At 42.6% G+C, this 120,725-nt stretch overlaps 1 protein-coding gene across 1 annotated transcript; it reads left to right on the top strand.

The window, feature by feature from the left end:
- Positions 1 to 17,904: 17,904 nt before the first annotated feature.
- Positions 17,905 to 98,224, top strand: mmel1 (membrane metalloendopeptidase like 1). Its single transcript, XM_080214976.1, has 23 exons — positions 17,905 to 18,080; positions 18,189 to 18,352; positions 32,328 to 32,387; positions 35,000 to 35,161; positions 36,415 to 36,495; positions 40,479 to 40,574; positions 43,979 to 44,097; positions 45,253 to 45,318; positions 46,557 to 46,691; positions 50,962 to 51,051; positions 51,613 to 51,749; positions 56,051 to 56,144; positions 72,626 to 72,754; positions 73,897 to 73,995; positions 74,904 to 74,987; positions 76,022 to 76,125; positions 78,264 to 78,322; positions 83,203 to 83,322; positions 86,406 to 86,539; positions 90,899 to 90,964; positions 91,894 to 91,989; positions 93,180 to 93,256; positions 97,231 to 98,224. The coding sequence occupies exons 1-23, from the start codon at positions 17,998 to 18,000 to the stop codon at positions 97,328 to 97,330; spliced, it is 2,355 nt and encodes a 784-aa protein (XP_080071102.1). The 5' UTR covers positions 17,905 to 17,997; the 3' UTR covers positions 97,331 to 98,224.
- The last annotated feature ends 22,501 nt before the right edge of the window (positions 98,225 to 120,725 follow it).

The following is a 120,725-nucleotide window of genomic DNA, read 5'->3' as shown; positions in this document are numbered from 1 at the left end:
ATTTCAAGCCATCAGCTGAGCCCACAGTCATTATATCCAGGGTTCATTTGGCATTCTGATCCACCTGTATGGAGTGAACAAATTCCCTCTCTCCTCACAGTGCCACTTGCTCAGGCAAGGTTGCCAGAGGATTTACCTTTCAAGACTTGTGTCTAATTCATCCCATCTGAGAGCAGCATCAAAGAGAACTGGATTGTTGTACTGAGCACTCGGAGAGCATTGTGCTGGGACACAAGTCTCTCTCCCCACCTGCGGACTCCTACGGGCAACACAACAGCAACCCTTGTGAGTACAAAAAAAATAAGTTTTTCTTCCTCTTGTGCTCTTCCCTCTCTCTCTCCCCCACTTCTCCCTTTTCCGACTCTTTGCTGTAAATCGTTGAACTGTCTGTGCCTTGTTTTCCAGGTTCCAGCAAGCCTGTATGATCTTATAAATTTTTTTCTCAAAGAATGTAGAAAACAACTCTCTGCGTAGGCTGAACTTGAAAGATGAATTATCAAGTCCCAGGAGCTGTGTAAAGAAATTGTTGCCATTATACAGGTGGCCCAGAGAGAGATTTAAATAAAGGAAAAAAACCATCAATAATAAGAATAGTACTAAAGAAGCGGTAACAGAAATCTGGCTAATGATGGCACACATCATTTTACAGCACAGTTACTCTGACAGTTGCAGTAATGAAGCTATGATACAGCAAGCAGAAATATATTTAGCATGAATATTATAGGATGGTCCATTTAAATTGTAGTCCCTATCTGTCATGGGTTGCAATTGCTCTCCGCAGCTGTAATTTTAAATCTACACAGAGGAATAAAAGTGCTCCATGAGTACAGGGTTCAGCAGAAAGGGGGCATTTTCTCATGTGTTGATTTATGTTGCACTTACTGCACTTGATCCACACAATTGCAATAACTGCAGGAGACACTGATAGCAAAGCAGAAGAGGAAAACTTGACTAATTTCATTCTGGTCTATCCCAGGGACATTGGAGTTAATTTCAGCAGTTTTTAAAGGGTAATCAGGATCGCCAGCCATGGGCTGAGCTAGTAGCACCTTCCTCTTTGAGGCAATAGCTTGTGATCTTAAGCCCCACACCAGAGACATGAGTACAAAATCACTCCAGTATTGTCAGGGGCACCATTTTGTTTCGGAGGAAATGTTAAACGAGACCCCATTTGCTCTTTCAGGTAAACATACAGGATCCTCCAAGAAATTTCCCATCCAATATTTATCCTTCGACCAACATCACTATAAAGAGATTATTTGTTCATCATCAGATTGCTGTTTCTTGAAACCTTCTGCGCAATTGGCTGATGCATTTCTTACAACAGTGACTACACTTCCAAAGTGCTTCATTTACCATAAAGTGCTTTGGGGGTCTGTGAAGTTATGAAAGTGCAACTTACTTTCTTTAGCTTTGTTTTACAATCAGAGCTCCAAAAACAAAGGGATCAGATTTTGGGAAAACTGGGCACCCAGCCTGTTGATGTCTGAAATATGTTTCAACTGGGTTCTCCCTGTTGGAATCCCTGTTGGATTCACCCCTTTACTGCTATCCGACTGGAGATCAGCTTACTTAGCATAGACCAAGGAGCTGGTCAGCAGAACTCAGTTCCATACAGAACTGTGAATTTATTTAGCTGTCAGGGAGCTCGCATCAAAATATTTCATTGAATAAAGTGGGAGTTCACTGGCTATTGGATAAGAAAATACTTTGATTATACTGTTCGAGGTGATGCAGATACTGGCTAATATCCATCCATGACTAAATGAGGCTTTATCATGCAGAAGAATTGCACACCAAAACATTATTATTTTGAACTAACATTTATTTCATTGACCTCAATGGAAAAGGTGCTTAAAAATGAAAGGGAAAATTTAAAAATATTACTGCAGTAATATGGTGCCTCTGACATGGTCATGTCCGAAAATTACTTACGGGAATACTGTCAAACAAAATCAAACCACATAGAAGTGAAATTTGGACATGTGACCAAAAGCTGGACCAGGGAATTAGCTTTTAAGAAGCGTTGCACAGATCGAGGGGGGGCAAAGATAAGCTGAGAGAATGGATGACCTTGCTTTGATGTTCCTTAAGGACAAACCTATATCCCACTGAATTAATGAAGACTCCAGTATGGTTACGCATTAAAAGGCAGTGGCAGGAGTTCTGTGCCATTGCTGTCATTAACTTTAACTCTATGGTATGGATAAAAATGAAAGAGCCAGAAGTAAGTATAACAATGTGCCCCAGTAACCAGAAGGTACAGGCTTCAATTCCTGGTCTATGCTGAATTTTCTGTCACAGCTCTTGAAGCTGTGCAATTGGACTCAGTGCCCCTTGCTTAGAAAGATGGAAAATCTCAAACAAGCATCTCACATAGTAACTATTCACTGACCTCTGATGGAAAATACACGTAGTGGTTATTAGATATAAAGAGATGTTATGGCAAAATGATAGCATTGTTACCTTTGGGCTATAAGCTCTGAGTTCAAGAGCCACTCCAGGACTTACTAACTGCAGAAGGAATGTTTAAGATGTGATTCAATCAACTAATAATCAGCCCAGAAATTCTTCCAACAGTAACTCCCCCACTATTCGTCAAAGGTAAACAAAGTGTGGGTGTAATGATGTGCTGTAAAAAAAAGGATAAAGGTAGCACTGGGATTTGGGTAACACTCCAAGGGCAATACTCTCTGAGTCAAAGCTTGTGATTTCAAGCTCCACTCCAAAGACTTCAGCACAAAATCCACACCACTACACAAGTGGAGCACTGAGGCAGTGTTGTACTATTCAGACTGGATGTTAAGCAGAGACTGCCTTCTCTGGTCATATAAAGGGTCCCTTGTATTATTTAAAGAAGAGTAAGATAGTTCTCTCTGGTGTTCAGGCTAATATTTATCACCTAAATAACATCAAAAATGATCTGATTATTATCACATTATTGTTCATGGGATCTTACTATGCACTAACCAGTTGCCACATTTCCCTTATTACAACAGTGACTGCACTTAAAAAAAACTTTAATGGTTGTAAAGTGCTTTGGGACATTCAAAGGCTATGAAAGGCATATTAAAGACAAATCTTGTTCCTACATCATGAACAAACTTAATTCTGTCCTTACTTGGAATCCTCATACGTATTCTCCATCAAGGGCACTTGGTATCATAAAAGATTAGGATCCCAACCATGTTGCTAAGATCAATGTCCCTATAGCCTGGCAGTTTTCTTTCTTTATGAAATGAATGCATAAATTAAATAGCTAGAAAATATTAACATCCAGGATATATATTGCATTTAGTTAATCATAGTTGCAGTTATCTTTTTTCTCAAAACACATTTCTAACATCTGTGGCACTGAAGTATTTTCATTTTTTTTTGATATGTATTAAGATTATAAGTAGACTTACATTAACACTGCAATGATGTTACAGTGAAAGTTCCCTAGTCACCACACTCTGGCACCTGTTCGGGTACACTGAGGGAGAATTTAGCATGGCCAATACACCCAACTAGCATGTCCTTTGGACTGTGGGAGGAAACCAGAGCACCAGGATAAAACCCATGCAGACAAGGGAAGAACATGCAGATTCCGCACAGACAGTGATCCAAGCCGGGAATCGAAACCAGCTCCCTGGTGCTGTGAGACAACAATGCTCAGCAGTGTGCCACTGTGCTGCCCTAATAACAATTAGTTATTTCAACAAATGAAAATGCTTGCATTTATATACAATTTTATCATATCTCCCTGAAAAATCCAAAAGAATTGCACTTAGATTATTTTGACATATATGACTGTTGTTGTGCAGACGAATGTGGTGACCATTTTGCTTCAAGAAAAATCCCATTAGTAGCATAGAGATGGATGAACAGTCAATATGTTTATGATGGTTTTGATCAATGAGAAAGCATTGGCTAGAACAGTTCTCTATGCACCAGCATTGTCATAGATTCCTATCATAATGTCCACCTGAACAGTCAGGAAATTGTGTTAATATTTAACATTTAGATCAACATATTTCTTTGGTCACAGACCTCCCTTTGTCCCTGTCCCACCATGTCCTTACTCAAAACGTATTATATCGCTAACACTTCCCAATTTTGGCAAAAGCTCATTGACCTGAAATGTTAACTCTCTCCACAAATGCTGCCAGAATCTGCAGGAAATTTCCAGTATTTTCTGTTCTATTCAACATATTTTGTGTTACGTAAGGTTATCGAGGAATATGAGATTGGGTTATGGTACATAGTATTGAATAACATTTACAATACCGAACCAGGTACAGGTCAGTCATGACTAGGTTGAATGGCAGAACTAGCTTGATGGACTGAATGGTCTACTTCAGGTCCTACACAAAACATACAAAAGTTGGTCATGTGATGATAGCCATCAATCAAAGCATCCATTTAGATTGCACAAAAATCTAGGTTGACGCCCCAGTGCAAAACAGAGGAAATACTGCACGGTCAGAGGTGCCATCTTTCAGATGGGACATTAAACAAAGGCCCTGGCTGCTCTCAGGCAGTGTAAAAGATCCCATATGCACTATTTTGAAGGAGGGGAGAGGAATTCTCCTGGGTATCTTTTGCTAATTGCACTATCTAACCAAGTTGGCTGGTCATCGCTGTTTCTTGGTTATTGTGTGTAAAATTGGCTGCCTCATTTGTTACATTACAACAGCAATTACATTTCAATTGTGATTCACTGGTCAGAAGTTGGCTTGGGACAGTTTTAGGAAATAAAAGGCGCTATATAAATGCAATTATTTATTTCTGTTTTCAATGCAGAACAGTGAAATTGAATTATAGCAGCACTAAAATGCCTCCAACCGTAAGCTTTCTACTCAATTAAAGAGCTCATCACAGGAGAATCTGTGCTCCTAATGAACTCCATTAGTAGTAATGATGGGTTATTAGGCATGAATATAGGATTAAGTTTTGTCCTTCTTGAAGCACCATTCCTTTTCGACTTTATTAGAAATACTAAACAGGAATAAAAATTCATGATTTTTTTTCCCATTAGCAGACTCTGGAAGGATATGATATTTGTTGCTTAAGATCTATAAATAAATAATATTATATTCCTCGAGTTAACAGGTTCTTAAAAGGATTCTGAACAAAATGACAAGTCATATTTCCAAATTATTATGCTAAGTGGATTGCCCAATAACTAACAGACAGTATCCCATAATTACTGGATTCTGGGAGGAAACATGAATCAATGCTGTGGTCCCTATTTTTTAAAGTTTGGGATAAACTCTGAACAGATTTAATATTGCACATTTACTGAGCTTTAGGAAGGGTCCTGAAAGCAGAACTGTACCAGTAATGAAGAACAAGTAAAGAAACCCCCCTTTTTGTGGGACACGTTACAGCACAAGGACCAGGCAGGAGTGTGTTGGCTGAAATGTAATCAGAACCCCAGTGTCATATGGGTGACCCCAAGGCGCAGCATTGGAACAAATGTGGCAGAATGTCAAGTGATGTACACCCAGCAAATATCACCCTGTGTTTTAATTAATTTTCAGTCAATCTCTGGCATCAAGTTGTGCCTCTTTTTGTGTCACAGCATTAATCCAGGACTGTTTTTGTTCAAGGACTTGAAAGCATTTACTGGAAATAATGCAGGCCCCACGGGAGCCGGTACACTGCTACATTTTAAGTTTACAGGAGGCAGTACTCTGCTAGCCAAGTCTGTGGGGGAGCTGTGCCATATATATCATGACTCACACCCTCCTCCCACCTCCTTGATATTTTGGATCCTATAGAAATTACTCAAAAGAAATTGGAAAACCAGTAAATTCAATAATGCAGTTTTAAGAATAATGAAGTAACCGCCAATCATACTTTGTCCAGAGGCAGGTCAAGGTTCACATGAAGTTTCAAATACAAAATCTTTGGGCTGCTCAAACCCAGAAGAAAATATGGGCACCTCCACCAAGAGCTGCTACCTTACGTTCTGGTTCTGTATCTAACACTGTCACTGGAGATGATCTGTAAAGCCTTTCTCTAGATGTTTTGCAGCAAATGGGATGAGTGAACAGGCTAATCTTGAGCAGCTGAAAAATTGTTTGCTGAAGGAATTCTCATTTATTCCTCTCTCTACAATGTGCTTTACGATCATTCTTGCAAATGCAAACTTCAGAGGAGTACGATGTACATTCGTTTTCCTTTAAAAAGTAAGGCACCATTTGGAGTATTGCATGCAGTTTTGGTTATCACACTGCCAAAAGGACATGGAAGCTTTGAGAGGGTGCAAAGAAGGTTCACCAGGATGTTGTCTGGTCTCAAGTGTGTTTACTATGAGGAGAGGTTGAATAAACAAGTTTTCACTGGAAAGAGGGAGGCTGAGGGGAGACCTGATAGAGGTCGACAAAATTATGAGAGATATTGACAGGGTGAATAGTCAGAGGCTCTTTTCCAGGGAGGAAGTGTCAATTACAAGGGGCCAGGTTCAAGATGAGAGGGGGAAAGTTTAAGGGAGATATGCAGGGGAAGTTTTTCACATAGAGGGTGGTGAATGCCTGGCATGCACTGCCAGAAGAGGTGGTGGAAGCAACATGTAAGAGGCATCTGGATGGATACATGAATACGGAGAGAATAGAGGGATACGAATCCAGTAAGGGCAGAAGATTTTGTTTTTAGGTTCATTAGGACATCATGAGGAGGCTGTGGAGGCCAGTTCATTGAGTGTCTTTAAGACAGAGATAGTTAGGTTCTTGATTAATAAGGGGATCAGGGGTTATGTGGAAAAGGCAGGATAATGGGAATGAGAAAATGCGGAGCAGACTCAATGGACTGAGTGGCTCCTATGCATTATGGTCTTACGGAAGGGGCTGTTCCTGTGCCGTACTTTTCTTTGTTCTTTAATTTTGCCAACTCTTTGGCTGTCATTTTACAAGCGGGACCACCATGTTCCACTTCTGTGCAAACGAAGCTGGTAAGTTATGTTTATCTGTGTTATGCAGCAACAAACATTTGCAATGAATTCTCCAAGTTTGCGTACCGAAACTGGTGACCTTAATCGCCGAAGACATTCAAATATGACTGCTTATGAATTTTTGGAACCTTCCATTAAAAAAATACATACGCATTCATATTAAAAAAAAAGCCCTTCATTCATATAATCAGCATTCACAGCCACAGGATGTCCCAAAGAACTTTATAGACAATTAAACAAAGTGTAGTCACTGCTGTAATGTAGAAAACACAACTGCTAATTTCCATACAGCAAGATCCCACAAATAGCAACATCTATTGATGTTAACAATGTTGAATGAGGGATAAGTGTTAGCCAGAACTGGGAAGAACTGCAAAGTTCTTTCAGATAGTGTCATGTGATCTTTTACACCCTAGAGGACAGTCAAGGCCTTAATTTAACATCTCATCTGAAAGACTGCATCTCTGACAGAGCACACCTTCATTCCTCACTAGTGGGTCCGCCTCCAATATATGTTCAAACCTATAGCATAATATTTGAATCCAAAACCTTCTTTCTCAGAGGCTTGTGCATTATCCACTGAGTTATAACTTACCATTACAGTAAGAAGCAGAATAAAACAAGGTAACAACATGTATGCACCGGCTGTCCAGTTTTAGTGTGGAAGCACCTCACAAGACAAAGTTCTACCCAGATAAAGGAGGAGGCAAAGGACACACAGACTGGCCTATGACCATTGAGTTATTCATCACTGTTAATTTCTTAGAACTACAACAAACTAGGTCAATTAAGCGAGAGAATGAGGACCTGGCAGATGGAGTACAATGTTAGCAAGTGTGAGGTTATCCACTTTGGCAGGAATAATAGTAATAATAATAATAACAATAATAATAATAGTAGGAAGGATTACTATTTAAAGGGCGAAAAGCTGCAGCATGCTACGATGCAGAGGGACCTGGGGGTCCTTGTGCACGAGTCGCAAAAACCCAGCCTGCAGGTGCAGCAGGTGATCAGGAAGGCAAATGGGATGCTGGCCTTTATAGCGAGGGGGGATTGAATATAAAAGCAGGGAGGTCTTACTGCAGCTGTACAGGGCACTGGTGAGGCTGCAGCTGGAGTACTGTGTGCAGTTTTGGTCGCCGCACTTGCGCAAGGATATTTTGGCCTTGGAGGGAGTGCAGAGGAGGTTCACTAGGCTGATACCGGAGATGAGGGGGTTGGACTATGAAGAGAGGCTGAATAGACTGGGTCTGTACTCGTTGGAGTTTAGAAGGATGAGGGGGGATCTTATAGAGACGTATAAGATAATGAAGGGGATGGATAGGGTAGAGGTAGAGAGATTCTTCCTGCTCAGAAAGGACAGCAGGACTAGAGGGCACAGCCTCAAGATAACAGGGGGGGGGGGAATTTAGAACGGAGTTGAGGAGGAACTTCTTCACTCAGAGGGTGGTGAATCTCTGGAATTCTCTGCCCGTTGATGCGGTGGAGGCTACCTCGCTAAATATATTTAAGACACGGGTAGATAGGTTTTTGGTAGGCAAGGGAATTAAGGGTTATGGGGTGAAAGCGGGAAAGTGGAACTGAGCCACTTCAGATCAGCCATGATGTTATTGAATGGTGGGGCAGGCTCGAAGGGTTAGATGGCCTACTCCAACTCCTATTTCTTATGTTCTTATGTCACTTATTAGTTCATTGACCAAATACATGACTTAGCATGGCAGAAAACTACACAGAGAAGAAGGACACCAGTTCAACTCTCAAATAATGTGAGTTTATTGATTGCATTTGGGACATTATGGGCAAGATTTTCTGGCCATGCACGTCCCGAAGCTGGAAAATCCCACCTGAGATCAACAGACCTTTCCATGGTCCACCCCTCGCCTGCTACAATGCCCATGGCAGGCAGAATGGGAAAATTTGCCCCACATATCCTTAAGCTTGAGAAGGTGAACTGACCAGTATGCAGTGACTCTTTGTCAGGAAGCTAAGTGAGGGTGCGATCAGGATAAATTGTGATGCCCCACACAGTCAAAGAGCCTGATACATTCATTGTCCGGCCTTACGCATAATATGCAGATGCAGCAAGCAATTAGGAAGGTAAATTGTGTGCTGACTTTTATTACAAGAGGAATTGAACAGAAGTAAAGATGCCTTGCTGCAGTTGTAAAGAGCCTTGGTGAACATACTTCGTACATTGTATACAGTTTTGGTCTCCTTACCCAAGGAAGGATATACCGCCTTCAGTGTATTAACAGGTTCGTTACCTCTCAATCCGTGAAATGCTGTTTACGAAGGCTCCTAACTGGTTAAAATGGTTTGAAAGCTTTTGAGTTAATTTGCAAAATATAGTCCATGAACCGCAGTCATTCTCCACTTTGCCACAGCCAATTTCTATTAATGACTTTTTAAATTACAGCATGATGTCTTTCTCGGAGCAAGATTGCAGTACCTTGAAAACCAATTTACCTTCTGTATATCTTCTTTAATGAGCTTGGCCAGCAAGCCTTGTGAGAACCCTGGAGGAGTTTTAGTGCATCAGGTGATCTAGAAGATTGTGGATTAATTATTGAACTAAAATGCTTTTTAATAGCAAATTAATTCAATTTGTATTTGTTTTGCCATCCTCTTAACAAACTTTCAGCTCTCTCCTGCTTTTAGCTGATGCACGGTCCCACGGTGGCTGACGGGGCCCATTTTCTTTCACATGTCGGCAGGGTATGGGCACCCCAGCCTGCCTACTTCTGTTCTCACCCCAATATTCACACACCAGTACTTTCCAGGAGGACATGCTGAATTGCAATAAGGAGTGGGACCCTCTAGGATCACTAAGTTCAATTTATAGTGGCCCAAATATGTTATTCAGGCCTGGATGAAATGCAGACCACAAGTTCTGGTCATCGGGCCTGGGCAACTTGCCCAAACAACCTCCTTTGCCCAAGCCAATTCCCCAGTTTTTATTTTATAAGCCAGCTATAGACTAATATGAGGCAGTCCTGCCACGTTCAGTCATGAATGGTGGTGGACAATCCAAAACTAACCGGAGGGGAGGAGGTTCCAAAGACATCTCAGTGATGTGCAGACCAGCAAAAGAAACGGTTGAAGCATTTGTGACCATCTTCAGCTAGAAGTGCTGAATGGATGATCCATCTTGGACTCTTTCTAACATCCCGTGTATCATCAATGCTGGTCCCAGGCAATTCAATTCACCCCTCATGATCTGAGAAACACCAGAAGGCACTGAATACAGTTAAAGCCATGGACTATGACAACATCCAGGCTATAGATTGAAGATTTGTGCTTCAAAACTTAGCCCAGCCACGAGACTGGCATCTCACCAACAATGTAGAAAATTGCCCAGGTATATCATGTACAAAAAAAACAAGACAAATCCCATCTGGAGAATTCCATCAATCTACTCTCAATTATCAGCAAAGTGAGGAAAGTGTTGTCGACAGTGCTAACAAGTGGCACTCACACAGCAACAACCTGCAGTTGTGTGGTACCAAGGAGCTGTAACAATATTTAAGTCAATGGGAATAGGGGGAGAATTCTACTCTAGTTGAGTCACAGAGAGAGTTCCTTGGGGTAGTATTCTAGACTCAAACATCTTCAGCTGCATTATCAATAACCTTCCCCCAACACAAGGTCAGAAACTGAGAAGTTTTCTGATGGATACACAGTGCTCAATACCATTTACAACTCCTCAGGTACTGAAGCAGTCTGTGCCTGCATACAGGCTTAGGCTGATAAGTGGTAAATAACATTTGTGTCACACAAATGCCAGGCCATGACTATTTCCAACAAGAGGAAATCTAATCATCCCCCTTGACATTCAATGGTATTGCTATCACAGAATCTCCCACCATCAATATTCTAGGGGTTCCCATTGACCCAGAAATTGATTGGACCAGACATATAAATACTGTGTCTACAAAAGCAGTAAGAAGTCTCACAACACCAGATTAAAGTCCAACGCCGGCATCTCCACATCATGTCTACAAAAGCAGGTCAAAGGTTAGGAATTCTGTGGCAAATAATTCACCATCTGACTTCCCAAAGCCTATCCATCACCTACAATGCAGAATTCAGGGGTATGATTGAATATTGTCCACTTGCTTAGATGAGTGCTGTTCCAGCAACACTCAAGAAACTTGACATCATCCAAGACAAGTGGGTCTCTTGATCAACAACCTATTAACCACCTTAAATAGTTACACCCCCCTCTATTGATGCACAGTGGCAGCAGCACATACAATATGCACTGCAGCAACTCACCAACACTCCTTTGACAGTATTGTCCAAGCCTGGGACGTCTACCACTTAGAAGGACAAAGACAGCAAACACATGAATGTTTCCCCCAGCTCACACACCATCCTGACTTGAAATGTTATCACCATTCCTTCACTGCCACAACGAGTGGAAAAATCCTGGATCTCCCTCCCAAACAGCACTGCAGGAGATCTGCTTAACATAGAATGCAACAATTGAAGAAGGCAGCTCACCGCCAACTTCTCACAGGCAATTAATTACGCAGGATTATTAATCTCACAGGATTTAATAAATATGGTCTTTCAAACAACACTTCCATCCCAAGAACAAGCCTTTTTTAAAAAAGTGGGTTGATAAATGCATGTGCTCAGTATGGGGCCACTGATCTAGTTGATCATAGCCAAGGTGTGGAACAGTATAACTGATTTCAAAATGCAGGAGTTGGGCAGGGAGCAAATCAGACCTCATTTCCAACTGAATGTTGTTCTGTAACTTCTGCCAAAAGGTGCAATTATTTGGAATTTTTCCAGGGATTCATTGGTTTTGGCTTACCAATAGTCAAATAATGTGTGGAGACACCAAGTTCACAAGTGAAGGATTGTTACCTGGGGAATATGCAAACTCCACACAGTTTGCACATTCTCCCTGTGCCTATGTGGGTTTCCTCCAGGTGTTCTAGTTTCCTTCCACACTCCAAAGATATGCCAGTTAGATTGATGGGCCATGCTAACTTGACACTTAGTGTCCCAAGATGTGTAGATTAGGGGGATTAGTGGAGTAAATATGTGTGTTGATAGACATAGAGCCTAGGTTGGTGCAGACTTGATCGGCCGAATGACCTCCTTCTGCACTGTGGGGCTTCTATGATTCTACCTAGCTGAGAACGGAAAGTGACTAGTGTTCATAAATCTGAGACTGATGAAAATATATAAATATTTAAGCATTCTAAAATTGCATTTTAGGCATAGCATAAAGACACTGAATTCACATATTAAATATTCTTTCCTCTGCAAGCATTAGTCAGGTTTCTATCAAGCTGACAAGTGTGGGACATGAGTATATAATTACCAACTCTCAAATACATCAATGTATATATAACAGAACCACTTCCTGAAATTAAAAATGGCCTAATGTATCTGGAAAACTAGTAAAAGAAAAATCTAAGATTATTCATAGGCTAATATCTCATCAAATAATTTGAAGACATAGACTTTCATGTTGATAAATATGATGAGATAGGATTGAATAAAAGCACTTAACAAGGTCAGGCAATATTCATCTGTTGAAATTTCATCATGTGCATTAATTAGTTTGTTTTCAATCTGCAACATTCTATTAAAATATCAAAGTGAGGTATGCCATTGGATCTTTATTCTAAACATTGGGCCTGGAGTTAAATAAGTAGCCTCAAAAATAGGGAAAGCCTTTAGCTCCAGGACAAATTCCCACCTTTTGGAATCCTTTGAATTTTAATATATCCATAATGGCAGCCTAAAACATGTCCAGGTAAGTTTTAAAACTGCAATGGGATTTTTCCCATCCCAGATGCAGATTTTTTTAATGTTTGCTAAGGTCATAAATCACCATGGTTACAAGCTAATTAGAAGAATCTATAAACATCCTCATTAAACTTTGAGGTTAAATGTTAGCTTCTGGAATGGTTTAACTGTCATTGTTTTAAGGCTGTTCCCCATTGAGTTTGTGTGGTCACCAAGAGCCTTGTGCAAACTCATGTAATGTTTGTGCCTGCCTGACTCCCATATATTTTCTTCCTGACCTGCCGTCTTCTCTATGGAAATAATAACCAAAGGTGTAGAATTGCTCCATTTATTATATGTGCCAGCATCCTAATTATATTCAAAATAGACATGTTTCTAATGTCACTACTTGCAGCAACTAGAAGATTTCCTCCCTCATTTGGCCCCCATCTCTTTTCAATACTTTCCATTGATTAATGAGCAGTGCAAAATCTGTAGTTAAACCAACTAACCAGGAATACCAATTTTTAGTTTTGCTCTTTTGACCCAGAGGCCCGTAACGGGTGTTCAGTCGTTGTTTCAATGATGTTTGTTACAAATTCGAGAATTCAAAAATCCGCTTGACAGGGTGGACTATAAGAAGGCTGTCATCATCCATCCTACCACTTCCATTTGACAAGATGCTGTAGCACACAGTTAAATAGCTTGTATCAGCAGCAATCTTGATCTCCCCACTCATAGGGACCTTGAAGAACTACCAACTCACCACATGGCTCCATAAAACCCCCTCTAGACACGAATGGAACATCTCCAACTCCATAATATGAATGAAATCTGGAAGAAAGGTTAGCCAGAGAACAAGCTTCCCAAATAAACACATTTGTAAATTTTCCAGTCCTGCCAATGCGGGAATTGTTGCAGGTGGGATAGAAAATTGGGATTTCCAGTTTCAGAGTATGCATGACCAGAAATTCCTGCCCAATGTGACACAACAGGCAGAATTTTCCCATCCCGTTCACCAGTAGAATCGTAGTGGGTGGGACACGGACCACACAAGGTCCATTGACCTTTGGCGGGATTTTCCAGCCTGGGGCAAGCACTTCAACCTCCCCTTCAGGCATGCAGGCAACCTTCAATAGAATACAGACTGGACATGGTCAATGTGGCTATCTGATGTATAAGTGGTACCTCCAAACCTCATCTGGTTGTGATTGTAGAAACCCTGACCAAACCATGAGATACTTAATAACTTGCCGCCTACTGAAGTTTGAGGGCAACATCTTGGAGTTACACTTGCTTTCCAGCAGGGCATTGGACTGGTTAGGGAACTTGATGTTGAAATTGTGACCACAGCTTCTGCTCCTACAGCCTTATGAAAGAAGACCTGAAAGACCCCGTACTCAATCCTCAATCTCCATGGGGTTATTGCTTTCAGCCGAAATGGGAGTTAATTTACAATTTGTTTCAGAACTAGGGAATGGAAGTATCAACTAAAGTATTCCTCCCCATCTCTAATCAATCACTGCTATTGGAAATATTTACAGGTAGACTTTAGGAATCAGTCTCTGCTGCAATACTCACAGCCAAAGTCAACTAGCCCACTGATACCTACTATCTAGCCTTCCATATGGAGAATGGCCAAGTGGATTAGGTATTGAAAAGCTGTTATCGCTTGTGGAATTCCAAACAGAGTACCTAAGCGAGAGGAGGAGAGAGGAAGAAAATATTCCAAATTATTATTGATCCAGTTGTGAAAATTGTTGGTTGAATCCCACTCCAAGACATGAACACATGATGAATTAATGCTTCAGTGCAATACTGGGGGACAGCTGCATTGTTGGAGGTGCTATCATTGAAGTGAAATGTTAAAACAAATCTCACTGCCCAAATAAATGTTAAATATGTAATGGCACCATTGGAAAAGGAGGAGTTTCCTCAAAACACTGGTCAACATTAACCAGCCCCTGCATAAACCTAAATTGTTTATTTTCTTCACTCACAGGATGTGATGTCATTGATAAGACCAGCCTTTATTGCCCTTGAGAAGGTAAGGTAAAGGTAAAGTTGCCATAGTCTCATCGGACATAGGCTACTCTAGAGGGGGAAAGCTGACTGGTGGTGATTTAACCTGAGGATCATCACACCTCAGGCGAGGGGCAAAGTTGATAAGGCGGGATCATCATGAATAATCTCAGCCAGAATGAGAATTAACCTACACTGTTAATATCGCTCTGTGTCAGGAACCAACTGTCCAACCAACTGAGTGAAACTGAAGATGGGGTAAATAACCTTCCTTAGTGCCAGTAAATGGCCTTCTGTACCATTCCAGAGGCTGTTAATAGTCACTTAGATCGCTGAGTCAGGAGTAATGTACAGACCAGACAGATACGGGTGGCATATTTCCTTCCTGAAATTATAATAGTGGTACAGATAGATTTTTATAATAATACAACAGTTTCATCAGTACCATTGCTGATACTACCTTTTCATTTTAAATTTACTTTTGGCTCATTGAATAAAAGGGAAAGTTGCAATATGAATAGAAAATCAGTAGCGTGACAGTAAACAGAGAGGATCTTAAAATTATAGAATTCCTATAGTGCATACAGAGGCATCAAGTCTGCACCGACTATCCAATAGAACATCCCACCCAGGCCCGAGCCCCGTATCTTCATCTATTTACCTCACTAATTCCCCCCTAATCTGCACATCTTTGGACACTAATGGACAATTTAGCACAGTCAATCCTCCAATTTATCTTCATAACTGAAATCCCTCATCCCTGCAACAATTCTTACGCACTCTCTCCAATATCTTCACATCTTTCCTAAACTGTGATGCTCCAGTTGAGGTTGAACTTGTGCACATCTTTGGACTGTGGGATGAAACTGAAGCATCCAGAGGAAACCCACATAGACATGGGGAGACTGTGCAAACTCCACACAGAAAGTTGCCCAAGGCTGGAATTGAACCTGTTTCCTTGGTGCTGTGAGGCAGTGATTAATTAATATTTTTCAGGTTGGAGGAAGGTTTGTAATAGAGTACCTGGGGTCAATGTTGAAACGTTTGCTCTTCCTGATATACAAATGACCTAGACTCTGGTATACAGTACACAATTTCAAACTTTGTAGATCATATGAAACTTAGAAACATTGTGAACTGTGAGGAGGATGGTCTAAAACTTCGAAAGGATTTAGACAAATTGGTGAAATGGGCGGACGAGGGGCAGATGAAGTTCAATGTGGAGAAATGTGAAGTGATTCATTTTGGTAGGATGAACACGGAGAGACAATAAAATAAAGGATTCAACTCCGAAGGAAGTTCAGGAGCAAAGGGATCTGGATGTATATGTGCATAAATCATTGAATTTGGCATGATAGCTTGAGAGTAATTAATAAAGCATACAGTATCTTAGGTTTTTTTGATAGCAGCAAGAGTACAAGAGAAAATAAATTATGGTGAACTTGTTTAACACATGAGTTCAGCCTCAACTGGAGCATCACAGTTTAGGAAAGATGTGAAGATATTGGAGAGAGTGCAGAAATGATTCATAAGAATTGTTGCAGGGATGAGGAATTTCAGTTACGAAGATAAATTGGAGGATTTGAGACTTTTTTTCCTTAGAGAAAAGAAGGCTGAGAGGAGATTTGATAAGAGATATTCAAAATGATGCAGTGTCTGGACAAAGAAGACGGGGAGAAACTATTCCCACTCATTGAAAGGATCAAGAACGAGAGGGCACAGATTTAAAGTAATTGCCAAAAGAAGCATCGGGACACAAGGAAAAACATTTCATGCACTGAGTGGTTAAGGTCTACAGTGCAGTGTGTGTGAGTATGGTGGAGACTGGCTCAACTGAAGCATTCAAAAGGGAATTAGACTGTTTTCTGAAAAGGCAGAATGTGAAAAGGCATTGATTGAATTGCTCATTCGGAGACAGCAGGTACCAGATATGATGGGCCAAGTGGCCTCTTTCTGAGTTGTAACAATTCAATGATTCTGCGAAGGAATTTAATTAAAGTTCCTCAGTTAACATGGTGAGATTTGAACTCTTGTCTCTAGACCATTTGCCCAGGTTTACGAGGCCAGTAACTTAATCACCATGCTACCACACACCTTGCTGCTCCCGAGATCCTCCTGCTGCCATACATAGCTGAAATGAGTGTCTATCAAACATAACTCCGTGATTGTAAAGCATTTTGGACAAACTGGGAAGTGTTATAGAAAAATAAGTTAACGCTTTCAAACTGTAAATTCATACGCAAGAAAATCTTTCTTCGCTCATTAGTCAAGTTTATAATCCAAATTTCACAATGCAGATAAATAAATGGAATTATTTTGAGAAATCACACCCAAACTGAACAGTAATATAATATTCCTTGATTTTCATGGTTTCTATCATATTTTACACTGTTCTTTGCGACCCGCTTCTTCCTGCTCAGACTCAGTTATAGTAGTCCAGTTGTCTCTTGAGTCAAGTGGTTGCGAAATGTTACTGGGACATTCTTTTAGCAACATTCAGTAAATTTGCCGATAATATTGCAGTGGCGTTTTCAGGTGTAATAAGTTCCTGCAAAATTGCTCCAGCCATTACTGGAGCGAGGGCGAAATCCTCGTTTACTTTAACTTACTTACAGCCTCACGACTGCATCGTGAACACACACACACTGCTCACAATGAAGCTCCCAGAGTAACAGAACCCGAACAACATTCAGAAGATGTCTAATCAATTTTGTCTTTAAGGAATGGCCCTTGCATAAAATGCCGCAGTTGAATGAGCTGCTGAATCTCACTGTTAAAAGTTACTGAAGCTGCATTGCAGTGATCCCTCTCTGAGAACACAGACTCCAGTGCAGCTTGTGTTTGTTGGAGGGGACAGACTGAACGAAACGGGACTGAAATCGATAAGTGCGGATGCTTGGGGCTCACGACTGGGTTGGGGGAGAGGTTCTTTTTTCTTCCTCTTGTCCCTTTCCTCCCCTAATCTTCTGCTACCTACTGCCCGAGAACTCCGGGTCATGAAGTCAGGAAGTAACTCCTGCCACTGTTGTTTCCATTTCTCTGTACCCACCCCCTTCTTGCGGGAATAATGTTACAAATGAACCAATCCTTTAGGGGGAAGTTGCCGTCACTAGGCAGATGAACGCTTGTTGGTCGAAGTTCTTGAACCCCCAATTGCCCTTTTCATTTCCCTCTTATCTTCGAACCAAAGACTTCATGACAAAGTTGCTCGGGCTGTCTCTCACTCGCTCACATTCCCAGTTCCAACATCCAATGTCATTTGCAGCCCCGCGGATCAATATATCGCTTTAATGAATACCCCGCCCATCGATAAGAGACTGGGGGATTTATCCATACAGGCAGGGGAGATGGAAGATCAGGCGAAAGTGCAAATGTAAAAGTGTTTTTATTTCTACTCGCTCGGTTTCTAGCCTGTTTTAGTAGAGTCGCTGTTTGCTGGGACGTTTCAGTAACCGGAGCCCGCCTTTCTTTTCCCATTTAGAGTCACTATAATGGGCAAATCGGAAAGCCAGATGGACATCGTGGAGAAGTCGACAAAATCAGTCAAGAAAAGTTGGACTTTCATTGAAATTGCACTCACTGTGCTGCTCCTTCTCATGACATGCGCAGTGGTAGCACTGGTTGTGTTGTATACAATCCAAAGAGGTAAGGTGACCCGTGATCAATGACTCTGGTTAATTAACCTTCTTCCTGAAAGGTTACCCTTTGGTGGTTCGCATGATAACTGCAGCCTTGCAGCTAAACCATTCCTCGTAATGTTATTCAGAATTCCTAGGGTGACTGACATTTATCACCTATCTCCAAATTCCCTGATGGTAGACTATCTTCTTAAGCTGCTGAGATCTTTGTAATGGTTTGATACAGCAGAGTAGTTTGTTAGGACTACTTCAGAGGGCAGTTGAAGAGTGTACTGGTGTGGCACAGGAGATTCCTCCAATGTTTCTTGTGTTATATTTGTGAATTAACCCAAATTGAATTCATTGCTACAGTTAGATTGTGACAGCATAGTGGCACAGTGGTTAGCACTGTTGCCTCGCAGTGCTAGAGATCTGGGTTCAATTCCTGGCTTGGGCCACTGCGTGGAGTCTGCATGTTCTCCTGTGTCTGCATAGGTTTCCTCCAGATGCTCTGGTTTTCTCTCACAGTCTGAAAGATGTCCTGGGTAGGTGCATTGGCCATGCTAAATTCTAAAAAAGGCTAGTGAAAGGAACATCAGTCAAATGTACTGTACTGTAAAGGGGGCATGGATGGAGTTTGAAGTGCATTAGCGTAGACTGTGCTGTTTCTTTTTGGAGGCTGCCCTTTTTAATTTGCTCCTCCATTAATTTGATTTAGTTTATGTGTTTAGTCAAAAAGATTGACTATGGTGCCTGTTGTAGGCAGCAATGCTCATTTGGTGGTGTCTCTGTGTCTGATGTGCGTACATGACCCTCTCCAGTAATTTGAGCACAGAAATCTAGACTGAAACTCCAATGCAGTACTGAGCAGTCCTGCACTGTCAGTGGTGCTGTCTTTCTGATGATACATTTAACTAAAGTCTTGCCTACTCTCTCAGGTGGATGTAAAAGGTGGAGGACACTATTTCAGGATGGATGTCCTACTCATTATCATGTTGTTATTTGTAAGCCCTTGCGTTGTATCAATTAGCTGTTGTTTTTCCTACATTACTATACTTCAAAGATACAATGCTTGGAGATATTTTGAGTTTGTGAAAAATGCCAAATAAATGCAATACCCCATTTTCTTTGTTGTATATGAGGAAATCACTTGAAGGAGGTATTAAGGTACCAGTTGTACCTGTGGTGCCACTGGTGTGAAGAGGCATGATGGTACAGTGGTTAGCACTGCCTCACAGAGCCAGGGACCAGGGTTCAATTCCTGGCTTGGATCACTGTTGCTGTCTGCATGTTCTTCCCGTATCTGTGTGGGTTTTCTCCGGGTGCTCTGGTTTCCTCCCACAATCCAAAAGAAGTGCTGGTTAGGTGCACCGGCCATGCTAAATTCTTCCTCAGTGTACCCGAACAGGCGCTGGAGTGTGGCAGCTAAGGGAGTTTCACAATAACTTCATTGCAGTATTCATGTAAACCTACTTGTGACTAATTAATAAATAGATAAATAAAAATCCATTTTAACTCTTCGCTGACAAAAGGAGAAAATAGGTGAAAACACAAATCTGACTCTGTTACCCTGGAATGGTCACAGTGACTAAAGTAGCTATTTATCTCACTGCCTCTAGATCCTCATATTCAGAATGTGTGGCTGTGCATCAATGCAGAAATTTAGATTCTGCAATGAGATGCTTCTTGGCTTTTTGGCTAAGATCAATTGTCAGATCAAAGCCAAGATGGGATGCAAAGCTTTATCTTGTCAGGCTGGACTTTGTTTGTCTCTCTTGTAGGTCTTTGAATTGGATTTTGAATTTGGTTTTTGGAGCAAGCAAGCAAGCAATGGATTTGGGTTTGTCCAGTCCATTCTGAGCATTGGCTTTGTAACTTTAAGAATGGAGTAAAAAGTTAATTTTTAAGAAATGGAGGTCTAACCGTGGGCAACACCACAGGTAGGAGCTGGCCACATCAGTTGGTTTTCAAACCTGTTGCACTATGGCTGCAGTGAGATGCTAAACTACAGGATTTCCAGCATTAAAATCTAACTGGCATTTGGAAGGTTTTGTTCAATTGGCACTAAATGATATGTATAGAAGAACTGATGGTATATCTGCCAGTGCCACATTGCATCCTGCAAGTCTCATGCTCAGAGACTTATGGGTTTTCCAGTGGATTACAAAATGTCCCAGTTGCATCTTCTTGCCAATGCTCTTTAAAAGATATGTTGGACATTAAGATGATATCTTTGACACTAAGCAGCTATAATTAATGTTGTCTTTTTTTACTGAAAGTTATCTTTGTTTAAAACTGTTGAAGATACTTCTAGTTGTCATGTGTTAGGGACATTGGCCCCGTTAGCGAAAAATGATAGCGTAAGTGGTAGTGATAGGGCATAAGTGCAAATTTGTGTTAGCAATCACATTTATGTCAGTGCTTATTTTAGATGTAATGTTAATTTTCATTCAGTGATATTTTTAGAAAAGAAAAACAGATGAGCGTCATTCCTAGAGCAAAACTGATGGGTCAATGTGCTCCCGAAGCAGGCTGAACTCTGCTTGAAGTTGAAATCTACCTCAGTGATTCGAAATGATAATCATTTGTCTCTGTGTTAAATTAACATTTGAGGTGTTTATGCTTAGTGTTAGTAATGAAGCTAATGGTAACAGCAATGCAATAATTAGAGTTATGTCAATGTTATTGGGATCTGCAAGTGCTATCAGGGTCTTGCAATTTTTTTTTAGCTTTTTTTAGTTCAATCTAAATCAAAAGTTGATTATTTCAATTTAACATTTTTTAAAAAAAAAAAGAACTTTTTTGGCGCTGAATTCCCACATGTCTTATTGAATTGGCTTAAATCAAATTTATTAGTACAAAATCACTTCAGATAATGAGGACTAACTAGATTTTGTTCCAAGAAATATTGACAAATGTTCTTTTTGAGGCCATTGACATCTGTTCACTCACTCTCCCCCCAACCTGAACTTCCCGATTGATACAATTCTGCAGTATTGATTTTAAAGGGACGTGTTATTGCTTCAGGTGATTCTCCGTTCTGTGTAGGGAAACAGCTGGTCTGCATTCTGTGTCTGAACACATGGTCATAGCAGCAGCCTTATGCTCCATCAGTTCAAAAAGTGGAGCATAGTGGTACTCAGACACAATATTTGTCAAATGTATTTAATTTATCCCCTTTGAAACACTATAATTTAGATATTGTGTTTGCATCTCTCTAAGATTAGTCAGTGTTAATAATTGAGAGTGTTTTTGGGACCAATTTGGACTTTGTCCAGTAAGTATACTTTAAACAATGGTTGAAGTATTGATAAAGTCAAGTTTGTCACGCTGCTGACATTTATGTCTGGAAAGGATTGCACTAATCTGATATAAGTCATATAACTAACTGGATTTTTCAAAGATAGACACCCACCAAAAACATGCAGTTTGTCTGATGAATTGCGCAGTAGAATACAACTGATCTTGAACATGAGCACAAATGGTTCAACACAACATTTGATTGCAGGAATCCTATGTAACATTTATTGCTGCTGGAATGTAATCCTGCTTGCAATCCATTCCGGTGGGTGTTAATTTGCATGTGATGCACTTCTGATGATGTGCTATCTTACATACACTCACTGCAACCCTGAAATGAAACCTCAGCCACAGGTACTATCTATTTTACAGCACCATATTGTGGTTTGTTCCACAAGATTTGAGTTTTATAACATGCATGACGTATGATAACGTTGTTTCCACTGGGATGTATCTACACATTGTGCTATTTCTTTCCAAGGAAAAATAAAAATTCTAATCTGATAGCCATTACAGAGACATGGGCTGGCATGGTGGCACAGTGGTTAGCACTGCTGCCTCACATTCCAACCATTATCTTGTAATTGAGTTTGTGTCTATATATGCCCTGTTTGTGAAACAAATCCTGCACTCGCCTGATGAAGGAACGGCACTCCAAAAGCTCGTGCAAGCAAGTAAACCTGTTGGATTTTAACCTTGTGTTGTGCGACTACTTACTGTGGCTCACAGTACTAGGGACCTAGGTTTGCTTGCTGGCTTGGGTGACTGTCTGTGTGGAGTTTGCACATTCTCCCTGTGCCTGCATGGGTTCCCTCCAGTTTCCTCCCACACTCCAAAGATATGCAGGTTAGGTTGATTGGCCATTCTAATTGCCTCTTAGTACTTATTTACCCTACTAACTCCCTGACAGTGTTATAGAGATAGGGCCTGGATGGGATTGTGAAGACTTGATGTGCCGAATGGCCTCCTTCCGCACTATAGAGATTCTATGATTTTATGACATGGCTTCAGGATGACAAAGACCTGGTCCTGAATATTCAAGGATACTCAACATTTAGGAAGGACATGAAGAAAGGAAAGGTTGGAGGGGTAGCTCTGTTAATTAAGGATGACATTGGCATAATAGAGAGAGAGAAAAATGACCTTAGTTCTGGGGATTGAGATGTAGAATCAGTTTAGGTAGAGATAAGAAATAGTAAATGTAAGAAGTCATTTGTGGGACTGGGTCTTTAGGCATCTAACAGTAACCACACTGTAGGATGGAGCATAATAGGCAGAAATAATCAGAACTTGTGAGAAGGGTATGGCCATAATCATGGGTGGTTTTAATCTATATAAAGATTGAGCAAATCAGATTTGCAAAGGTAAAATGCTAAAAGTTTTAAAAAGCATTTAGACAGTTACATGGGTAAAATGGGTATGGAGGGATATGGGCCAAATGTGGGACTAGCTTAGGGATTTTAAAAAAAGTGCAGCATGGACAAATTAGGCTGAATGGCCTGTTTCCATGCTGTAAACCTCTGATTCTATGAAGTAGCCTGGATGATGAGTTCCTAAAAGAATTTTTTGAGACAGTTTCTTAGAGCAGCACATTCTAGCACCAACCAGAGAGCTGGTTATAGAAGATCTGATAATGTGTAATTAGACAGGATTAATGAATGTCCTCCCGAGTGAAGATGCCTCAGAATACTTGTGATTATAACATGATAAATAAGACTAGTGTTTTAAATATAAATAAGGGTAATTATGAGGGCATGAAAGCAGAGTGAGCGAATGTGATCTTTGAAATTAGGTTAAAGGATAGATAATAAGAGATGTAGTGGCAGGCATTTCAGAACATTCATCAAAGATACATTCCAGTGAGAAATAAATGAGTGGAAACACCACTCATGACCAACTAAAGAAGGTAAAGACTATCAAATTTTAAAAAAAGGAATTCTGCAAAAATGAATGGCAGGTCAGAAGATTGTCAGAATATAAAAAAACAGCAAAAAGTCACTAAAAGATTGAAAAGGTAGGAAGAATTAGATTAGGAGAAAAAGGCATCTAGAAATATTTTTAAAAAGCAAAAGTTTCTGCAGGTATTTAAAAAAGGTAAAAGTAAGTAAAGTAGCATTGGTTATCTAGAGAGTGAACCTAGGGAATTAATAATGAAAAATAAGGAAATGGCAGATAAATTGAACAGATATTTTATGTTTGTTTTCACTGTAAAGGATCCAAGTAACATACCAAAAATGAGTGAAGGTGGTGTTGAAAAGGAGGGAGGAACCTAAAACATTTACAATCATGAAGAAAATTATTAGAACTAAAAGCTGACAAGTTCTCAGGTCCTGATAGACTTCATCCGAGAACCTTGAAAGAAGTGGTTGCTGACATAGCGGATATGTTAGTTTTAATTTTCCTAGAGGGGCTCTAGAAAAGTCCCATTTGATTGGAAAACAGTGAATATGACTCCTCTATTCGAGAAAGGAGGGAGACTGAAAGCAAGAAACTACACGCCAGTTAGATTAACATCTCTCATAGGGAAATTGCTGGAATCTATTATGAAAGATGTTAGTGGAGCACTTATAAAATTACAGTGAAATCAGGCAGAGTCAACATGGTTTTGTGAAAAAAAAGTCATGTTTGTCTAATTTATTGGAATTGTTTGAGGAAGTACAAGCTACGGGGATGTAGTGTGTCCAGAAGGCAATGTGCTGTATGGCATGGATAGAGGATTGATGAGCTAACAAGGAGCAGAGTAGACATAAATGACTCATTTTTCAGTTTGACAACATGTGATCAGTAGAAATCAGGGCCTTAACTATTTACAATTTAGATCAATGACATGGATGGGCGGAATATATGTTTACTAAACTTGCTGATGTCACAAAGGTAGAGGGTTGGGAAAGTAAGTTGTGCAGAGGATAAAAGTCTGCAAAGGGACATAGATTAAGTGAGTTAGGCAAGAATTTAGCAGATGGAGTATAATGTGGGAAAATGTGAATGCAGGAATAATAGAAAAGCAGCATATTTAAATGGAGAAAAATAGGATGTGGGAACTGCTGACTGGACCACCATTTGTTACCCATCGTTTGGGGCATTTAAGAGTCAATCACATTGCTGTGGATCTGGAGTCACAGATCAGGTTACACAGACAAATTTCCTTCCCTAAAGGACATTAGTGAAACAGATTTTTTTTTACGACAAAGGTATCATGGTCATCATTAGACTTTTAATTCCAAATTTTTATTGAATTCAAATTTCATCATTTGCCATGGTGAGATTCGAACCCAGGTCCCCAGAACATTACCCTGGGTCTCTATGGCAATACTGCTACGCTACCATTTCCCTTATATTGCAGAACTCTGGTACATGAATTGGAAAAAATTAGTATGCAGGTACAGCAAGTGACTCAGAAGGCAAATGGAATGCTGTTGCATATTATAAGAAGAAAGGAATATAAAAGGAGGGATGTCTTTTTACATTTGTGTATGGCATTGGTATGACTTGTCTGACTGATACTTTGGATGGCAGTTAATCCTACGGGAAAGGCTTGGACAGGCTGGGTCAATGAGAGGTGATATTTTTAAACCATATAAGATCCTGATGGGTCTTGACAATATGGATGCTGAAAGGATGTTTCTCCATGTGGGAGAGACTAGAACTAGGAGACACATTTATAAATAGAAGTCTCCCATTTAAGATGGAGATGAGAAGATTTTTTTCTCTCTGAGGGTTGTGAACCTTTGGAACTCTCTTTGCTAGAGAATGATGAAGGCAAGGTCATTGAATAATTTATAGTAGATAAATTCTTGAGTAGCAAAGGAGTCAGAGGTTATCAGGGGTAGGTGGGATATGGAGATAAGGCTATAATCAGCCACGATCTAATTGAATGGTGGAACAAGATCAAGGAGCCAAATGGCTCCTTCTACTCCTAATCTGTATGTTTAAGTATTTATTCTTCAAGTGCAAAATATTCAGAATTCAGTCACAAATTTGAAGCACTTTTTATATGTAGAGAACAAACACCATGATACTACTAATGATTTGTAATTTTAGCCCTGAACTACAAATCTAACAGGAAGGAGGACAGTACAGAAGGAAGAGAGAGAGCTTGGTTTTCAATGAATGGACCATTCCAGCAATACATTGCTAATAGAGCTCTCGTACCCACACCATGTTGAGGAATGTTACCTTTGCAGAAGGGTGACTTACAGATGTTGCTTCTGCTTGGGGTTTTCATACACAAAATATGATTTTAAATAATCCCTTTAATTATCATGTCTTAGAATAAGCCCTCCCTTTCCACTCTCCTTTTTTTCTAAAGCATCCTTCATGCAAATCACAGGGAAAATTAATTAATGTCTATTTATCCTGGTAATGTCCAGCATTTAACTAACTGCTTTTTAAATAGTAATCCCAATCTTTGCATTTTCCTAGGGCCACCTGTTGCCACAATAAATTCTGAAAGTAAATAGTATTTTTTTGAAGTGTGAAATTCCTTGCAACAAATCAACAGTGGGAAGGGCCCCAAACATCTGGTTGTCATTTCCTGAAGGCAGATTGGATATCAAATATTTACAACTTGCAAACACTTTGCACATTCTGACAGGAGGAAATTATCTTTTTTTAAATGCATTGTTTATCCCCCAGTCTCTGGAGGGCAATATATTACCAATTTGCTTGCAAGTATCTTTTTTAAAGGGATATAATTGGTCTCCAGAACTCTCCTGTGATTTTTCGCTAAGTATATATTTTGATTCACGAGGCAAATGGTGTTGGTAAACAGATCAGCCACAGTGGGACACACTTGAGGGACTAGATGCCCTACTCCTGTACCTATATTCATGTCAGCTGGGATTCCTGCTAGAAAGTAGTTTAAAGTTTATTTAACAATGTCACAAATAGGCTTGCATTAACACTACAATGAAGTAACTGTGAAAAATCCCCTAGTCGCTATACTCTGTGACTGTTCGGGTACACTGAGGGAGAATTTAGCATGGCCAATGCACCTAATAAGCATATCTTTTGGACTGTGGGAGGAAATTGGAGCAACTGGTGGAAATTCAAACAGACATGGGGATAATGTGCAGACTCTGCATACACAGTGACCCAAACCAGGAATCAAACCCAGGTCCCTGCACTTGAGGCAGCGGTGCTAACCACTGTGCCACCATGCAAATATACATGTGTGGACATTGGTTGAGGATGATATTAGTCCTCCATGTCCAAATATAGTATATTTTTGGCAGTCTAAATTCTCAGATTAAAAAAAAATGATGCCTTGAATAAAGTGAGTCCCTACGCTCGTGGCGCTGTATCCCAATATAACTCAGATCGTATAGGAAGAAAACTATATGAAAAAATCCACAACAGTTCATCACAAATGCATCATCATATGGAGGCAGTGATGTAGTGGTATTGTCACTGGACTAGTAATCCAGAGACTTAGGGCTATGGGGATGCGGGTTCAAATCCCACCACAGCAGATGGTGGAATTTGAATTGCATAAAAATCTGGAATTGTAAAAACCCATCTGGTTCACTAATGTCCTTTAGGGAAGGAAATCTGCTGTCCTTACCTGGTCTGCCAAAACATTACTCCAGAGAGGGACTCTTAAGTGCCCTCTGAAATGGTTGAGCGAGACACTCAGCTCATGGCCAATTAGGGATGGCCAATAAATGCTGGTTTATTCAGCAATGCTCACATCCTAAGAATGAATTAAAAAAAGAATTGAAAAAGCAACAGACAACTTTTATAAATGTTCTGAATGTGATCATTATTCTACATATGCTCATTGTTCCTGCCCTCTGATGACAGGCAGTGTCTCTATGGAGTAGTGTGAGTATCTTGGTTTTTTTTTTACCCCCTCCTGAGTACATGTTTGTGAAGTTTGGTCAGTCTGTTCCCTGTTAAATACATTGAAGAACCACACCTTACACAGTCAGCATTTTAGACTCAGTGCACACTTTTGCACATTTGAAATCTTCTTGTCCATTTCTACCTGATGCATCCAGTGATGGGACATTAACGTTCTGGTGTAAACAAGAATTGTTGACCTCTCAAAATTTCTTGCTAATAAATTGCTAATAACTTTTAAAAAGAAATTTGCACTTTCACATAACAGCTGAAAAGGTGACACGGAAAGATATTGGGCGGAATTTTACAGCCTCGCCCGAGAGAGACCGGAAATTTCCACTAGAGCTCAATGGAGATTTCTGTTGTCGGACACTTGCCTGCTCCGATTCCGTGGCGGCCGAGGTGGCAGAATTCCAGCATCCATGTTTGAAGACTTTTACTGTGACAAAAAAAAACACTATTGACTAAACAATTATTCTTCAAACCACAAAACAGAACTTTTTTAAAGCACGACTGAAAACACATTTCACAGATATACTTTACACCAACCTTTGAGTAGACATTCCATTCTCCCAGACCCAATCCAAGGTGATTCTTAACTCTTGAGGGTTTTTCTTATTCTGTTTGCAGTTTCGGAACTTTAAATTTCAGAATTGTCTTTCAAAGTGGGTTTTTTTCCACTTGGTGATTCGTCCTCTAGCATAGTTAGGCAAATCTTCCAGTCTTTTCAATTTGATCTAGTGCAGAAATACCTGGGTAGATTGAAAATGGTTGTTTTTTTTTCTTTAAAAGAAGGAAACAGGAATTTGTACTGTACGACAACTGAAGTGTGACAGTTGCATCACAAAACTTTTAATGTTATAATGGCCTCCATTGGAACATTTTTATACATTTAAAGTGCTATATGTATGTAAGTGTTTGATGTTGAGATTTTGATTTGATTTATTGTCACATGTGTTAGTATACAGTGAAAGGTATTGTTTCTTGTGCGCTATACAGACAAGGCATACCATTCATAGAGAGGAAATGAGAATGTGCAGAATGTGGCATTACAGTCATAGTTAGGGTGTAGCGAAAAATCAACTTAATACGAGATAGGTCCATTCAAAAGTCTGATGGTAGCAAAGAAGAAGCTGTTTTTGAGTTGGTTGGTACGTGTCCTCAGACTTTTGTATCTTTTTCCTGACGGAAGAGATGGAAGAGAAGTGCTTCAGACAACTGTCTAGAACAGGCTGTCTTCAACTGTTGTTCTCAAATTGAATAATAAGTAAATATGAATGATCATCTGGAAGGCAAGCAAAATGATTGTCCACTTAGATAAAATCTATTATTTTGACAAGATCATTTCCCTAAGATTCCTGACTCCAATCACTTTTACATGTGCTTGTGAAGTACAAAGGAGAGGTGTTTATTGGAGGATCTGTATTGGTGAGTTGGATGAGTCGATGCAGATGTGACTTGGTGTGCAGATCGGTTCAATGAATATATGCTTGAACATGTGTGAATGAGCAGATGTACATGGAAATTGAGTACATCAGTGTAAGTGCGAGTTCTTGGCTGAGAGAGTGTGAAAGTGGGTTGGCAAGTGAGTCAAAGGTGAGTAAAGTGTGCAAGCATCAGGTGTGTGAATAATGAGGTCAATAGCAGAGGGGTGAGTGGGTGCAACATAAAGTGAGGCAAAATTAAAACATCAGTATTTGCCATGTACCCTGTCATCACCTTGCCGCTCAAGGACCAGCTCCCTTTGTTTTACAAGATAGAACAGTAATGCTAATCATTGTGCGCAGATTCGTTGTAAAACAATGGATGAGAAGTCAGTCCTTCTGTATACTCTGCGCTGTGCAGAGTTTTCAGTGATGTTGGGCACAGAGGCACTATTCAAAATCTTGCAGCAGTAAGTTAAACTAAGTGAACTGGCAAGCCTTTTCTCCTGACGGGAACTCAGCTTGACAATTGTAAATTGAATATCACACATTCACACTGTTGTGTGACTTGCTGATTAAAAGAGACATCCATGTAGGATCTTGTTGCTGATCTCTCATGGCGTGACATCTTTGACATTTGAGTTGGAAGATTTTTAAATTTCCTTTATTCAGTTCTGTTGTAGCATTTGTATTTTTGTTAGCCATTTATAGTTGGAGTTAAAAGATGATCACAGTGGTTAGCACTGCTGCCTCACAATGCCAGGGATCCAGGTTCAATTCCTGGCATGGGTTGCTTTCTGTGTGGAGTTTGCACATCCTCCCCGTGTGTGCGTGGGTTTCCTCCAGGTGCTCCAGTTTCTCCTCACAGTCTGAAAGACATGCTGGTTAGGTGCACCTGTCATTCTAAATTCTCCTTCAGTGTGCCCGAACAGGCACCGGAGTGTGGCGACTAGGGGATTTCCACAATAACTTCATTACAGTGTTAACGTAAGCTTACTTGTAACTAATAAATAAATGCAAACAAGCTCTCTCGACAGTAGCTTCCAGATCCGAGGCCTCTCAAACCTAAAAGGACAAGGATAGCAGATATGTGGGAACATCACCACCTGCAAGCTCCCTTCCAAGCCACACACCATCCTCACTTGGAGTTCCATTGCCGTTCCTTTACTGTAGCTGGCTCAAAATCCTGCAACTCTTTTCCTAACAGCACTGTGAATGTACTTATACCACATGGACTGCAACAGTTCAAGAAGACAGCTCACTAGCATTTTCTGATGGGCAAGAAATACTGGCCTAGCCAGTAATGCCCAAATTCTGAGAACAAATAAATTTTTAAAAATTACAGCAATTATTAAAAGGTAATTTGATTAATCAAATCACATCTGTTTTTCATTTGTGATGGTTTTATTACCTGTGCATCAAATTATGTCACAAAGTAATTTGACCTCATTTCTCAAGTGCTTTTTAACAAGTCTGCAGATAATGCTTTCAATCATTAATGCTTTCTGCAAACAATTTAATATCCAACAGTGGGAGAAGCACTTTAAATTTTGATTGCAAAACTACTACAGTTGAGCACAACATCTGGGTCAAAACATACATCCCTGGGGGAGAAAAGGAGACTTCTGACAGCTGAAATTTCTGCTTTTTAAAACCATGTGAAAAATTCAGTATCTTGCACATTCAGCCTACCCACTGTGTCTATATAATCCAAGGTGATTCTTTGGTGTAGTATTGGGAAAGTATTGCCAGATGTATTGTTACTGAAATGATGCATTTACTCACAGCCCATCTGTCCACATCTGTGGTTCAGGTACATGCAAAAGATTCCATTGCATTGTTCAAAGAAGAGTAAGAGGTTCTTTTGCCACTCTGGGTAATATTTGTTCCTAGATCACCTTGAGACTGATTGGCCATTTGTCTCATTTGCTGGTTGTCAGATCTTACTATGTTAAAATTGGTTCCTCATTTATTTGCATCACCACGATTACACTTTAACAAGCAAATTGGATGTTTAAATCCTTGGATATTGCTCAGTATTGTAAAGGTTTATAAATTTTTATTCCTCTCAAATTCTGTTAATATTTTGAACTAAATATTGTTTATTTTCAACTTTATGTTTACAAACAGAATTTTAAGAAGAATCTTTGCCAAATACCTGCTTTGTTAAATTACCGATAAAGTTAAGTGCTGGAGGTCATTATGTGAATAGTTATTATTTGCTATGTGTTAAATACTATGTGAATAGGGCGGCGCAGTGGTTAACACTGCTGCTTCACAGCTCCAGGGCCCAGGTTCAATTCGGCCTCAGGTGACTGCATGGAGTTTGCATGTTCTCCCTGTGTCTGTGAGGTTTCCTCCCAGTGTTCTGGTTTCTCCCCACAGTCCAAAGATGTGTGAGTGGCTGTGCAAAAATACCCCGTAGTGTCAGGGGATTAGCAAGATAAATATGTGGGGTGACAGGGAAAGGGCATGGGTCGGAGTGTGGTCGGTGCAGGCTCGATGGGCTGAATGACCTCCCTCTGCAATGTAGGGATTCTATGATTCTAATAACCTTTCATTAAATGGATGAATCTGAGTAGGATTTCTCACATCAGAGATGAAAGTCAAGGCTGATAAATGTAGGACAACATGAAAACTGAGGCGAGATTGTTGAATAAATGTAATACATTTATTAAGACTAATCTAACTCTCCCACTGGAAAACTGGTGCAATCAGATTGGCTTGAATGTATTTACAACTGGCATAAAAGTTATTTAAGATTGGCAGGGGGTAAACCAGATTTGTCAGTTTCCTGTCAGGCAGATGATGTTAAAGTGACCCCCAATCGGAGTCTTGGAAGTCTGGTGGACTATAAAAAGATGGAAAAGCTTTGTAAGGTAGGAGGTTCCACAGCTTTGCATTCCCTCAAATGAAAAAGTTGGAGCAAGAGATGATGGAACAATTCTTGATTTAAGCAGAAGAAGGGAGGTGGGGTGGATGTGGGATGATGCATTTGAAAGAGGAGGAACAGCAGAGGGAGGTTTGAGAAGGAATGGCCAGTGTAGTATTGATAAACAAGGGAGAAAGAAGAATTTGCGTTGATAAAATAATTTTCACATTCTTAGGACATCTCAAAGCACTTCATAGCCAAGGAAGTACCTTTAAAGTAATCACTTTTGCAGTTCAGACAAATGTGGTACAATTTCTTTTGCAGAAAAACCCCATAACTAACCATGAGATGTATGACCAGTTAATTAATGATGATTAGGAAACAAATAACACCAGAAATGTTCTCCCTAGAAGAGTCTCTTTGAACAGGTGAAGGTATGTGGGATTCGCAAGGAAGAATCAATTATCGTAGCTTGCTTGATACTTTTTTGTCTCCTGTTGGTGAAGCAAAGTTAAGTGGATGTTGCAGTTTTCTGACTAAAGTCTTATTCTGTTTTTGGCCCTCAGACAAACAGTTATCCAGCAGCTTGGACAATATATGCACAACCTCGGGCTGTGTGACTGCAGGTGAGTGAAATTCAGAGCCTTGCGTTAAATATGAGCAGTTGGTATTAGAAAATCCATGTACTGCCAATTCCTTAATTTTAGTGGAAAAGTACTTACAAATGCACCAATATACCCGCATCTCCTTTCTCATGATTATTGGACAGAGGAAGAAAATTGCCCTTAAATTTTAAGTAGTGATTCTAATCATCATCTCACAGAATCCAGAATGGCACAGTGGTTAGCACTGCTGCCTCACAGCGCCAGAGTCCCAGGTTCAATTTCCGGCCTCGGGTCACTGTCTGTGTGGAATTTGCACATTCTCCCTGTGTCTTTGTGGGTTTCCTTCAGGTGCTCTGGTTTCCTCCCACAGCCCAAAGATTAGGGTTGTGTTGATTAGCTATGCTAAATTGCCCCTTAGTGTCAGGAGGATTAGCAGGGTAAATGCGTGGTGTTGTGGGAATGAGGCCTGGGTGGGATTGTGGTTAGTACAGACACGATGGGCTGAATGGCCTCTTTCTGTACTGTAGGGATTCAATGATTAATGAGGCCATTCAACCCACTCACTGTACCTGTTCCAACTCATCGAAGGCAGAATTCCACCTGGGGCTTGGGTGACTGGGGTCCGGTAAAATAGCTGGGAACCGTGTGGAGGTGGCTCCCAGAAACAGTCCTGTCATTGGGGTGTTTTCTGAATGTTGGCCATCGAAGCGAATTGGCTGCCCACTCCAAGAAGGCAGGCAGCCAGTTTTCAAAATTAAAGGTTTTTTGCCAATTCCTTTAAGTTGGTTATCAACCTTTCCTCCAGTGGAGGCAGATTTTTATAAATTCTGTTGAAACCCTTAATAATCTTGAATATGTCTCTTTAAGGAAAACAATCCCAGTTTCTTGGCCTCTGTGTTTAGAAGTTGTCTTGCTGTTGACCCTTTCTGTGATAGTGAGACAGCACAATGCTTTGTGATAGAGCACATTGGAGCCTGATGCATCCTCAACCTCATTTTGCAGCATGGCCTGAGACAGTTGATGTGCAGTGTGAACCAGACAGGATTCATATCCTTTATGGTTAAAAAACACACTGAGAGTCATTGTCCAGATTTGTACATGAGGAGCAAAGGGCTGGCTGCCTATGGGAAATAGTAGCTGCAATGATGCATGACTTTCAGGCGATAATAGAAGGGTGGCACAGTGGTTAGCACTGCTGCCTCTCAGCGCCAGGGACCCAGGTTCAGTTCCAACCTCGGGTCACTGTGTGGAGTTTGCACGTTCTCTGCATGTTTGTGGGGATTTCCTCCTGGTGCTCCAGTTTCCTCCCACAGTCTAAAGATGTGAGGGTTAAGTTGATTGACCATACTAAATTGACCCTAGTGTCAGGGTAGCAGGATGGGTTGTAATCGGTGTCGAATGGCCCAAATGGCCTCCTTCTGCACTGTAGGGATTCTATGAAATGGGAATGAATAAAAATAAAGTAAGGCAACCAGAGATGATTTTAAAATGCTTAAAATAATCATAAGCTATTGTAGCAGTACAACTTCATTGGGATAGGTGGCATGCTTCTTTATTACTTGGTTTCACTGGTGCCTTGGAGTTGCTTCCAGTTTCATGGTCACAAAATTAATTCAGCTGAAGATGGTCCTTGAGCTTATCTGATTGCATCTTCCCAGAATACAACGTTCCCCCACTCTGGATTTAAATGGCCCCCTGACATTGCCTATCTAGATTCATTGGGAAAACATGGGCACGTTGGCCAGAGAGCAGAAAGTTACCCATTTTCGTGAAGCCACAATTCCATTTAGATCAGTGCATTTTGGAGACAAGAGGTGATAAGAATTAAAAAGTTGGTGATGGGAGAGGGAAAGTTGAAGAGAAAAAACCTCGGCTTTTTTTGTAAATGATTCTTTCATGGAATGTTGGCATCGCTGGCAAAGCCAGCATCTGTCACCCATCCTGAACTGAGTGCCTCGTTCAGCCATTTCAGAGTCAACCACAGTTCTGCAGCTCTGGAATCCCATGGAAGACTGGGTAAGAATGACAATATTTCTTTCCTAAAGGACATCAGTGAACCAGATGGATTTTTATGACTATTGATGGTAGTTTCATGGTTACCATTACTGAGACTAGCTTTCAATTCCAGATTGTATTGGTTGAATTTAAATTCCACCAGCTGCTGTGGTGGGATTTGACCCCATGTCCTCTGGAGCATTAAGCAGGATCTCTGGAATATTGGTCCAGTGACCTTACCATGACACCAAGATCTCCCCTCGAACAACGTACCATGTTCATTTGGAAGAAAATAATTACTTTTGTTTTAGGCTAATTCAGAACTGAATTATCCTTGTATTCTTTCTGGTTAAAAAACCCATGTTCTAATAACCCACTATACAAAAATACATTTCTTCGACTCTCTCTTTATTCTATTATTTATTTGTCACTGCAATGAAGTTACTGTGAAATTATTCTATTGATGGTGATTTTAATTTTATGATGTTTAGTTACCAACCCACTGACCAATGGAAATGGTTTATCCCTGTGCGGCTTATAAAAATACTTAATCATGTTGAAAAACATGTAGAAACATTGATAACACAGTCCCAAAGAACTGGAACAAATGTATAATTACTTCCTTTTGTTCTATTAAGCTGCACGGATAATTCAGAATATGGATCCATCTGCCTCACCATGTGAAGACTTTTACAGTTATGCCTGTGGTGGTTGGCTGAATAGACACATCATACCAGAGACCAGCCCGAGAATCAGTACATTTGATATTCTAAAAGAGGAATTGGAAATCATTCTAAAAGGTAAAAGTCCAAGACTAATCAGACAGGGACTCAGAGGCTATATTATTTTCAGATAAGACTAGGCAAGGACACTGCCACATCCTTCGGTTGGAATTTACACATAAATAACTTAATTTCCTTTAAATGCAACAGGAATGATAATCAGACAATGCATTGCCACTCAGAAAGGGATGGGCAGGCAGAGTATCTGCACAAAGAAGAGATTATTTTAACCTGACCCAGCCAGTGAGAGGACCTGATTGGCAGCTTGTTGTTTACGTCCAGCGTGATTTTACTTTCTGTGGACTTCGCTGAGAAGTAAGGTCAGACAAGTTGTGACAACAATCCCGTCAACTTCCCATTGGGTAGATTGGTTAAAGTTATGGACAAAGTTTTGTTTTCTATTCTACAGAGATGGTTTATAATGGTTACTTTTGCAAATGAATGCACTCAGCAATTGCTTCTGCACGTACCTTGATGTGTTTTTAATCTGGCGTGTGGCAACCAACATACTGGGGAGATCCAGTGATTATACTGCATGTAAAAGTTTACAGAAATGTTTAGACCTGCCTTGAAGTACATTTACCCTAATATATCAGCAGCACAAAACAGGTAACTGTGATAATTGCTTTATCTTGTAACTTCTTGCGTGTCTCATTAAAAGACAGAGTACATCATTCATCACCAATCGAATGGTTTTAATTTGTGAGATGCACAGGGAAGACCTGATACCCAGGATGTGGGGGGAAGGGCATGGTTATGTAGGGAAAGGCTGAAGAGTTTGGGCCAGGATCCACTGAAGTTTAAAAGATTGAGAAGTGACCTTACCAAACCAGATAAAATCCTGAGGGGATTTGACAAGGTGGATGCTGAACAGGTGAGTGGGCGTTTTCCCCTTGTGGCAGAAACTAGAACTAGGGGGTGCAGTTTAAAAATAAGGGGTCTCCCATTAATAGTGGAGATGAGAATTTTTTTTTCTTTTGAAGGTTGTGAATCTTTGGAATTCTCTTCCCCAGAAAGTGGTGGGGGCATAGTCATTCAATATTTCAATGTCTCATTCAAAGACAGAGTATATCATTCACCACCTAATGATTAGTTTTAATTTGTGAGATGCACAGGTATAGAGCAGACTTGAGGGGCTGAATGGCCTACATTGTTTCTAATTCATAAGTTTTGTACGTATGTAGGTCTAGAGGCAAGATCTACTGCTGTAAGGATCATTTTCATCCTTTGATTTGGGTCATATTTAATCCACTACTTCCCTGTTCTTTTAGGTGTTTTAGAAAGACCAGATGATGGAGACCGTGATGCTTTTAAGAAGGCTAAACGACTGTATAAATCCTGCATAAATGACAGTGAGTTCAACTTAAAATTAGTGTGTTTTCTTAAAAATATTTTTATGTCCATAATTCCTGCAGTGGCTCAGTGAGTAAATGGAACTGAGGTGCACAGACCTGAAAGGTCAAATCTCTACCTTTACTCAGTTCGATAACAGAGATAACATGGAAGCATTATGACAGATCATCCTTAGACTGCGGTGGCACTGAAGGGTTGGGTTCAGATAGCTTTCTTGCTGCTGATATACTTTCCAGCAGGAGCTACTAGCCAGTGATTGTTCGATGGTGAGAAAAGCAAATTGAGGCATGCTACCTTCAACAGCCAAATAGTCTGCAAACGTTTATAATTTAGTTTCATAGAATTTGCAGTGCAGTGTTATTCTATCAGTCTAACTGGTCCATGCCAATGTTCACGCTCCATGCTCCTTCAGCTAATTCCATCAACTTATCATTCTATTCCTTTCTCCCTATTTTATCAAACCTCTCCGTAAATTCAGCAATCTCCCCTTCAATGCATGCTTGAAGGATATCCCTGATAAGAGATATGATAAAGCTTTACCATGGAGAATGTACCAGTTGATGGTGACTGACAGTGTCCACCTGCCATACAACCAGTCCACATCTTCTCAATACAGTTTAAATTGTTGTTTTCCCCTTCTATCGAGTTTCTTGTAAAGTGCCCTACTTAGTGCATGACAAAAAGCTTCAACATGCCTCTTTTTCAATAATACTCAGTTCTGTACTACGCAATGACTACTTGAAGAATGATTACTTTGTTGAGAGAGCAGTCAGTGGCTAGTGGAGCCCAAGTGTCTTCCAGAGATGTGAGGAAAGAATGAGTAGCTGGTATTCATCTTCCAGTTACCCTTTCCTGATGCTTGGTGCTTTTCTCCTGCAGTTTGCATGCTGTTATCACAGGGCTAGAAAGGAAAAGTGGCCTGCCGCTTAATCTGACTATCAATGAATAGGGAAGTGTACCAGCAGACCCCTTCACCTGACCCTCATGCATTTACAGGGAAAGCTAGCAGTTTAATGTTATTCAGAAAACCAGAATGGGCACAGCATAGAAGAAAGCCAATTGGCCCATTGAGTCCATATAGGCTCTCTGCAAATCCAGTTCAGCTTGTCCCACTCATGTGCCCCATAACCATACAGATTCACCATTCCTGAGAAAACTACGATCCAATCTGCTTCAAGACAGTGAAATCTGGATCCTAACCCCACTCACTTCCTGCATTTAAAAAAAAATCCTCATGTCACCATTGGTTCTCTTCTAATCACCTTCTATTTTTACCCTTTGCTTCTCAGCCCTTCTGCCAAAAGGAATAGTTTCTCTATCTGTTCCATCTGAACCGCTTGTTATTTTGAAGACTCTGATTAAATCTCTTTTTTACCTTCTCTCGAGGGAGGTCAGCCCCAGCTTCTCTGATCTATCTCATGCCTGAAGTTCCTTACTCCTGAAACGATGTTTACAGATCTTTTCTGCACCCTCCTTTCACATCCTTCCTAAAGTGCAGTGCCTGTAATTGGATGTAGAACTCCACTTGAGGTGAACCAGGGTTTTATAAATGTCCATCATAATTTCTTTGCTTTTGTACTCTCTGCTTCTATTTATAAAAAGCCCACGATCCCTTCTGCCCTTTTAACCATATTTAATATTGCAGAATTGGCTGTTCCTGATATCTGTAGGCTCTGTCACTCAGCACATGGATTTCTAAATCCCGGCTTGGGTCACTGTCTGTGTGGAGTCTGCAGAATGTCCCCGTGTCTGCATGGGTTTCCTCCAAGTGCTTCGGTTTCCTCCCACAGTCTGAAAGACATGTTGGTTAGGTGCACTGGCCTTGCTAAATTCTCCCTCAGTGCATCCGAACAGGCGTCAGAGTGTGACGACTAGAGGAATTTCACAGTAACTTAATTGCAGTCTTAATGTAAGCCTTACTTGTGACATTAATAAATAATAAATAAATTTTAAAATTCCTACCTTTTGGTCATGGATTCCACCATGACCATCGTTGTATCGTCTGTGCAGCCTGGGACCAGCTCTGTCCCAACTTTCAGCTTCCATTTTCCAACTGCGTGTGTCTTCTCGGGACTCACCCATATCAGAACCTTTAGCCAGCATGTCTCCGCACTTGAACTTCTTCATTGAACTTTCCATCTCACTAGTTCCCTTCTCTCCTCCAAGCCAGCCCCTGCTTCCCTCGTTTACTATCTCCCTGATTGTTCTCCCATTCTTGCTTTTTATCAAATTTCGCTGCTTGACTCCATATGTAGCTCTCTGTTTTGTGAGCTGCCTTGCAGTGCTTTGCTACTACAGAGCACTGTAGCACAAGTTGTTCTTCTTGATGTTTGAATCCTTTCAGTTGTTTTAACTTTAACCTCAAGGCCACAATGGATGAGCTGGAAAGAAATGAAATCAGTTAATGCAGGGAAACAAGTTGTTGCTGCAAGCTTGCTGCCTGTCAAAGAGTTCAAAAGGTTTAGGATTGAAATTTGATTTCATAGAATCCTTACAGTGCAGAAGGAGGCCATTCAACCCATCGAGTCTGCGCCGATCACCATCCCACCCAGCTCCTATCCCCATAGCCCTATGTATTTACCCTACTAATCCCCCGACGCTAAAGGGCAATTTAGCATGTCCAATCAACCTAACCTGCACACCTATGGACGGAAGCCGGAGCACCTGGAGGAAACCCACACAGACACGGGGAGAATGTGCAAACTCCACACAGACAGTGACTCAAACCAGGAATCGAACCCAGGTCCCTGGCGCTGTGAGGTAGCAGTGTTAACCACTGTGCCTCCATGCCGCTCATTTCAGCATGGATGCAAAATAGACCTGATGTGGAGATGCTGGTGTTGGACTGGGGTAAGCATGGTAAGAAGTCTCAGAACACCAGATTAAAGTCCATCAGGTTTATTTGGCAGCACTAGCTTTTGAGTCTCAAGCTCCTTCATCAGGTGAGTGAGGACTTGTGTTCTCAAACGGGTCATATACAGACACAAACTCAATTTACAAGATAATGGTTGGAATGTGAGTTTTTACAGGTAATCAAATCTTAAAGATACAGACAATGTGAGTGAAGAGAGGGCCAAGCACAGGTTAAAGAGGTGTGTATTGTCTCCAGACAGGACAGTTAGTGAGATTTTGCAAGCCCGGGCAAGTCGTAGGGGCTACGGGTAGTATGCCATGAACCCAAGATTCCAGTTGAGGCCGTCCTCGTGTGCGGAACTTAGCTATCAATTTCTGCTCAGCGATTCTGCGTTGTCGTGTGTTGTGAAGGCTGCCTTGGAGAACACTTATCTGAAGATCAGAGGCTGAATGCCCGTGACTGCTGAAGTACTCCCTGACTGGAATTCTCCAAGACAGCCTTCATGACCTTTCTGAGGGCAATTTGGGATTTGTAATAAATGCTTGCCTAGCCAGCGACACCCACATCCCATGTATGAATTTTTTAAAAAGTAGTCACAAGACATAAAAATGTTGTTCTACAATACTCCTTAATGAAGACTTTTGCAAACACAAAGGTTATTGGGTTCAAATGAAACAAATGACTTTTTAATGATGTTTTATCACGCTTACATTGCGATGGGATTCCCCAACAACAATTATTCAATTCACTACAAATTACTGGGATCGTTTGTACACAAAGATTTATTTGTTAGAGCTATCGAATCAACAATCACCCACCACTAAGAAGCAAACAAAAAGCAACAAAACAATAGAATGATTATACCTTTTTTTAAGAGATTGCAAACTTTGTTAGACTGGTTCATGAATTTTAAACTGTCCCCAGATTAAGTGTAAATAGAATTGCCAGTTGCTTAGTGAAATATTAACAGTGATTGGAAAAAACACGCACCCTCTTTATCCTGGCTTCTGGGTAAGCAGTAATGACAGTAACTCAGCTTCTGTACTGTTTCATTAGCTATAAAGTGCAACATCATGAGGTTGTGAAAGCCAATATATAAACACAATACAATGCTTTTTTTAAAATCAGGTTTAATAGAGGAAAGAGATGCAGAACCTCTCTTAAATCTATTGGATGAAATTGGAGGCTGGCCAGTGACCACAGCTGACTGGGATGTTACAAAAGGTGCGCAATTTTTTTCAACCATTACTTGGTTATTATTAACCTTTATTTTTAATCACTTCTGAGAAACAATGAAGCTCTTGTGTGCTTGGAATCATCTGTTTCTGTTATTACTGTATGAGATCTTAATGCAGCGATTCTGGGATCCATCTGTACCAGAAAGGAGAGACACTTGCAGAAGACTGCACACCCCATCGTGAAAATATTCTCACTCACTCACCTTTTCCAATGCGAGGTGCTATACATGTGAATCCATCTGATCACAAAGGCAACACATTGTCCATGCCTCACCAGAGAACTTTGCAGATATTGAAGCAACATGTTTTAATGTTGAGAGCACCTTGCTGCCCACCCCAAGTACATGTTAGCTGAGTAAATGCCACATATGTAAAATAGGACTAGCCTTGCTTGACCTTCTGTATATTGCTGCCATACCTTTCTGAAGAGGATGCGGGTACAAAGACCATATCCAGAGGTGCCAGGGTGTGGGGTGCGGTTAGGTTGACAGGCACTGACTAAGAACAAAGAAAATTACAGCACAGGAACAGGCTCTTCAACCCTCCAACCCTGAACTGACTACGCTGCCCGACTGAACTAAAACCCCCTACCCTTCTAGGGACCATATTCCTTCATTCCCATCTTATTCATGTGTTTGTCAAGACGCCCCTTAAAAGTCACTATTGTATCTGCTTCCACTGTCTCCCCCAACAGCAAGTTCCAGGCACCCACCACCCTTTGGTAAAAAATGACATTGTTTTTCATTTATTGAAGACATGACTCTTTCAACAAACCATTTAGTTGAGTCACCATTCCCTCTGTTGCTCCGCTTTGGATCACAATTAATGTTACATGCATCTTTGTGTATTAGCCTGGACTAATAGAATCTTTTGCTTATGATTCAAAAAAAAAGTGTTGATTTGAGCTCTAGAGACTTGTGACAGCTTAGACTATGTACTCAACATTGTAGTACTGAGGGCATGCTATAGTGTTGGAAGTGCCATTGTTCTGATGATACATTAAGCATTGCTGAGAAAAGAGACATGCTGTCAAAGCTTTTTGTCCTGCACTCATCAAAACAGATGCAAGAATACCAAATTTCAAAGGGAGCAGTAATTTATAACTGTGTGAAAAAAGGATACTGGCTGGTTGGCAAATTTGCCCTGATTGGTTGTGGCATTGCGTTACACCAGTGAGCCATTGCCTCCCATGCTTTTGGTTAACTCAAACACATGAACATAAGAAATAGGAGCAGGAGTAGGCCATCTAGTCCATCGAGCCTGCTCCGCCATTCAATAAGATCATGGCTGACCTGATAGTCATTCAGTTCCACTTACCCGCCTGCTCCCCATAACCCTTAATTCCCTTATTGGTGAAAAATCTATTTATCTGTCCCTTAAACACATTTAACGAGGTAACCTCTAATGCTTCAATGGACAGAGAATTCCAAAGATTCACTACCCTCTGGGAGAAGAAGTTCCTCCTCAACTCTGTTCTAAATTGACTCCCCCGTATTTTAAGGCTGTGCCCCCTAGTTCTTGTTTCCATTCTAAGTGGAAATAACCTCACTGCTTCTGGCCCGGCTAGCCCCTTCATTGTCTTATATGTTTCTATAAAATCTCCCCTCAACCTTCTAAACTCCTCTGAGTACAGGCCCAGTCTACCCAATCTCTCCTCATAAGCTAACCCCCTCATCTCCAGAATCAACATCCCCTCCAAAGCTAATATATCCTTTCTTAAATGAGGTGACCAAAATTGTACACGGTACTCTAGGTGCAGCTTCACCAGTACCTTGTACAATTGCAGTGAGACCTCCCTGCTTTTATATTCCATCCCCCTCAGGATAAAGGCCAACATTCCATTTGTCCTCTTGATCACCTGTTGCACCTGCAAACTGAGTTTTTGTGATTCATGCACATAGACCCCTAGGTCCCTCTGCATGGTAGCATGTTGAAATTTTTCACCATTTAAATTTAAGTCCATTTTACTATTATTCCTTCCAAAGTGGATAACCTCACACTTACCAACATTATACTCTATCTGCCAGATTCTTGCCCACTCACTCAGCCTATCCAAATCTCTCTGCAGACTTTGTGTCCTCCACATAATTTGCTTTCCCACTCATCTTTGTGTCATTTGCAAACTTTGTTACCCTACACTCGGTCCCCTCCTCCAGATCGTCTATGTATATGGTAAACAGTTGAGGCCCCAGCACCGATCCTTGCGGCATGCCACTAGTCACCGACATCCAATCGGAAAAGCACCCATTTATTCCGACTCTTTGTTTTCTGTTAGATAGCCAATCCTCAATCCACGCTAACACTTAACCCCCAACTCCGTGTACCTTTATCTTATGCAGCAACCTTTTTGTGAGGCACCTTATCGAATATAAATATACCACATCCACCGGTTCCCCTCTTTCATCCGCACTCGTTATATCTTCATAAAATTCCAGTAAATTTGTCAAACGTGACTTTCCCTTCATGAATCCATGCTCTGTCTGCATGATTGAACCATTCTTTTCCAGGTATCCTGCTATTTCTTCCTTGATGATAGATTCCAGCATTTTCCCAACTCCAGATGTTAAACTAACCGGCCTGTAGTTACCGAGTCTTCTGCAGGCAAAAGAAGTTGATCCAAACATTGTGGATTTTTAAAATTAAACAAAAGCATCAGCACAGTGGCTACTTTAGTGCATTCTCCATGCCAATACCTTGACCAATCAGAGCTGATTTGCAAACAGATTGGCAGCTTTTTCTCATGCAGTATAAATTGTTGCTTCCTTTTGAAAATTTGACATCCTTGTGCCTGGCTTGATGAGTGCAAGATGATAAACTTTGACAGCCTGTTGCTTTTTTAGCAGAACCCAAGTTTTGTAACACCAGACATCTATATGATACGTTAATTTAAGGCTGTGCACTTTATCTCAAATAGATTGCCAGGATTCTTCATTGTAATCAGCATTTCCACTGTCATTTCCTTGACTTGTCAACAAGCAGGTTTGTAGTCAGCCAGTTCCAAATCAATTTAATGGGATTCTTACCTACTCAGCTAAAATGCTGCAAAGTTTGGGAGACATGTTACTGTGATTTTTTTTTTTAGTGCTATTTTGTTTGATAATACTCATGTGAAGTGCTTTGGAGCATTTTGTGATGTTGAAAACACAAGTTGTTGTTGCTGTTGGCCACAGCTGTAATCAGAATGGCACTTCTATTATCAAGACTCGCTTCTACCCTTGATACCCCTGCTACTAAAAACAGTACCACTTTGGAAGATATGTGCGTTACTTTTGCTCTCCTGATTCTTACCAGTAGGGTGAGTTGGATTCTGGCAAAGTCCACCATACATTCTGCACTGTGTTCAAACGTCTGACCAAATTAATAGGTGTTGCTTTCATTCTGTTTCTCCAGAGTCTGATTGGAGCTTGGAGACCATTCTACTAATGCTCAATGCCAATTACAATAAGAGAATTGTTTTGCACACGTTTGTTGGGATTGATGAACGGGACTCAAGTAAACATGTCATTTGTGTAAGTGAAATGTCATTCATTTTGGAGAGATAATATCTGTGACGTTGTGGAATAATACTGGTATATAAGGAATTCTCTATCTGCATAGATGGAGACTATGAATTTGCCACTTAAGGATTAAGGCTATGTAATACTTTAAAGATAGCATTTAAGACCTTTCTTTGCAATGACTTAGCCACTATACTGTGCCCAATGTGCAATCACTTCTAACAAAGCAATTTATTATTCTTAAAGCCACAGATGAGTGGATTTAAAAATAGTAAGTTTTGCTAGAAGTGAATTATAGGTTTCCTTTATCAGTTGTTCATAGAAATGTCAAATACCTGTTAAAATATTTGAACTTCATAATAGTTGAATTTCTGAATTTGATCCAGACTTATCAGACTCATGGTGGGTTATTTTTGACCTTACATTTCCGATGGTGAATGTTCACCACCACAAACTGATATCAAAATATTTCTCATCCACTTTGCAAGATTCTTTCAAGCATTTTAAGTAGTCAGGGATCATATGTTTACAGTTGTAGATGATTTGGAATTCACCAGACGAATCGCTTTAAATATGGATCATCAAAATTATATTGTGGCCTGCAAGCTGGGACATTGATTTGACACCCATCCAATTACCTTCAATGCACAGTGCAGTCAGATTACGGATCTTATTCAAAACTACAAGCTGTCATTTTATGAGTCTGCGCTGCCAATGGGGAACTTTACTCACTGGCAACACCAATCTGAAAGACAGAGCGGCTTTCTCAACAATTGTTCAACATGAATGGCTGGAGAATCACTTGGATGAGAAATTTTCACTGAAATTGCCCGTACTCATCGCTTTGAATCACAGAAACCTGTTGACCGTAGTTGTAATCAGAATGGGCTTCCTTCAGGGGTTCTGGTTTCCTCCCATAGTCTAAAGATGTGCGGGTTAGGTTGATTGACCATGCTAAATTGTCCCTAGTATCAGGGAGATTAGCAGGGTAAATATGTGGGGTTACGGGAGTAGGGTCAGGGTGGGATTGTGGTTGGTGCGGACTCGATGGGCCAAATGGCCTCCTTCTGCGCTGTAGGGATTCTATGTTCTATGAAATCACACGTTTGCTGATTCAGCATTTGGTTCTTGTCCTTTTGCTTAGTGTGTTGTCTCTTACTCTTGCAGGTTGACCAAGCTGACCTTGGGATGCCTTCCAGAGATTATTATTTCAGAGATGGAAATTACAAGAGGGTGAGCACTGAAAATGACTATGCACAAATATCATGGGTTCTTACTAGGTGCAATCTACCATTTAGTTTCATTCTTCCATGAGTTTCCTGCTACCACTTTTCCATTCATTGCTTTGTTTCAAGGAGGGGGGTTATGAAGCTGTCTTCTGATGCTGCAGAAGATCTATTGTAGGAAATCACCATCACTGTTTTCTAACTCATAAAATTAATAGAAGGCAAGTCATTCACTTCTATCTTCTTCAGTTTGCAAGCTGACGTATTATGTTTGATTGCTGGCAGCCCATGCTGGAATTCAGGGACATATCTAGTTCTATGATTAACTGGATGTTGCTTTTAATGTGGCGTTGTATATTGGAAACGTGCCAAATATCCAAAATTCTGGGCACAGTAGTCCAGCAGTTATGATACTGGATCAGTAACCCAGAGATTATAAATTCCCTCATGAATAGAATTCAAAACATCTGCAAACTTTTGGACTGGCACCAGAAAATAAATATGAAATTGTCATAAAAGCTCAAGTGATTCACTAACATTTGAACTGTACTTTGAAAGACCAAATTGCCACACAAATTCTACATTGTGTTAAATCCCCTCAGGGTCCCTACAGATGTGTAATAGATACTGCCCTGCCAACGTTTCACCCATCCAAACAACATAGAAACTAGAAACGGGGTAGGCCATTCAGCCTTACGAGCCTGCTCCACCATTCATTTTGATCATCGAATTCAATGCATTGATTCCCTCCCTATCCCCTTATCCCTTGATCTCTTTAGCCCCAAAAACTATATCTAATTTCTTCTTGCAATCAGGCATATTTTGGCCTCAACTACATTCTGTGGTAGTGAATTCCACACATTCACCACTTTCTGGATGAAGAAATTTCTACTCCCTTCAGTTCTAAAAGGTTTACCCCTTATCCTCAAACTATGACCCTAGTTCTGAACTTCCCCACCATTGGGAACATTCTTTCTGAATCTACCCTGTCTAACCCTGTTAAAATTTTATAGGTTTCTATGAGATCCCCTCTCACTCTTCTAAACTCCAGTGAATATAATTCTAACCCCTGACTTAGTGTCAGCTCATGAACAAATAAAAGATAAATGCGTTTCCATTGTGTTGGGGAGTGTGCACAACAACAGTTTACCCCACAGTATAAGGGTGCACAAATGTAAAGACTTGTATGTTTGTATCTGTTAGATAAATCACTCCCTGAATTTACTGGTGTTACTCTTGTTGAAGGTGCGTGAAGCTTATGTGCAGTTTATGACTTTAATTGCTAAGATGATCAGAGAAGACAGAAATGTGACAAAAAATGACACTTTTGTTGAAGAAGAGATGATAAAAGTCCTGGAGCTTGAAATTGAAATTGCAAATGTAAGTATTTGAAAGATGTTTCTGCATCCTTTCCATGAAGGTAGTGTGGTGGATAGAAAGCTGGATGCGCAATTGCATTGAAGAGTTGAAGTAAGTTGCACTATCTTCCCTAGTTCTGTGCCCGAGCTCTCGCTGTCCACCCCTCTTGTTCTGTCTTAAGGTCTCATGTGGAAACTTAATACCAGTTAAACTGCTGAATCCCCATTCCATATTAAATGGGGTTTTGAGTTACCTCTAGGGTTGGCTGGAGCAGGGCTGAAGCCCTTAACCTCTTGAGCAAGAGAAGGGAATAATATCACAAAGCCATTTCTCATTTTGAACACATGGACCAGGATTTTCTGACAGTGGGGGTCATAGAGTAATACAGCACGGAAACAGCCCCTTTGGCCCAACCAGTCCATGCTGACTATGATGCCCCCCGCAGCTGGTCGCAATTGCCCATGTTTGGCCCATATCCCTCTAATCCTTTCCCAATAGACTTGGCATTGGCCGCCCATGGAATCGTCCCATTCCACCGAAGTCAATGGCCATTCGCATTGCTTAATGGCTGTGCTGCTGGGGAGTTACCTTTGGCGGGACCAGAAGATCCTGCTGGCGGGAAGGGTTGGAAAATCCTGGCCATGGTCTCCAAAAGCAAATAGATTTTAGAAAACATGGAATAAATTGATCATAGAGTGAATTCATTGGAAAATAAAGAATGGGCATAGGTATGAGATGCAATTTGTCTTGACAAAATATTGGAAACTGTTTTAATAACATTAATATGTATTTATATTGCTTGATTGTTGTCCTATAGTTTGTGCAATGAAATAGCTGCATCTGGATTCATGAATAATCTGGTGACCATTTAATTTGACATTAAATGAGACATGTTTAAATGTGTCTAAACATTAAATAAGATTCAAATGCTAAATGAAGTGTGAGGGCTTGGTCAGTTCAGCTGTATCATTCTGTGATGTACCCTCAAAAATAAACTAATATTCACATATGTTCATAAATAAAACTCAAGAACTGGATTTCCTGGCCGCGCTCACCCCAAATACGGAAAATTCCACCCGGAGTCAACAGACCTTTGCTTGGTCCATGTCCCGCTCGCTGCGATTCCCATGGCGGGCAGAACAGGAAAATTTCACCCGAAGCGTCGCTGTAGATTTAGAAGTCAAATTGTAACTTATGTTTTTTCTAATTTTTCTATCATAAAGCATGACAAAATTGCTAGAGAATTTAGTTTTTCTTGTGACATGTCAAACCTCAACTATGTCTTCATCAGTTTCACTGACTGATGCTTCTTTCTCCCATGGACACCATTATAGGAATTCCAAGCATTATCCTTCATGCTACCCACAGATCATGCAACCCACAAGTCTACCTAACTGCTTGAGTGGGAATTTTACACCTACGGGAAATATTGTATTTACAATTTCTAATTCATGCAGACATTAATAATACTACTCTCTTGATACCTTAACTTATCCTCCAGTTTACTTGGCAAATCTTTCAGGTTATTTACAAATCCTCATGAGTTATTGAAGTTCAGTGACTGTTGAACCTTTTCTGATAGATGCATTAGGGCTGTGTCTATTATAACATTTTTGAACAGGCTTTCTGGATGTTCTGCATTCAGAACTTTTGTCAATACTCCTGACACTCAAATTGTCTTTTATCTTGTGCCTTACTCTTGTACTTTCAAAAATGGTCTCTGCATCTAGTTCTTTTGCCGATGTTAGTGCCTTTTCTTAACCACTTCACGATAAGTTTTCATTTATAAGTGTCACAAGTAGGCTTTCATTAACACTGCAATGAAGTTACTGTGAAAATCCCCTAGTCACCACACTCCAGTGCCTCTTCAGGTACACTGAGGGAGAATGTAGCATGGCCAATGCACCTAACCAGCACATTTTTTGGACTGTGGGAGGAAACCAGAACACTCAGATGGAAACCCATGCAGGCACGGGGAGAACAAACAGTCTCTACACAGAGCGACCCAAGCTGGGAATCGAACCCAAGTCCCTGGCGCTGTGAGGCAGCAGTGCTAACCGCTGTGCCACTGTGTTGTTAATCAGTTAAATAATCAGTAACACTTACCATTAATGAAACTGGGATAGACAGTTCCACAGAGTCACGCTGCGTGGTTTTGCTGACAACATTTATTCTGAGTGAGATACCATACCAGAAACTTATAATAACTAAAAATTTGGAATCTTCTATTTGTGATATGAATTTCCACTTCATGTGGGACTGGCATTTCTGAAAGCTCATGAAGACCATCTCAGATTCCAATAATTTTAGATCTGTTAGCTTTGAGATACTCCACTCTGCACTTCTCATTGGGTATTGTATAAAGGTTTTGCAGTGAACCACTTAACCTGTTCTCTCAGCATATGCCATTGAGGAGGCGATGGTCTAGTGTTATTGCTAGATCATTAATCCAGAAACTCAGCTAATGTTCTGGGGACCTGAGTTTGAATCCTGCCATGGGAGATGGTGGAATTTGAATTCAGTAACATCATAAAATTAAGAACCAATGACCATGAAACCATTGTTGATTGCCAGAAAATCCCGTATAGTTCACCATTGTCTTTTAGGGGAGGAAATCTGCCACCCTTACTTGGTCGGGTTTACATGTGACAACAGAGCAACAGCAATGTGGTTGACTCTCAACTGCCCTCCAAGGGCAATTAAGGATGGGCAATCAATGCTGGCCCCATGTCCCACAAATGAATAAGAAAACAGCAGAAGTAGAATACAACCATATGTAAGTTGGAGTGTCCCAAAAATGGAAGTAGATTCCTGGCAACTTGCAGCACCATCCCCAATTACTAAGTTCAGGGAGTGACATCCCCTTGGCATATAAAATTTTAAGATGTGTGCCTGAACTCTTTATTTCTTCCTTTGATACTGGGCCCATGATCATATTTCTGACCTCTGCAGCTTGCATTCACTTTAGAAATCAAATTTAATATTATGCAATCTTTTTCCAGTTGTATCTGTCTCTGGTTTATAGTTCAGAAAGTGCTCTTTAACTGAAATATCTCCTACATCTGTAAGTTTTACTGCACATGAAAGTTGTCCAGTATGACTTGCACCTGGAATACAGTTTAAAATCAGGTTGAAATGTTAGGCTTTTTGGCATGATTTGAACAGCATTTTCCAGCAAATTAATGATTTATTCTGGACATTTCATGAGTGTGTTTCCAGTCATTAATTCCAGATGTTGCTAAAGCTGATTTACTTGTGACATCAAAAATTTTGCAACAGGAACAAAAGATGTTATCAGCGTTGTTTGAATATACTAGCCCTGTGGCCTGCATCACTACTAACAACACCAGTATTAGCAATTATGTGGCTAGCAACAATACTAAGTACGTATGAGTACCTCTTACCTTAGACCTCTTTCCTTTGGGGTGGCACAGTGTTTAGCACTGCTGCCTCACAGCACCAGGAACCAGGGTTCAATTCCAGCCTCAGATCACAGTCTGTGTGGAGTTTGCACATTCTCCCCATTTCTGTGTGGGTTTCCTCTGGGTGCTGCGGTTTCCTCCCACAGCCCAAAGATATGCAGGTTAGGTTGATTGGCCATGCTAAATTGCTCCTCAGGGATAGGACTTGGCTGGGAATGTTGTTAGTGTAGGTTCAATGGGCCAAATGGTCTCCTTCTGCATTGTAGATTCTATGATTCTATGTGATCTTGTAGATCATTTTTATTCACAAGACGTGCAAGTGGATTCACTTCGCTTTTCCATCATTGCTCATACCAAGTCATATGACAGGTTAAGGTGACCTTAAGTGCACTATTGCTAATATGTCATTAGTAACACTAATTAAATTGTAATGCATTATTTATATATCTTAAGTAAATCAAATTTCCATTTTTTTTTCATTCATTTCTCCTTTTTCTCAGCCTCTCTTTTGGCAATTCTCAGCCCAGGTGACTGCCTGGTTAGCTGAACCTGGAGTTGGTCTGAATTCCTTTCTCCCTCAGCTTCCCCAAGCATTTATATTATTTACCTCAACAACTCCCTCTCTGGTAGCAAGTTCTATGTTCAAGCCATTCATTGCTTAAAGGAGTTTGTCCTGAATTCTTATCAAATTTATTAGTGACCATCTTCTATCTGATGAAAACATCTACCCTTTCAATTCACTTCATCATTTTCAGTTACTCTATTGAGCTGCCTAAGGTTGACACTGTAAGTTAAATTGTCTGATTACTCCACTCCCAACGGGGAGACATTTAGTTGAAGCTTAAGTAAAGCTGTCCCTCTCTCCACAGGCTACTGCATCACTTGAGGAAAGGCACAATGTTACACTGTTCTACCACAAAATGACACTTTCCCAGCTTCAAGCGGACTTTGATCTCAACGTGAGTCATTTTACTTTGATGATCACTTTCTGTAGGTGCACACTGTACATCAGATGTTAGGTGTGATATCTTGGCTAGTACTGAAGTGAGATGTGCTGTCCAGGACCAGAATTATTAGTATGAAAATTTATTCCTTTATTTCTGACAATACCTATCTCCCATCTGTACAATTTAAGTACCAGCTCTCTCTCTCTCTCACCATTCCCCTCATCCTCCACTCTGGCCCCCTCCTCCCACTCTATCTACTATGATTAATTGTACTCTTTGATACACTATCCCTTCCATCATGTGTTTGAGTGTTGATCATTATTCCTTTGAATGTTTTATACCCCCTGCTTTCTTTGCATTTTCTGACAAAGAGTGAGGATATTGGCTGTTTCTAAAAATATTGAATATTTATGTTTATAGCACTGTTGCCAACTATATTACTTCTGGTATTTCTGCTAATGCATACCTGTGTCCAGTTTTTATCATTTTAACATCCAGCTTCCACCATGTATAATTGAGTGTACGGATAATGGTTAATCGCTTAAGTTCATTGATTTAATTTTGTGTCTCCAGGGATTTAACTGGACACAATTTCTTCAAGGCATCATGTCTAGCGTCAACATTGAAGTCTATCCAGAAGAAGAAATTTTGGTCTATGAGCCTGACTACCTTCAGAAACTGAAGTATATCCTCCCTAAATACTCCAAGAGGTGAACTTATTCTGATCGGTTTTATAATGGTTTGTGCTGCTTGCTCAGTTTCATTTGAGGAATTGGGGAAATTCCAGATTCCATTCCAGAGAATGAATCCAATGTTCCATTCCTATGGAAGCACTCACCTTTTCCCTTAATGGAGATCTCTGAAGTAGCTTTCGAGGGAAGGAGATTCAAAGTGGAGGATGCCTATTGTGTTGCAGATAAATCAGTGTATTTAAGTGTGAGCACGTTATTTTCAGACTGAGCTAATGGAGTGTGTTGATCAGAAGCTACTGTCCCCGGACCACAAAGAAATCCCATTCATAAAATCACCCAGTTTCTGTCCATATGAATTTGGCCATAGTGGCAATCGAATTTCTCAGTTTGTGATTATGGTGTTTGAACCAGGCTGGCACTGAATAGCGCCGATGACATCCATTGCTGCTGAATCCATTGAAGCCCACAGGGTCAGCAAGAGAGAACCTCACTCGCGTGGGGCAGGCTGATGGGAGAACAACTTTGGCAGCCTCCCATGGGATTGACAGTGGGAAACTGGCCCATCCCTCCTCCACCTTCTGTCATTTTAAAGCCAATGTCACAGTAATGTTGCCCTCCATTTTGTTTTCGTACATGCCGGGGCAAATTATACCCTCCATTTGTACACTAATGAAAATAAAGGTTTTCTAGAGTGGTTGGTTTAACTGCCTAAGAAATGTTATAGAGGGGGCACTATGTGGAGTGGCTTCACATTTTCGGGAAATTGTCCATCCTACAAAGTTTGGAAATCCTGACCCATTTATTTTACTGTCAAGTTTACAAATCACATACGCATTTCAATTACATATGTAATGCTGGTCTGCCTTTCAACAATCTATATGTATATCATACACATATATACAGAGATCATACACATTATATACATATATCATACGCATTATGTATGTACATCATACACATATTGTATTAATATATCATATGTGTATAATAAGAATGAGCCATAATGGAATTTAAATTTTATGAAGCGTGTTTGGACTCATCAACCGGGATTCTCTGACCTTGCCAGTGGCTTGGATTCTTCAGTCCCTCTGCTGTGAGCAGATTTTTGGCTGAGCACCAAACTCTGTTTTTCCTGGCAGAGTGTGAATGACATCAGAGAATTCTAGCCATCATCTAATACCTTACTTCACCAATTGACATTCAGATAAAACTTGGAAAACTGCAGCAAAAGGATTTCAGTTCAAAAATCTCTGCTCTTTCACTGACCTTAAACCCTATCCTTACATCCGCTCATTATATCCCCCAATGCCCTCGGAATTCATGGACACCTTTACCTCCGGCTGCTGTACGTTAGTGACACCGTAATCGTGATGGGAAGATGTCCTTTCTTATTTAAGCTAATTAATAAATGTAGTCTGAGAAGGTCTTCAGAAAATGCTTATGAAGTCTTGGACACAAAAGGACATTTTGGACACCCCTTCCTCCAATTTAATTGTGGCTCTAACCTATTTATATCATTTGCAAGGTATCTGATATGACAATAGTCTTTCGGGTTAGTACCCCACTGCAGCTGCATTATTAGAACATAAGAACATAAGAAATAGGAGCAGGAGTAGGCCATCTAGCCCTTCGAGCCTGCCCCGCCATTCAATAAGATCATGGCTGATCTGTCGTGGCTCAGTTCCACTTTCCGGCCCTCTCCCCATAACCCTTAATCCCCTCTCTTATCAAAAACCCATCAACCCGCTTCTTGAAAATATTTAGCGAGGCAGCCTCCACCACTTCAACGGGTAGAGAATTCCAGAGATTCACCACCCTTTGAGTGAAGAAGTTCCTCCTCAACTCCGTTCTAAAACGCCCCCCCCTTTATCTTGAGGCTGTGCCCCCTAGTCCTACTGTCTTTTTTGAGCGGGAAGAGTCTCTCCACCTCTATCCTATCCATCCCATTCATCATCTTATACGTCTCAATGAGATCTCCCCTCATTCTTCTAAACTCCAACGAGTACAAGCCTAGTTTATTCAGCCTCTCCTCATAGCTCAACCCCCTCAACTCCGGTATCAGCCTAGTAAACCTCCTCTGCACTCCCTCCAAGGCCAAAATATCTTTGCGCAGGTGCGGCGCCCAAAACTGCACACAGTACTCCAGCTGCGGCCTCACCAATGCCCTATACAGCTGCAGCAAGACCTCCCTACTTTTATATTCAATCCCCCTCGCTATGAAGGCCAGCATCCCATTCGCCTTCCTGACCACCTGCTGCACCTGCAAGCTGGGTTTTTGCGACTCATGCACAAGGACCCCGAGGTCCCTCTGCACCGTCGCCTGCTGCAGTTTTTCGCCACGTAAGTAATAGTCCTTCCTACCATTCTTCCTACCAAAGTGGACCACCTCACACTTGCCAACATTAAATTCCATTTGCCATTTCCTGGCCCATTCGCCCAGCCTATCTAGGTCCTTCTGCAGACTCTCCACACCCTCCGCACAATTTGCCGCTCCCCCAATCTTGGTGTCATCCGCAAATTTCGACACCCTACACTCGGTTCCCTCCTCCAGATCATCTATATAAATGGTAAAAAGCTGAGGCCCCAGCACCGACCCCTGGGGCACTCCACTAGTCACCATCCGCCAATCTGAATAGCACCCGTTGACCCCCACTCTCTGCCTCCTATTTGACAACCAATCCTCTATCCATGCTAACACCCTACCCCCAACTCCAAGTCCCCTGACCTTCTGCAATAACCTCTTATGAGGTACTTTGTCAAACGCCTTCTGAAAATCCAGAAAGACCACATCCACCGGCTCTCCTCTATCCACCGCCCTAGACACATCCTCATAGAACTCCAGTAAATTTGTCAGACACGACTTCCCTTTAATGAAACCAGTATTAGACCAGTATGCAATTCTGTTATCCATTATTTTCATTGTTTATTTGCAAACCAATAAATTGCCAGATAGGAAAAGACCAGCTGGCCCATCATGCCTGTGCCCACATTATGATGGTTGCAGTATTATCTCTAAAACTTAGTCCTCCCTCCTATCGCCAAGTAATCTCCTGGGAGAGGGAAAAGCACTTGGGGAGAAATAATAGGATTAATACACTGGGGAAAATTCCTCTCCGATCCCGTGGTAATCAAAACCAATCACGGAGATCTCATAAACAAAGAGTCATCTGTAACACCATTTCTACATGAATGGATACTTGCCCAGTTAAGAACTGTGTGAAATGTGCTGCAGGTACAATGTGTAGAGAAGGCTGGAATGGTAGCTCCAAACCAGTTCCATGTTGACAAAAATAATGTCAGTCTAAAGTTAAATTTATTTATTAGTCACAAGTAAGCTTACATTAACACTGCAATGAAGTTACTGTGAAAATCACCTAGATGCCACACTCTGCACCTATTCAGATACACTGAGGGAGGATTTAGCATGGCCAATGCACCCTAACCAGCATGTCTTTCTGATCATGGGAGGAAACCGGAGCATCCAGAGGCAAACCCACATAGACCCAGGGACTTCGAGTGGCACAATAGCATAGTGGTTAGCACTGCTGCTTCATAGCGCCAGGGTCCCAGATTTGATAACCAGCTTGGGTCACTGTCTATATGGAATTTGCACATTCTCCCCATGTCTGTGTGGGTTTCCTCCCACATTCTGAAAGATATGCTGGTTAGGCACATTGACCCCGAACAGGTGCCGGACTGTGGTGACTAGGGGAATTTCACTGTGGCTTCACTGCAGTGTTAATGTAAGCCTTACTTGTAACTCACAAATAAACCTAAAAAAAAACATTTTAGGAGAAATTGCAGACTCCACACAGACAGTGACCCAAGCCGGGAATTGAACCTGGATCCCTGGAGCTGTGAGGCAGCTGTGCCATTGTGCAGCCCCAGTGAAGGGAGGCATTTTGGATAATTTAAATGAATTGTCATCTTTGATAAAATAATGAGTGAAGGATCTTCCAATAAGCATATTATCTTATCTGTCACTAACATAACACAGGGCATATTGAACACTCTTGTCTAACAAATCCTAAAGCTAGTCTAGCTTGAAAGCCGTGTTGATCCATAATTTTTAAATGAAGCCGTCCTGCACTTTGACCCATTTCACCGTAAACATTATTTTTCTGGAGCAGTTTTACCACATTTTATGTTTGGATAATTTTTTTTTCCCCAAGACACAACTTCCTTCCTTCACCTTTCTTCATAAAGTTATTTGTCTGGAAGAAGTTAAATGCAGTGCATTTTAACAGCCAGTTTCTCTATCCTATCTATTTTGGATTTCTACAAGTGAATCTCATGCTTTTAACTCTCTTGTGTTTTAGCACCCTTCAGAACTACCTGGTGTGGCGGCTGGTCATCGATCATGTTCAGAACTTAAACAGACGTTTTAAAGATGCCCGAGCCAATTACCGAAAGGTACACGTTCCAAAAGTATTGTTAGATTTTGCTCAATGAGTTAATATTTGTCACCGCTGCTTTTTTTAACTTTTTTCATTCCTACACATCCTAATCATGATTGCAGAAGGTGTGTCTGATATTCATGTCAACTTTTATATGAATTTCAAATGTTGTAGTTTGTATGCTATTTGGAACTTGTAAGAAAGTAATGGGCTGAAATTATGCCATTATTTCTAATCTCTTCCAAGCTCAGCTCCTGGCCCTCCCTAGGTATCACATTCTTCCTGGACTACAGGATATGTCTAGTGCGGTGGATGGAGGGGAACCGGTGGATGTGGTGTTTCTCGATTTTCAGAAGGCGTTTGATAAGGTGCCGCACAAAAGGTTGTTACAGAGGGTTAGGGGGCATGGAGTTGGGGGTAAGGTGTTAGCGTGGATAGGGGATTGGCTGTCAAATAGGAGGCAGAGAGTGGGTGTCAATGGGTGCTATTCGGATTGGCGGTTGGTGACTAGTGGAGTGCCCCAGGGATCGGTGCTGGGGCCTCAGCTATTTACCATTTATATAGATAATCTGGAGGAAGGAGCCGAGTGTAAGGTGTCGAAATTTGCTGATGACACAAAGATAAGTGGAACAGCAAATTGTACGGAGGGTGTAGAAAGTCTGCAGAGGGATCTAGATAGGCTGAGCGAGTGGGCGAGGACCTGGCAGATGGAATACAATGTTGGCAAGTGTGAGGTTATCCACTTTGGCAGGAATAATAGTAGGAAGGACTACTACTAACAGGGCGAAAAGCTGCAGCATGCTACGGTGCAGAGGGACCTGGGGGTCCTTGTGCATGAGTCGCAAAAACCCAGCCTACAGATGCAGCAGGTAGTCAGGAAGGCGAATGGGATGCTGGCCTTCATGGCGAGGGGGATTGAGTATAAAAGTAGGGAGGTCTTGCTACAACTGTACAGGGCACTGGTGAGGCTGCAGCTGGAGTACTGTGTGCAGTTTTGGTCGCCGCACTTGCGCAAGGATATTTTGGCCTTGGAGGGAGTGCAGAGGAGGTTCACTAGGCTGATACCGGAGTTGAGGGGGTTGAGCTATGAAGAGAGGCTGAATAGACTGGGCTTGTACTCGTTAGAGTTTAGAAGGATGAGGGGGGATCTTATTGAGACATATAAGATGATGAATGGGATGGATAGGGTAGAGGTGGAGAGGTTCTTCCTGCTCAGAAAGGACAGCAGGACTAGAGGGCACAACCTCAAGATAAGGGGGGGGGGCGCAGTTTAGAACAGAGTTGAGGAGGAACTTCTTCACTCAAAGGGTGGTGAGTCTCTGGAATTCTCTGCCCGTTGAAGTGGTGGAGGCTACCTCGCTATATATTTTTAAGACGCGGGTAGATAGGTTTTTGGTAGCCACGGGGATTAAGGGTTATGGGGAGAAAGCGGGAAAGTGGAACTGAGCCACTTCAGATCAGCCATGATCTTATTGAATGGCAGGGCAGGCTCGAAGGGCTAGATGGCCTACTCCTGCTCCTATTTCTTATGTTCTTATGTACAGAACCTGCTCCTTACTCACTCCATCGTCACACATGCTCTTGCGTTAGACTTTGAGTTTGAAGAGTGACTGTTGCCAAAAAAGCAAGCCAGTGTTGAAAATATTTTATCTGCCCCACAAAAACTGAGAAATGTCATCGGAAAAAAGAGATGTACACACACAAAGAGAGAGAGATGTGCAGAAATGGGCCAGGATTCTCCCAAATAAATTTGAAGTTCCCAACCTGTGGGAGAATGGGACTAAATCCCACCGGATTTTTTTAGTGTACTGACCAGAGCGAATCTCCGACGCTCTGTGCATCACAGAGTGCCTCAGCAGGATTCACTCTAGTAAGTAGGGACGGGGCCTATTCTCACCCGAGAGGTCAGCAATATTGCGCTGAGCAGGCCACTGCACATGTGCATAATGTGGAGATCGGCACATGCGCAGTGGCCCTGCACTGCCAGCCTTCCAATCGCTGGCTAGCCCAATCCTTAATCCCACACTCGGTCAAATACTGCCTTCATGTCAAGGGCAGTCATGTTCACCATACCTCTGTTCAGCTCTTTCGTCCATGTTTGGGCCAAAGTTGTAATGAAATTAGGAGCTGAGTGGTCCTTGCAGAACCCAAACTGAGCATCAATGATCAGGTTATTCCTGATTAAGTGTCTCTTGATAGCCCTGTTAATGACCCCTTCCATCACTTTACTGATGATCAATGGTAGACTGATGGGGCAGCAACTGGCTGAGTTAGATTTGTCTATGTTTTTGTGTACAATACATACTTGGGCAATTTTCCACATTATCGGATGGATGCCAGCGTAGTAGCTGTATTGGAACAGCTTAGCTAGAGGCTGGACAAGTTTTGGAGCACAAGTCTTCAGCACTATTGCTGGAATGTTATCAGAACTCATTGCCTTTGCACTGTTCAGTGCTTTCTGCCATTTCTTGATATCACATGGAGTGAATTCAGTTAGCGGAAGACTGGCACTTGTGATGCTAGGGTCCTCAGGAAGAGGGCAAGAATGATCATCCACTCAGCACTAAGAATCATAGAATCTCTACAGTACAGAAATAGGCCATTCGGTCCATTGAGCCTGCACATAATTCCATCCAGGCGCAATCCCCATAACCCCACGTATTTACTACGCTAATCCCCCTGACAGAAAAGGGCAATTAAGCATGGCCAATCAGCCTAACCTGTACATCTTTGGACACATCTGCCAACAAAATTGTAGGAAATGCTTCAGCCATGTTTTTGCACTGATATGCTGTATTCTCCTATCATTGTGGATGGAGACATTTGTGGAGCCTTCTCCTCTAATTGTTTGTTTAATTTTCCACACTATTCACAGATGAGTGTGGCAGGACTGCAGAGCTTGGGTCTGATCCATTGGTTGTGTAATCAGATAACTCAGTCCATGCACTGCTTATGCTGTTTGGCACACAAGTAGTTCCATGCTGTGGCTTCACCAGACTGACATCTCATTTTTAGGTATGTCTGGTGTTGTTCCTTGCATGGCCTCCTGCACTCTTCACCGAACCAGGGTTGAGCCCCTGGCACAGTGGTAATGGAAGAGTGGAAACATGATGGGCCGTGGAGTTTGAACATTCTCCTCATGTCTGCATGGCTCCAGTTTCCTTCCACAGTCCAAAGGTGTGTTGGGTAGGTTGAATGGCCATGCTAAATTGTCAGTAAGTGTCAGGGGGAATAGCAGGGTAAATACATGGGGATAGTGGGTGGTTGGGATTATAGTCAGTGCAGACTCAATGGGCCAAATGGCCACCTTCTGCACTGTGGGATTCTATGGAATTGCACCTTACAATGTCCCAGACATCACCACCACCATTCCTGAGTATATAGTGTCCCATTGATAGGAAAAATCCACCAGAAGCAGCAGCACAGTGGTATACAGTTGAGAGGGAAATCTGGGAGTCATCAACATTAATTCCAGAACCCATGAAGTCCGGTGGCATCAGGTCAAATACAAGGAAATCTCCTGCTGGTTAGTGCCTAGCGTCCTTCCTCAGTTGATGAATCAGTTCTCCATGTTGAATGCCACTTTGAAGTTACTTGTGGCAGATGCACTTGTCCATGATAGTATCAGCAGGAGTGACAACCACACAGCCCTTGTGGTGAAAAAATTCTGTGTTTACTTTTGAGGTAACCCTCCATCGTGTTGTATAGCATTACTGCTGTGCTAAATAGGATTGTTTTTGAACAGATCTTACGACTCAAGACTGGGCAACCATGAGAAGCTGTGGGCCATCAGCAGCAGCAGAATTGGACTCAACCATAATCTGTAACTCCACGGCCCAACATGTTTCCAGTCTACTATTTATGTCAAATTTCCTTCTATCCCACACATCCTTATCTTCTTCATGAGCCTACCATGAGGAACCTTATCAAACGCCTTACTGAAATCCATGTATACGACATCAACTGCTCTGGTATATTTCAACTGTTAATAATAGTTTGGGCATTTCCTCTGAAGTCAAATATTGCATTAATTTTAATCTTACATAGAATGTTCAACTTTTAAATTGATGTGTGAGTGCTAGAGAGCGGGATAAACACAAAATGGGGGATATTACAACTTTTGTTACTTAGATAATCAGTTAATGGATTTATTTAAATTCCATAGGAATGTTGATGTTCACAGTAAGGAGGAGGTTTTTTGGTCCAACTTGTTTTGTCTTTAATAAAACAATCCAGAATTTAGCCCACTGCCCCAGCATCTGCCCATTGTCTTGTCTTTTGCTTGCAAATACTTAACCTACCTTTTCATGAAGGAAGCAATTGTTCTACTTCAGCCAGAGTGGCAAACTGTTTCGATTGTGGAAAAATCAGCTACGTGTATATATAAAAAAAGACAGATTTGTTAACCTGTTTGGCACAGTAAATCTTAATAAATCTGTTGACCAATGTGTTAATAGGGAAAATTAAACCTTGTAGAAATAAAACGTGTGAGAGCAGCAGGAAGTGTGTCAGACCTACAGGGTAATTTCTGCAGCAGTCTGTCATCATAACAGCAACTTAAAACAACCGGCACTTACCACTCCCCTTACAAATGTGACCATCTGGTATAATTCAGCTGTTAATAATAATTAGGGCATTTCCTCTGAGTCAAATATTGTATTCATTTTAATCTCATAAACTGTTCAACTTTGAATGTAATGTATTAAAATGTGTTTCCACTCAGCATCAATGTTACCTTTCCATACTCAATAAATTCTGTGAAAGCATCATATGTGTAGGAACACTTCGAGCTTGTTCATGGTATTCAGTTTGTCTGCTTGCTGAGCAGCTTCCCCCTGTCTAATTTGTTATCCATCTCTCCTGACCTGCTGTGTTTCAGTTGACTGTTCCTCTGTATACAGGTTATGATCTTCGGATACTCAGATGTGAGGGGGTGGGTGGAGTGCTGGGGGACTGGGAGGGAGGCTAGGGGATGGCGGGTGGGAAGGATTGGAGGAGAGAAATGTGAGTTGGGAAACATTGATTTTTAAGTCAATCACTCTGCCCCCAAGTACAGCTCCCACTTTCTCAAAACAGAGGGATGTAAACTCAAGTGTACATAACAGCCTCCCATCAGTTGACTCTGTCTATATTTCCTGCTGCCTTGGCAAAGCAGCCAGCATAATTAAGGACGTTATGCACCCCAAACGTTTTCTGTTCTACGTTATTCCTTCAGCAAAACAATATAAAAGTCTGAGGTCACGTACCAACCAACTCAAGAATAGCTTCTTCCCTGCTGCTGTCAGACTTTTGAACGGACTTACCTTGCATTAAGTTGATCTTTCTCTATACCCTAGCTCTGACTGTAACACTATATTCTGCACTCTCGTTTCCTTCTCTATGGACGGTATGTATTGCCTGTATAGTGCACAAGTAGCAATACTTTTTACTGTATGTTAATACACGTGACAATAATAAATCAAATCAAATAATGTACAGCAAGGAACTCTGCTTACGTCCTTAGAATAAATCCAAAGACTGAGAAATAATTTCTAATGGAGCACAGTTTCACAGCCACATCAAAGCATCTTGCTGAGATCAACTCTCAATTCTTCATTAACTAGAACAATTCAGTAACAGATGAAACAGGACAGCCAACCTCTTAAGATAAAAGACAAATTAACTTTCTGGGGACAATTTTCTGTCAGAACACAACAGTAAAAGCTGTTATCAGAATAAAACATCCATTGCTATCCAAGTTTTCTGCTTTTTTAAATAGTTGTTATAACTCTGAAGGTTTTTACAAGTGTATTGCTTGTGCATGTAAAGGCTTTTAAACTTCATGACTTCAATCAGAATATGGAGGAGGAGACTGGAGGACATTGTTAAGCCTGTAGCCAAATCACTTGAGCTCCATTATGTGTTACTTATTTACATGACCACAGACAGTAGTAAATATTATTAGAAATCTTTTGTATGATGTATATTTTCTGTTTAGTAGTAGATGCAAGTTTAATGCACATTCTGGTATTAGTGTTTTCAAAAAATAACAAAATAAACAAGTTTTGGGAAGGAATGGAGCACCACCACAAATAGCTGAACAATTTGTGCTATTTTGACCTGCCAATAACCTCGTATATCTTTGGTCTGGCTCTCAGCAAGTTTCAAGAAATAGCCACATTTGCATTATTAAAACAAATTAGATTTGCCACAGAAAATAAGGGCTGGTATTTCACCGTCTAAGAACCCATTTAACGTTGAGATTTCTATTTCTTCAGAGCTATTAAATTTATGTGGTTCTCAGATGGGAAATGATTCAGACTGTCGATTCCCACTCCTGACGGTAACAGTTTGTTCGTTGAGTTTTTAAACATTTATTTTTTACAGTTAGTGCTGTAAAAGTAAAATGGGAGTGTGGCCTCCTTTCCCTCAACTCTACCGCACTCGACTGAAGGTCCCGGAACTTGCTGTGCTGTACTATCCTCACCTAGCCTGAGTCGGAAGGTCGGTTGGCTGCATTTCGGGGTAGCTAACTAGGAGTGGAGTGGCAATCTAATTGATTGCGGCTCCATGGAAGTTCTGGCCCTAACATTAATTGCATCTACCCTCAAAGTCTCTGCCTCCTCAACAAGATTTATGTCCTCTTGTTCAAGCTTCCCAATAGCAAGGTGTGACGATGCATCTGATTTTGCTTGCAGCTTGCCTTGTATTTATTTGTCCGGTTCTTTCATCTCTCGTTCCAGGGAAGGCTTATCTAGTTTCCACCAGGCTTTCTAATTCATTTCCTTTAAAGATGAGTTGTATATCTGTGCAAGCTTTTTGACTTCTGAATGAACATTCTTGATTGTGAGTCACATTAAAATTTTCTGAGATTTTTCATCCGTTATGCAGGATCTTAGCAGTCAAATTGACTATCAGCTGAATGCTGGAGGTATATGATCAATGGCTGGCATGTGTCTAGTTTTAGTCACCTTTCTGTGTCTGACAGAATTGAAACACCTGCTTCAGTGTCTAATTTTAAGTTAGCTTTATGTCTGTTGACAATAATATCTGCACTCCAGTTGTTCCTATTTGATTCTGTAATTTCTTCCAAGAATGGTACTTCTGTGCCTTTCCCTCCTTTTAAGTTCTGGAATACCTTCAATTTCCTGAATGATATCTGATCTTGGCTATTTCTTCTTTTAATTGTTTTGTAAAGAGCTGATTGCTACAGCAACTTGATTTAAAATGTCTTATCTTAACATAGAACAGTACAGGCCCTTTGGCCCTTGATGTTGTGCTGAGCTATGTCCGAACCCAAGATCAAGCTATTCCACTCCCTATCATTCTGGAGTGCTCCATGTGCCTATCCAATAACCATTTGAAAGTTCCTAAAGTGTCCGACTCCACTATCATAGCAGGCAGTGCATTCCACATCCTAACCACTCACTGAGTAAAGAATCTACCTCGGACATTCCTCCTATATTTTCACAATGAACCTTAGAGTTATGCCCCATAGTAACAGCCACATCCACCCAAGGAAATAGTCTCTGCACGTCCACTCTATCTATCCCCCTTATCATCTTATAAACCTCTATTAAGTTGCCTCTCATCCTCCTCTGCTCTAAAGAGAAAAGTCCCAGTTCCCTCAATCTTTCCTCAAGACCTACCCTCCAAACCAAACAACATCCTGCATTCTTACAGAAATGGTACAAAATGAGGACATATTTGGCAGGGCATTCTTTGTGCCAATGTAGCCTTTTGCCTTTTACATTTTGTGCTCTTTTTCTGAAGACTGAAATAAGTATCAAAGGATCTGATAACTTCTTCATATATAGCTGTGCCTTAGTTTATAATGTCATCTACGCTACTATCTATGGCATAAAGTAAGGTACTGACCTGCTCCTTTAAGTTTAAGTATTAGTGTCACAAGCAGGCTTACATAAAGGACAGAAAAAAGGGCAAAGGAGTAACAAGGGAGAGTGTAGAGCCTCTTAAGGATCAACAAGGTCATCTGTGTGTGGATCCACAAGAGATGGGTGAGATCCTAAATGAATATTTCTCATCAATATTTACTGTTGAGAGAAGCATGGATGTTAGGGAACTTGGGGAAATAAATAGTGATGTCTTGAAGAGTGTACATATTACAGAGAAGGAGGTGCTGTGAGTCTTCAAGCGCATCAAGGTAGATAAATCCCCGGGACCTGATGAAGTGTATCCCAGGACATTGTGGGAGGCTAGGGGGGAAATTGTGGGTCCCCTAGCAGAGATATTTGAATCATCGATAGTCAAGGGTGAGGTGCCTGAAGGGCTGCAGGGAAAAGCCTGGGAACTACAGGCCAGTGAGCCTCACACCTGTGGTGGGTAAATTATTGGAAAGTATTTTGAGAGACAGGATCTGCAGGCATTTAGGGATGCATGTACTCATTAGGGACAGTCAGCAAGGCTATGAGAGTGGAAAATCATGTTTCACAAAGTTGATTGAGTTTTTTTGAAGGGGTAACCAAGAAGGTAGATGAGGGCAGTGCAATTGATATTGTCTACATGGACTTTAGCAAGGCACCGCATGGTAGGTTGTTGCATAAGGTTGAATCTTATGGGATCCAGGATGAGGTATCTAAATGAATACAAAATAGGTTTTTGTGGTGGTAGAGAATTGTTTTTCAAACTGGAGGCCTGTGACCGGTGGTGTGTCTGAAGGATCAGTGCTGGGCCCACTGTTATTTGTCATTTATATTAATGATTTGGATGAGAATATAGGAGGCATGGTTAGTAAGTTTGCAGATGACGTTAAGATTTGGTGGCATAGTGGACAGTGAAGAAAGTTATTTCCAATTGCAATGGGATCTTGACGAATGGCAGATGGAGTTTAATTTGGACAAATGCGAGGTGATGCATTTTGTTGGATTGAATCAGAGCGGGTCTTACTCAGTTAATGGTAGGACATTGGGAAGAGTTACAGAACAAAGAGATCTAGGGGTTCATAGCTCCTTGAAAGTCAAGTCACAGGTGGACAGAGGTGGAAGAAGGCATTTGGCATGCTTGGTTTTATCGGTCAGAACATTGAATACAGGAGTTGGAATGTCTTGTTGAAGTTGTACAAGACATTGGTAAGGCCACACTTGGAATACTGTGTGTGCATATCTGGTCACCCTACTATAGAAAGGTTATTATTAAACTAGAAAGAGTTCAGAAAAGATTTACTAGGATGCTACCAGGATTTGATGAATTGAATTGTAAGGAGGGGCTGGATAGACAAGGACTTTTTTTCTCTGGAGCGTAGGAGGCTGAGGGGTGATCTTAGAGGTCTATAAAATAATGAGGGGCACAGATCAGCTAGATAGTCAATATCTTTTCCCCAAGGTAGGGTAGTCTAAAACTAGACAGCATAGGTTTAAAGTGAGAGGGGAGAGATACAAAAGTGTCCAGAGGGACAATTTTTTCACATAGAGGGTGGTGAATATCTGAAACAAACTGCCAGAGGTAGTAGTGGAGGCGGGTACAATTCTGTCTTTTAAAAAACATTTAGATAGTTACATGGGTACGATGGGTATAGAGGGATATGGGCCAAATGCGGGCAATTGGGATTAGCTTAGAGGTTTTAAAAAAAAACAGTGGTATGGACAAGTTGGGCTGAAGGGCCTGTTTCCATGCTGTAAATCTCTATAACTCTATGAACACTGCAATGAAGTAATTGTGAAAATCTCCTGGTTGCCACACGCCGGTGCCTGTTCAGGTACACTGAGGGAGAATTTAGCACGGCCATTCACCTAACCAGCATGTCTTTCGAACAGTGGGAGGAAACTTGAGCACCCAGAAACCCACGCAGACAGGGGAAGAACATGCAGACAGCAGATTGTCAGTGATTCAAGCCAAGAATTGAACGCAGGCCTCTGGTGCTGTGAGGCAGCAGTGCTAGCCACTGTATCACTGTGTCACTGGCTTACTAGTCTTCTTTGCTAGTCCCAGTGTTGTTCTGCACCTGGTAAATCTGCAATGCCACTTCTCTGCTTCATCAAGCCTTCTAAGTGGCTGAAGCATTCGGGTAAAGGTAAGATATTTCCTCTCTCTTTTTACTGTTCCTTTTCTGGAGTTCGGTTGAAAAGTTCCAATGCTGTCTTTACCCTGCACCTATTGGCACTGGACTCTTCACTTGTTACTTCTTTTGTCATGTTTATCCACTGCTGTGAAGGAATAAAGGTCAAATAATGTGGAATTAATACAGGAATATTAGATTAAAAATTGCTTTGGGTGTATTCACAGTAAAACATTTTTTAACAATAGTCAATTTGAGCTTGCTAGATATAGCAAGTTTTAACTCCCTTCACCGATAAGAAATTCAGACACTTAAAAGAATGATAATCTATGGTTCTTACACTGGCAAATACGCATTCAATGCTACCCTGATAGTTACAATTGCAATTGGACAAAAGAATGCTATGCTTCAGGTCTTATTATCTTGCTGAACACTATACCTTGAATAAGCAACATTGACCTAACAGACTGTTACCTGCAGTTTTCAGGAAAACATTTAAAATAACATTTCTTAGAAATTGAATAGGCACCCTCATTATAATAAGGGCCTTTTTTCATCAAGTATGGGTTAATCATTTGGGGTGGTCTACTATTGATCAAATGAACATTTTTTTAATGCAACCATTAATTATACAACCTCAAAATTCATAATAAATATCAGATTCGTTAGATTGACTTCAGCCTGTTCTGAACCTAGCAGCGCTCTCACATTTGGGGCTTTAGGTTAAATTGCTGTAATATTCGATGGATATCCTTATCTTTTGAAATGCTATGTCTGAACTTGTGAAACAAACTCTGGGTGCATTCTTTCATGGAGTGACAATCACTGTCAGATTGCCATGCTATTCTTATTCTTTTACCTTGCTCTGGAGTTCAACATTTCTCACCTGGATATCTTCCTGAGAATACCCACTGCTGGCATCCTGGAACGTAGTGCAAAATCAGCACCAGCTCCATATTCCTGTGAGGCAAAATGTCCCAGCCACTTTGATAAGCTATGGAGTGAGGGTAAGTGGGTGAAGGGGTTGGATGGTCAGGGTGGAGTGGGGGTTAGTCAAATGACCAGGAGGTTTGGGGATAATTGGGGGGGGGGGGAGGTGGCAGTGGGAAGTTGTGGGAGATTGTCAGGAAGTTGGGTGGATAGCTGGGGGTGGGGGGGGTGGTTAGAGGATGAAGTGGTTGCCGGGTGGGGAGGATGATTGCAGGGTTCAATAACATAGTTTTTGATTCTTGAACATCGCTGTCTGGGCCAGCATTTATTGTCAATCCCTAATTGCCCTGGAGAAGGTAGTGGTGAGTTACCTACTTGAACAGTCCATGCAGTGTTGGTACACCCACATTGCTGTTAGGGATGAAGTTCCAGGATTTTGACCTGGCGACCGCAAAGAAGTGGCAATTTATTTCCAAGACAGGACGGTGAGTGATTTTGAGGGGAATTTGCAGCTAGTGGTGTTTCCATTCCTTGTTCTTCTAGGTGGTAGAGAGCATGGGTTTGAATGGTGCTGTTGAAGGAACCTCAGTGAGTTACTGCCGTACATCTTGTCCAAAGTAAGTACTGCTGCCATAATGCGGAGGTGAAGAATATGTGCCAAGAAAGTGGGCTGCTTTGCCCTGGATGGTGTTGAGCTTCAAGGGGATTGTTGGAGCTGCACTAATCCAGCACGTGGGGAGTATTCCATCATACTCCTGACTTGTGCCTTGTAGATGGTAAGCAAGCTTTAAGGAGGAGAGTACTCACCACACAATTCCTCTGACCTGCTCTTGTAGCAACTTCATGTCTGTGTCGATATGCGCAATCTTCTTGGAGATCCTCTCCACTTGGATCCGGCAGTTTGCGGTGTCGATGGTAGTCATGATGTAGAGATGCACCTCTACATCATGACTGCTGTTGTAGCCACAGCATTCATATGGCTGGTCCAGTTTATTTTTTGGTCAATGGTAACCTCCCAAATGTTGACAGTGGGGGATTCAGCAACAGTAATGCCATTGAATGCCAAGGAAAGATGTTTAGAATCTCTCCTTGGCTATGGCCATTGCCTGGCACTTGTATGGTGCAAATGTTACTTGCCATTTATTAGCCTAAGCCTGAACATTATCCAGACTGCATATGGGCCTGGATTGCTTCAGTATTTGAAGAGTCAGGGATGGTGCTAAACATTGTGCAATCATCAGTGACCATCCCCACTTCTGACCTTATGACGGAAGGAAGGTCATTGAAACAACTGACCATGATTGGGCCTAGGATACAACCCTGAGGCACTTCTGAGCGATGTCCTGGGACAGAAATGATTGATTTCTTGGAACTGCAATCTTCTTCCCTTGTGTTAGGTATGATTCATAAAAACTTAGAAAATAAAAGCAGGTGGAGGCCATTTAACCTATCGAACTTGTTCTGTCATTCATTATGGTCATGGCTGATCATCCAATTCAATAGCCTGATCCTGCCTCCTCCCCCCCGCCCCCCCCCCCCCCCCACCCCAAATCCTTTGATTCCCTTTCACCCCAAGTGCTATATCTAATTCCTCCTTGAAAACATACAATGTTTTGGCCTCACCTGATTCCTGCAGTAGTGAATTCAACAGGTTGACCTCTCCCTGCGTGAAGAAATTTCTCCTCATCTCAGTCCTAAGAAGTTTACCTGTATCCTTCGAATATGACCCCTCATTCTGGATTCCACCACCAAAGAATATCTTTCCTGTATCTACCCATCTAGCCCTGTTATAATTTTTTTATAGGTTTCTATGAGATTCTCCCTCATTCTTCTGAATTCTAGCAAATCTAACCATAACTAACTCAATCTTGTCTCATACATCAGTTCTGCCAGCCCAGGGATCAGCCTGGTAAACTCCCTCTGTAGCAAAGACATCCTTCTTCAGCTAAGGAAACCAGAACTTTACACAATACTCCAGTTGTGACCTCACCAAGGCTCTGTATGTTTGCAGCAAGGAATTCCAGCTCCTGTACTTGAACACTCCTCTCCATAAAGACCAACATACTGTTTGGCTTCTTTACTGCCTCCTACACTTGCATGCTTCTCTAACCAAAGGAGAGTTTTCCCCAGATTCTTACTGCCTCCAATTTTGCTAGGGTTCCTTGATGCCACACTTGGCCAAATGCTGCCTTGATGTTAAGAATATCCTCTCACCTCACCTCTTGAATTCAGCTCATTGTCCAAATTTGAACTAAGGCTGTACTCAGGAGCTGGAACTGACTTTAATTGTTCTGAATTTTCCTGGGTAACTACTCTGGGTAACCATTCAAAGTCTCTGACTTTAACTTGGAGTTTCAGAGAATTCCAGACATGGGGTAAATGCCTGTTGAAAGCTGAAACTTTCCAGGCAATTCTTGTGCAGGGACATCAAAGGGGTCCCCCAGCGCATTTTCCAGGGCACCCCTTCCCTCCACAAATGGAGGATCAGGGCCTTTTATTGAACATTACATTGAGTATTTAGACTTAGCACAAGGCTCAACATAGAGCTATCTCTCTCCCTGCTCTATTATAATTGATCTTACATCACTGATGGTATTGGCTACATACTAATCTATTTAACAATTACCCTTTACCTTTCCCACCTCCCCGACCTCCAACAAATTTTTGGTGCCAATAATTATTTCTCTTAAGAATAATTCTTGGTGACATCAATAGCTGAATGTTTGAAGTGTAGCATTTCTCTGACCACTACTTTAATGGAGGCTTCATCCATCCGAAATACGCAGTCCAATGACGAAATTAAAACAATGGAAAGAAGAACATCATTTGAAGTTCTCACTGACTGACATTTAAAATCAACCATTCTCGGTCTATAATAATTGCATCTTTTGGTCTTAAAGTGTTTGGAAATACTCACAAAATTAAACATGCTACCAGTCTGAACCTGGTGCATATCATAGGGTTAAATAATCAGCTTGCTGAAAATCAGCTTCCTAATTTCAGCTTCTCTGCCATTTGGCCATTCACACCTTTTATTCTCTGTACGGACTGCAATTTACAGCCTTTTCCCCTGGTTTCTGTGGTTAAGACTCATCTTTCATTCCCTCACCTTGCAATATAAATATCTCCCAATTTCTATACCTTTTAGCATTGACAAAGGGCCATCCAGACTCAAAACATCAGCTCTTTTCTCTCCTTACAGATGCTGCCAGACCAACTGAGATTTTCCACCATTTTCTCTTTTGTGGTGAATAATCAGCTTGTGTGTTTTCTGGTGCATTAGTTAAGGAAAGCAAAATAAAGGAAAATCCTAAGTTGTTTACAAGTACATTAAGGGTAAAAGGATAACTAGGGAAAGAATAGGGCCAATTATGGACCACATAGTAATTTATGCACAGCTGGAGGATGTAGGTAAGTTTCTAAATGTATTGGTGTTCTGTAGACAATGTGTGTATAGAAATCATGAAGAAGGACAATGATATAATATGAAAGATTAATGAAGACAGAGGTTCTGAGTGGTCTGGCAGGCTTCAAAGTACATAAATCTCTGGGGCTGAATGAATTGTATCCCAGGCTGTTGGGTGAGGCAAGGGAGGAAATAGCAGAGGAATTGGCAATAATTTTCAATCTCTGTCTGGCCACAAGAGAGGTACTGGAGGACAGTGAATGTGGCGGTATTATTCAAGAAAGGAGGAAGAGGTAAACAAGGAAACAACAGGGTATGTACAGCTAAGAGGTTAGGTCCTGGTCGGGATTGTCTCTTTCTGTACTGTAGGGTTTCTATGATAGGCCAGTCAGTCTAACCTCAGTGGTGGGGAAACTACTGGAAGCAATTCTGAAAAACACAATTAATCTGCGTTTGCAGAGGTAGGGATTAATCAAGAACAGTCAACATGGTTTTGTTAAGAGGAGGTCATGTCTGACCAACTTGATTTTTTTTTCGAAGAGGTGACCAGGTATGTAGATGAGGGCAAAGCATTTGACATAGTGTATCTGGACTTCTTGGACAAAGCTTTTGATAAGGTCCCACATGGGAGACTCTTAGCGAAAGTAAGAACCCATGGAATCCAAGGAAATTGGCAAATTGGCTGAGTGGCAGGAAGCAGAGAGTGATGGCCAAAGGGTGCTTCTCTGCCTGGAAGACTATGTCCAGTGGGGTCACACAGGGATCAGTATTGGGGCCTTTGCTGTCTGTGGTTTATATAAATGACTTAGACTTGAATGTAGGAGAGTTGATCAGTAATTTCATGGATGATATGAGATTTGGTGGGGTGGTAAATGGTGAGGAAGATAGCTTTAGATTACAGGAGGATATAGATGGGCTGGTCAGAGGGGCTGATCAGTGGCAAATAGAATTCAATCTGGGTAAATGTGAGATGATGCACTTGGGCAGGGCAAACATGACAAGGGAATACATGATAAATGGCAGGACCCTGGGAAGCGCCAAGGATCAGCGTGTTCTTTATATGCATGTACACCAGTCCCTTAAAGCAGCAGGACAGGTGGATAAAATGGTTAAGAAGACATAAGATATACTTGTCTTTATTAGCCAAGGCATCAAGCTTAAGAGCAGAATGATATAAAACACTGGTTAGGCCACAGCTAGAGTATTGTATGCAGTTCGGGAATCCACATTGTGAATGTGATAGCACTGGAAAGGATGCAAACAAGATTTACCGGGATGTTGCCTGGGCTGACGAGTTTAGTCATGAACAGAGATTGGATTGACTGGAGTTGTTTCCTTGGAGCGGAGAGAACTGAGAGGACACCTGATTGAGATGTTTAATATTATGAGGGTCATGGGTAGAGCAGACAGAAAGGAACTTTTTCCCTTGGTGGAAGGATCAATAACCAGGGAGCAGAGATTTAAGGTAAGGGATGGGAGGTTTAGAGGGGATTTGAGGAAAAACATTTTCATCCACGGTGTTGGAAGTGAGGACCTCATTACCTGAAAGGGTAGTGGAGGCAAAGTCCCTCATAACATTTAAGAAATATTTAGATGTACGCTTGCGATGCCAAGGCATACAAGGAAGACTATGGACCAAGTGGTGGAAAATGAGATTAGAATAGTTAGGTGGTTTGCCTATGATTGGCACAAGCGCAATGGGCCAAAGGGTCTTTTTCTATGCTGTAGATCCCTGAGCTTATAAGACCAGGATTCTTGGAGAACCCTGCTTCAAATAGCAACATGGGGTCTATAAACACTCACCTGAGCGTAGGGCCCTTGTTTAACACAGTAAAAGACATCTCTGATTATGCAGCACCTTTTCAGTACTTGGCTGAAGCGATACGCTACGTAACCCTCAAATGTTTGTGCTGTTCTGAATCCATAACCTATTGACTCGAAAACAAGCTACCAGATGAGTCCTTTATTAAAAATGATTGGTACTGGCATTGCAGATTTACTGATTATAACTAATTATTCTGATAATTAAATTGAGTAAGATCAATTGCTGCATCATGATAATGGCATCATTTGAAACCACTTCATACTTAGTAATGCAGTGATCGATCTTTGTGACCATACCTATTACCTTTATTATTAATCCTATAATTAACCTTCATTATCCCAGGAGCTGTACGGTACCACTGTGGAAGAAGCACGTTGGCGAGAGTGTGCCAGCTACGTCAACAGCAATATGGAAATTGCAGTGGGAGCACTTTATGTAAGGGAGGCATTTGCTGGCAAGAGCAAGAGAATGGTATGGAGATCACAAATCAGTGTCAATCATTAGCTTTTGTTTTCAGCCAGGATCACAATCCCAACCCAGGATTTATTTGAGAGCTTTTATCAAGAATGGTGTAGACTGTGTCAAACTTAACTGTCCCATTTTAATTGGTATATTTTCCAACAGCATAAAATGCCACTGGGATTAGCAGCGTTGGTTGACTCCCAAGTCAGCCCTCAAATTACTGCATGCAGTAACTTATGTAAAGCAATGCGTCAGTTGGTCATTGGTAACAATGTCCATCAAGTGAATCTTCATCTTGCCTTAAGACCTTAAGCATTTCTCTGAAATATGCAGCGCTGGCAGACAGGGTATAAATTTAAGGATCCGTCTGAAAGATCACCAGCATAATCCTGAGCTCTCCTCTACATTTAGTAAGTGATTCACCCATGTTGGTACCGTGCCACACAAGATAGCTGACCCTGGGCTAAACGCCCATCGAGTCCACCCCCTCCCTCAGCATGGGATCATTCACCCAAGTTCAAATATTGCTGATTAGCTTCAACTCGCAGCTTTCTGGCCCAGCAGTGTGACTACCATCGAGCGAGCCAGTGCTGGCACATAAAACCTGCTCCAAATGTCAAGTTTTCATCCGCTTCAGTCTCAGAACTTAAAAGTTTAATCTGGCCATGCGGTGTTGACAAGGTCAATCTCCTGATACTTTTCTCGATTTTTATAAAAGGAAAGAAGTTTACGTTTTCAGCCAATGAAGTACCTTTTAAAGTATAGTCGCTATTGAAATATTGAAATTTTCACATAGTAAAGTCTCATTAATAGCAATGAAATAACGCCCTGACTATCTGTTGCCGTGATATTGGTTAAAGGGTTGACCTGGACATTGGGAGAAATTCCCTCATCTTCGTTCTGTTAGACTGTGGGATATTTTACATCCACCTGAGAAGCAGGTCGGCCTTAGTTTAACATCTTGGCCAAAGCAGAGCAGCTCTGACATTGCAGCACTCCTTTGGCACTGCTAAGCCGGCATAAATCTTGCACCTGGGTCTCTGTAATGGGATTGGAACCTACTACTGACTGACAGATATGAGATTGTCCAAGAGATTGAGTTTTTAGTTTGTTAGTGTCACTCATTAGACACTATTTTCCTTTCTTTTCAGGTAAAGGATTTAATTGATAAAATTCGAGAAGTGTTTATTGAAACATTGGATGAGTTGGAGTGGATGGATGCAGCTTCCAAGCAGAAAGCACAGGAAAAGGTCAGTTCTTACTCCATAATGTTAGTACTTGGCTTTAACTTCTTCATGCATGCGTGTGTATGTGTGCCTCACCCTTTGTCTGTCTGTCGCTGGGGTGAATTATCCCATTTCACCTGCCTTGGGAATCATACCGGGTGAGAGATGGACCATGGAAAGGTCTGTTGACCTTGGGTGGGACTTTCCAGTTTCGGGGTCAGTGTGGTTGGAAAATCCTGCCCTTTCTTTTTGTCTCTATCTCTCCCCCACCGCCCCTCGCTCACCCCTGCCCTCACTTGCTGCCCCCCAACCCCTCGCTTGCTGCCACCTGCCCCTCGCTCCCTCCCGCCCCTCGCTCTCCCCCTGCTCTCTGCCCCTCACTCTCACTCTCTGTTTCAGAGGTTGGATCCTGGAATGTTGTTACTTCCAGAATTGCAATTGAAAGCACAATCTTGAGCCCCCGTTTACATTGAGTAAGTGAGTCACCCATGTAGGTATTGGGCCACACAGGCCAGTGGCCCAGGGTTAAATGTCCATTGAGTGCTATGGCAGGCTTCTGTCGAGTGAGGTAGCAGTTAGATTCCAACAGCTCGTCTCAGCAACCCTTATCAGAGAGTGGGGGAAAGAAAATCAATCAGGGTGATCCTAATTTCCTTTCTCCTGTTCCTAACGACAATGAGTCTTGGCGAGCTCCAATTCTGTGGCCATGCAGGACCTCAGATTGGACTGTTTTTGAATGAAGAAAATTGCAGCTGGACCCTGTCCGTACTCAATGTTCATATCAGGAAAACCGAATAGCGATCAGTATCGGGAAGCCAATTGTGCAATCCTAATCCTTACCATAAAGATATCAGTCGGTAACGAGCAAAGATTCTAACATCAGAGTATTGCTCATTATTTTAAACATCCCTTTGTAATTGTTTATTTCAAAGGCTCTGGCAATTAAAGAGCATATTGGATATCCGGACTACATACTGGAAGACACCAATCCCAGGCTTGATCAGGAATATGAACGCGTGAGTGTGATAAATTATGGGATGGATCTATAATGGATGTGTGTTGAACAACTAGAATCGAATCTGTGAAATCTGGCGACATGTAACATTTGATAAATGTTAAGGAATCAAAACTATTTCTGTTTCACTACCAAAAGCACACTCAGTTCCCAAGTGTCTGCAGGTACAGACGTTGTCCCCAAATTGTGCAGGGCAATTTTCAAAAAAATTTTTGTCAGAAACCCAGGGAGGTTGGGAAGAAGCCCTGAGTAAATTTGCTGAATGAGTCTTTGACTTTTGACTTCAATACTTGTGATCAATGGCCACTTTGTTATCAAAGTGGTTTTAATGGGCTCCATTTAGTTAAACTAATTTCACTCCTTCCTCTCCATGTCAGGTCTATGCCATTGGCTTCTACACTTTTTAAATTGGAGCAATTGATTCCTTGGTCAATTTGGCAGAGATCTGTCAGGGTTGGTTGTGCATTCTGGGAAATCGAGCAAAGTTTTCCATTGTTGGAAAAATCTCTGACACAAAAGAATTAAATTGATGTAAATGGAGAATAATAAAATTACATGATAGTAATTACAAGACAGTGATCATAGTAAGTGATTACGGTAATGTCATAACTCAGGCAGTTTGAAACTACTATCCAAACAAAGAGGTGAGGTCATCGACTTCTAACCATTCCAATGCTTCCATTATCTGTCATAATATACATACAGCAGAGTTACAAAAAGAGATTTATCTGGGTTTTAATGCTTTCTTTATCTTGTTGCTGGCAATAGGTGTCATAGCAACCAGCATGTGCCAGTGTATTTCATACAGTTCGTGTACAAATACATCACACTGAAGGATTAACAACCATGACCAATTGCTTCAACTGTGTGACATGGTAACTCACAGTGGACTGGCAAAGCAGTGGCATTGTCTTTACAGGTTATACGTTAGTGGTGCCAATTCTGCCACTCACATCGAAATTCAATCTGCGGACTATTGGACACGTTAACTGGTCACAAACTGTGGCACTCATATGTTTGTTGTACTTTATTCAGCTAAGCTTCAGTGAAAACAAATACTTCGAAAATGTCCTTGAAAATCTGAAGGCAGCAGCGCAGAAAAGTCTCAGGAAACTACGGGAGCCAGTGGATCGAGATGTGTAAGTATCAATAGAGTAGCAATCCTTGTGTTCAAATTCCAGTACGGAACCATTCCAGGGGACAGCACAGTGGCACAATGGTTAGCACTGCTGCCTCACAGTGCCAGGGGTCTGGGTCAGATTCCCGGCTCGGGTCACTGTCGGTGTGGAGTTTGCATGTTCTCCTTGTGTCTGCGTGGGTTTCCTTTGGGTGCTCCAGTTTCCTCCCATAGTCCAAAGATGTGCAGGTTAGATGCATTGGCCATGCTAACTTCCCCCTCAGTGTATCCAAACAGGTGCCAGCGTGTGGCAAATAGGGGATTTTCACAGTGATTTCGTTGCAGTATGAATGTAAACCTACTTGTGACACTAATAAATAAACTTTAAAAACTCCCTGTCACCGCCTTACAGCCAAGATTTCTGTGCTGCCTAATTCTGGCCTCATGTGCTTTCCTGATTCCCTTTGCTGCACTATTAGTGGCTGTACAATTCTTTAAGTATCTGGGCTGTAAGCTTTGGAATTTCCCCCTCCCACCCCCGCCAAAGCTATGTACCTCTCCCATCCTCTCTCCTGCTTTAAGATGTTCCTTAAAGCTTACGTTTTTGACCAAATGTTAGGTCAACTGCCTTTATATCTCTTTACATGGTCTGGCTTCAGTGCTGGACAACACTGCTGTGAAGGGCCTTGAGATGTTTTACTACATTAGAGATGGTTTGTACATCCTTGTAGCAACAGCAGATTGATCTAGAGCCCAAACAATTGCATGAATTTACCCCATGGGCTCGTGGATAAACGTGCTGTCTGGTGCAGCACTACACCATACAGACAATGAAGTTTCAGGTTATTTCCAGGTGGCTCTGAGTTACCTGTTTCAGTCTGGACAGTAGTTACAGTGTTAGAATTGGCCTTAATAAACAAGGGGAAAAGAAACGACCAATGCTCGGAGAGCACAGTGGTACAGTGATTAGCACTGCTGCCTCACAACGCAATAAACTCAGGTTCGATTCCCAGCTTGATCACTGTGTGGAGTTTGCATGTTCTTCCCCGTGTCTGCATGGGTTTCCTCCGGGTGCTCGGGTTTCCTCCCACAGTCCAAAGATGTGTGGGTTAGGTGGATTGGCCACGCTAAATTGCCCCTTAGTGTCAGGGGACTAGCTAGGGTAAGTGCAAGGGGGCAGGGTGATAGGGCCTGGGTGCGAGTGTGGTCAGTGCAGACTTGATAGGCTGAATGACCTCCTTCTGCACTGTAGCATTCTATGATTGCTGATCACTATCCATTGATGTTGGCTGGCATGTGTGGGTACATGAATATAACAGTGGGCTGGTCTGTAATTCATTCTGTAATAGCTTTGCCTGACAAGACTGTGGTCTTGGCTCAGACGTGAATGATACGTGGGGGTAATGATGGGCAGCCCTACCACAGGAGGAGTCAGCACCTTCAGGGAAAAACAGAAGTGGGATAAAGGAGTGCATTACAGCTGTTCACACCACTTTTTGAATCATGAAGATATTAAGGATTATTGTGCAGCTATGTATAAGTTTGGAAAAAGCCATTTGATCCATTATGCCTAATCTCTCCAATGTACTCCATCAAACTCAGTCTAATTATTGTGAAAAGCTATTATTGTTGAGTAATATTTCCAGAAGTCTTCCTCTAGATATTCCTGCCATATCTCTGTGTCCCCAAACAATATAATCACCTGTGCCTCCATTATTCCTGTTACCTTAATTTCACCTCCTGCCAAATCATCTTGTTTTGAATCAGTTTACTGATTGGCCCTGATGTCTAGCCAGCCCATCCAGCATTATGGGAAAAGAAATTCCAAATCGGAGTCTGTGGACTTGAATCTTCCATCTTTTGAGTCTTGTGAACTCCAAATAAAACCTACTTACTTCCACATCTTTAGTTTCTTCTATTATTTTAAAGACTTGAGCGTTAAAGCCATCTTCTGAACAGGTAGACACAGTTGCAGGAAATATGGGTCACAATTATAACTCTGGTTCTCTGCTCCCTGAGAGCACAGCTTTGCTTTATCACTTTGCACTGTGTTCATTTTCAACCTCTATGTGGCAATATTTTGCACGATAAAGGCAAGTGGATTATAAAAGCTAGTTGTTGTATTTCTGACCCCACACTACAACTTTTGCTTTGTTTCAGATGGGTCATTGGAGCTGCAGTTATAAACGCTTTTTATTCAATTAAGCGCAACCAGATAGGTATGTCACAATTATACACATTGTCATAAAAATTACTATTCCCTGTGTAATTTTACTGTGGAAGTAAATGTTTACAGTTGTTTTAATTGTTTAACACAGAGCCATGTCGACAAGGAACGTTTCCTATCCACTCAGCTGATCTCAACTAGGTCAGTGCCTTCAACTGCAAAAGCCTTCTTACCACCCCCTCCCCCACAAGTATTATGAAGAGTTAAATCAGTGAGGATCCCTGCTCTGAATTAATATCCAACAACGTCCTGTTGAAATATTGACTCAGAATTAAGGCTGCGCAGTGCCCATTTTTTGGGAGACTAAACAAGCTCCCAAGTTTTCAGGTGGCAGATAGGAAGTGCATGCTCATTACGAACATCAAGGATCCAAACCTGAACCAAACGTTCGGTCCTTTGTACATGCAAGTAAACAGCCAAGCTTTCTCTGCAATATCAGAGTCACTTGGGTAAGATTTTAAAATATGATTATCATTTGTAGAGCCAACCCCACATTCAGTGCACTGCTGGCCACTGATCCCAGCCAGATGATTTCCTGATACAGTCACCCTTCCGTTCCTATTTAACAGGCTCCCTTCCTAGTTCCCCCTTAATTTCTCAGCTGAGGATTGTATCTGGCTAGAAAGCTACCTGATCTGTCAGCTCTCTTCATTGGTGATTGAGGGTTACTAGCTCTCACTGAACATATTCCTGGAGATGTCGGTAGAAGCTGGTGGTGTGGTGCAAATGGGTTCCAGGCTTGTTAGTTGGCTGTACGAATGGAAGTGTAATATACAAATCTTGCATTGCCCCCTCTCACAGCTTTTGATGCACAATAATTGGCCAGGATTTCCCAGAGTGAGATACCAGGAGAAAATAGAGCAACAAGATCTCAATCCCTCGTCACACATGTACCCAGCTGCAATTCTTACCCCTTCCTCCAACTTCTGGTGTTTCACTTGACTGGTCAGGTTACCACCCATTCCACATACTTAACCCTGTCCCCACTCTACCCCACCCATGGCCACAGTGTCTATAGAGAATTGTGGTCTACTCTCAATCCAGTTCTCAGTTCCCCACTTTGCCATTGAGAGATAGTGGACGGAATTTTGCAAGATTGATTCTACAGCCTCGCTCATCCAAAAACCTTAAAATCCTGCTCGAGGTGAATGGACCTTCCTATTGTCCGTCCCTTGTCCATTCCAATTCCCGTGGTGGGCAGGTCGGTAAAATTCCAGCCTTAGTGTCCAGCTAGCATGTAAGTGGGAGAGTTCCTGATCCAGTTTTTGGATGGATTTTCACACCCAATCTTTTGTACTCAGTGATTGAAAATATGGGCTCGACCATTTCTAACTGCTATAGGCAGTAGGCTGGGCTTAATTCACCAGCCAGCCTATGGAAGGAACTATTGTGCATTTGCAGAACTGTGAAGCTGCACATGCACAATTGCAGCAGCAGGGGTCTGACAGACAGAGAGAAAGAGAGCTGTCAGGCCCTGCTGCTGGAGCCAACCTGAACCAACCTTTCATCTCACCCCCACAATTGCAGGGCCTGCAACCAATCACGAGCCCCACTCCACCTGAGATGCCATCCTCACTGTTCCCCAGATCTATCGTGTTGCTGCCCCTTCTCCACTGATCTGATTGGATCACGTTGCAGAGCGGTAGCAGACCCCCTCTCCCCACCCACCATCATCCAATCCAATTGCATTGCAGAGTGGCAGTGGGTCCCCATCTAATCATGTTGCAGAGTGGCAGCGAGCTTCCCCATCCTTCAGGCTTTGTCCTCCTTAGACCCCGTCCCCTGACACTGCCCAGTGGGCAGTGCTGAGGTGCCTGGTGGGCATTGCCCAGGTGCAAGGTTGACAGTGCCAAGGTGCCAGGGTAGAATTGCCAGACTGGCAGTGCCCATAGGGCAACCCTGCCCCTTTCCCTCAGCCACCAGTTCCATCAGCGAGGTCAACACGACTGTTACCCATTCATGGGGAGGAGGTGTTTTCCTTGCCGGAGAGAACCTCTCCTGGTGAGGCCATAGAGATCAGTGAGCCTGGTCGACGCGTGTCAGGCTCACTAAACACATGGAAATCAAGATTAGAATGTACTTGAATCATTTATTCACCCTCTCATCTATTTCTGGTGAAAGGCTGACCTCGCCGGAAATTGGGCTTTCATAAAATTGCGAGAGTCAAGAAATAAGAAATGATCCTGATTTCTCGGCTCTTGCTTGATTTTATCGGCTCGCTCCGTCCATCAATGGACAGGGCAAGCCGGTACAATCCCACCCAGCCAGACTGTGTTTCCTAGCCAGTGTCACAGGACTCTCCTTCCTAGTTGGGGGAGGTGATGCTTGTGAACCAAAATGGTCCAAATCACTCAGTGGCGTCGATTAAGTATTGGGTGGAATTCTCCCATTTGGGGACCAAGTCCCATGGCAGGTGCAGGAACGTGGAGTGTTTCCCACTGCTGAGGCTGGCAGGAAAAGGCACCAAATCCTCTGACCCCGACCGCATTAATTATGAAACCAGGTGTTCTTCGCCATTTTCCGTGGCAGGGCAGGCCTGATGGTGTTTAGCTCATCGTCCTATCTGGGTGTCATATTGAAAAGATGCCCAATTAATGAAGAAGGATGGTGGATCTCCTGAAAATGAGGGTGGATCTCTGAGACTGCTCTGAGGCTAGTGGATGGACTGCTAGGGAAAGGAAATGGATTTCCAGGAGCATCCTGAGACTGGACCCACCCTTTCCAGGACAGCGAATCTGCAAGGCTCACCTGCAGATGCTCCCTCTACCCACTGCTGTGGTGTACTGGGGTCGAGCGTTGCTGTCGGCCTCCATCCTAAACACTGGAGGCAGCTGCAGGTTTTCAGGTGACCTGTGGCATCTGCTCACCACATTGTTCCAGATGTGTTTTCCAGTATGTTTTCCTGCTGGCATTACAGGGAATTGGGTGTGAGTGGGATGCAAATGAGTTTCACACCAGCCTCCAATGGGTTTCCTGATCTGCCATGGCAGGCACCAACAGGAGATCCTGTTGCAAATTTCCGCCAGTGATTTGGGCCTCGTGCCTAAGTCTCCCCCCCACCGACCTCACCCCCCAACCCTGTTTACCCACCGGCCATTGAACTCATAGGGGGGGCATGGGATTTTTAAAAGTCTCTCAGAATATATTCAGTAGGCAGCTGGATATAGTACTTGAGGCGAATGGGATTAAAGGTTATCGGGAGAAAGCAGGATTAGGCTATTGAGTTGGACAATCAGCCATGATCATGATGAATGACTGAGCAGGCTTGAAAGGCCAAATGGCCTCCTCCTGTTCTTATCTTCTGTGTTTCTATGGAAGATTTTCTTTGGCCACTGTGAGATTGGTAGTGATTCCAAGAGACGTCAGGGTGTTTGGAGAAGTTTGGTAACCCTGCATTGATCAGCTATTAGCTGTCCACAGTTGACCAGGTGCCTGATGATGAGGCCAGAGGTCCATTATCAGATGTTCCTCCAGCCAATCTATTCAAGCATAGGGATTGCTCCTTAAAATCAATACAGTTGAATTTCTAAACTACACGTGACATGACACAATGGAATGAGAATGGATAAGATTAGTTTCAGTAGCTACTTCCCATCGCTTGGAAGTTTTGTAATTCCACAGTTATTGTCAGCACAACTCAAAGGTTAGACCTGGTTTGAATTGAATTCACCTTAGTTTGGATTTGTATTGACCTGGGTTTATATGAAGCTACGCTGATACTGTTTATGGACTGAGAAGTGAGTTGAGTTTGAATTTAGTTTGATTCCTATTTAAGTCATTTTACATGTTGATTACATTTGAGATGGGTGCACTGAGTTGCATCAGGTTTGCAGATGCATTAAGATGCCCATTTTTCAATTGTTTTTCATATAGAGCTCTGTTTACGTCTTGATGGGCAATCATTATGTTAGGTTCACATTGATCCTACATTGAATTTGAGTTATACAGCACAGACACATCTATTGAGCCCATTGCGTCTGTGCTAGCTTTTCCATTGAACTATTCGATTAGTTCAATTTCTCTGTTTTTTATCCCTTTAATTACTTTTACCTCCCACCAATCATCGCTGTATAGTAATATCAAGGGCTATCATGTGTAAAAATCTTTAAGTACAATTTGGACCAACAATCTTGGGAGCAGTTTCTGGCCACACGGCAGCATCTTTCAGCAAGAGATACTGGTCCCGCTACTGTCAATGGGATTTCCCATTGACTGAACTCTGTGGGCACCCTTCTGTTGGTGCCTGCCAACCCTCGGTGGGAGTGAATGTCGGCAGGATCATAAGATCCCGCCAGCGTGAACAGCCGGAATATTCTAGTCCATTATGTCTCAGAAGTATAGCCAAGGTTGACACTTGACAATATATTAGATAGAATCATAAAATGTCATGGTGCTGAAGGTAGTCACTGAGCCATTGTGCTGTAGCAGCTTTCTCCCCATGGCCCTGAACATTGCTTTCCTTTCTGAAGTTTTTATCCCGTTCCCTTTTTGCAAATTGCTATTGAACCTGCTTCCATCGCCTTTTCAGGTGATGTATTCCTGATGATCGTAACTTGCAGTGTAACAGAAGAAAAATCTCATCTCCCTGCTGATTCATTAGCCCACAACCTTCAATTTATGTGCTCTGGTTAAAAATCTTCTGCCAGTGGAAAAAGTTTCTTCTTCTTATTTATCCTGTCAAAACTAGTCCAGAATGAGCCACAAACTGAATTGGGTTTTCCTTTCTCATGTTTACATTATTCAACTTTTCATTTCTTACTTTTTTCTTCCTTATTTCGTATTGTTTCTACGACATCTTGTATTTTGCAAAAGTACTTCTTCGGAGTTTGAGATAACCAATGGTTGAACAGATTGTTTATTTGTTTCCTGCAGTTTTTCCAGCTGGAATTCTACAGCCCCCATTCTTCAGTGAACACCAGCTCCAAGCGCTCAACTTTGGAGGAATTGGCACGGTGATTGGCCATGAAATAACACATGGATTTGATGACAATGGTGGGCATGGATAGATTGGTTTTCTGATAGTGATATTGATTCAGAGACATCGCTGATGTGCCACTCAACTCCATGCTGCTTTGTTACATTTCTTATCCTGAGATTAAAGTTTTAAAAATAAAGTTGCCAGCCTGATTTCCAAGCATCTGAAGCTGAGTAGCCTCTGTCCTGCCCCTGCAGGTGACCTTCAGATAAGTTGCAGGTTGAGAAGTGTGGCCTGAGTTGTCCTGATTTAAGTGGGCAGATTTTGTAAATGTACGTTCCTAGGGTGGCACAATGGTTAACGTTGCTGCCTCACAGCGTCAGGGAACAGAAGTTCAATCCCCTGCTTGGGTCACTGTCTGTGGAGTCTGCACCCCGTGTCTGCATGGATTTCTTCCAAGTGCTCCGGTTTCCTCCCACAGTCTGAAGGACATGCATTGGCCGTGCTTAATTCTTACTCAGTGTACCCGAACAGGCACCGGAGTGTGGCGATTAGGGGATTTTCACAGTAACTTCATTGCAGTGTTAATGTAAGCCTACTTGTGATACTAATAAATAAATTTTAAACTAGGAAGCTCCTTCCCTATTGACCATCCAACAAATTAGGAAATGGCTAATATCCTACAAGTTCCTGCAGTTGATGGATAAAGCTAGGATTGGAAAACGGCTAATGTTACGCCGTTGTTTAAGAAGGGTGCCAGGCAAAAGGCGGGGAATTACAGGCCGGTTAGTTTAACGTCTGTGGTAGGTAAAATGTTAGAATCCGTCATTAAGGAGGAAATTGCGAGGCATCTTGAAGGGAATTGCTTGATAGGGCAGACGCAACACGGTTTCATTAAAGGGAAGTCGTGTCTGACAAATTTACTGGAGTTCTATGAGGATGTGTCTAGGGCGGTGGATAGAGGAGAGCCGGTGGATGTGGTCTTTCTGGATTTTCAGAAGGCGTTTGATAAGGTACCTCACAAGAGGTTACTGCAGAAGGTCAGAGGACATGGAGTTGGGGGTAGGGTGTTAGCGTGGATAGAGGATTGGTTGTCAAATAGGAGGCAGAGAGTGGGGGTCAATGGGTGCTATTCGGATTGGCGGTTGGTGACTAGTGGGGTGCCCCAGGGGTCGGTGCTGGGGCCTCAGCTATTTACCATTTATATAGATGATCTGGAGGAGGGAACCGAGTGTAGGGTGTCGAAATTTGCTGATGACACCAAGATTGGGGGAAAGGCAAATTGTGCGGAGGGTGTGGAGAGTCTGCAGAAGGATCTAGATAGGCTGGGCGAATGGGCCAGGAAATGGCAAATGGAATTTAATGTTGGCAAGTGTGAGGTGGTCCACTTTGGTAGGAAGAATGGTAGGAAGGACTATTACTTACGTGGCGAAAAACTGCAGCAGGCGACGGTGCAGAGGGACCTCGGGGTCCTTGTGCATGAGTCGCAAAAACCCAGCCTGCAAGTGCAGCAGGTGGTCAGGAAGGCGAATGGGATGCTGGCCTTCATAGCGAGGGGGATTGAATATAAAAGTAGGGAGGTCTTGCTGCAGCTGTATAGGGCATTGGTGAGGCCGCAGCTGGAGTACTGTGTGCAGTTTTGGGCGCCGCACCTGCGCAAGGATATTTTGGCCCTGGAGGGAGTGCAGAGGAGGTTTACTAGGCTGATACCGGAGTTGAGGGGGTTGAGCTATGAGGAGAGGCTGAATAAACTAGGCTTGTACTCGTTAGAGTTTAGAAGAATGAGGGGAGATCTCATTGAGACGTATAAGATGATGAATGGGATGGATAGGATAGAGGTGGAAAGACTCTTCCCGCTCAAAAAAGACAGTAGGACTAGGGGGCACAGCCTCAAGATAAAGGGGGGGCGGTTCAGAACGGAGTTGAGGAGGAACTTCTTCACTCAAAGGGTGGTGAATCTCTGGAATTCTCTGCCCGTTGAAGTGGTGGAGGCTGCCTTGCTAAATATTTTTAAGAAGCGGGTTGATGGGTTTTTGATAAGAGAGGGGATTAAGGGTTATGGGGAGAGGGCGGGAAAGTGGAACTGAGCCACGACAGATCAGCCATGATCTTATTGAATGGCGGGGCAGGCTCGAAGGGCCAGATGGCCTACTCCTGCTCCTATTTCTTATGTTCTTATGTTCTTATGTACACATTGGGAAAAATCATCTCCTTAATCTGAAAGCAGGGAATCAACAGGAAACATCCTTGGTTTGTAATGTCTCCCAGCCCATTGCCCTGACATTTATAATTCACTATAGCACTGAAACATCCTTTAGAACCAAACTGTTATCCATAATCTCAAACGTCAGACTGCACATAGGACAAAACACCCAGTTAAGCATCCCTTTGTTACTCAGCTTTCTTTGTTGATTGCTTTTTGTTCTAACATTGAAACATAGAAACTAGAAGCAGGAGAAGGCCATTCTGCCCTTTGAGCCTGCTGCGCCATTCATTTTGATCTTAGCTGTTAGTTGAATTCAATATCCTGATTTCCCCCTTCCTCCCATATCCTTGATCTCTTTAACCCCAAAGGCGGAATCTGAATTCAATAAAAAATATCTGGAATTAGGAATCTACTGATGATCGTGAAACCACTGTCAATTGTTGGAAGAATCCATCCGGTTCAACTAATATCCTTTAGGAAAGGAAATCTGCCGCCCTTTCTTGATCCCACCCAGGCCCTATCCCCATAATCCCATGCATTTACCCTAGCTAGTCCTCCCTGACACTAAGGGACAATTTAGCATGGCCAATCCACCTAACTCCACATCTTTGGAGTGTGGGAGGAAACCAGAGCACCCAGAGGAAACTCGCGCTGACGCAGGGAGAATGTACAAAATCCACACAGACAGTAACTCAAGCCAGCAATTGAACCTGGGTCCCCGGCGCTGTGAGGCAGCAGTGCTAACCACTGTGCCATTGTGCCACCCCTAATGTTTCTTTCATCGTTAAATCTGTTTGTTTTTGTTGCTCTAACATGCAAGCATGATTATTATTTGCAGACACGGGATTTTCTGCCAATTTACTCTGTCCACTATGCTGCATAACAGTGGCTTCATTTTAATTTGGCTCTCGTTTGAAAAAAGGGAAAAGCTGTCTTCATGTTTGTAATCTCCAGGAAGAAATTACGATAAAGATGGCAACTTGTACGACTGGTGGAGCAATTTCTCAGTCACACATTTCAATGACCAATCCCGTTGCATGGTGCATCAGTATGGAATCTACACCTGGGATTTGGCTGGTGGACAGAATGTGAGTACTGTATTCTCACTCTTCTCTTTACTCTTTCCCAAGTGAGGGCAAAGAGCAAAACGTGTGGTGGAATTCCTACTCGTGGAGAGATGGAATAGTGTTTCTAGTCAGTCAGTAGTGATGAGACATCACCAAGACGGGCAAACTACTCATTTAACCATGTTGTGGTTGTGAATATGTGGAACCTTGATGTATGTACATTAGCTGCTACAACCCCCACATTGGCTACTCTACAAAATAAATTGATTGGCCATAAAGTGCTTTTGACCAACGAGTGGGAAAGGCACTATATGAATGCAAGTTTTGCTTTTCTGTCATCCTTCCAGCTGTTTTTCACTTTATCGTCAATAATGATAAGTCAATTATATTGTCAATAATAAGTAGGGAGGCCTTACTCCAACTGTACAGGGTACTGGTGAGGCTGCAGCTGGAGTACTGTGTGCAGTTTTGGTCACCGCACTTGCGCAAGGATATTTTGGCCTTGGAGGGAGTGCAGAGGAGGTTCACTAGGCTGATACCGGAGATGAGGGGGTTGGACTATGAAGAGAGACTAAATAGACTGTGTCTGTACTCGCTGGAGTTTAGAAGGATGAGGGGGGATCTTATAGAGATGTATAAGATAATGAAAGGGATGGATAGGGTAGAGGTAGAGAGATTCTTCCCGCTTAGAAAGGATAGCAGGACTAGAGGGCACAGCCTCAAGATAAGGGGGGGCAGTTTATATCGGAATTTAGGAGGAACTTCTTCACTCAAAGGGTGGTGAATCTCTGGAATTCTTTGCCCGTTGAAGTGGTGGAGGCTACCTCGCTAAATATATTTAAGTCACAGGTAGATAGGTTTTTGACAGACAAGGGGATTTAGGGTTATGGGGAGAAAGCAGGAAAGTGGAACTGATCCACTTCAGATCAGCCATGATCTTATTGAATGGCGGGGCAGGCTCGAAGGGCTAGATGGCCTACTCCTGCTCCTATTTCTTATGTTCTTAATGGGGAGGCGATGGACTAGTGATATTATTGCCGAACTATTAATCCAGAAACTCAGCTAATGTTCTGGGAATTCAGGTTCAAATCCCGCCACAGTAGATGGTGGAATCTGAATTCAATAAAAAATATCTGGAATTAAGAATCTACTGATGACCATGGAACCACTGTTGATTGTGGGAAAAATCCATCCGGTTCAACTAACGTCCTTTAGGAAAGGAAATCTGCTGCCCTTGCCTGATCTGGCCGACATATGATTCCAAAGCAAAGTGGTTAACTCTCAACTGCTTTCTGAAATGGCCTAGCAAGACTCTCAGGATGAGTGTAAATGCTGGCCAGCCAGCGATGCCCATATCCCACCAATGAATAAAAAAAAATTCCTTTGACCTTTTCAAGGAAAGAAATCCCCTTTTTTTTTAAACCTTTTGCTGTATAGAGTTTCGCCCAATCATGTTCCATTCACACTCAAATGTATCAGTGATATTGCTTTAGTGACATGCTCTTCTGGGATTGTCCTTGAGTTAAAGCTTTGCGAGGGATTTAGCCCAACCCCAATCCCTCTTCTCCTGCAGAAGATCCTCACTATTCACAGCTGGCCCCTGGCAGGATTTCATCCCAAAAAGGAGCCTGCCCTTGCAACGAGGGAAATGAGAATTCCCTCCCGAAACCTATCTACCTTGAACTGCAATTTGTACAAACTCTCACGAACCATATTGCCTTTCTTTGTTTTCAAATGTCTTTGTTGAGTCAGTAAGTTGGCTGCTGGTGAAAACTGGCTGCCTGCTGAAGTTGCTGAATGTGATCACCTCTTTCCCTGACAACATGATGGGTAAGGCCAGCTTTGATGGGGCAACATGGGAACCCTTTGGCTGCAGTGGGGACAAATAAGGTTATGCCTTGCACTGACGTTCTTTGGCATATTCAACCCTTTGCTGCTGGCTGCAGGTCATGGACAGAGGATGTCCTCTTATAAACCAGAACTGATGGAAAGCTATTCAATTTTGCCCACCTAAGATCCCTGAAAAAGGTGCAAGTCCTCACTAGTATTTGATTTGATTTATTATTGTCACATGCATTGGGATTCAGTGAAAAGTATTGTTTTTTGCTCGCTTTACAGACAAAGCACACCATTTATAGAGTACATAGGGGAGAAGGGACAGAGAGGGTGCAGAATATACATCAGAATTCTACCAACCCACCCGCTGTGGAATCAGAGTGGACGAGGGGCAGGCAGTGGAAATGTTCGTGACCTCGGGTGAAATTCAGGTCTAAGGTTAAGCGAGGCCATAAAATCTCACCCATAATATTTCAGTAACAGATTATGTGTAGAGAAAGATCAGCTTAATATTAGGTCAATCCATTCAAAAATCTGATGGCAGCAAGGAAGAACTGTTTTTGAGTCAGTTGGTACTGTTTTCAGACTTCTGTAACTTTTTCCCAATGGATGAACGTGGAGGAGAGTATATCTGGGGTGCATGGGGTTCTTAATTATGCTGGCTGCTGTTCTGAAGCAGTGGGAAGTGTGGACAGAATGAGTCAATGGATGGGAGGCTGAAGAACACATTCAGCAGCAAATTGGCAGACTCTGTCACATCTGTAGAGAGTTTACTTTGACCATCAGCATCAGGAAGACAGAGATTATGGTCCAGAATGTTCCAATACTGATATCTATCAGTATTGACAAAGTGCCGTTCAAGGTGGTTGTTAGCTTCACATTTCTAAGCTTCAGACCCACCAACAATCTGTCACTTGATGCTGAAATCAGCTGTTTGAGCTGAGTAAGAGTGCAGAATAACAGGAACCTGACTAAAAGCCCCAAAATTGCTAGTCTACCAAACCTCTATCTGCAATGCACTCCTCTATGTCTTGAGACCAAGACAATACATGCTGGACAGGAGAAGAGACTGAATATTTTCCTCCTTCACTGTCGCAGACATCTCCTCAACATCTCCTGGCAGGACAAGGTCACCAGCCCAGAGGCATCCTAGGGCATGCTAATTACATCAGCAAATACTCATTGCAAAGCCAACCATGTCTGTTCTGGCTCAGCCCCATTCTTTGGACAGATAATATTCGTATCGTATACCCAAAGACATTCTATACAGTGAATTGGCCACTGGATCACAACCTCCTGAGCATCCACACCCCTGCCGCAGGGGTGGCTGCGGTGAGACAAGAAGGCAGCCGTAAATGAAACTGACAATTGGGAGACAGTAGCTGACGGCTTTGACCTGACTGTGGAAGGGCATTGGCAGAGGTGAGCAGCCCCCCTGGCCAAGAAGGGGGCCCAGAGAAAACAAAGACCAGCAAATTCTGCACCTTCTCAGTCTACTCTCCTCTGCAGCAAAGGCAGGCTGCCATGCCAGGGTGGGGCTCCTGAACCACACCAAGCAATGCTTACCATGGATTTGACCAGAGTGGCATAAAATATCATCCTCCTAGATGGGCAGTCCAAAGATGTGCAGGTTAGGTTGATTGGCCATGCTAAATTGCCCCTTAGTGTCAGAGGGACAAGCTAGGGTAAATATGTGGGGTTATGAGGATAGGGTCTGCGTGGAATTGTGGTCAGTGCAGACTCAGTGGGCCAAATGGCCTTCTTCTGTACTATAGGGATTCTACAAAGGCTGCCACAGAACTGAACTGTTCTTGTATCACTAACTCCCCCTCCCTTTGAATGCCCTGATGCAGATCTATTAGTGCGGCACGTGGCACGGTGGCACAATGGTGAGCACTGCTGTCTCACAGCAACAAGGACCTAGGTTCGATTCCAGGCTTGGGTCGCTGTCTTTGCAGAGGCTGCATGTTCTCCCTGTGTCTGCATGGGTTTCCTCCCACAGTCTGATAGACTTGCTGGTTAGGTGCATTGGCCATGCTAAATTCTCCCTCAGTGTACCTGAACAGACACTGGAGTATGATGACTAGGGGTTTTTCACAGTAACTTCATTGCAGTGTTAATGTAAGCCTACATGTGACAATAATAAACTTTAAACTTCATTTATTTTGTTACACTTGCTCACACCAGGGATGCTTGCTGTGCCGTGTCTGCCATTTTAATGAAGGCAGTCTATTTATCTTAAACTCCACTAAAAGTACTAGCCAGCGGAATGTCACGTAGACATGAAGGGGCCTGTCCTCTATTAGTGATATCAATCATTGATAGCTTCACCAGTCACACTATTCTTGGTCATAAATCTAACTCCTTTCAGTTCCCTGATCGGGGGAACGATGCTGTGCATGTCTTTCCAGGACAATATAATTGAAGAAAGAATTCAAGGTTCCTATCCTTTATTTGTTGCTCCCAGCAGCTGCCAATAACACTTTGTTTTCCCACGTGTGGTGTGCAGTGTTTCACTTCATTTTGAAATGTCTCTTGGCACAGGTGAGCGGGATCATTACGCTGGGAGAAAATATCGCAGACAATGGAGGTGTCAGACAGGCATACAAGGTACAGCACGGCCGTCCGCTAAGTGTACTTCAAATTCAGAAGTCAGTGATACTTTATGGAGAAAAGCACCTCAGAAGAGTCATCCCCACTGTAGAATGAACAGAAAAGTCCCCAGCAACAATACCAGATCGCAGAATCATGGCTAGTTCTGTTTACGATACTCATTAAATCCTATGCTTGATCGAGTTTGCTTTAACAAGTATTAATGTATTTGCTGCATTGAATGTTTGTTGTATCATAGAATGATGTGGCTCAGATGGAGCTCATTTGGCTCATTGTATCCATGCTGTTTCTTTGAAAGAACCATACAGTTAATGCCACTGTTCATTCCCCATGACTATGTAAGTTTTTCCTTTTCAAATATATATCCAGTTCCCTTCTGAAAGTTGCTATTGACTTTATTTCCAGTGCTCTGGAGCCACACCAACTATAGAGAACTCCAAGCTGGTCCATTTCAGTCAGAATAGATAAGGATATTCTACAATTGGTCTTGCCGTGTTTCAGCTAAGGTTAAAAGAAAATTAATCAGGGTGCCCTGAATGCCATCCATCTGTTGAAAAATAGATGGGAACAGTGTCACTGTGGCTTGTGATTCAATCTCCACCCCACTCCCTCTGGTTAGGTAGTCTGCCACTATTGACTATCTATTCACACATTGTATCACACAGATGCCACCACTATGGAACTGAATGTCAGCACAAGTCGTCAACGTCAGGAGAGGAGAGGCAACAAAATGCAGAAAGATTTAAAAAGAAATTGCGATGAAAGTAGCTTAGCTGCTTGCAGTAGCACCCATGTGATTACAGGTTAGGGCGTCACTGTTTGGAAAAGCAGTTTGACAAGCCGTACGCAGAAGAATATTTTGTTTTCCTGTTTCTCCTTGAGTCAATTTGGATTTGGTTTCATTGCCTTCATCATGTATTTTCCAGGCCTATTTAAAATGGGTGAAGAAAGAAGGTGAGGAAGTGAAACTGCCTGGCTTGGATCTGACACACAAACAACTTTTCTTCCTTAACTTTGCACAGGTAATATGGGGGCAGTCCTACCATGTAGCATGCAGAATGTGGAGGAGGTGCAAAGGAAGGCGATAGCCGCTTTACATAAGCGTTCTGATTTCGGCCGTCACACTGGGTGGCACAGTGGTTAGCACTGCTGCTTCACAGCACCAGGGACCTGGGTTCGATTCCTGGCTTGGGTCATTGTCTGAGTGGAGTTTGCATGTTCTCACTGTGTCTGCATGAATTTCCTCTAGGTGCTCCAGCTTCCTCCCACAGTATGAAAGACATGCTGGTTAGTTGCATTGGCTGTGCTAAATTCTCCCTGTGTGTACCCGAACAGGTGCTGGAGTGTGGTGAGTAGGGGATTTTTACAGTAACTTCATTGTGGTGTTAATGTCAGCCTACTTGTGACATTAATAAATAAACTTTAAACCTTAAGATGAAGTCACCCTAATCTCAGATGACTGTTAGCTGCTCTCCCCTTTGAGAGGGAGAGCTGACTGATGGTGATTTAACCTGAGGATTACCACACCTCAAGGTGAGGGGCAAGGTTGAGAAGGTGGGACCTTCATGAGTAACCTCCAGGAATTGAACTGGGACCATTGGTGTTGCTCTGAATCACTGTATAAGTGGTACGGTAAGTGGGGGGAAAAAAAAGTGAATTTTGGATCCCTTACTCAGTCTTTCATTTTATACATAATGGAGTACTGTTGAACTTTATTAAGTAGGTCTCTAAGTATCTCGACCAGGTATGGGCTTGTCTCATCCAATCTGATTGGTCCTAGGAACCCAAATGCAGGTCCACACCAAATCTGTTTCTAAGTCAGTGAAAGTTTCAAGGCTGGATTGATTTCCTAGTTTCCTCAGCATTAGGGAAACCTTACCCATTGCCCATGTGTTGGGAGTGGTATGTCCATGATGTCAAAGATACGTGACCTAGGGTTGAAGCTCCCGACTTACTGTCAATAAGTGTGGTTCCCCCATTAGTGGCATAAACTTGGAACATTATTCTTAATCCAAATTCAAATCCAGCTCCTTCAAACACTCAAGAGTTTTTGCTGAGATAGCTTGTCAGAATAGCTTATTCACCTTATTTCCTGGTTGATTAAAGAGCTATAATTAAGTTTATGCAATCAGTCATTTGCTCAGTCCATTTGATGAGATATCTATGTATACAAACTGCTAGTGGTCTGTTTAACAGTTATTTATATTTTCAGATATGGTGTGGGTCATACAGGCCTGAGTTTGCCAATCAAGCAATTAAAATTGATGCTCACAGCCCACTGAAATTCAGGTATGTAACAACTGTCCATTCTGTACAATCGTGAGATTCTTGTTGGATATTGACTGTGTGCAATATGGAACTAAACCAGTTCTTAAAATTTTGTCTACTTTTTAGTTTGGTAATAAAGAGAAAATGCTGCCTGGTATCTCTGTAGATCAGTTTATTGGGGCACAGGACATGATTAATAGTCACTACCTGGCTGAGGGAAAAATAGTATTCTGTTCCTTTTCTTCCACCTTGGAACAGCAACCCATGATCTGGTAGTGTGACTGTTCTCCTTTTCATGGCCTTAATCCTGAGACTGTTCAAAAGTCAAGACTGATGAATTAGATATAGTATTAACATTGGGTAGCTTTACTGTACAGACACTAATCACCCAAGACATCAGCACAAACTGTGGATATGCACTGATTTGAGATTAAAAAGATATTGTGGGCATGTTTTCATTAGAACTTCAGTGGGAATATGGACTGCCTTCTCCCAGGAATTCTTTTCCCATTCTGAAACAGGATACTTTCAGATAAAGAGCAAGTCTTTAAAAAAGAGGGATAACCTAATTGAGATCTTTGAAATGCAGGGGTTTTGATGGGGAGTTTGATAGGGCAGACACAGTGAAGCTACTTCCATTCACAGCTCCTAGTTTTGAATTACCCTATAAGAAAAACATAAAGAACCAATAAATCCAATAGGAATGCAGGGAGAATTCTCTTGATCCAGAGATTTGAGAGTGTTTGGAACTTGTAACTACAGGGTTCAATTGAAGTGAATAATACTGATGCATTCAGTGGAAAGCATGGATCAGCATTTGAAGGGGAATGAAATAAGGGGCTGAGGTAGGGTGGGAGAAGTCTCATGGGGGAATTGTCATATGAGAGGTGATTGAGGAGACTGGGTCTTTGTTAGCTTTTACAAGAATGAGAGGTGATCTCACTGATCACCTTAAATGTCCCTCATATGACAAGTAGCATTAACACAGGTGTACACTAATTGGATCAAATGGCTTATTTCCCTCATGTATATAAATTGAAATATAATGGTCAGGTGATGCCAAGCTCGAGTTTTAAGATTGAATCAGTTCAATACAAATTAAGCCCACAACCTCTGGAGATGGCAGAGACTGGTCACTCTAACACAATACCAAAATAAGCCCATGGGATGACCCAGAATGCTGGATTGGAACATAGGAGCAGGAAGAGGCCATTCAGCCCTTCAAGCCTGCTCCATCATTCAACTAGGCCATGGCTGATTGTCTACCTCAATGCAATTTTCCCACTCAATTCTTATATCCCTTGATGCCATTAATATCTAAATACCTGTTGATCTCTATCTTGAACATACTCAATGTCTGAGTTGTCACAGCCTTTTGGGACGTAGAATTACCAAGATTCACTACCCTCTGAGTGAAGAATCCCATCTCACCTCAGTCCTAAATAGTTTGCTCCTTATTGTGTGTCAGTAGATCTAGACTCCCCTGTCAAGGGGGAGTTTTGTAAGTTTCAATGAGATCACCTCTCATTCTTCTAAACGCGAGCAAAGAAAAGGCCAGTCTCTTCAATCATTCTTCATATGACAATCCTGCCACCCCAGGGATTAATGTGGTGAACCTTTGCTGCACTCATTCTATTGTAAGTTTATTATTCTTTAGCAGAGGCAACAGAACTGTACACAATACTCCAAATGCGGTCTAACCAAAATTCTGCACAATTGAAGTAAGATAAACCTGTAAAGATAAGACCTTTATTCTTGTACTCAAATCTTCTTACAATATAAACCAGCATTTCTTTGCTTTCCTAATTACTTGCTGCACCTGCATTTTAGCTTTCAGTGACTTGTAAACAAAAACATTCAGGTTCCTTTGAATATCACCACTCTCCAATTCTGCATCTCCTTTTCTCCTTCCAAAGTGGATAACTTCACACCTATCCACATTATATTCCATCTGCTATATTCTTGCCACTCACTCAGCCTGTCCAAATCCCATTGAAGGGTCATCATCCTCGCAACACGTATTCCCATCTAATTTTATGTCATTGAGAATGGTGAGTGTCTGGAACGAGCTGCCAGAGGCACAAGTAGGGACGGATACAATTTTATCTTTTAAAAAGCATTTAGATAGTTACATGGGTAAGATTGGTAAAGAGGGGTATGGGCCAAATGCAGGCAATTGGGACTAGCTAAGTGGTAAAATCTGGGCTGCATGGACAAGTTGGGCCAAAGGCTTGTTTCCGTGCTGCAAACCTCTATGATGCTATCTGCAAACTTCGAAATATTGCATTTTGTTTTTTTCCCTTCCCTATCTAATTATTTAGCTTCTCTGACATTTCACTATTCCTCATAATAAACTGTCCTGTTTCTGCCTGTAATGGACCCACATTTGTCTTTACTGATTTTTTTCCTTTTTATATTCCTATAGCAGCTTTTATAGTCTATTTTTTATCTTTTTTCTGAGTTCACACTCATATTTTATCCTCCTTTCCTTTATCTGTTTCTTGGTCTTCTTGCTGAATTCTAAAATACTCCCAATCCTCAAGCTTATTACATTTCTTGGCAACTTTAAAAGCCTCTTCCTATGATTTAATACACTCTTTAACTTTATTTGTCATAGTTGACTCACTTCTCCTGTGACGTTTTTGTGTCTTGAAGAAATTTATGATTGTTGTATACGGGTGGCACAGTGGTTAACACTGCTGCCTCACTGCGCCAGGCACCCAGGTTTGATTCCCGGCTCGGGTCACGTTCTTCCCCTGTCCACGTGGATTTCTCCTGGTGCTCTGGTTTCCTCTCAGAGTCCAAAAGAAGTGCTGGTTAGGTGCATTGGCTGTGCTAAATTCTCCCTCAGTGCACTCGGAGAGGTGCCGGAGTGTGACTTCTGCCATGATTCTCCCAAAAATGTTTTGAGCGTCGAATTCATGGGAAACTCACGCTGGTTTTATCAGTGCAACTTCACACTCGAATCTCCCACACCCTGTGCAATGCAGAGGTCACAATCGTGAATTTAATTAAAAGCTCGGGGAGCAGGCCTATTCATGCCAGAGGCTGACAGTTCTGGGCTTCTGCTCATGCACAGTGATTCTATCTGTCATCTTCCCTTTTGCTGGCCAGCCCAAGACCCTCGCAGTCTGTCCCGACAGCCCCACAGCCTGATTTGCAGCCCCCCATGCTCCAGCAGTGATGATCTTCCCCTCATCACCACCCCTCCAACCCCAGCACAGTGCCCCCCCAGCACACTCCCCAGCTGAACCCCAGGCCGCTTCAACCAAACCCAATGCAGAGTGGCAGCAGGGCCCCACACTTAGGCCCCACCCCAGCTGGCCCTGCCTCTTGGCACTGCCCTGTTGCCAAGGCCTGGAGGAAACCCACGCAGACATGAGGAGAATGTGCAAACTCTACACAAACAGTGACCTGAGGACCAAATTGAATCCGGGTCTCTGGTGCTGTGAGGCCAACCACAGTGCTGCCCTTGAATGGCCTTAGTGAACAGCAATGTTCCCCCATTGTGTCTCTGTGGCAGCTGCCCCAAGCTTTAGTGCGTCCCTCAGCATGTGGTCCTGGGTTTTGGAATATGCCAGTCTGCAACACTCAGTCATGGACAACTCCTTGCAGCAGAAGACAACCAAGTTTGTCTGCCCCAAACTTATCTCTAGGCTGACATTCCAGTGCAGTGCTGAGCAAGTCCTGTACCATTAGTGTCACCTTTCTGGTGAGATGTTACAACTCTGCAGGGCACTCATGTGGGTGACAAAGATCTGGTGGACCTGTTTCTAAGGGGAGTTGGAGAATTCTCCCTGGTGAGCTGGCCACTATTTTATCCTTCGGTCAGTGTCTCTAAAGCGGATTATCTGGTCAATCACTACATTCCTGCTTGTGACATGTGTGTTACACATAAGGTACCATGCTTCGAAACTTCTTAATTGGCTGTAGAGAACTCCTGAGGCCATGGAAGGTGCTGGGTAAAGGCAAGTTCTTTCCTTCCCTCCATGCAGAGTCATCGGTTCCCTCCAGAACTTTGAAGCTTTTGCTGAGGCCTTCCAGTGTAACAGAGGCAATGCAATGCACCCAGCCAAGAAATGCCGTGTGTGGTAACCAAAGACCAAACAGCACAGTTCATTCAGACCATCAAAACCTTCTATGTCGTTGGATTACATGAACGCTGGCAGAAGCCAATAGATGTGCCTAATAATCCTTCTTCAATCACAGCCAAGGTTATTTCTCTCGCTCTCTGCTGCTCTGTGTGTACAAATAAGAGGGGATAATTTAATGGGGAGTTGATTTCTAGGCTGGGTTAAGCAATTCCTTTAAAAACTGACTGTTTTATATCTTAACATGACTGTTAGCAAATACTTGCAATCAGTAATAACATCAAGGTGCTTTAGCCTGCTAAGTGTTCCTTGTTCAAGTAAGATACGACTATGTTCAAGAACTGCAGTTCTGGGAGTTTACACAAATTTCAAACTCTTATCATTGGGTTTAAGGATTGGGGGTGGGGGCCACTTTTTTTTGCAGAAGAGTACAGGAAGATTAACTGGGGTGACATTACAAACTGACTCGGGTCTATCTCAACAGCAAGACGTAATGAATGTCTAATTTCTGCATGCCAAGGCTATGACTTGTTAACATGACGTGTCCCAGTTGCTTCTCACTGTTCCAATTACTTTACTTCCCAAAGTGCTCATAGTTCAAGGCATATTGTGTGTCATTTTGGTGTTAATATTTGATGAGGAAAATTTCTCCAGTGCTGCTCTATAATATAAATTTCAATAAATGGTATTTGAAAATCTTTTTTTTAATACCATTCAGTTCAATGTGCTTTAGTCTAATTATGAAGTCCTTTACTAGCTGCACCTTACCTGTAATATATTTAAACATGTATGTCTATGATTTATACTGTATTGTTTATATCCAGAAAAGAAATTTGGCAAATTGTCTTTTATTGCTCTATTTAATCTTGTTGTGTTGTGCCAATTTTAATATATTCCTGTTCTGTCAGTATTTTCAGATAAATACTTTATGAATATTATGCATTATTGCTGATTTTTATGGGAGAAGTTGAACCAGGTTAAATTGAGTTTCTGATGAACTTCTCATACTTACACAGAATTAAAGACATAAGTCAGGATTGTCCTTCACTCTGGCTTCAGTTAAGCAGAGATACTTTGGGCAGGGGTAAAGGACTTAGCAGAAAACTCGCATGCTGTCTGCTTTCACTCTTGTTCCATAATGGTTAACTCTTAACTGTTATCTGGCAAGCCACTCAGTGATAACAAGCGATGGAGTGTTAATGCCAGCCCTGCCAGTGATACCTACATCCTGAGAATGACTGAAAGCTAAATGGCACCCTGTCCTGAAGTGCTCAGCCAATTATGAGCAGCTATGTTTAATTGAGCCAATAATGACAGGGCTATATTTCATCATTATCACCTCAACAACACTGGGATGTTACACACAACTGTCCAGAAACAGCACCTAGTGCTGGCAGCAGAGCCACAGCACCAACTAAAAGGCCAAAACGTGACTGGTAATCAACAATGCCTGCAGCAGTTGAATAGCTGAAGAGTGTGCACAGTCTGGGTTCAACCCATGGTTAATGGGCAAGGATACTGCGAGGCCTGGATAGAGTGAATGTGGAGAGGATGTTTCCACTAGTAGGAAAAACTAGAACCAGAGGGCACAATCTCAGGCTAAAGAGACGATCCTTTAAAACAGAGATGAGAAGGAATTTCTTCAGCCAGACAGTGCTGAATCTGTGGAACTCTTTGCTGCAGAAGGCTATGGAGGCCAGGTCGTTGAGTGTCTTTAAGACAGAGATAGATAGGTATTTGATTAATAAGGGGATCAGGGATTTTGGGGAAAAGACAGGAGAACGGGGATGAGAAAAATATCAGCTGATTGAACGGCGGAGCAGACTCAGTGGGCCGAGTGGCCTAATTCTGCTCCTATGGTCTTATGGAATCAATACCTTCAAAAGACAGGAAATGAACCTACTGATGCTTAATTGTCTAATGTCCCTATTTTTCAAAAAACCCACCCGTGTGAGTAATTTATCTTATAACTCCCCTTAAGCATAACTGATATTTTTCTCTCTATGGCCGTATCATTTCTGGCTGAGATTAACCGACCTGATAAAGACCAGGAGTTGACTTTATGCATGCCTGGAAAGCCTCACACAATCGAGGTAGGACAAATTGCATCAACAAAAATTTACAACAGAAAAAATATCAATGTGTGAATATTCCTCTCTATATATTGCATTTAGAAAGTTTAAAGTTTATTTATTAATGTCATAAGTAGGCTTACATCAACACTGCAGTGAAGTTTCAGTGAAAATCCTGGAGTGTCTACACTCCAGTATACTGAAGGAGAATTTAGCATGGCCAATGCACCTAACCAGCACGACTTTCAGACTGAGAGAGGAAATCAGAACACCCAGACGAAACCCAAGGTTTCAGACTCCACACAGACAGTGACCCAAGAAGTGAACTGAACCCGGGTCCCTGGCACTGTGAGGCAGTGATCCTAACCACTGTGCCATTGTGCCTCTCAGAACTTATGTAGTGAAATTCTCAAAAATACTTTTGAAATCTAACATTGAGGACTACAAACATGATGCAGCATTTAAGCACACAGAATTCAAGAATGACAGTTATTTCTCTCAAAGATCAGGGAATTTGGAATTCCAAACATGTTGACTATTTTCCCTAAACACCCACATACAAAAATGGAACATTTGAAATAAAATCCTTCTTGATTGTATTTCTGCCCACATACAGTTTGAGTGAATTTGACTCTAAATGGGGTAATTTCGGAAGTGAATTTGATCCTGGCCGCCAGTGTAAAACAGTGAATCGGTCATCTGTTTTATTTCAAGAGCATCAGAGAATACAGAACCAATAGGCAGGTGGACGGAGGTTCAGATACAGATTCTCCAGGATCTGATTGAATAATGAAACATTCTTTGTTCCTATCGAGCGGTGTGTAAAATAGGAATCGTAGGGGTCTGTTTCGGATTACTGCCCAAGGTGAATTCCATCCTATTTACTCTTGTCTTCAATGTTTAACAAAGCTGCCTGAAGAAAATAGTGACTGGATTATTCCTATCTGAGTTTAAACTATTGATGAAGGCAGTAACACAATAATGACAGGACAACTCAGGACAAATGAAGGATAATCAGGTTGAGTGGTCCATCATACACTAGTCCGCAACAAAGCTAAAAGTAAAGTGCCACGGTGGCAGAGTTAGCCTTGCTGTCGCACAGCGCCAGGGACCTGGATTCGATTCCCAGCTTGGGTCACTGTCTGTGCAGAGTCTGCACATTCTCCCCATGTCTGTGTGGGTTTCCTCCGGGTGCTCCAGTTTCCTCCTACAATCTGAAAGATGTGCGCTGGCCATGCTAAATTCACCTTCAGTGTACTGGAATGTAGCGACTGGGGGATTTTCGCAGTAACATCATTGCAGTGTTAATATAAGCCTATTTGTGACACTAATGAATACATTTAAACAAGGAGTAAAATTGGAAGTCTGTATCTCATGTTTCCCATACAAACCATTAGAATTATAGAAACCCTACAGTACAGAGAGAAGCCATTTGGCACATCAAGTCTGCACCGACCACAATCCTACCCAGGCCCTACAGCCATATCCCTACATATTTTACCCACTAATCCCTCTAACTTACACATCTCAGGACACTAAGGAGCAATTTAAACATGGCCAATCAACCTAACCCATACATCTTAAGACGTTATATTTGGCATTTAATGCATGATTCTGTTCCTTAGGCTGCAATTTTACTGGCATGCCCACCCCAATTCCGAGAGTGAATGAAGTTTGGAGAACAGCATTCTCTGTTGGCCTCGGGCAGGATTGTACGAACCTCGGACGGATGTGCTGGTAAAATTCCACCCTTAAGACCCATCTAGTCTGCCTGCTACCATCTTAGTCATGTGATACAATGCCAATAAGAGTTATTAACTCATTACAGCTGTCAGTAAATCTACAACAGACCCAGCCATGAGTGGGAATGCTCCCACAGGTGATAAGGTTTCCATAGGTTCAAAGTCACCTGTTTTAGCCAAGTAGGCTACATTTACCCCTGCTGCATCTCCAGTTACTCGTATATAAAATCCCAAAATGTTATATCATGCCCAGGCCCTAAACTCAAACTCCTATTGTCAACCTCTCTACTTTTCTCCTCTAAGACTCTCATTAAAAACTTCTAGCTCTTTGACCAAGCTTTTGGTCAACCGTCCTCATACCTTATACGGCTTGGAGCAATTCTCTGGTGAAACAACTTGGGCTACCTTAAAGGCGTTATAGTTGTTGCATGCAAACATTCGCTGCCAAGTGTTGGGTTTCTGAATCACTTGCCTCCAGAATGAAATCTGTATTTAAAAAAAAAAGACCCATCATGAGCTCTGACCAGAATGGTGGCTGATTAGTCTGCGAATTGCAATGTGCAGTTTAGCAGTAACAGTGCAGAGCTACTGCACAGGGTAAAGTCACCTTTGTGATCGCCCTTCACTGATCTCCACATTCTGTCTCCCAGGCTAGGAGAGGTTTCCAAAACAAGCCAGCTGAACTCCTGCGATGTCTGAAGCGATCAGACGCGCAATCAGATTGCAGACATGTAATTACCAGCAGTGGGTGCTCGGCTGGAACACAGCCCAACCTCTCTGACCCCACTGCAGCAATCAAGCTTACAGGATTAATTGTACATCTATGTGTTAAACAAGCCAGCTGGCCATGGACGGCAGGGGAAGCAGCAGCAAATACAGCCTGTTTTCCCCTCCACTTGCTGCATCCCTGCCAAGTAAACAGCCAGCCTCCAATCACTTGTTTAATGATGTTTCAGCCTCTCTGCTTTGAAGTAACAACGTTTTAATCAGCCCAGCCTGGGGGAATCGGCTACAATGCTGGTTTTACACCCAGGATGTTACTGTTTATCAAACCAGTGCCAGCCAGGGTTTAAAACTGCCATCCCAATCTGTGGTTTTAGATTAAAATTACTCAAGACTGAATGATCAAGGCCAGATTAGACCATCCAACCAGACATTCCAATCTCCCCTGAATGTAGCATCTAATTTAAAAGTAAATCATTCCAGGGTCTTGCCTCTTCTGTGTGAAAATGATATCCTGACATTACCCATTATTAGCTTGAACCTGTGTTTGCTAATAATACTGATAAGTGGCAAGTAACATTCGCGTCACACAAATGCCAGGCAATGACCATCACCAATAAGAGACACTCTAACCACCGCCCCTTGACATTCAATGGTGTTACCATCATTGAATCCCCCACTGCCAACATCCTTGGGGTTATCATTAATCAGAAATTTAACTGAACTCACCACATAAACACAGTGGCTATAAGAGCAGGTCAGAGGCTTGGAATACTGCAGCAAGTAACTCACCTCCTGACTCCCCAAAGCCTATCTACCATCTACAAGGCACAAGTCAGGAGTGTGATGGAATACTCCCCATTTGCCTGGATGGGTGCAGCTCCAACAACATGCAAGAAGCTTGACACTATCCAGGACAATGCAACCCACTGGCACCATATCCACAAACATTCAATCCCTCCACCACTGATACTCGGTAGCAGCAGAATGTACTATCTACAAGATGCGCTGCAGCAATTCACCAAAGATCCTCAGACAGCAACTTCCAAACCTATGACCACTTCCATCTAGAAGGACAAGGGCAGCAGATATATGGCAACACCACCAAGTTACTCACCATCCTGACTTGGAAATATATCACCTTTCCTTCGCAGTCGCTGATTCAAAATCCTGGAATACAGGATTTTAGGGAATTCCCTGCCTAACAGAATTGTGGTCAACCCACAGCACATGGACAGCAGCGATTCAAGAAGGCAGTTCACTACCGCCTTCTCAAGGGCAACTAGGGATGGGCAATAAATGCTGGCCAGCCAGCGATGCCCATGTCCCACCAATGAAAAAAAAACCCCACAGTTTTAATTCAAAGTAATATTAAGAACAAGGAAAATTACAGCACAGGAACAGGCCCTTCGGCCCTCCAAGCCTGCACCGACCATACTGCCTGACTTAACTAAAACCCCTTACCCTTCCAGGGACCATATCTTTCTATTCCCATCCTATTCATGTACTTGTCAAGACGCCCCTTAAAAGTCAGTAGCGTATCCGCTTCCACTACCTCCCCAAGTTCCAGGCACCCACTACTCTCTGTGTAAAAAATATGCCTCATACATTTCCTTTAAACCTTGTCCCTTGCACCTTAAACCCTAGTAATTGACTCTTCCACCCTGGAAAAAGCTTCTGACTATCCACTCTGTCCTTGCCTCTCATAATCTTGTAGACTTCTATCAGGTCTCCCTTCAACCTCCATTGCTCCAATGTGAACAAACCAAGTTTGTCCAACTTCGCCTCATAGCTAATGCCCTCCATACCAGGCAACATCCTGGTAAATCTTTTTTGTACCCTCTCCAAAGCCTCCACATCCTCCTGGTAGTGTGGTGACCAGAATTGAACACTATATTCCAAGTGCTGCCAAGCTAAAGTTCTATAAAGTTGCAACATGACTTGCCAGTTTTTAAACTCAATACTCCGGCTGATGAACGCAAGCATGCTGTATGCCTTCTTGACTACCTTCTTCACCTGCATTGCCACTTTCAGTGACCTGTGTATCTGTACACCCAGATCCCTTTGCCTACCAATACTCTTAAGGGTTCTGCCATTTACTGTATATTTCCTATCTGTATTAGACCTTCCTAAATGCATTACCTCACATTTGTCTGGATGAAACTCCATCTGCCATCTCTCCGTCCAAGTCTCCAACTGATCTATATCCTGCTATATCATCTGATGGTCCTCATCGCTATCCACAAATCCACCAACATTTGTGTTGTCCGCAAACTTTCTAATCAATCCAGTTACATTTTCCTCCAAATTATTTGTATATATTACAAACAGCAAAGGTCCCAGCATTGATCCCTGAGGAACACCACTGGTCACAGCCCTCCATTCGGAAACACACCCTTCCACTGCTACCCTCTGTCTTCTTTGACTGAGCCAGTTTTGTATCCACCTTGCCAGCTCACCTCTGATCCCATGCGACTTCACCTTCTGCACCAGTCTGCCATGAGGGACCTTGTCAAAGGCCTTACTGAAGTCCATGTAGACAACATCCACTGCCCTACCCTCATCAATCTTCTTCGTCACTTCCTTGAAAAACTCGATCAAGTTCATGAGACACGACCTTCACTTCACAAAACCATGTTGCCTCTCACTAATACTTCCACTTATGTACAAGTGGGAATAAATCCTGTTTCGAAGAATCCCCTCCAATAATTTCCCTACCGTTGATGTAAGGCTCATTGGCCTGTAATTACCTGGATTATTCTTGCTATCCTTCTTAAATAAAGGAACAACATTGGCCACTCTCCAATCCTCTGGAGATGATTGAAAAATACCAGTATTCTAAGGTCTTTTTTCCTGTACCATTAACAATCTTACCTATCTCTATCAGGTCACTTTCAAATGATCTGTCCAAATGAAAAGTGCAAATCTACATCATCACTTCTCTGCCTGCCTCCTCTCTCCCATTGTCTGACTATCTCTGTCATCTCATGGCAATTGGAGCAGGATACAGCATTCAAGGTGCAGTCAGACCAGAGCAATGTACAGTTTAAACATAACTCCCTCTCACTCTCATTCCAGTGTTTAGAATCATAGAACATAGAAAAACTACAGCACAAGCAGGCCCTCCGACCCACAAGTTGTGCCTAACATGTCTCTACTTACTAGGCTTACCTATAACCCTCTATCTTACTAAGTCCCATGTACTTATCCAAAAGTCTCTTAAAAGACCCAATCGAATCCACCTCCACCACCACTACCGGCAGCCAATTCCATGCACCCACCATCCTCTGAGTGAAAAACTTACCCCAACATCTCCTCTGTACCTACTCCCCAGCACCTTAAACCTTTGTCCTCCTGTGGCAGCCATTTCAGCCCTGGGAAAAAGCCTCTGAGAATCCACCCGATCAATACCTCTCAACATCTTATACACCTCTGTCAGGTCTCTCATCCTTCGTCTCTGTAAGGAGAAAAGCTCTCTCAACCTACCCTCATAAGGCATGCCACTTAATCCAGGCAACATCCTTGAAAATCTCTGCACCCTTTCTATGGCTTCAATATCCTTCCTGTAATGAGGTGACTAGAACTGAGCACAGTACTCCAAGTGGGGTCTGACCAGGGTCTTATACAGCTGCAGCATTACCTCCTGACTGCTAAACTCAATTCTTCGATTGATAAAGGCCAGTACACCATAACCTTCTTAACCACATCCTCTACCTGCGAAGCTGATTTGAGCTTCCTATGAATCCGGACCCCAAGATCCTTCCGATCTTCCACACTGCCAAGAGTCTTACCCTTAACATTATATCCGTCATCCTATTTGACCTGCCAAAATGAATCACCACACACTTATCTGGGTTGAAGTCCATCTGCCACTTCTCCACCCAGTCTTGCATCCTATCTATGTCTCGTTGCAACTTCTGACATCCCTCCACTCTATCCACAACACCTCCAATCTTTGTGTCATCGGCAAACTTACCAACCCATCCCTCCACTTTCTCAACCAGGTCATTTATAAAAATCACGAACTGCAGGGGTCCCAGAACAGATCTCTGGGACACTCCATTGGTGACCGACCTCCATGCAGAAAAAGACCATCTACAACCACTCTTTGCCTTCTGTGGGCAAACCAGTTCTGCATCCATAAAGCACTATGCCCTTGGATCCCATGCTCCCTCACTTTCTCAATAAGCATTGCATAGGGGACCTTATCGAACGCTTTGCTGAAGTCCATATAAACCACATCTATTGCTCTTCCTTCGTCAATGTGTTTAGTCACATCTTCAAAAAATTCAACCAGGCTCGTAAGGCATGAGCTGCCCTTAACAAAGCCATGCTATTTTTGATCATACTATACCTCTCCAAATGCTCATAAATCCTGCCCTCAGGATCTTCTCCATCAACTTACCAACCATTGAGATTAGACTCCCTTGTCGATAATTTCCTGGGCTATCTCTTCTCCCTTTCTTGAATAAAGGAACCAGATCTGCAATCCTTCAATCCTCCGGAATCTCTCCTGACTCCATTGATGATGCAAAGATCATCGCCAGAGGCTCTGCAATCTCTTCTCTTGCCTCCCACAGTAACCTGGGGTACATCCCATCCGGTTCCGGCAACTTATCTAACTTGATGCTTTTCGAAAGCTCCAACACATCCTCTTTCTTAATGTCAACATACTCAAGCTTTTCAGTTCACTGCAAGCCTGCACTTCAACCACCAAGATCCTTTTCCACTGTGAATACAAAAGTAAAGTATTCATTGAGTACCTGTGCTATTTCTACCAGGGTTCTATACAAATTTTCACACTGTCACATTTGTTAGGTCCTACTCCTTCACATCTCATCCTTTTGCTCTTCACATACTTGTAGAATGCCTTGGGGTTTTCCTTAATCTTACCGGCCAAGGCCTTCTCATGACCCCTTCTGGCTCTCCTAATTTCTTTCTTAAGTTCCTTCCCATTAGTCGTATACTCCTCTAGATCCCTAACATTACCTAGCTCCCTGAACTTTTTGTAAGCTTTTCTTTTCTTCTTGACTAAATTCATTACAGCTTTCGTGCACCACGGTTCCTGTAACCTACCAAAACTTCCTTGTCTCATCGGAATGTTGTCACGCAGAACTCCAGACAAATATTCCTTGAAAATCTGCCACATTATTTCTGTACATTTCCCTGAAAAAACCTCCTTCTAATTTATGCCCCTAATTTCCTGCCTGATGGCTTCATAATTCCCCCTTACTCCAAGATAAACACTTTTCTAGCTTGTCCGATCCTATCACTCTTCAATGCTAATGTAAAGGAGATAGAGTTATGATCACTATCTCCAAAATGCTCTCCCAATGAGAGATCTGACATCTGTCCAGGTTCATTTCCCAAAACTAAATCAAGTACAGCCTCTCCTCTTGTAGATTTATCCACATACTGTGTCAGGAAACCCTCCTGAACATACCCAACAAACTCTTCCCCATCTAAACCCCTCACCCTAGGGAGATTCCAATCGATATTTGGAAAATTAAAGTCTCCCATCACAACAACTCTGTTATTATTACATCTCTCCAGGATCTGTTTTCCTATCTGCTCCTCAACATCCCTATTACCATTGGGCGGCCTATAGAAAACACCCAGTAAAGTTATTGACCCCTTCCTGTTCCGAACCTCCACCCACAGAGACTCTGTAGACTATCCCTCCGTAGCGTCCACCTTTTCTACAGCCGTGACGCTATCTCTGATCAATAGTGCCACTCCCCCACCTCTTTTGCTTTCCTCCCTGTCCTCCTAAAACATCTGAAACCCAGCACTTGAAGTATCCAGTCCTGCCCCTGAGTCATCCAAGTCTCTGTAATGGCCACCACATCACATTTCCAAGTAGTGATCCATGCTCTAAGCTCATCCACTTTGTTATCAAAACTCCTTGCATTAAAATAGACACATCTCAAACCTTTGGCCTGAATGCTCCCCTTCTCCATCACCTGCCTCTCCTCCCTCTCACACTGTCTACAAGCTCTCTCTATTTGTGAGCTAACCGCCTCTCTCCCAATCACTTCATTTTGATTCCCCCCCCCCAACCATGCTAGTTTAAACTCTCCCCAGTAGCCTTTAGCAAACCTTCCCACCAGGATATTGGTTCCCCCTGGGATTCAAGTGCAACCCATCTTTTTTGTACAGGTCACATCTGCCCCTAAAGAGGTCCCAATGATCCAGGAACCTGAATCGCTGCCCCCTGCTCTAATCCCTCAGCCACGCATTTATCCTCCACCTTATTTCATTCCTGCTCTCACTTTCTCGTGGCACAGGCAGCAATCCCAAGATTACTACCTTTGCGGCCCTCCTTCTCAACTCTCTACCTAACTCCCTATATTCTCTTTTCATGACCCCTTCCCTTTTCCTACCAATGTCAGTGGTACCAATATGTACCACAACCTCTGGCTCCTCTCCCTCCACTTCAGGATTTCTTGGATGCGATCAGAAACATCCCGGATCGGGGCTGTGACTGATTGTAGTTGGGTAACTGCACCATCTTGTGGCCAGATATTGCCATGACTAAAAATTAGTTCAACTTTGAACAGATTCAGGTAATTCGCCATTCTCTGGAGTAGTTCAGAAACTCTATTTAACAACTTGCTGATAAAGATCCTCTGTAAAACGTGAAAAATATGTTTAATGTATGTATTGTAATTCAAACTTCTAACACAACATATACCCAGGGATGGGTTTGAAAATACTTGGCCTTCAATTAAAGTATTAATTTACATTTGTGCAGTGCCTCTTGTGACATCAGGATGTTCCAAAATGCTTGCAACTAATTAGTACGTCTGAAGTCTAGGTTAGCACTGCTGCCTCACAGCGCCAGAGACCCAGGTTCTATTCTGACCTTGAGTGATTGTCTGTATGGAGTTTGCAACATTCTCCCCGTGTCTGCATGGGTTTCCTCCGGGTGCTCTGGTTTCCTCCTATTGTCCAAAAATGGGCAGATTAGCAGATTGGCCAAGCTAAATTGCCCCTTAGTGTCTCAAGATGTGTAGGTTAGATGGATTCACCATCAGAAATGTGTGCGATTACAGGGATAGGCTGGGGGAGAAGGCCTAGGTAAAGGGGGTGGGGGTGGGCATAGCCATAAGGTTCATGGTAGGAGGGATGTCCGAGGTAGATTCTTTACTCAGAGAGTGGTTGGGGTGTGGAATGGACTGCCTGCTGTGATAGTGGAGTCGGACACTTGAGGAACTTTCAAGTGGTTATTGGATAGGTACACGGAGCACATCAGAATGATAGGGAGTGGGATAACTTGATTTTGGTTTCGGACAAAGCTCGGCACAACACCGAGGGCCGAAGGCCTGTGCTGTGCTGTACTGTTCTATGTTCTATATTCTAGATATTCTGTTGGAGAGTTGGTGCAGACTCAGTGAGCTGAGTGGCCTCTTCAGCACTGTAGGGATTCTATGTCAGGAAAAGTGAAGCCAATTTGTGCGCAGAAAATTTCCACAAACAGCAATGAAATAAGTGAGCAGTTTAAAGTTTTTTTAAAATTTATTTATTAGTGTCACAAGTAGGCTTACATTACACTGCAATGAAGTTACTGTAAAAATCTCCTAGTCAGAACACTCTGGGGAGAATTTAGCATGGCCAATGCACCTAACCAGCACATCTTTCAGACTGTGGGAGGAAACCAGAGTACCTGAAGGAAACCCACACAGACACTGGAAGAGCGTGCAGATTCCACACAGACAGTAACCCAAGCTGGGAATCGAACCAGGTTCCTGGTACTGTGAGGCAGCAGTGCTAACCACAGTGCCACCGTGCCACCCACATTACAAAATTACAGCAAAGTTCCTTAGGCACGTGACTGGGTTGGAGATGGGTGGATATAGGAGATTGTTTTAAATAAGGGTCATTAGCATTGGGGCGTCCCTGGTAATGTAAATGGGTATGGTATGATAATAATGTTTTTCTCTTTTCATTCACAGGTTTTAAGTCGGTCCACCTCGTGTCCAATGAGGGGCATACACGCGATGGGTCGTACTGGGGCTGCTCTTGGTTGTTCAGGATTGGCCTAGTGCTTCATGTTGTTAGTGTGTGCCTAAACTGGACAAGATACTGGGCAAGATGACAGCTCAGTGACTATCGCTGATTGCTGTGCAGACACGTGGATTTGGGCCGGTGTCTGTGGGAGTTTGCGCATTCTCCTCGTGCTTGCGTGGGTTTTCTCCGGACGCTCCGGTTTCCTCCCACACCCCAAAGATGTGCTGTTAGGCTGATTGGCAGGAATAAATTGTCCCTAAATCAGTTTCCCTCAATCTGGATGGCCATAAAACGTTAGACAGGGGTTGTGGGGGGAGAGGGGGACTGGTGGCGTTGAGATGGCGGCGCGGGCTCGTTGGGCCGAAGGGCCTGTTTCCCAGGCTGTTTTTGTTCTTTGTTCTTTGTTCAAAAGAACTTTATTTCCCATGAAGGATGATAGAAACTTGACACCCTCTCCCCAAAAAGGCACAGAAACTGGGAGATCGATTTAAATGTTCAGATTGGTAGGATTTTCAAAGGAATAGGGATCAAAGGCAGATATACAGATCAGTCATGATCTGATTGAATGGCAAAACAGGCTTGAGGGGCTGAATGGCCTCTGCCTGTTCTTACAGTCCACTGATGCAAAAGGTTGCAAGCACTTTCGAGTGAGGTATTAAACGCAATACAGAATTAGCACTGCGATTTGCTGCAATAGCTCCCTCTGTGGGCTGCTAAGCCAAGTGCAATTGGACATGATTACATTGGCTTTCTGTGTGCAGAGGGACCAGCTGCAATTGTGTAAGTATTACCAGTGATCCTAATCTCAATTTAGATTAGCTAGTTAATACCATCACAGAGTTGTGCTGTCAATACACAAAATATTTTTTAAAATATTCTTTAAAATTTGAAAGTTTATTTATTCGTGTCACAAGTAGGTTTACATTAACACTGCAATGAAGTTACTGTGAAAATCCCTAGTCGCCACACTCCGGCGTCAGTTCATGTACACTGAGGGAGAATTTAGCATGGCCAATTCACCTAACCAGCACATTTTTGGACTGTGGGAAGAAACCGGAACACCCGGAGGAAACCCATGCAGACACAGGGAGAATGTGCAAACTACACAGACAGTGACCTAAGCCAGGAAATGAACCTGGGTCTTTGGCACTGTGAGGCAGCAGCGCTAACCACTGTGCCACCATACGGCCTTTCTCATGGGGTGTGGGCATCGCTGACTTGGCCAGCGTTAGTTTCCCATCCCTAATTGCCTCCAGCTGAAGGTATTTAAGAATGAACCACATTGCTGTGGCTCTGGAGTCACATGTAGGTAAGGATGGCCAACTTCCTTCCCTAAAAGGCATTAGTGAACCAGATGGGTTTTTACAACAATTGAAAATGATTCCATGGTTGTCATTAGACTTTTAATTCCAGATCGTTATTGAATTCAAATTTCACCATCTGCCGTGATAAGATTCCCAGTCTGCAGAGCTGTACTCTGGGTTGCTGGAGTGCTAGCCCAGTGACAATACTACTACACCACTGCCTCCCCCCATGTCTTACGAGTGTACAGCAACAGTGGTAATGTTAAGATGTTAACTCTCGACACAGAATGAGCAGACAGAAAACTCATACCTGAGCAATAAAGTAAAGTTTATTTATTAGTCACAAGTAGTCTTACAACAGCCCAGTGCCTGTTCAGGTCAATGCATTTAACCCGCACATCTTTCAGAAAATGGGAGAAAACCAAAGCAAACCCACACAATCATGGGGAGAATGTGCAAACTCCACACTGACTGTGACCCAAGCCAGGAATCAAACCCGGGTCCCTGGTGCTGTGAAGCAGCAGTGCTAACCACTGTGCCCCTGTGCCAGCCCAGTTCTTCTAGGTTTGGATATCATCACCTTCCAAAAGTGACAAGCTCCAGTCTGCTAATGGCTGCACCAACAAGCAGTGGCTCCATGTTAAGGGGTGTGATAATGGTGGAAAGGGGTGTCAGCAGCCCACTTTATGCTTGATGAATCTGGGGAAAAGCACCTTCTCTTCCTGCCTTCAGAACAATTGTTGTTTATTTAGGTTTTTGTTGCCTCTTCGTCCCTACCAGCCAGTTCACATGAGTCGAATGTGCACTGTACACATCCAATCCCATTGTCCCTCCGCATTTCAAGTTTGGCACGGACCCTAATTTACACGTTGGGTGGGATTTTATGGTCTCGCTCATCCTGAAACTGTAAAGTCCCACCCAGGGTCAATGATTCCATGGTGGCAGGGCAGTAAAATTCCAGCCGCGGTATTGAGGTTTGTGTGGTTTAGTCCACACAGTGGAGGAGCCAATGGATACAGCAGCAGAATGAAGAATGAGACAATAAGAGGTACAAAGTAATTTTGACTCCATACCTTCCTGCTTGGAGCAGGCAGTCCAAGTTAAAATTAACCCTAGTGTTCGAATATGTCGACAAGCATGCTGTCTGATGCTTTTTGAGTTCCTATTTGGAATCGCGTGCACTCCAGTATTACAGTAATATTGTAGTTACCTACTGGATTGTGAGTTCAAAAATCCCACTACAACCATTTGAGAATCTGACCAAATGGATCTAGAAATAAAAAGCCATTGATAGTGAAAATTATTCAGAATCTGTTGGATTGTCATTAAAAACCTAACTTATTCACTAATGTCCTTCAGGGGAGGAAATCTGTTGTCTTTACACAGTCAGTCTTAGATATAACTCCAATCCCACACCATTGTGCTTGATTCTTAACTGCCTAAGGAAGTAGCCTGGCAAACCACTACAACAGATCAAGATGGTCCCTTAACATCCTCCAAAAGAACTTCCCATCCAGGCCCTCTCCTCTGCTCTATCCCCCTAATCTGCACATCTTTGGACTGTGGGAGGAAACCAGAGAACCTGGAGAAATCCCATGCAGACATGGGGAGAGTGTGCGGACTCCACATTGACAATCACCCAAGGTCAGACTTGAACCTGGGTCCCTGGTGCTGTGAGGCCACAGTGCTAAGTATTGTACCACTCTGCCACCTCAATAATTTTGCTTTTGTTCATTATTTTGAATCTGTGCCCTCGAATTCTTGACACATTCTTGAGTGGGAACAGTTTTTCATTAATTAATTCACTGAACTCCAACAGACAGCTGTCTTGAGCCAAAGCACGGACTGGGTTCCAGTTGCCATCTTTTGATAAGATCAGTTTTAAGCCTAATGAAATTAGATAAAATGGCTATTTAACTTTCAGTTCATTAATGTTAAACTATGAATCGATGTCCTTTTCTAGACAAATTCATGATCACTTGTTTTTTCTGCTGAGTCACACTTTATCCAAGATAGTTTTTCTAATTAATAGAATGAGAAAGAATAATAATTTTAACAGAAATGTTACCCATAGTTCCAATGTTGTTAGAAGGCTTTTTAGACAAGTATATTTCTGTCATTTTGCCAAGATTGACTTCATATATTGGAAAGTTTTGTCAGAGGAACAGAGAATATTTTACAGGTTCCTGACACTCAGGCTGGAAAAGGCAATCGGAATTGTGTGAGATGTCATGAGAGTGCAAGGAAAGGACTCAGAAACAATCCCACCATCAGCTTGGGTTGGCCAAGATCTTGATCAAGATTCCCAGCTTGGATCATTGCCTATGAGGAGTTTGTTCGTTCTCCCTGTATCTACGTGTATTTCCTCTGGGTGCTCCAGTTTCCTCATGCACTCCAAAGATGTGCGGGTTAATTGGATTGACCATGCTAAATTGCCCCTTAGGGAATAGGGCCTGGGTGGGATTGTGGTCTGGGCAGGCTCGATCGGCCAAATGGCCTCCTTCTGCACTGTAGGGATTCTATGAATCTATGATCAGTGGCTGGGTCAATGCTAACCTCTCCTCCCTCAAGCTGATAGGGTGACCCTGGTTCCACTTTGCCTGCTGATTAGTTTATGGAGCACATTTCACAACCTCACAAAAAGTGCCTCTCTCAGCTGCTGTGAAGCACTTTTGTAGGCAATGTTGGTGTGTGGGGTATTCTGACGTTCAATTTACCCTGAGCAAGACTCACAAATAGAGAGGACGAAATGCTGGGATGGATGGACGCATATGTGCATGTGCACACAGACACAGACACCGAGGCACACACACCTCCCTGACCTTCCCCAAAAATAGGGATTGGAGAGATCTCAGGCTAAAAGTCAATCTGTTTCTGACCTCCCACTTATATATGAATTCCACCAAAGCCGAACTGGACTCCAGAGGCAAAATCAATGCCAGTGTTAGTTAAAACCAGCTCCTTCGCCCAGCCAGAGTTGCCTCCCCTTCTCTCTACCCCTTCCCTGGTGAGCAGAACCTGGGACCTGAACTGTTTCTATCCAGCTCTGCTACTTAAGCGGAAAAATGTTTTATCAGTTAATTCTGCTGTTTGACACTTTTCAATGGGCACATTGATTAATTACTCATTTTTGTAAATGATCTATTTATTGCTTGGAGATTGATTTGATTTTCTCAGCAAGTTGTTGATGTTCTTCTCATATCTGAACATTATTTTGAAATTCATGTTTCCTGTTGCACCAAACCCGATCTCAGGCAGCTGCTGTAGGGTTTCATGCTGAAGGAGATTGAAAGGCTCACAAGAAATTTTTACTCCAAAAGAAACAGTGAGTGTTGAAAATGCACGAAGAATAGAGGATGGTGAATCTCTGTCAGAGCTAGTGTAGATCAGGGACCTAAAGCATTGACTCAATTTTTCTCTCCACTGGCATTGAATTTTTCCAGAATTTTCTGTCCATCCTAAAGTAGGAGTTTATTTATTAGTCACAAGTAAGGCTTACTTTAACATAGGCCACCCCCACTGGCCCCCCCTCCTCTCTGGTACCATCCTGATGGGCAGTGCCAAGGTGCCCCTTAGGCATTGCCAATTTGCCCCTGGGGCAGCTCCAGAGGCCAGGCTGGCACTGCCAAGCTGGCAATGCCCAGGGGGCACCCCCCTTATCCTTGACTTCCTGGAGTGGCCTCTGATCCCTCCAGTGGGGTCGGACAGTGGGGAGCAGTAGTAAAGTCCACTGGAGTGAAGGACTCCTGGCAGCAGGGGAGATGCTAGCCATCTGGAGACTTCAGTCCCGGGCCCGCTAATGGGATTTAAATTCAAATTTAAATATTTAAATCAGCTCCACGCCGGATGATGACTCCAAACAACTTGGAGCCAGAGATGCACGGAGGGCTTGGCGTCCAATGGGAAGCCTACGAAATGGCCTCTGCAGATGTCCCCTGGCCTGGCGGGCTGGGACAATCACCCCTGGGAACAAGACATATTAATTTATCTGTGGGAAGATCTGCATCGAATCTACTCAGGCTAAAGCACTGTTAAATTTGTGGACCTGTTTCTCAGGCATCCCAGTTGGATGTGTTGGACATTAAGCCTCCTTAATATGCTAATTAGAACTTAAGTTCACGCGGTTCACACTCGATACAAATGGTTTCCAGGGGATTAATGTCACCATCAAGCCAGTTTCAGCTTTAGGAAAGGTTTTTAGTGAAAGAGCCAGTGAAAAAGGAATTTGTAATCTTTGAAGCTTTTCTAGTCTTGGGCCAATATTGAATTGCAATACTAGCTTTTTAATTACGTTAAGAGTCGGTATGTATTGGATAATTTGTATTTCGATGACTTTTATTCAATCCTGCGTTTCCACTATTATGCCTTACCTTCAATGATCATTGCAAAAGCAGAATTGCAACTGTTGTAGGAAAAATGTTAGAATCCGTGATCAAGGAGAAAATAGCGAGGGATCTTGAGGAGAATTGTTTGGTAGAGCAGACGCAGCACGGTTTCGTTAAGGGGAAGTCACGTCTGATGAATTTATTGGAGTTCTATAAGGATGTGTCTAGGGCGGTGGATAGAGGAGAGCCGGTGGATGTGGTGTTTCTTGATTTTCAGAAGGCGTTTGACAAGGTGCCTCACAAGAGGTTATTACAGAAGGTCAGGGGGCATGGAGTTGGGGGTAGGGTGTTAGCGTGGATAGAGGATTGGCTGTCAAATAGGAGGCAGAGAGTGGGAGTCAATGGGTGCTATTCGGATTGGCGGTTGGTGACTAGTGGAGTGCCCCAGGGGTCGGTTCTGGGGCCTCAGAACCATTTGTATAGATGATCTGGAGGAGGGAACCGAGTGTATGGCGTCGAAATTTGCTGATGACACCAAGATTGGTGGAACGGCAGATTGTGCGGAGGGTGTGGAGAGTCTGCAGAAGGATCTAGATAGGCTGGGCGAATGGGCCAGGAACTGACAAATGGAATTTAATGTTGGCAAACGTGAGGTTGGCCACTTTAGTAGGAATAATGGTAGGAAGGACTATTACTTACGTGGCGAAAAACTGCAGCATGCGACGGTGCAGAGGGACCTCGGGGTCCTTGTGCATGAGTCACAAAAACCCAGCCTGCAGGTGCAGCAGGTGGTCAGAAAGGCAAATGGGATGCTGGCCTTCATAGCGAGGAGGATTGAATATAAAAGTAGGGAGGTCTTGCTGCAGCTGTATAGGGCACTGGTGAGGCTGCAGCTGGAGTACTGTGTGCAGTTTTGGTCGCCACACTTACACAAGGATATTTTGGCCTTGGAGGGAGTGCAGAGGAGGTTTACTAGGCTGATACCGGAGTTGAGGGGGTTGAGCTATGAGGAGAGGCTGAATAAACTAGGCTTGTACTCGTTAGAGTTTAGAAGAATGAGGGGAGATCTCATTGAGACGTATAAGATGATGAATGGGATGGATAGGATAGAGGTGGAGAGGCTCTTTCCGCTCAGAAAGGACAGTAGGACTAGGGGGCACAGCCTCAAGATAAAGGAGGGGCGGTTTAGAACGGAGTTGAGGAGGAACTTCTTCACTCAAAGGGTGGTGAATCTCTGGAATTCTCTGCCCATTGAAGTGGTGGAGGCTGCCTCGCTAAATATTTTTAAGACGCGGGTTGATGGGTTTTTGATAGGAGAGGGGATTAAGGGTTATGGGGAGAGGGCGGGAATGTGGAACTGAGCCACTTCAGATCAGCCATGATCTTATTGAATGGCGGGGCAGGCTCGAAGGGCTAGATGGCCTACTCCTGCTCCTATTTTTTATGTTCTTATGTTCTTATTTTGGCAATTACTCACACAACCTGGAGGGGGCAGCAGTCACCTTACTGCATCACAGGCAGAAGTGCAGGCAGGATGTTGGATATAGTTTGCCAGCGCAGTCAGTCAATCGATCCTGAAAGTCAGTTTGTAACTACCCTGATCCCACCTAATAACTAGCTGTGTCCCATGGTTCATTCCCACTTCCACTACCACTAAAGGACAGTACAGTGGCACAGTGGTTAGCATTGCTGCCTCACAATGCCAGGGACCCAAGTTTGATTCCTGCTCGGGTCACTGTGTGGAGTTTGCAAGTTTTCCCCATGTCTGCGTGGGTTTCCTCCTGGTGCTCTGGTTTCCTCCCACAGCTCCCTCAATGCACCCGAACAGGCGCTGGAGTGTGGCGACACGGGGATTTTCATAGTAACTTCATTGCAGTGTTAATGTAAGCCTACTTGTGACACTAATAAATAAACTTTTTTCTGAGTCAACAGTTTGTGGGTTCATGTTCCATTCTAAATTTTGATCTGAATTTCTCAACATCCCAGGAATTGCTTCTGCAGCTCTAATGTGAAACAAGAAATGTAGCACCAACCACACAGAAAGCCAAGGGGCCCAATTTTACCATTGCGTTGCGCCCATTTTTGGGCACAAAAACTCAGTAAAATTTGGCGTGAGGCGAATACACGATGCACACCTGTCTCTGCGCAGGTTCACACTTTACCAATACCCGAAAATGGCCACGATCAATTTAAATGCATTTTCATTTGCATGCATTTAAATTGACTTAATGAGCTGGACGCCCAACCTTACCTGCATTTCCCCCTTTACCATCACGTTCGCATGTCCAGATTCAGCGCAAAACAGACATGGTCAGCAAAGATCTCGTTCGGGTGCTTCAGCTTCTGAAGCGGTAAGTCCAGAGCTTCCAATGGCTCTCTGACTCAGATCGGTGGTGGTGGTAGTGGTGGGGGTGGGGGAAGGAGGAGGCTGGGTGGGGAGAGGCTGGTGGGAGGGAGGCCAGATCATTCTCTGGTGGGGTGGGGAACAGGAGGGAAGGGGGTCAAATCATTCTCTGGTTGGGGGTGGGGGGAAGGGAGGCCAAATCATTCTCTTGTGCGGGGGGGATGTGGGGGAGGAGGTCAGATCGTTCTCTGGTGAGGGTGGTGCACTGGGGGGGTGGGGGCAGGGGGTCTGCTGTCGCTCTACGAGTGATTGGTGGGGGTGAAGGGGGCCAGGAAGTCGCGATTGTTCTGGGTAGTTGGAGGATGGGTGGGTAAGGGGGACAGTTACGTGATGGGGGTGGGGTGATATCTTTGGGGGCCATCGCTCCCGGGCCACTTTATCTGCTTTTTGCGGCACGGGAGTGATGTGATGCTGCGAGCGTTTCTCAATTTTTTTTCTTACTACACATGCGCAGTTCAAATCCGATCGAAGCTGCAGCATTTTGGGCGTGATAGGTTCCGCCCACAAAGCAATTCAGATTCACGAGTTTTTTTTAGGCTAAGTGTGTATGGGGGCGCCTGAAACCAGATTTCCAAGTCGGATCTGAATTGCACCCAAATTCAGCACTTAGAATCAAATAGGGTCCAATATAGATCTGAAGGGCTAAATGAACATACGAACAAGGAGCAGGAGTAGGCCACTCAGCTCCTCGAGCCTGGTCTGTCATTTAACAAACTCATGGCTGATCTGATAGTAAACTCAAATCTGCATCCTCCCTATTATCCCCTTGCTTACCAAGAATCTACCCACCTCTGCCTGAAAATTATTGATGAGATCATAGACAAAGTCTCTGCTTCCACTGCCTTTTCAGGAAGTGAGTTCCAAAGACCCACAACCCTTTGAGGGAAACAATTTCACCTCATTTCCATTTTAAATAGGCAACCCCTTAATTTAAACAGTGACCCCGAGTTCTAGACTCTCCCCAATAGGAACCATTCTCTCACATCCATCCTGCCATGACCCCTCAGGATCTTACATGTTATATGATCTCATTCTGTGTCACAAATGACCCTATGATGCTATGACTCTATGACCTCCTCATCCTGTCCACAAGCTCGCAGCAACGTTCAGTGTAGCAGCCTTTTCTCATTGAGTTGCTATTTCTCTCAAGGTTTGCTCTGTCTTGACACGCGCACAATGATTCCATTCTGACATCGCAGAGTCCCGATCAATATTGGTGCACTCAGCTGTCAGGAGCAGGCTGTCAACACAAATGCCTGCTCTCATTGGTTGGGAAATCTGTCAGGGGGCTGTTAATGCCATGGCTCAGCCTAAGAACCACCAAAAAATCCATCCCATAAATATGGGAGCTCAGGAGCTGCTGTTTGAGCAAAGGTGAACATTAAAATACCCCAGAAGCGCAAAATCCAGGCTGATACATCAATGCATTACTTAAGAACATAAGAAATAGGAGCAGGAGTAGGCCATCTAGCCCTTCGAGCCTGCCCCGCCATTCAATAAGATCATGGCTGATCTGAAGTGGATCAATTCCTCTTACCTGCCCTCTCCCCATAACCCTTAATTCCCTTATCGATCAGAAATCTATCTACCCATGACTTAAACATATTCAACAAGGTAGCCTCCATCACTTCAATGGGCAGAGAATTCCAGAGATTTACCACCCTCTGAGAGAAGAAGTTCCTCCTCAACTCTGTTCTGAACTGCAGCCCCCCCCCCCCCCCACCTCACACCCCCACCCCCCACACTTACTTTGAGGCCGTGCCCTCTAGTTCTGGTTTCCTTTCTAAGTGGAAAGAATCTCTCTACCTCTACCCTATCTAGTCCCTTGATTATCTTGTAAGTCTCTATAAGATCCCCCTTCTAAACTCCAATGAGTACAGGCCCACTTAGGGAGTGCTGCAATGTTGGAAGTGCAGTGTTTAGATGAGATGTTAAACTGTCTTGTTAGCTGGATGTAGAAGTTGCCCTGGTGCTATTTTGAAGACCAGGCTACTTTCCCCAGTGCCTCCAACACTCCAAAATACTTTCCATCACTTTTTAGTGGGAGTGATCATCATCAAGATCCAAGGTTTGTTCCCCCACCTCATCAATCCTGAGATAATAAGGATGACTGGAGCCAAATATAGAATTATCATCACATCCATGCTGGAATTGGATAAATTCAGCAAAGGCTGAATCTGGGACTTTCCTGATGTCAGTTTAGCCATACAGTCCACAAGTACGCTGAATCGTCATGGTAACGGTAGCACTGTGCTTAGCTTTGCTGCCTCACAGCGCCAGGGACCCGGGTTCGATTCAGGCCTTAGGTCACTGTCTGTGTGGCATCTGCACATTCTCCCCACGTCTGTGTGGGATTCCTCTGGATGTTCTGGATTTCTCCCATGTGCCACAGATGTGTAAGTTAGGTGGATTGGCTGCACTAAATTGCCCCTAAAGTGTCCCAAGATGTGTAGGTGTGGTGGATTAGCCATGGTTATGGGGATGGGGTGGGGGAAAAGGCTTGGGTAGGATACTCTGTCAGAGAGTCATTGCAGACTCGATGGCCCGAATGGCCTCTTCTGCACTGTAGGGATTCTAAGATCTTCTCTGATAAATGGTTGCAATACTTCCCAGTTTGATAAGAAGCCAAAATGGAACTTGGTTTGTTCTCACTGGATCGACGGCGGTCGATAGAAGTTTACAAGATTATGAGGGGCATGGACAGAGTGGATAGTCAGAAGCTTTTTCCCAGGGTTGAAGAGTCAATTACTAGGGGGCATAGGTTTAAGGTGTGAGGAGCAAAGTTTAAAGGAGATGTACAAGGCAGATTTTTAACACAG

Source organism: Carcharhinus amblyrhynchos, chromosome 30 (genome assembly GCF_965287045.1).
Source record: "Carcharhinus amblyrhynchos chromosome 30, sCarAmb.v2.hapA, whole genome shotgun sequence".
NCBI classification, from domain to species: Eukaryota; Metazoa; Chordata; class Chondrichthyes; order Carcharhiniformes; family Carcharhinidae; genus Carcharhinus; species Carcharhinus amblyrhynchos.
Note: the sequence above shows the minus strand (reverse complement) of the source record. Positions and strands in the feature narration are given on the sequence as shown.

Coding starts and splice junctions, on each gene's coding strand:
- mmel1 (XM_080214976.1), top strand. CDS start 17,998: ATGAATACCCCGCCCATCGATAAGAGACTGGGGGATTTATCCATACAG. Junction 40,575..43,978: donor TGACTGGGATGTTACAAAAG/GTGCGCAATTTT, acceptor CTGTTTCTCCAG/AGTCTGATTGGAGCTTGGAG. Junction 44,098..45,252: donor CAAGTAAACATGTCATTTGT/GTAAGTGAAATG, acceptor TTACTCTTGCAG/GTTGACCAAGCTGACCTTGG.